This window comes from Haliotis cracherodii, unplaced genomic scaffold (genome assembly GCF_022045235.1).
Source record: "Haliotis cracherodii isolate W230 unplaced genomic scaffold, xgHalCrac1.p SCAF_1, whole genome shotgun sequence".
Classification (NCBI taxonomy): Eukaryota; Metazoa; Mollusca; class Gastropoda; order Lepetellida; family Haliotidae; genus Haliotis; species Haliotis cracherodii.
In genome coordinates, this window is record NW_027266264.1 from 11,955,100 (window position 1) to 12,099,278 (window position 144,179).

General features: G+C 37.4%; 3 protein-coding genes across 8 annotated transcripts; 1 reads left to right on the plus strand and 2 right to left on the minus strand.

The window, feature by feature from the left end:
- Positions 1–4,935: 4,935 nt before the first annotated feature.
- On the minus strand, positions 4,936–18,566 carry LOC139472699 (14-3-3 protein zeta-like). The gene is made up of 5 exons (XM_071255157.1): positions 18,131–18,566; positions 15,710–15,875; positions 14,816–14,979; positions 8,449–8,544; positions 4,936–7,385 (listed from the first exon to the last, which is right to left on the minus strand). The coding sequence occupies exons 1-5, from the start codon at positions 18,461–18,463 to the stop codon at positions 7,323–7,325; spliced, it is 822 nt and encodes a 273-aa protein (XP_071111258.1). The 5' UTR covers positions 18,464–18,566; the 3' UTR covers positions 4,936–7,322.
- A 425-nt stretch (positions 18,567–18,991) lies between these two features.
- On the plus strand, positions 18,992–33,984 carry LOC139472689 (mRNA turnover protein 4 homolog). Its single transcript, XM_071255149.1, has 8 exons — positions 18,992–19,068; positions 21,725–21,783; positions 24,115–24,218; positions 28,344–28,493; positions 29,680–29,831; positions 30,853–30,929; positions 31,491–31,617; positions 33,845–33,984. Exons 1-8 carry the CDS (start codon positions 19,041–19,043, stop codon positions 33,982–33,984), a joined length of 837 nt encoding a protein of 278 aa, XP_071111250.1. The 5' UTR covers positions 18,992–19,040.
- A 3,394-nt stretch (positions 33,985–37,378) lies between these two features.
- Positions 37,379–109,744, minus strand: LOC139472709 (uncharacterized). Of its 6 annotated transcripts, none has more exons than XM_071255176.1 (4): positions 109,678–109,744; positions 46,129–47,084; positions 44,989–45,212; positions 37,379–44,259 (listed from the first exon to the last, which is right to left on the minus strand). In XM_071255176.1, the coding sequence occupies exons 1-4, from the start codon at positions 109,716–109,718 to the stop codon at positions 42,076–42,078; spliced, it is 3,405 nt and encodes a 1,134-aa protein (XP_071111277.1). In that variant the 5' UTR covers positions 109,719–109,744; the 3' UTR covers positions 37,379–42,075. The 6 variants fall into 6 exon arrangements, with proteins under 6 accessions (XP_071111277.1, XP_071111271.1, XP_071111303.1 ...); XM_071255170.1 differs by lacking the exon at positions 109,678–109,744 and adding an exon at positions 73,807–73,878; XM_071255202.1 differs by lacking the exon at positions 109,678–109,744 and adding an exon at positions 69,784–69,864.
- Between the last annotated feature and the right edge of the window lie 34,435 nt (positions 109,745–144,179).

A 144,179-nucleotide genomic window follows, 5' to 3' on the forward strand; every position in this document is an offset into this window, starting at 1 on the left:
TTGTTTCGGTCCCGATTATTCCGAGGCCAACATGACGTAGCTGTAATATTTCTGTGACGTTAAATGTTCAATCACCCAACCTGTGGGTATTTGGGGTCCTCAGCAACCCATGCTTGCAGTACCAACCGACAAAATCGATTGGGTTGTAAGGTTCATTGATTTGGTGGATTGTTTATCAGAATATACTATGGCGTGGGTTGTTGTTATTAATAGCAATCACTGGTTTGTCTGGTCGAGACTCGACATAGATGGAGCATTACCGAGTGCGACGTTAATCAAGCAAATTCAAACAATCTGGCAGCTGTTGAACCCATTAGTTTTTTTAAGGGACGAACGCAGGTCTACAAGCTATAAAAGACGTAATTCTTCCAGAAATTTACGGTTAGTTTCTTGAGACGACCCCCTCTTCTGCATGGATACACGGTTGTTTTTATGTCTTAGGTTGAATTATCGATTATTTTCTTAATGTTTAAGTGTAATTAGTCTCATCCAATACCATTAGTGGTCTCCATAAACTCCTCTGTTCTACTGTTTAATCAGTTCATCTTCGGTAAAGAGTATTCTATGATGACAGAGTTGACACAGTCTACATAGTTGGGTTTAAGCGGTCTTCTGTTGTTGGCCAACAGTTCAAAAGCAAGACCAATTTTGGGTGGGGGAGAACACAAAATGGTAATGTTTTCTTCATGGAAACCTTGTTAGTGTCGACAAAGCACGATCAATAACATCACAGCATCAGCCTTTTTGTGCCCAGCTAGCAGCTTATGTAATATCCCAGCAGGCATCGCCTGTGTATCTTTTCAACATAATGGAAGTCAGCATGACCACACAAAAAAACATTTTACCTGTAAATCTTAATGTTTGGTGACTTCAATGCCTCTTCCAAAGTCAAGTCTGGTTCAACTTGCTAGTGGTTTCTATTCTAGAACTTACACATTATCATGGCATATGAAGATACGTACATCCAAAAACCTGATAATACACTTGCAATTCAATTGTTCTACTGCACTTTTAGAGATATTTCATTCAATATCATGGTGAGTGTGGTTGTTTAACACCACATTCAGCAATATTTTACCTATAGATGAAGGTAGCATGCAAATAATCGGGCCTGAATAGGAAGCCCACTGACATACATTATGGGCAACAATCCACGCAGGGCACCCAATATATTAAGTTGCCTCTTACAAGCATGGGTTGCTGGGTACCCATTCTAACAGCAAATATGGGTTCACACACTGTGCCCATGTGGGTTATTGAACCAGGCCTTCAGTGAGGAGCTTACCCTCTATCCACAAGGCTACCAAAAAAATTGCTTGGGGTGTTCACACGTGTTTATTTTGGCAGATACAAAATCAGCTGAAAAATCCACAAATCTAGAATTCATTTTAGCTAAAACATCAGGATCAAGACTGTTTTTTTCCAGATCGTTTACACCAGTTAAGCCTCGGTCAGCAATATTCCAGCTGAATATTGGCAGCCTCAAAACAAGGCTAATCAGATATGCTTCTTTGAACGGACCGACCCGTATCTGAAGCTCCTAACCCTTAACCTCTATTCTCAAGTTGAACTTTATCACCATTTCGGTATTTTATGATACAAGTGTAAATTTGTTGCGATGATTTAGATATTACCGTCTCTAAATGATTAATAACCAAACGTCTGAAAAACGACTTACGCTACCTACTTTTGAATGGGCAGAAATTGAAAATACACGTTTGGGCCAGATAAGTCTGAAGCAGTAGAAACAATGGTTGGTCAATACCTGGACTCGATCCCTTTCTTAGTCAGCTATTTCTATCTTTTTTCCTCTTGGCAAATTTCCAAACCCCTTGTAAGGGTTAATATTTTGTTAAGTGGGGCAAATCTGCTATAGGGAACAAAAGTAGTGCCACAGCACTGTAGATCACCCAATGTCAGCAGTATAGAAGAAAAATGGCAAATGACAGGGTAATTGCCATAAAGATTTTTATCAATATGACCGACACAGAGGCCATATTGAAAATTGAACTTGGACCTCTTGAAGAACTTGTGGTGTTATCTTTGTCGGGAACAAGTATGTGAAGTTTCAGCTTCATTGGTCCTGTGGTTTTAGAAGAAATGTTTATGTCTGGGACAAGGGATGCTCGACGAAAGAGCCATGACATTTAAGCCCACTTAACTAATTTAGAGACTAGATCAGTATCCGAATGCTTAAAGGTTTGGCTAAATTCAACTATACCAGGTCAAAACTTTGACAGGTTCATAATGAATGGTAGTGAGCCCATGAAATCATCTGTCAATCTCAATTGAAAAAAGAATTTGCACAACCATAGTCATAAGCATATTTGAGCACATCAGACCAAAATGGAACAACATGATCAAGAAATGGTTACATTCCAAGTATGATTGTATTAACTGAGGTGGTAATCAAGGGAGTGTGTTCAATAATTACTCAAAAGGTTATACAAATGCATACAGGTAAAGACATTTAAAAATCTACAGGTCTTGGAAATGCCACTATTTATCTTTATCCATAGATAAACCTTAAAAGCCATGTGATGTTTTTTTCTCCAAGTTACAGTGGGGCATTCTAAAGTGCTAGGCAATAGTCCAGTAAGCTGACAACATTCAAGGTACGGGAGGTCAAATATACTGCAACTCATTATCACATCCAACTCAAGTGACAACATTAAGGGCCAGGGCCTTGCAGTTTAGAGAGAAGCTTCAGGAATCCTTTCTTCAAACTTTGCTTGTAAAAACGAGTAAAATATTTTGGTACATATCCATCAGTTGCAGGTTTATCCCTTCTGCTCCGTGAAAAAGTTTCCAGAGAACATGCCAAATGATAAACTCGCTTGGATCTCAGGTCCAAGAGCTGCGAACCAGGTCACCTCATCAAGAGGTGGAAAAGTTCAAATGAGCGAGTTGGGTTTAAAGCCGCTTGTTATTACCATTATTCCAGTCATATCACGGCGTGTCAGCCTATTGTGGGAGGAAAGCCCGAACTGATGCAGGTCTCAGACGTTTGACACTTCGGTGAAACCCATGGGCACGGGTATGGTGCAGATAAACCTAGAAACATCCTCGGGGGGAACCAGCCTTTGAACCCACAATCACAGGATTCTGGCGGGTCCAAGGGGCGCCTTGAAGACAGGGTCACCCCTGCCCCGGTAAAAGATAAAAAATGAGTGAATCATACCATGGTATATGGTATAAGCACATTAATTCCTTCGAGAGGTGTATGGCAAATATCCTGTCAAACATTGGCACTTTCCAGAACAAATCACTACCATAGCATATTCCATCCATTCAAAATCTTGGGACTTTCGTAAGTCCAAATAATCTGACATGGATGATAGCACATGATCATGTCGGATTAACGAGTATTTTGGATAAACAAAATGAAGTTGTATGAAGGCTCCTGGTTGAACACCGGAAAACTACACAATAGATAATACATATACTTTGTATTAAAATAAAGGAAAAGGAAATATTCATCTTATGTAGTCTGGAATGGAAGTTTCCAGCTGGAAACTAGTGCCACAAAGCTGAAGAATGCTGCTTTCTTAGTGGCTAATGTCGACTTCCTTCTAGTTACTGACAGGTCAGTCAAAGTTTGCAAAAGGTTGTTCTGGTGTCACCTGTAATGGGATGTCTTCAGCAGTAGCGAGAACTTGTATCTGATTTAAATGAGATAGAGGTAATCTAAATGATATTAATTGTTTTATTTATTTAAAGCATTAATTGTTTAATGTTATGCGAGTTTATCTCTGCAACCATTGTAATGTTCATCTACTAGCCAACTCATCTCTCATCAAAACACAGGTCTGTAATTTGTTGCAATTTTGGCGCGAGTAGGAGACTGTCGGATTAACAGGTCTAAGTTCCACGGACTTCCCATCATTAGTGTCAGATAAAGCCAATTGTCACAGTAACACGACTTGACTGTATGGATGAAGTATGCTGGGTGTGCTTGTTTTTGGTCATGTTTCTTCTTTCAATCTAGTATTCTCACAATTAGCCCAATTGCTCATCTTGAGTGTAGAGGCCAACTTGAACCTAAATATAATACATCAGATTTTCCGGTCCACCGTTCACTAGAGGCCACAGCCATACTTTAAAACAGTCTAAACCAGTTGTGATATGGACATTACATAAGAGGCTTCGTCCTTTAGTGTGTGGAAATTACGTTTGGTTGGCACGTGTATATATATTTGTCAGTTTCTATCAGTAGGCAATGATAAATAACATGTTCTAGTGACAAATATTCAGAATTGTTCATAATATGAACAAATTGACTACTTATCAAGAGTATTCATCTATGGATTAATGTGCAACAACTGGAACCTTCTGCAGCCATTACATTTCCATGTGTATTCATAACATTTCTGCCCCAAACCTTCAGATGACAATGTTTGTGTGTGTAGAAACGTTAACCTGTTATACTACAGTGTCTAATCAGAAAACAATGTCCACTTAAACTGTTCAGCATCTTTGATTATTGAAAATTAATATTCATTCTGGATAAAGCAGTCAAAATGTATTGAAATATGCACTGTTTATGCAAACAGTCTTCTGATTGTCGACCCACAATTTACTCCATCAATAGCATCGACCTATCACATTCTTCATATGTTAACTCAAATCCATTTACAAAGGCAACAAAATACAAATAAAACTTAGTTCTCAGACACTGCCAAATTATTCACTCACACATAGTATCACAATTCTGTTTAAAATTTCAATTATTATGATAAATGAACAAGGATATGCATATGAAATCAACACATTTTACTACACCAATTTCCAAGGGTTGTGGACATGTTCATATGGTGACTAGACACTGTAGACAGCTGCACTGTGGCGTACAGGTTGTCAGAGCTGCACCATCATGTTATCACTACAGTAACGCCTTGATAAACAATGGGGCTGCTTTGGGCACAAAGTCATATCTCAGGAACCTAAGATTTATTCAGTTTATTTGTTGTGAATATTACTCAAACTTAACTGACAGCCATGCACAACACTGATGTACGGCAATTATTACAAATTTCTTTTTGCAAGAAAAAAACAAGACAAATGAAACTTTCTGGTGAGGTGAAACAGTATTATGCATCTTTATCAAGCAAAGGATAGATGAAACACTAATACTCGCAAAAAAAAAAAAAAAAAAAAAAAAAAAAAATTGGGTACATGCCAATGCTTTTTCCAAACAGTATAACCCGTATCAGCATTTATAAGTACCCCTCTTTCCAAACTGTTCACTACTCCAGCATACAGCATCTTAATTAATAAATTCTTAAATAGATCTGCTAGTTGCTTTCCAGTTATGACAAAGCTTCCGATCTGACAACAGTTATCCACATAAAGTCAACAATGGGCAACAGCAATGACACACTGACTACACAGGATAGTAACAATCCAAGCAAAGCCGTTTTAGCTGTGATGTCATGAAGATGTCTTTGGTTGTACCCAAGATGGTAGTTTCCCAGCAGATGACAGCCTTAAGCATTAGCTGAATTACAGTCCTACTTTGGGGTGGCAACACAAGCAGACATTTATCTCATGGCTAGGACGCAGTAACAAGTGAAGTGCACACAGCAACATCAAGGTCTTATCTTGGACATTATTATCAAGGATCTGGCCACATAATAGAAAAGGGAATTAAAAATTCTTGGTCCTCAATAATTTCTTTTGGGAAATTCTGTGTGAAAAAGTGAAATTAAAGGAGTGTTCAAGACGGCCTTGATTGAAAACTGATGAACAGTAGTCTTGTTTGATCCCACCTGAAGGGGGCATACTGTGTGGATATATCATCCAAACACATATTGCTTTATATGCCAGCAGTCACAGATTGGAGGGGTCAAAATAGCAGAGATGTCAAAGCACATGTAGCAAACACATTTACCACACAATCAAAATTCAAAAGGCAACAGCTTAACCTGCCTTTTCGGGCATTAAAATGAAACGAGACAGGGGAAAGTATAAAAAAAATTCAACTGATCACTACACTTCTGTGACATCTCTGACAGATCAAAACAAAATGACTTCATCAGAAAAGCACAGTTGGTAAACAATTTCACTGATTGGTAAATCATAATACCCAATCACTCATGAAATAAGTAGATTCTGCCAATATGTTCACACAAAAAGTAGCTGCAGTCTGCATATAAACTGACATCTTTGTAAGTAATACATACATACAATTAATATGTATATCTATGTTATATAGGACTAATAGTGTACTTGAGGTAAAAGCATGCTTCTGTTTAGGTAAGTATTTTGAATTCCTTATTATTCCTTATTATTCCTTGAAACTCCTTATTTCAAAACTGACCCTAAGTTCAAAAATGCTTAACACATGTTTGTCCAATTTCCAATTTATATTTATTTAAGTGCCACAATAATATCAATAATGATAGATTAACAAGAGCAGCTTGCATACTTGGAAAGATAGACGATGCATCAACACCACAAGAAGTTCTGAGATTACAGGGGAAACTACTATGTACTTACGCCAGTAGTGGATAACTACGATAGACTAGAATCAGTAAAGGATTACAAACATACACAATAACGTATAAAAACACTTTTTCTGTTAGTTCCAATCCAAAACTCAGGTGACCATGGTATCAACAGCTCTAGCAACACAAAGGAAAATAAGGAGAAAGTGAACAAGTTGCCCAGTTCAAACTTGGCAATACAGATTACATACATTAATGAATGAATAATTTCTGGGCTATCTTCATCATCACCATCATCATCAATGCGATCTGACCATCTTCTACCTGTCAGCTGCAATGTTGTACTAATTAATGTAGATACGTATGTATGTAAGTATGTATGCAAGGCTGAGTGAAGACTGTAGGATCAGTAATGACTGATGACGATGGATTCACATCAAGAATAGACACATGAGATGTAGCGCTGCAGAGATAATAGAAAAAAAAAATTCCACATCAGATACAACTTTCGTTTCCATTTTCTGTTTCACAAAGCCTGGGCACGGTACATCATTTCACCTCAAGTTTATCTCAATTGAACCATGACATATTCTTAGTTATCAGCGTACATGGAAATAAATGACATTGAGCTTGACTGTCTGCTGTATAAAAGTGACCAACGCAATGATCAACGAATCAATCCTAAATGGCGATGGATCCTGCAGTGCCTGAGATGGCAAACCAACAACTGTCTATCTGTCTGCATGTCTTGTCTTAATGTCCATCAGAGTATGTGCGCTGCAGTCACCACTACCTCCCCCTCCCAGCCGCCTTCCCTCCCTCATGCCACTGGCAGCAGCAGCTGCAGACGGCCAACAAAGCTAGGCTGGATTTGTCTCACTGTTGCTCGTGCTGTTCACCCATTTCTCCATCGTCTCCTTGTGCATCAGAGGTCCACAGCTGAAACAATAATCACAACTCAGTATACATCCTTCCATAATTGAAACGGCTGGTTATTTAATTAATATAAACTGATCAATTAATTAAACCCTTGTTCAAAAGACCATTCCAAATAAACAAAAGAACTCATATATCTTATGTATTACAAATTTACAACTGTTGACACTTTCAGAAATACTTGGTGGCTACAATATTTGATTCAGTCACATGCAAATGATGACAAAAGTATTGTCACTTAGATCCGGAATAAAAATATAGCTACTCATAATATATGCATTCAAATTATTGTTATTGGCCTTTTAAGATTTCTTATCTCAGGTGCCAACATATACATTTTTCAAAGTGTGAAAAATGACTAGATTCCTTTTCATACTGGACAAGAAATGGCTACCTATGACTTATTTAGAGATACATGGAAAATTAGGCCAACCCAATTCTTTGTAACAGAGGTCAATGTGTTGTTAGTAAATAATGGTCAATAAACCCCGACTTATTCATAACATTTGTTTGCAAAACAAGTAAAAGGCCATGGAAGGTTTTATAGCAAAGTTTTTAAAAACGGTAAATGCTGACATATAATAGTCTAACATCAACACTCTGCCTGTCTGAAATCAGGGGCAACTTCAAATATTTTCAATGTTCTCAAAGAGTTAGTAAGGTTTTACGGTAAAATGACAACTCAGAGCTTGACTTAATTCATCACTCAGGATTTCAATTCATGGCGCATGAATGAAAATACAGATTATTTACTCATAATATATCACGCTCAATCTGTTTGCAGCAGTCATTTTGGGTCTCCTCTTTTTGCACATGACATTACTGACTATGCAGGGTAAATAATGTCCCATTTTGGAAGTCGCTTGCAACTAAATCAACATTGAAAACTGGAGCACCCAGTTTTAGGTAACTATAGGATTGCTTGGCATGGATAAACATCCTCACAAGGACAAGAGGATTGAAAAGCAAGATAATACTTCATACCGATAACTGAAACAAAGATCTGCCTCAGTCCTTTAATAGTGATTATGGATGCACGCATGTCACAATATGCAATTCTACTCACCGTAAGGTTATCTCTGAGAAGCTGCATTATCAATGTGCTATCCTTATAAGACTCTTCCGAAAGTGTATCTAACATGGCAATAGCTTCATCAAATGCCTGAAATAAAGAAGGACTACAGTGTTATGAACACATGAAATGTAAATCTAGATAATGACATTTACATATGAGCCAAGTATCTGACATCACAAATATCTGCCACAACTATATTATAATAAATGAGCGACAGACCCTTTGTAATGCTGCAGGCCATCAAACAGTCTAATCTCATCAATATTGCCCACATCATCAGAACTTTTAGAATTTTAGGTACACTTGAATTGTACTGGATACCTGTCAGTCACATTTGTTTGATGCTTCAAAAACGGGCAAGTGACAGCGGATCTATTTAATAATCAGGTATGAAGAATAAATTAAGCAGAAACAATTACCTGCTTGCATTTGTATGGTTTAATATGATATAACTACAAAATTAAAGATCAAAGCAATTCACATACATAAAAAAAACACACATTAATATCGAAAAACTACTCAAAATGGAAGTTCCATAATGGCATGTGATAGTATCAGTTACCTGAACGGGGACAAAATTTCAACAGTTTTTGTTCACCCTGGCAACATTTACTTCACATTTACTTATGAAAGCTTTCATTACAAGGGCTTGTGTGTGGAGCCCCCAAACCCTCCTTAACTTAGTGAGACAAGTAAAAAATGGCAGCTAAACAACTTAGAAACCATTACAAAGGAATGAGCTCAAAAAACACCCTTTCCCCCCCGTGACGATTCGGCAGGATAGAAAAGGTCTTCAGCAACCATCATGCTTGTTGTAAAAGGGGAGTATGTTCATATGTCAAATACTGGTTTGTCTGGTCCAGACTCAATTATTTACAGACTGCCATCATATAGCTGGCATATTGCGGAATGTGGTGTTGAACAAACAAAACAAAACAAAACACACCACACCCCTTACCAAAATGGTGGAGGTATCTGGTACACTGCTATCTAGCTAAATTTCCCACAATTTTTATGCTCATAATCTTGACAAACCAATCCTTGTTTAGGTAGTGCCTATTGTCATTCCTTATGTTCAAAAGATCACAAATATTGTGATCAAGCTTTAATTTATAAACCAATGTCCATGTTCTCAGCAATTTTACCAATAAATATTACTTATTACTTATATCAATATCTCATAGATGTCCTTTGATGCTGAATCTATTCAGCAAATTCAAGCACAATCAAAGTTTAAAGGCTATTATTTTAATGACATGGGAGGCAACTCATTTACAAAAAATTACAGTAATCTAATAATAATGATATTAAGATACTTATCCTGCTTAGACCGTTTTCAATTTTGTACTTGCTCCCGAATCCTATATACCACAGTGCAAGACACTAGCCCCATTAACCTGCCCTGGCAAGCAACGAAAGGTATAAATCAAGTGCAGTGAGAGATGGTAACAATGTACCTATCATCTCATTCAAAAATTGGTGAGCCAACATCTAAGCCAACACCCTTATTTCATAAAGGTTGTGAGCTAGAGGAGGCAGAAGACTATCATGTCTGTACACCTCCAGAACAGCCTCAGATTATGTTGATGTGTGTGAGGATTGTGTAGCAGGTTCCACCACTGTGGCAATACGACGGGATGACCATCAGACAGTAGCCACATCCGAGCCGGCCAATAAGTCACAACCAAAATCAGACGGAGAGCGGCTGTCGTTCGACCCTTTTGCAGCACTTGTGGAAGCAAAAAATGTGGTGGACAAGCGACAGAACATTGAGATCGACTTCTAGCCGATTTGGAAAAAGGAAAGATAAATACTGGCAGTTTGGATTTCCCAGCTGGTCCACTCCATGACAACCAATATCCTTAGTCAGGAAAGTATGTTGGTCAGTACATTCAATAACCCTGGTATGTGATGAGATATGTTGGTGTTAAAAACACAACTGTTCTATAATCAGCGTATGCAGATTCAATAATATTTCTCAGTTGGCTTCAAAAACATAATATTCACAGTGCCTTCTAGTCATGTGTCTCTGTCCTACAATATCTCACTTTCGATTTCTGAAATTTAAAAAATAGTTCAGGGCTGTGATTCACCTGCAAAAATTGGAGCAGAACAATAAATTTCACCCATAGTACAGGGTTATGTATCTCGCATTGCGAACCCACGGTATCATTACACTTCTAGAAGAAGGTTAAGTTTGAGCCATGGGTCCAGTGGTACTCGAAAGTTCAATATGTCATTGTGGAAAAAGGGAATTTGCAGTTGCAGGGGATGAAACATTAATTGACGTCTTTGCATCTCATCCAGACATTAAGAGATCCAGCAAGGTCTGCAAATGATGAACCGTAAGGCCCTGAGATAAAACCAAACGAATCAAAGGTTTAATATTCAACCAACGATCCAAAGCTGGGTTCACTCTAGGAGATTTCTGACATGGGCCCCTATCTGAAAATTTCAAATATGCCAGAGGTACACACACACTTGCCTATACAGCACAATGGTAAAATGACCCACATGCATAGCAATATTGCATACCGAAGTAAGTTAGGTGCCAATAGTGTGCACAATGGAAAGGGCATGGGCGTACCTATGGAGGTCCCAGAAAAGCTTAATGTCAAAAGTAGCAGAAGAGACCAACAATAAGGGTTGCATAGACGTCCTGACATCCGTGTCGGCTGCAGCAATCACTTTATCACTTTATCCTCTACCCTGTACTTGTTTGTCCTGTATGAGCATGCTTGCGTTGGTATCCACTGACAGAGCAACTGAAGTGAAGGGGAAGTCATATTGCGGGTATTTGGCGGAAGAATCACTGGTTCTGTCTAACGATCCTATGATAGGTAATGAAGCAACAGCCAAGTCCAAAACATCTTGAAGTTGCTGCAGTTACTTGGCAAATGGCAAAGAGAGAGTGTGGATTGAATCCTTTACCATCTACCATAATTTCCAAAACGGTGCAAATCTTTGGTCACACAGGATCTGGTGACGTAAAAAGTGGGGGTCAAGGTGACCCACAATATTTAATTTTGAAAGGTGCTTGGAGTGTGCACAATGGAAAGGGCATGGGCGTACCTATGGAGGTCCCAGAAAAGCTTAATGTCAAAAGTAGCAGAAGAGACCAACAATAAGGGTTGCATAGACGTCCTGACATCCGTGTCGGCTGCAGCAATCACTTTATCACTTTATCCTCTACCCTGTACTTGTTTGTCCTGTATGAGCATGCTTGCGTTGGTATCCACTGACAGAGCAACTGAAGTGAAGGGGAAGTCATATTGCGGGTATTTGGCGGAAGAATCACTGGTTCTGTCTAACGATCCTATGATAGGTAATGAAGCAACAGCCAAGTCCAAAACATCTTGAAGTTGCTGCAGTTACTTGGCAAATGGCAAAGAGAGAGTGTGGATTGAATCCTTTACCATCTACCATAATTTCCAAAACGGTGCAAATCTTTGGTCACACAGGATCTGGTGACGTAAAAAGTGGGGGTCAAGGTGACCCACAATATTTAATTTTGAAAGGTGCTTGGAGGCAATGTGAGGTTCCTCTAAAGTAATGAAATGGTGTAGTGTACAGTACATTTAGAGCCTGGAATGAATCAGTTATGTGGACAGTGGTCATGAATGATGGATGAAATAACAGACACCCACATCTCCTCTTGTTGTGCTGAAGGTACTAAGAATATTGGGATGCAGATTTGTGTGCCGGGTAAAACCCTGGTTCCTGTTACCAGGAGATGAACGACGACCATTAATGTCGGACAAGCGATCACCAGCCCCGTCAGTGGGTGACATGGAACCCAATCAGATGAAACTCAAAAATCTTGTTTCATGAATTTCAATGAGACCAGTGACTCTCAGACACCAAGTGACATTCAGGAGAAAAATTAGGCTGAGGCATGCTGCAAATGACGACCAGACTCTGACACACAAAGTCTCAGCAGCTCCCTAGACTGCCACCACTAGAATGCTGATGACAACCACCATCCCGCCAGGTTACTGGACTTCGTCACTCATCGAGTTGCAATTGACAACAACGGCTGTGCCAACAGCTCATTGAACTGCAACCACATATCCTGCTGCAACTCATCATGCTCCAATTGACGATGGACAACATCCCACCAACTCATGTCTGCAACCTCTCGACACTGTCATGTGAAGTCCAGACGATGGCATCTCCAGATGGCTGGATGCTGGCGTAGACCTGGCCGACACACCAAGGCCTGGTAAACCTGCGCACAGAGATGAAACCCCTTGCTGCTGACGAATAACCCCACTACCCCTGCCGTAGATGTATAAGAGACCATCTCTTCAAAAGGAGCCAAAGCTATCGACTTCACATCATCAGTAGTCCCCAGACAGATAACGCAGGTCAAAAGATACCAGAGCAAACCACAACTCTGAATGCACTGTCGGAACGACAACAAGGAAGAGGGAAGTCAATACATGTAATGAGTGAGTGAGTGAGTGAGGTTTTACGCCACTTTTATCAATATTCCACAGGGTTAGAAACTAACAGTTTTTGTCCACTAGTCCTTATAATGATAACATATAGCAAAACCCTTAAAATGGGCCAATTTCTACTAGTCCTTAGGATACCTTTACTATCGGGCAGTTTGGTAAGGACTACAGGACTAGAGCCAGCAATATCACGGCAAAGGACACCAGAAATGGGCTTCACACATTGTACCCATGTCGGGAATCGAACCTGTGTCTTCGGCGTGACGAGCGAACGCTTTAACCACGAGACTACCTAACCAACCGCGCATGGCATGAGGGTAGCTGCGCTGTAGTGACTTCCAGTGGGACAGGTGTTCTGGTGCTGTGGTATAAAAATTAGAACAAGCACAAAATTGAAGATGGTCTTAGGATAAGAAATAATTAACTCTTTCACTCAGAACAATTTCACTTAACCCATGAATCAAAAGCGTATTTCTGCAGGAGGGATGGCCATGCCTCCCATATCTTTGGGTCAACTTTTCTAATGTTGGGGGTCACACCTAAAGCTAATTTTAAAGGACTAAATATTGAGACAATATTCTGTTGACTTTCAGATGTCTAGCCCAAACATTTGCAGTAGATATTGTGTTAAATGATAAATTAGCTGAGCATACTGGACAGTAAGACAATGTACAGAGCTAGACTCAAGCTTCAGCATATATCTCCATTATATTACGATACCCTGGACCCATTCACAAAAGCGTTGTTTTGAATGCAGTTCGAATGACAACACCAAAAATTGTCATAACATTGGTTACAGAAACTATGCATAGGGAACGTACTCAACTTGCATTCTTATGTACCCTCTCAGCTATAACTGTGAATGGATTAAAGCCTAGGACTTCCATTCCCTCAAGAAAACATTTCTAGCTAGGAGTTCATTCTTATTCAAAGTAAAATCCTTTATCTGACAAGTATTGAGGGCTCTCTGAAATGAGGCTAGTATTTTTAATGTAGATCTATGCTGAAATTTTCTTACGAATAGTTGATTTGATGTGGAGATTGTGATGTCACTTCCACAACAAAGCTTTTGTGTCACACACAGGGATGAGGGAGGGTTGGGTTGTTGTTTTTCAAAAACACTGAAGTTTAACCGGACTCTAGGGAACTACATCATGTACGGGTATTTTGCAAAGGCATGCATCCAGCATACATGTATTTCAATTATGGATGAAAGAGGTTTGTTTCTTGTTTAATGACAGCACTCTATTCCAGCTATACGACGGCGGTCTGTAAATAATCGAGTCTGGACCAGACAATCCAGTGATTGACATCAGGAGCATCGATCCATGCAATAGGGATACAATGACATGCATCAAATAAGTCGGCGAGCCTGACCACCCCACCCTCGCCTCTTATGACAAGCATCGTTTGCTGCAGACCTATTCTACCCCAGATCTTCACGGGTCAGATGAAAGTGGTAATTTGAGTGGCCTGAAATGAATCCAATTGAACATGGAACAGGATATGAACTATACATACTGAAATAAGGGGTAAGTGATTATGAATATTTCTGGGGATTTTTCTTGTTTCTCATAGAAAAATCCCCCAAAATATTCATGATCCCTAACTCTTTGTTCAGTATAGCATAATGTGGGCAACAAGCCCAAAATGATGCCAGATGTGCCATGTTTCAAAATTCAACCATACAGTAGTTTGAGTTAAAGACCAGTAATATACTGTAAACAGATAAAGCTGCACAAAATATACAAGATGTCGCATTGATCAAAGAGAGTCTCCACATGAGACTTGCCAATCAATACATTGAATCAACAACCATGATTCACCACTGTATCTCATTCATTGTTCAGATTTTGCATGTTCTTGTTTGGGTTTTTTTATGCCAGAATCTCCATACTTACACATTTTGCTAATTGACAAGCCTTTTCTGGATTGTTGGCAATTTCATAGTAAAATACAGAGAAGTTTAGAGCCAGTCCTAATCTGATGGGATGAGTTGCCTCCATTTTCGCTGCAGCCGTCTCATTTGCTTCCTTGTATGCCGTTTCAGACTTTTCTACAATAACTGCAACAAAATAATCAATATTTAGCATGCAACAAAACACATACTTGTCAGCTTGTCCATATGTTAAAAATGTTAACATTGGAGTACTGACAAAGACCTTGTGATTGGAATCAGTATTCTTTTACATCACAGTCATCAATACTTATACCAAATCACACTGGACAAATACTAAAACTGAACAAGGAAGAGCAGTAGCTGATGCACACAAAAAGCAATGCACAGAATATTATGGGTTTTTCTTTTCTAAATTGTAAATTTTACAATAAATTGTATATTCATAATACTTATATTATCTCACATAATGCACTTCTTCCTTCTTTAGATCCAAATGTGGAAATGTGCTTGAATGAAGTTTCCAGCTTCTAAAAACAATTCATCCGAACACAATGGTCACCATCCAAATAATCAGGTCCTGCACTGTAATTCTGTGCGCTGTGACCAACCCAAGCTTACATACTTACTCCTGCCAAATCATTCTCTTTCCAATCGTCACACTGTGGTTACGTGTTTGTGTGTTAAAGAATGGCTTGAGTGTTTTTTTCGTGGTTGCATAGTGTGAGATAGGATAAGTTTTAAAACAATTTCTTCACTGAAAACTTAAAGGGAACTTGTCCCAATTATTACTTGTGCACATGATTCAAAGATACTACTAATGACAATTTGTAAGAAAAACAGCAATTTGTACATCAATGATGAAAAGGAAACAATTACAATATACATGTCAACTCACCTGCCCTGTCTTCTCCTGATCTGACTTCGGCCAAGTACCGGTAGTAATCCCCCTTCATTTTCATATAGAAGACTCGACTATCATTCTTGTTGTCTTTACCATTGCCAGTCTTCACTTCAGAGGAATCTTCTTTTGTCTGGGGAATTAAGTGCTTATCCAGCAAATCCTGAAATGAACAATAAATATCAATAGTAACAAAAGCATGAAAAGCATAGTCATTCATCCCTCCATAATTTGCGGGTAGAAAATTTTCTTCTCTCTACCACTTATATCAAGCCCTGAAGTTACAAATTATGCTCACTACACATAACAAATCCAAACAAAAGAAGGAAATAACCAAGTTCAAATGAAATTATGAATGCCTTTAACACTAGAAGAACAGGCCCTGAGTAGGTCTAAGTGATCCTTATGTTAATAAACATTCATGTTAAGTATAAAAGCAGTTTGTAACGTAAGCTGTAGGTTCCTGAGCAGACTACGTTTGAATTTTTACACCTCAACTAGTTGAATTAAGACCTGGTGATGACCCCAGAGTGTGTTCATTCTAGTGTGTGGCATCATCGTGTATTTTCTGTAGGCTGCATGTGGCAGTTAGGCTTAAGGTTTCCAAAACACATCATGCTTTTACATGACGAACATTTGCCAACTCCTCCACTTACATGTGCGTTAACATTGAAAATTAGAAACATGCAAGCAATAAATCACAAAACATTTTCCCTTCCCACTGCCAGACACCTTTATTATCAGATCAGAGTGCAGTGAAATCGGCATCACTATTGTGAGCTTTGTGACAAAGCTTTCAAGTAGATGTGCAGATTTCGGGTACTGAATAAGATTTATTAAGAACGGGCTTCTCGATTTGAACTTTATCTTTTGCATTTGGAAACACTGTTACTATTGACTTAATTACAAATTTAAATTACACTAATATTAAAAGGTTTTTGGTTTGTTCAGTGGGCCAATATGAAATTCAAGGACTCTGAAGAAATTTAAGGAGCAAAATTTCAAGATTACAGTCAGTAATGTGTTTTTTTTCCTTGACTTGCACTCGTAGTCATCATGGTAATGGCGGCAATCTTCGGTACTTGTGTGCCACTGTCACCTTATTTAATAACTTAATAGATGATACTAAAGTTTCAACCGCAGAATGTGATACATATTTTCAAGGCCACTAGTCCAAAATTTATTTTGGCATTATTTTCAGTAGATTAGTCTTAGCAAATGGATATTTTATTAGATTTGGGCTTCAGAGTTCATGAAGTCATGACCTCCAATCATCTGACTCATTCAAGCACTTCAACAACAAGCATAGGTTGTCATGAACCCATTTTAACCCAGAAACCATGTCATGGTATTGTAGGTGCAAGGCAATGGAATAAAGCTTGCTTCGTAACTCGTATGCATACTGCTTCTTTCCAATCTGAACATACAAGCAACTAAGCACATTAACAGATGTTTATGTTATGATCAAGAGCATGTGCCATGAGTGTAAATATCTGAACTGGACAGGAGACGTTCAAAAACATGAGTTACCAGGTTTAATAGTTCTGCATAACAAAGATGCCCCTTGTACAACATATCTGATGATCAAATGTCTGAAGTTTAGAATTACTCCTTGGGTTACTAGCAAGGTAGGAGTAAGAGCACCATATCTTGCTGGAACAACAGATTTATGTCTCTGAGGTAGTCTGCAAAGACACAGATTTATACCTGAAGTAATGTGATCAATAATACTGGGATATAATTAACATTAAAAATTGATCAATCATAGTTTATTATGCTCCGAACATCAACAACTACTATTGTTTCGGCAATAGGACATCTACCGCATTATAAAAGTTATCATATCCTTCAGATAAGTGGAAAATTCTTATATTTGACAGATTGATTTGCGAAGCACTGGTGCCCTTGTTTGAACAAGTGATGAGTACATTAAAATGTTAAGCCGTCACCAAGGTGACGAAATAACTATTTCAACCTGTCACCTTTCTTAGAATAGCTGTAAAGGCAGTAACGGAACAGACGACATACTACAAAATGAAATTCAAACATCAACACGACATGCAACAGTATTAATGTCTTTCTCTTAAGTTGTAACATGCAACAGCATTAAGAGACGTAACACATAGTTTGAAATCAATGGTTAAGAATTCAGTTTAAGACATTTTGAGGAAATGGGAATGGCAGCCCCATTCACAACGTCCAAGAATCACATTCCTATAGGGCCCTGTGTGTTCGCGTTGGGGATTGAAATGGAACCAATACATACATTCAGTTAACTGAACTGAACATTTGTGTAATCCACCACATACAAAGACCCGGAAACAAATGTCATTTTCACTTTAATAACGCAAGAATGATATTTTACGACCGATATACTTAGAACATCCGCCCAAAAAGGCGTTGCCATAGAGCACCTACCAACACTTCCTCACAGATTTTTTTCAGCTCCTCTTCCACTTTAGTTCGGTAGGTTCTTGCCATGGCTTGCTTTCTTTCTGCACCTTCTCCCCCTGCCATATCACCTTTCTGTTCGATACTGCTAATGACCCTCCATGCAGAACGGCGTGCACCAACGACATTTTTGTATGCCACGGATAGCAAGTTTCTTTCCTCGTTGGAAAGAATGTCAGATGTCTTGCCTGTGCAGCACTCAACGCACTGTTTCATCGCTGCTGCCATGTCATCATACCTTTCAGCCTGTTCAGCTATTTTGGCCTTATCAACAAACCTCAGTTTTTCAGTACTACCCATTTTGACACTCTTTGGCAATGTTAAGTTTCTACTTCGGCCGACAGAAATTATCAGAACTGCTTCAAAATGGCGGATGGCGGGCCCTACTTTCGGCTGTCAATGACATAATGTATCACATCGCTCGGATTAATACTTTCTGACAAAAAAATGATTAAATATCTAAATTGCAGTTATAGTTTGATAACACAATATCAAAACACCATATATTACACAACTGATATGTTTACTATCAATCTCCATATCTGTAAAATTTGGAACTATATTCCCTATTTACATCACTGATTTCCAAGAGTTATCTACCCTTAGATTCCTGCGCCATTATGGGGAATACAATCCCTTTCCCAGGGTAGCCTTGACGTCATTGTCTCCATGCCAACCAAGGAGGCAGGCACATTATATCCATATTAATATAATTTGTTTATGTTACTTATGTAAATAAACCATAACTGTATACATTTAGATACATAATGTTACATGAATTTATAAAATTGCGAAAGCGATAAAATGAGGGTTCCCATAACCCAATGCAAGCACTTGTCAACTTCCGGTGTTTTGACCACATGGTTAAACCTCGAAAATGCCGAAATCGAAACGTGATCGGAAAGGTAGATTTACTATTTTATCAATGGAATAGCGGACGAAGGGCTCGGGATTAATGTTGAGCTTTATCTCAAAAAATGTTTTCATAAAATACATCTTGCGAATACCAGATGGGGGACAAGCCACCACATGATCAGTGTTCATTTCAGTTATGTTGTGACATAATAGGTCTACAGGCAAGGTTATGTGTCAGAGTAGGGTTTTGCGAATGCGCGGAGACATATTCTTAATTAATTTGGCTTACACGTCCGTAAATATTAATATTATCTGAACCGTAAATAAGTTGATTCCCCCAATGCATTAAACCCCTGCTTGATGTTCACTGCTGATGAGATGGGGCAGTGTCATGCCTAAAGCATAGGAAAAGTCTACTTATTTCATTCATTCGTGGTATCTCAGTGAGCTAGCACTATAAATCGGCATCAGTCCGGACTAGTACAAGCAGACACACATACGCGTGCATGCCTGTCGCTATATACCGGGGTAAGTGCAATAATGTTGGACGCGACGTTGAACCCAATTTCGCCTCACCTCACACATTCGTGTCTGGTGTCCCCCGCCGTGATATTGCTGGAATATTGCTAAAAGCGGCGTAAAACCATACTCACTCCTTCACTCACTCACACATTCATGACAAAAAGTAGTGGAATAAGTTAAGATACATGGCATGACTTAAGTGGCGCAGCTACTAATGTTTAAGTGGTCGTTGTCAACACGGGTACTACAGACATGTACCCCAGTTACTTTCGGTATACAGAAAAGTACCCTTACCAAAATCAGAACGTTTTCCAGTACGCAAAATGAGTGATGAGTCTGTATTCCTCAAACCAAAACTGGTTCATGCTGTAGTTCTGGATCGCCTTTCTGATTTTAAATGCATGTTGTGCATCGCTGAATTACAGTACGTACAGCACTGAGCACAAAACTGGTTCATGCTGTAGTTCTGGATCGCCTTTCTGATTTTAAATGCATGTTGTGCATCGCTGAATTACAGTACGTACAGCACTGAGCATGCTGAGTGCTAGCTTTTATATGACACACTGGAGTGCATCTCATACAAGAGGATGATAGTTCCGATTCAGAATATGCTTATGAGAAATCTCTTCTACGCAAGCGTGCAAAGAACCAGTTGAACACACTTATCCCAGGATACAGTTCTGTATTCTGATTTTTGTTAGGGTACATATCTGTATATGAAAAAGTACCTGAGTACATATTTGTAGTACCAGTGCTCACCAAAAGCTTGAAAAGCCTTGAATTTGTACAAACTGACATATACTTGTTAATAGAAGCATTAGAGCACACAAAGATGGTAAGCAAGATTTATCACCGTGATAGAGTTGTGTGCCAAAGACACTGAAGAATTCATGACAGACTGGGGGCGGTGGGATAGCCTAGTGGTTAAAGCGTTCGCTCGTCATGCTGAAGACCCGGGTTCGATTGCCGGCATGGGTACAATGTGTGAAGTCCATTTCTGGTGTCCCCCGCTATGATATGGCTTAAAGCAGTGTAAAACCATATTCACTCACTCACTCATGACAGACTGTATGTATTTTTTTTGTTGGGTGAAAAATGAATCTTGTTGGAAAATGTGTGATGGTCATACTGCTTTTTATGTCTTACAACTAATATATTATATGCTGAATTTATAAAATATTGACAGACTTAGGCTAATAACCCCCAAAAACCTTGTAAATGACAGTTGGTGGCCTTGAAAAGGTCTTGAATTTTAGTGTTCCATATCTGTGTGAACTTGTATGTATGTTATGAAGCTTTCTCACAGATTGGTCCAGAATTTTGCTTATTGGAACAAGGCACCTAATATGTTGAATACAGTATCAAGCAAGTGACAGAGCCTGACCACCCAAACCTATGTATTCACCTTGTACAGCCAGCATAGCATGCAAGAGACCACATGCTTAGACTTTATCATTGGACTTTGGAGGTCACAGGTGTCCGAGTTGTGTAAGGCACCGCAATTCCCTGTGCAGAGTTGTGTCCCTTGGTGATGCAAGCAACCCATGATTGCGGGCTCAAATCCTGGTTCGCCCGATTATGTTTCTAGGTTTGTCAGCACCATACCTGTGCTCATGCCTTTCACCAAGGTGGTAAACGTCTGAGACCTGCATCACTTCGGGCTTTCCTCCCACATTAAACTGACACGCTGTGATATAACTGAAATACTGTTAAGAATACGGTTAGAAAAGCAATTAATGAAAAAGACCTTTTGACATTGTTCAAAGTGACGTTAAACTAGACCCCCTTGGAATATACCTGTTGAGCGACAATGAGTGGGGACTGTATCATTATGACTGCATAGTATGTTGAAGTTATAGCTTGTACAGTTCAGGATGTTACCATGGTTACTGTTTGCAGTACTCTGCACAGCAGTATGTCTTATTCCCCTCTGAGAACATGACTGCAGAACCAATCTTTGCAAATAGACTGGTTCCTGGCTGTATTTCTGTTGCATCATCTTTATTTTCTGTTGTGTATAAATTTACTCTTATGATCCTAAAGTCATAATATACTTGATACAGGATATGTTTTTTCACTTTCAATGAAGCTATGGTAAATAAAAAGAGAAAGCTTTTCACTCTGGCCTTGCATATTTACCTCACAATAATTTGTGACCATACTCATGAAATTTGTATTTTGCAGTTTCCTTGACACAGACAAGAAAAAAAGGATTAGAACTAAAGCAGAAGCTTGTTGAAGAGGTATGTATCAGCTGTTTACTGTATTGTTTTATCAGGTTGGTGGGTTAGCCAAGAGGTTACTAACTCACTCAACGACCCATGAAGATCAGGGGTATTATAGGTCTTCAGCAACCCATGCTTGCTGTAAAAAGTGACTCTGCTTGTCGTAAGAGGTGATTAAAAGGTTTGGGTGGTTAGGCGAGACTTGGTTGATGCATGTCGCATCCCATGGATCGATGCTCATGATGTCAATCACTGGATTGTCTGGTCCAGACTCGATTATTTACAGACCGCCGTCATATAGCTGGAATATTGCTGAGTGCGGCATTAAACAACAAACAAACAACCAACCAACCCAAGGCATGGGCATCTACTGACCAGCTTCCACCCTTGCCGAAATAGGCTGGAGTTATTTTCCATGCAGATATGTCTATATGCATATATTTTTGTTATTTGTTTCTACATGCAACAAAATATACTTATATGCAATTACTTCTAAAATACTAATACTATTACACATGTACACACAATGCCATTTAAAAAGTGGTCAAATGTAACAAATGTTATATTTGGGATAACTCTTTCTTTGTAAAGAACAGATCTGAGGGCATCTCTGAGACTGTGACTTCGATTGAACCTTCCACACTCACTCCTACTACAGTTTTGTCTACCTCGGCCGCTTGTCGCTCCACGTCTACTTCTCAACATTCCAGATCCCCTGTTCGACCTTCTAAACATTTTTATCCTGGGGATCGGTCATCACTGGATCTCCCCTCTTTCTCTCAATCAAAACTTGCACAGGTCCTGTTATTGGGATTTCTCTCATGTGGATCGTCGATCCTCCGATAAGGATCAGTTTGTGAAAACTACGTTTTCTGGGGATAAGCTTTCCTCCACAGGTCGATCGCAGAACCCGAATCAATGATGTTATAAGATGCGACAAACGCAAGATCGGGACCGGCAGTCTGGGGCTTGGCAATTTCATTTTATATTCATTCGGTTGTCCGCCGAGCCTGTTCCTTTGCTGGCCTACATGCTCAGGTGACTTTCAACCCTGTCGCCTCTACTTTAAGTAATTGTACTCTGGAAATCCAACATCCGAATTTGGGCCGTTGGTTCTCACACAAGTCTCCAAGACTCATCTGTGGTGGAACGTGTACCTGATCCAGTTTCCTTGTATTACGTCTCTCTCTATAATAACCCTTGGCATGATTGTTTGAGTTTTGTGGATATTGTCGATCATTCCTCTTATCGTCTGAACCCATCGATTCAATCACTGAGACAGTGACATTATTGAGGGTTCGATGAAGTGTAAAAGAGATGCCAAGTTGGTTGGTCCTATCGTCCATAGGAGATAGTGATACACCTGTATTGTAGATTCCTACATTGTTTTCTTTTGCTTCACAATAACGCTCACTCACTTTGGTTGGTTGGTTTGTAGTTAAACGCCGCACTCAGCAATATTCCAGCTATATGGCGGCGGTCTGCAAATAATCGAGTCTGGACCAGACAATCCAGTGATTAATATCATGAGCATAGAGCCACGCAATTGGGATCGATGACATGCATCAACCAAGTCAGCGAGCCCGAACACCCGATCCCGTTAGTCACCTTTTACGAGAAGCATAGTCACCGTTTACAGCAAGCATGGGTTGCTGAAGACCTTTTCTACCCCGGAAGCTCACTCACGTATGAACATGTAACACATATTGTACCCGACTTCACGTGTGTTCCTCTGTTCACGTGTCAGGGTCACAACTGTCTTTGGGAGTGTTTCATTCCTATCAACGAGCTGTGTCTAATGACACTAGACAGTGCTACTTAATATGGTTCTGTATCACTGATTAGCTCCAGCTTCCTCGTGTATATCCTACAGTTGTTGTCTTTATGGACCTTCCAATGATGGGATAAAATGCACAGTGTGAGATAATTTGTATGTATATGTTATACTTATCCTATATCTCACACGCTATATGCCCCACCTTCCGTCCCCGCACCACATTTCCTCTAGCCAATTTAAGGTCCAGAAAGAGAATGAGTTGGCTGGGCAAACGACATGTTGAGCACATGTTGGTCAACCAGCAAGAAAAGCTTGCATGACCCAGATTGCTAGGAGGTGACCATGGTGACGCTTGGAGTGTTTGGGGGAATTTTTTTTTAAGAAGCTTGAAATCTGTTTTTAGGCACAGTTCCACTTAGGTTTGAAAGAAGAGAAATGCATAGTGTGAGATAGGATCCCTATTATAAATATATAATTTATTGCAAAAGTTACAATTCTAATGTGCCCCATGGCGGGGGATACTGATAAGATAATTTTCACCTTTTTTGAAATTTTGTACTCTTATTTTCCAGATTCGGGATACTGTTGACCGATATGCTAGAATATTCACATTCTCCGTACAGAATATGCGGAACATTCAGTTGAAAGATGTGCGACAGGAATGGAAACATAGTCGGTAGGTATTTAAATCTTTTACCCGTGGGGTAAGAAATAACCGAGTTCATAAAAATCTATGTGCACCAGGGCAAACATCACTTCACTCATTGTTTACATCACTCTGATGGCATTGTTGACTTCATTTGAATCGTATTGTGATGTAAGGTTGGAATGACGTCACACAAGTAACGATGTCATTAGCTGAAAATTGTTGACATCAACAGTTGTGGTTATCAATGACAGTGGTTGTGATCAGGGCTTTTTCTAAAGGGGAGCTCAAAAGGATAAGACATAATGGGCAGTGTTCTGCCTGTAGATGTGAACTAGTGGGGAACGGGACCCTTTCAGCCTTAATATATGGGCTCATTTTCATAACGTATGGGGCCACATTCTGAGAGAACATATAAGACTTAAGACCCCATGGTAACAGGTTATTGATGCAGAATCGCCATCAAATTGTTACGTTTGCGATACACAAATTTTTTGGATGACGTCTTTCTCAGATATTACGTATTGCAACAACAACGTCCAATGTCATATGTAATTAGCCTAATTAGTTTGTTTGTGGTCACTGTCTTTCAAGGTACTCATTACAAAATTAGAATGTAGCTTTGTTATTGAATTAGATTTAACATGATTCATATGACACATGACATTCTGTGTATCGCTAACAGAACTTGTGATCCGCGATTCTGCGATACCGGGGTCATTTAAAGCAGAAACATCTTTGGCATTATCAGAACTATATTTGCAGAAACGTGTAAACTGATTGGATTGAAATACTAATTTGAGCCAATAAAAGGCTCTGATAGTAAATTGAGACACACATGGCAACGAAAAGCCTGACATTTACATTCAATAATAGAAGCAGCTGTGATGTTTTGTTACAGTTAGTGACTCCCATAATTATATAAATAAACCCATCTACATAAATGCGCCCCTTGTCCCACTGAGAGTATAATATCATGCGCCAATCGATAAAATATTGTGAGAATTCCATGAGACCGCTGTCTCGGCAGAACACTGAATGGGTAATATAGAAATTATTACACTCTCATATGCTGATTTAATCAAACTTGTTTAAGATTTCTTATATTACCCTCGCTCTCGCTAGGTAAATACGAGAAATCTGACTCTTGTTTCATAAAATGAGTATAACACACATCCTCGTATTATTATCTCTATATGCCAATTTCCAGAGCACTGCACTAGTGTTTTCATTTAAGCCATTTTTAAGACAAGACATTTCGTGTTGCCATGCTGAAAGCCATGTCCTATTATTTGGGACAGAATGTTTTTTTCATTGACAAAGTTAAGTATTCATATACAGTTAAAAGGGATCTCTAGATTTTGTCAGTCAGTTTTTTGACTGGTCCAGTCTCATTGATGAAGCTGGAATATTGCTGAGTGCAACATTAAGCTACTTTCTGGCCTTGTCATGCCACTGCTTGAACTTTGTCATAGCACTGTTCTAACCTTGTCCTGTCCTCATGACACTGTTCTAACCATGTCCTGTCTTCATGACATTGTCTTCATGTCACTGTCCTAACCTTGTCCTGTCTTCATGGCACTGTCCTTACCATGTCCTGTCTTCATGACACTGTCCTTACCATGTCCTGTCTTCATGTCACTGTCCTTACCATGTCCTGTCTTCATGACACTGTCCTTACCTTGTCCTATCCTCATGACACTGTCCTTACAATGTCTATCTTCATGACACTGTCCATACCTTGTCCTATCCTCATGACACTGTCCTTACCATGTCTATCTTCATGACACTGTCCATACCTTGTCCTGTCATCATGGTACTGTCCTTACCTTGTCCTATCCTCATGACACTGTCCTTACAATGTCTATCTTCATGACACTGTCCATACCTTGTCCTATGCTCATGACACTGTCCTTACCATGTCTATTTTCATGACACTGTCCATACCTTGTCCTGTCATCATGGTACTGTCCTTACCTTGTCCTATCATCATGACACTGTTCTAACCTCGTCCTGTCTTCATTGCACTGTTCTAACCTTGTCCTGTCGTCATGACACTGTTCTAACCTTGTCCTGTCATCATGGCACTGTTTTAACCTTGTCCTGTCTTCATGGCACTGTCCTTACCATGTCCTGTCCTCATGACACTGTCCTTACCATGTCCTGTCTTCATGACACTGTCCTTACCATGTCCTGTATTCATGTCACTGTCCTTACCATGTCCTGTCTTCATGACACTGTCCTTACCTTGTCCTATCCTCATGACACTGTCCGTACAATGTCTATCTTCATGACACTGTCCATACCTTGTCCTATCCTCATGACACTGTCCTTACCATGTCTATCTTCATGACACTGTCCATACCTTGTCCTGTCATCATGGTACTGTCCTTACCTTGTCCTATCATCATGGCACTGTTCTAACCTTGTCCTGTCGTCATGACACTGTTCTAACCTTGTCCTGTCATCATGGCACTGTTTTAACCTTGTCCTGTCTTCATGGCACTGTCCTTACCATGTCCTGTCCTCATGACACTGTCCTTACCATGTCCTGTCCTCATGTCACTGTCCTAACCTTGTCCTGTCTTCATGAAACTGTCCTTACCTTGTCCTGTCGACATGACACTGTCCTTACCTTGTCCTGTCGTCATGACACTGTTCTAACCTTGTCCTATCATCATGGCACTGTTTTAACCTTGTTCTGTCTTCATGACACTGTCCTTACCATGTCCTGTCTTCATGACACTGTCCTTACCATGTCCTGTCTTCATGGCACTGTCCTTACCATGTCCTGTCTTCATGGCACTGTCCTCACCTTGTCCTGTCTTCATGACACTGTCCTTACCATGTCCTGTCTTCATGGCACTGTCCTTACCATGTCCTGTCATCATGACACTGTCCTTACCATGTCCTGTCTTCATGACACTGTCCTTACCTTGTCCTGTCTTCATGACACTGTCCTTACCATGTCCTGTCCTCATGACACTGTCCTTACCATGTCCTATCATCATGGCACTGTCCTAACCTTGTCCTGTCATCATGACACTGTCCTTACCATGTCCTGTCTTCATGACACTGTCCTAACCTTGTCCTGTCTTCATGACACTGTCCTTACCATGTCCTGTCTTCATGGCACTGTCCTTACCATGTCCTGTCATGGCACTGTCCTTACCTTGTCCTGTCATCATGGCACTGTTTTAACCTTGTCCTGTCATCATGACAATGTCCTTACCATGTCCTGTCTTCATGACACTGTCCTTACCATGTCCTGTCTTCATGGCACTGTCCTTACCATGTCCTGTCATCATGACACTGTCCTTACCATGTCCTGTCTTCATGGCACTGTCCTTACCTTGTCCTATCATCATGACACTGTCCTTACCATGTCCTGTCTTCATGACACTGTCCTTACCATGTCCTGTCATCATGACACTGTCCTTACCATGTCCTGTCATCATGACACTGTCCTTACCATGTCCTGTCTTCATGGCACTGTCCTTACCTTGTCCTATCATCATGACACTGTCCTTACCATGTCCTGTCTTCATGACACTGTCCTTACCATGTCCTGTCTTCATGACACTGTCCTTACCATGTCGTGTCTTCATGGCACTGTCCTTACCATGTCCTGTCATCATGACACTGTCCTTACCTTGTCCTATCATCATGACACTGTCCTTACCATGTCCTGTCATCATGACACTGTCCTTACCATCTCCTGTCTTCATGACACTGTCCTTACCATGTCCTGTCTTCATGACACTGTCCTTACCATGTCCTGTCTTCATGACACTGTCCTTACCATGTCCTGTCTTCATGACACTGTCCTTACCATGTCCTGTCCTCATGTCACTGTCCTTACCATGTCCTGTCTTCATGACACTGTCCTTACCATGTCCTGTCTTCATGTCACTGTCCTTACCATGTCCTGTCTTCATGACACTGTCCTTACCATGTCCTGTCCTCATGTCACTGTCCTAACCCTGTGCTGTCGTCATGACGCTGTTCTAACCTTGTCCTAACCTTTTGCTGTTGTCATATCACTGTTCTTACTACTGTTTGCACCTTGTCCTCACCTTGTCATGGCACTGTTCTGACAAAGCTCTGATAAAGTCAACTCCTGTTCTTTGAGGATGCTTCACTTCTGTTATACAGGTTTTTCTTTGGCAAGAACAAAGTCATGGCCCTGGCAGTTGGTCAGACCTGTGAGAACGAGTATCGGGACAACCTACACAAGCTCAGTCTGCAGCTCCGAGGGCAAACTGGACTCATGTTCACCAACAAGACAAAGAAACAGGTTTTGAAGTGCGGAAAATGTCAATTACTTTCAGCCAAACTGATTAAAGTTCTTTTATTTCTTATGTGCCATGGGACACTCACAAAGTTGTTGAAGTGTGCCCTGTGGAATTGAAGCGCACCACCAATAGGAATACCTTCAACGCATCTTCAGACTTGGGGAATGTCATTTCACCACAGTTAGATAATAAGCAGTTGCAATTGGAGACCTTCCTTTTCATTTGGACTGATAAATATGCTGAACCTCCAGGTTATTTTACGAATCATGAAGCCTGTAGATATGTTCCCTATACAGCTTTGTCCAGTTTAGTTTTGCGAAAGAACTTTTATCAATATACGCAATCACAAGTTTTTCTCTTCAGGCACCAAGAAAGCCATTATGATATTAACTGTGCCTTTGGATTCCAAACTGTGTATGGCTTCAGCTAGTCACTTCTGTCCATTAAAAGTCTGTGTATGACAGAGCCATCTCCGTGGTCTAGTGGTAGAGCGTCCGCCCGGAGAGCGGAAGGCCCGGGGTTTGATCCCCGACCGCGTCATGCCAAAAGACGTTAAAAGATGGTACTTGTTGTTACCCTGTCTGGCGCTCGGCATTAAGGGGCTAAAACAAGGACTGGTCGGCTGGGAGTCAGTATACTGTGTCTGAGTGGGGTGTTCATGTTAAACTGCGGCATGGTATCTCAGTGAGCTAGCACTATAAATCGGCATCAGTCCAGACTAGTACAAGCAGCCACACACGTGCATGCACGTCGCTATATAAGTGCAATAATCGTGGACGCGACGTAAAACCCCATTTCACCTCACCTCACCTGTGTATGACAGTGTCAGTAGTTTTGTCACATGTCTGGTTAGACAGACCGTACCTTGGATCTGTTTCAGACAGTTTTCTGGACCCTAGCTTACATTCTTGTTTTGGCCTTAATCTTTGTCTATACACGAACATAACGTTTACACTTTATATGAATCGAGATATCAACACCGTGTGATACTTTTGAGTCTGTCCTGTTGCCACGTGTTATGTGTCTAGATTTGCTAGACACATACCCATGCTTTTCGGTTTCACAGTAAGTGTTGTGCATTGCTTTACTGTCTGTTTACATCGGCAGGGACATAGTTGCCCATGAGAGTATCGGTAGATCATGCTTGCTTTAGTTTCATCAGAATGCTTGTCATCTATGGTGTTTGTTATGTACAGGTACTTTGACAATCTGCGGGTACCGGACTACGCCCGGTCGGGGACGGCGGCCACACAGACGGTGGAGATAGAGGAGGGGCCCATCCCACAGTTCGCCCACTCCATGGAGCCACAGCTTCGTCAGCTCGGGCTGCCTACATGTCTCAAGCGAGGTAGGGGACAAGGCCTGAGTGTTGTAGCTAGGGCAGTAGCTTGTTAACATGTTGGTTTATGGATCATGCTGTCACAGTTGTGTTTCTTTTGCAATTTGTGGAGTGAGTGAGCATAGTTTAACGCCTGTTATTCCAGTAATATCATGGCGTGGAACACCAAAAATGGGCTTTACACATTGTACCCATGTTGGGAATGGAACCCATGTTTTCGGCATGATGGCCGCTTTATCTACTAGGCTACCCCACTGCCCCTGCATATTGACTATATAGATAGTTATTTTTACATCAATTTCGTTGATTTGAAATATCAGTAGTCATGCATGTCATCAAGTGAAAGGGACATTACCTGATTCTGATTTTTTATTCTTTGTTTTTGAGATCAAGGATTGTGGTGTTGGTAGGTTAAAAAAAGATCCCTTGGCACCTTGGCTGGAGTAAACAAACTATCAAGGATTCGTCATCCGAAATGTTTGAATTGATGTAATCATAATCATGACAGAGTTACTGCCCTTGTTACTTTCCTCGAACCCACAGCATATCATGTTGACTGGGGAAAAGCACATTTTTCCCCAAACAAATTAAGATACTGCAAATTAATTATGTGGAGGAACCACTAATGTTAGTAGAACTGTAATAGTTGTCACATTAGGGTGTGTAAGTAGTTGTCCTGTGTGTATTGTATGTAGCAGGTTTTGACAGGGTATGAGGAGCTGATGCTTATTACAGATAGTCCCCCAGGAGTTACCTCCCTTTACCTTGTGAGGTCTTCCCACAAACTGGTTGATTTTCTATCACAGCTGCAGTTCATTAAGAGTAAAGATACAGAGTATTTGTATATGACTGTTGAAGTGTTAAATTATTCTTTATGTTAGATAGATAGAGTAGTCTCAAATGTTTTGTGGCTTCATGGGATTTCAAGAGAAGTGGGGACTCGAGGTCAAAATAGGTTGTCTGTGACTCTTTTGTTGAAATGGTCTGCAACAATATTACTGGACATTTGTTGAACTGAATGTTTTTCCAGGGGTGATTACGTTGCTACGCAACCACACTATCTGTGAGGACGGGGACGTGTTGACACCAGAACAAGCCCGGCTTTTGGTGAGTAGTAGTGGTGATAATTAATCATGAACAAGAATTGACATGTCTTGCACTATGAGCTTGCTGTCTCAGTGTGCTTCATTACAATAAAAGGATAAAACTGTCCCAATATATACAACTCTAAAAAAGTAAAAGAACACCTGATTCCTTCATATGACCATAGTGAATCTGCCATGCCATTGTGTATCACCGCATCAATGTTAATCTTCAATATATACTACTCAAAAACAACTCTGCTCTGCAACCATGACAACACCAACACTGCTACTTAGGAACTGTATGTTAAAGTAAGAACCGGATGTATTCCTACACTGACTGTAGGAACAGTGTCAACAGTCGTTCAGAAACTCACCACCTAATTGGGCAGTAAAAAGATAAATATTGAGTTGTTATGTTTGTATGGATAGATTGGACTTAAATGTGTATTAAATGTATTGTTAGAACTGCATTTAAATCTACCAGAGTTCAACTGTAAGGTTGTGATCAAACCCTACACGCTACTTGATGGTGTAGTGATTGATGGACTGCATCCAATTTGGCAGTGTTCTTACTCTGTTTCAGAAACTGTTTGGCCACCAGATGGCGCAGTTCCACATCACAATAGAGGGGATGTGGAGTAATGATGGCAAGTGGGAAGTGTTCAATGCCAGGCCGGATCCAATTGTACCCACAAAAGTCACAGTCAAACGTACGGAGTTCCTCTCACTTGACATGATATTATGTGACTTGGTAGCTGCAGATGAAATGAAAATACTTTTCTTACAACAGATAGTCAGAAGAAAAGTTATGTTGAAAGTTAGTTAATGTCTGTGCCCTGTATTACTTTAGGCTATCAATCCACATTTAAGCTGGCACTGAAATATTGTTCAAAGCAGGGTTAAACCCAACTCACTCACTCACTCACTCACTCACTCACTCACTTAATGAAGTATGTTCTTCACTCAGAATATGAATAAATTTATGTAAATAAAATGTGGTTTTTATCATGAAATTTGGGTAAATTTGTGCTGCATCTAATAACATTTTGAGTTTGTAAGTCCAAGCCTCAGTATTCAGCATCACAGTGTTGTCATTGGTTACTTTGGGAATGACGCTTGGTTAAACAAGCCTCAGTATTCAGCATCACAGTGTTGTCATTGGTTACTTTGGGAATGACGCTTGGTTAAACAAGCCTCAGTATTCAGCATCACAGTGTTGTCATTGGTTACTTTGGGAATGACGCTTGGTTAAACAAGCCTCAGTATACAGCATCACAGTGTTGTCATTGGTTACTGTGGGAATGATGCTTGGTTAAACAAGCCTCAGTATTCAGCATCACAGTGTTGTCATTGGTTACTGTGGGAATGACGCTTGGTTAAACAAGCCTCAGCTAACCAAATTTGAGATGAGCTCCCAGCTCCTTAAGAAATCATACATAATTTGATTGTAGTCATACAAATATCAAGTGTGTCACGTTTGGATGTGATGTTGTCAGTTCCACCTGGATCTCCTTGTCTTTATGTAAAGTGTAAGTTGTCAGTGTAAGTTTGTAGGTACTAGGTACTAGGTACATCCATCATAAAGCAGTTTTCTAGCATTTCCGACAGTACTTTAGATACTAGGTACATCATAACCCTCACCAGAACCGCTTATGTTTTGGTCTCTGTGGCCATTGCTTGTTGTCACAAGGATAATTATCTTTATAAACCTCCAGTGACGTCATCCTATTGTTCTCCAGTCGGGTTAAATCTCATAAACAGGGACGTTATAATGTCCCTGAGATTTTATATAACATCTCCAGTATTTTATAGGATATTCAAGTCATATTTGCTATATAATGTGTTATAATATCCGATGGATTTTATATAATGTCCTGGGTATTTTATTAATATAACTTCCGTTCAGATTGTAACATGTAATGAAATGTAAAATCAAATGACAAATGTTTTCGTTATATTCCCGAGGATCGAACTCACAACTCTCATATCTGTAGTCCAGTGAGTGTACCACAAGGCTACAGAGGTGTTGATAAGCCGCACTGCTTTTTAGAATGATTCGTACCCCAGCAACAGATATTTTACACCTGTTTCCTAAGGTTCATGGAAAATATGTTCGAAACATAAAAATGTTGATAAATGTTGTTTTAAGGTTCAAATTCAGTTTATAAGTAAGATGAAGCACTTCCCCTCGGGTTGTTATGACATTTAAAACCTTTTCCCTCGGAAAATCCCTCAGGATGCGGGTTTAAATATCATAACAACCCTCGGACGTGTTTTATCCTATATATAATGACGAATTACCATGAAAATATATTTGTTGTGGCATATGTTTAGAAGAAATGTGGTTTTCAAGGTCATTTTGACAAAACACCATGTAGGATTAAGATAGTAGGCAGTAGTGAAGTCGCTCTAAAACATACTTGTGTTGGACCAAAAGTTTATCTGCATGACAGAGGTCAGGGTCAAAGGTACCATAGCAGGAGTTATGTCCCTTGTCGTCTTGATGTCCACATACAAACTGGACACAGTAATATATTTGTTTAAAATAATTCAATCGGTTTTCATCCTAGAGTGTGGTTTTAATAAATCAACATTGTATATTTAGGAGAGTAAATAGGTTGGGTAATGACAGGCCGTCAGATTATATGTAGATGTCATTGATCCGTGTTTACACCCCAGCTGATGGGTTATTTGTTGGCCAGGAGTCATCTCTTAACAAGAACAGGTACTGACTTTAGACTTACTTAATACTCTTTTATATAGGCTGCCACATAGATGGGAATCTGGTTAAGGCGTTGGCTCGTCATGCCAAAGGGTTGATTTCTCTTGTGGGTACAATGTGTGAAGCCTTTTTCGCTCTAAGAAGATTTTACAACTGCTTCTTTCAATATATGTGACAGTGTTATCTCCCTTTGACCAGTCATATTTTTGTTGCAGCTCCTGAGAAGTCGGAGGAAGAGCTTGATGTGGAAGAAGATGACGACATTGCTGATGACGATGATGATGATGATGATAATAATAACAATGATGATGGACAAGAAGATGACAGTGAAGATGATGATGAGGGAGAGGGTTAAAGATGATAAAATTCTAGTTCTAATTCTGGTGTTCATGTGTTGTGTGTAATCTTTGGGAATTGATGTAGAAAGTACAGTGTGATTTTACTGAGCCTTTCTCTGACCAAGAAGGCATTACTTATCATCCAAAACTGGCTCCCACAGGAAATATCGCTAGGGTGAGATCAAACAATATCTGTACTGTAGATATCACTGCAATGAAATTGCATCACAATGCTTTGCAGACCATTGTGACGTCATTGGTTACCATGACGTCACAATGAAATGACATCACTAATGGCTCTGCTACTGAAGTTGTTAGCAGTACTTTTTACACTTAAGACACTGTTTATCACTTTCTACAAACTGAAAAATTTGGAAGAATGATGTTGGAAGATAAATAAAATCTCACCCTCATGTCTTTTGATATCAAATATATAAACGTTCGTTGATAAAAGTAGAAAAAAACCTCGGCAAGCCTCTGAGTTCCCCCACTTTTATCAACTTGTGTTGATATATTTGATATCCAAAGACCCTTGGGTGAAATTCTCTATATCTAAAATGTGTCATAGGAACAACAAAGTTGTTTTACACAATAAGATTTAAAGGAAGTCATTGAACATTCATTCCAAAACCAAGCTTACATTATCAGCTTATCTGAACTCAAAACGGGGGCATTGGGGTAGCCAAGTAGTTAAAGCATTTGCTCGTCTCGTTGGCACAATATGTGAAGACCAGTTCTGGCGTATATTCCTGGAATATTGCTAAAAACGGCATTAAACCAGACTCACTCAATGCTGGTGTGCAGGAAGTGAATTCCTCTTTGACATATTTAGGTATAGGTATTGCTTGATGACTTTCTTAGAAGTCACAAGGAGCTACCTCCAAGAAATATTGAACTCTTAAAATGTTTGTCTACTTGCAGAGTGTATACAGTTGATTAATGTGGGGCAGTATGGCCAATCTATAAAGGAGTTGCCTCCCTTAGTCATGACAGGAACCAACGATCCTGGGTTTGAGTCCCACATTTTCCCAGATTATGATCCTTGGTTTGTCAGTACCATACCTCTGCTCATCAGCATCATTGATGTTTTCAGTAGAAATAACTAAGCCCAGCACCACTTTGGATTTCCTGATTCGGGGGTAGAAACGGTATCCAGCAACCCATGTTTGCTGTAATAGGTGACTATGCTTGTTGTAAAAGGCGACTAACGGGATCGGGTGGTTAGGCTCGCTGACTTGGTTAATACATGTCGTCGATCCCAATTGCGTGGATCGATACTCATGATACCAATCACTGGATTGTCTGGTCCAGACTCGATTATTTCCAGTCATATAGCTGGAATATTGGTGAGTGCGGCGTTAGACAACTAACCAACCAACCAACCAAGTTTGGATTTCCTCCCACGATAAGCTGACATGCAGTGATTAAACTTGAAAACTGTTATTAACAACCCAACTCACTCACTTAAATTCCATTTCACAATAGAATTAGACAATTCCAGTCACAGATTACTCGGGAATCTTACATTATATACAGCCCACAGAAATATGGACTAACATTTGCTGTGCGGAGTTGTCTCCCTTAGTTCGGCCATGTTATCTTGGTTGATCAACCCCCTTACATACCAGCTGTGTTTGTATTTTCATTCAAGAAAGTATTAATATTGTCAGGTCACTTGATGAGATAAGCATGTGACTCTAAAGCACAAGTAAATGCCTTGCTGTCATCATACGTAATGTGACCTGTTTTCCGTTGGACATTCAGGAGTTTATTTAGACTCAGGTTCACTGGCTTAATCCAACATTCCTTGCAACAGTGACATACAAAGTTCAGCATGGATATCAAATTTTCCGTTTACATTGGTGTCTCAATGCATACCATGTCAGATGTGGCCTTGTTTCGTGGCACAAGTTGAATAAGCAGTTTTGACAGTCCCCAGTCGAGTATTATCTGAACTATGTAGTGATAATGCTGATTTCAGTAACAGCAGATGGGCTAATGTTTAGTGAGCCACATCATGTGACTACACATGCATGAAACCACCAATTGTCCTCTTACTTGGCATTTCCTGTTTGTGATTTCAGGGAAGTTAGATCAGTCAAACAGTAGATTTTTGAGAAATGTGAAAACTATTATTGGATCAAACTGCTATATAATTCCCCACCCAAACAAAAGGGGATATAGAAATGGCACCGTCTGCCCATCCCTCTTTTCATTTTCAATGCAGAAAGCGTAAATCTTTCAATATTTGTTCATGAAACTTTGTATACACATCAGGCATGCACTCACTTAGTGGTACCTTTTGCACGTAATTTTGCAAGTGAGATAGTAGGATTTATGTATTTTGCTGTATGGTAGTAGTAAATCGTGCCAATCTACAACACTGACCAGACAAACCAGTGATTGATATTATAAGCAAAGTCCAACATCTTAAGGTTACGATGGGACACAATTTCGACATAATAAGCGGCCAGGGCGCTCTCAAAAGAATATTAGAATATTATTTTGGTGAAAAAAACAATGTTGAAAGATAAATTTCGTGGTTTATGCTGACAGCCTGAAATATTTATGTACGATAGATATATTTTTCCAGAATTAAATGCCCATAATCAAGGGTGCATATAACACACGAGTGCGTATTATACGCTAATAAATAAGACTTTTGTACTTTGATCAATCGGAAGGGGTGCTAATTGGGATTTTTCACTTGCCAATATCTTAGCAAATGTCGCGTTGGGCGCTTATTAGTGCGTGGCGCTTATTACGTCGATTATGGTAGGTCAAGTCTGAATAACAGATCTGATCAGGTCACATGATTTGTTTACTCATGTTATCAACCACTAGTCTGCCTGGCCAAGATTTTATTTATCATGTGATTGCCTGCATGTTGTAGTGAGTATTTCAGTGGTTCAAATCCTGGCTGCATCATACCAAAAGCAATGACTGGTCAGTTCAGAATCAGAAAACTGTCTGACTGGGGTATCCATGTTAAACTGCGGCATGGTATCTCAGAGGGCTAGCACTATAAAACCAGTATTGGTCCGGATTAGTGCACACACGCATGTACGTCACACCTCTGTGGACGTGTACTTACGACAAAATCAGCATTCACTCCCTCTGTTACTGAAGAAGACCCGGGTTCGAATTGGCCTTTAGCAACCCATGCTTACAGTAAAAGGCAACTAACGGGATAGGCTGGTCAGGCTGACAGACTTGGTTGATGCATGTCATTGTATCCCAATTGCGTGGCTCGATGCTCATGTCAATCACTGAGTTGTCTGGTCTAGAGTCGATTATTTACAGAAGTCCATCATATAGCTGGAAAGTTGCTGAGTGCTGCGTTAAACAACACACAAACAAATGTTACTGAACAGAGCATTATACTGGAGTTACAAAACACAGAGGGAAGGATGACAATACACCAGACTTTATTCCTCACGAACACATGACATTCATGAAATGATCCGATGCTACAGACAGGAAATAATCTGTACATCTACAACGGGGACTACAAAATAAGAAGAATCAATGGCTGCTGTAGGTGCAACAGAAAGAGGGTCCTCCCTGCCGCCTCCCACCACACGCGCGGGGACCGGAGGGAGGACCCTTGTCCTGCCAGGTAGTTCAGTTAACACAGTCGGAGCAAGAACATATGTACTGTCATTACAATCAAAACTGCAGATATGATGAACGTAGCAATAACACTATGTGAGAGGCTCACCTAGGGTGACTACGAATGGCCCCCTTGGACAGGGCTGGTGGCGCAAGATGGCGCTGTGGTTTCCTGGCGTCTCAAACCAACCAGCTCTGACGCAAAGGAGCCAGGAGTACAGATGTAGTCAGGTCATTCTCCAATCGCACACAATTAACACATAATCCAAATACAGTAATCATATGAGATCAACAGCCCATTCCAGCCAACAAGCCTCGTAGTATTATCACCATGTACAAGAATAAGATACCCGTTTAGTTTCCAAGATGGCGTCCAGGGTGGCCCAAGAGCATGCTTACAATATCCACAGAGAAAGCTGGTCGCTCTCATTTAGCTACAGCAGGAAGATGTGTGAGTTTGTTACTTAATGTGCAGTGAGAAGATACAATACCTATCAAAATAGGGATGAAGTATAACAAAGCAATATCTTTGTAATCTGTTGAAGCAAATCACCGGTGTCAACTTGATCACAATATGCTACTGAATGTATTACTGATGACAGTTTGGAATGGTTGGTTGCCCTTCAACAATACTTTCTCCAAAGGAATTAAGGAATGTTTGACGACTCTCCAATCTGTTAATTGTAAGATGAAATAGCTGGGAAAATTGACAAGAGTTTATATGCTACAATGCAGAGATCTAACAAGATGGCACTTTCATGACTTGACTCTGGTTGGTTCTCTACCTCATTAACCATTTGGCACTCTGAGAAATGAAGTTATTTTCCTTCCATGCTTGCTTTGTCTGAGTTTTGTTGACTTCAAAGTAAGTAGAACATGCTACAATGGCACCAACATGAGGGCCACACTGTATACATCCCAGATCCGGTGTGTACACAGGGTGCACCCTCAATGTCGAACCGTTTCAACTCAACATTGTTTCATCACTGGCGACCCTGGACCCCATCTCTGAAGCTTGTTGGGAGGAAATAAGCTCAAATATTATCAGAATACTGTTATTTATGAACTTGAAACATACAATATGTGAAAACAATGGCAATTGTATATATAATATGTATATATATTTATACGTATATATGGGATGTAAATTTTTACATATAGTTTTGAGGCAAGGTTGAAATCCACTGTTAGAATGTTGCATATGTGATGAGAAAGAAAATATGCCTTTGAAAGTTTAACAAAATTCTTGCAGCCAGTAAAGTGGGACATGTTCTCATATGCCAATGTTTCGAAATGGTCTGGATTTCTGCTCAATAGAGATTTAACTTGTTCAATGCCCAATACAAAAATCTTCAAAAGTTGCAGAAAAATACATGGATAAAAAGAGGAGAGGACTCAGTCATGAGGCAATAAACAGTGGTTAAACATCCATCATAGCTCACTGAGAGAGTTATCTCCCTTTAGAAATAAAACAGGGGCAGGCAGGTGGAGTGAAAGCAGATTAAGGGTTCAAAGACAGATTGGTGCATTGCATATATTTTATCACCCAAATGCACTTGCAACAACAAGGACAAAACTGGCTTGATAATTGCTTTAAAATACATACAGTGAAATGCCTAGGCATGATTAGAAAGTAATTCATAAATTAATTAAGCTACAAATATACAATAATTATTCAACAGAAATCAGCAATAATCATTAGCTACAGTTATAAGATTGTGTCCGAGTGCTAACAGTATGATACATGTACAACAAACCGCACAGTGTGCTGGACTGGCCTTTGGTAAACAATGGACAAACTGCCCACAAATAGTTCATAATTCCCCACTAATATCCACAAACAGCTACAGCGTGAACCATCATTAGGTAAAACGTGTTTCCTCCAATCAAACTTACATGTTCATCTGAGCATGCCTATGACATAATCATCTATTATTCAATTTAATTGTCCCACCAGTCTTTGAAATACCTGAAAATGCCATACACAGTTCAGCTGAATATGCAACATTACGACAGGCTCGAGAGCCCCATTACAGAACCTGTGAAAACGTACACAGAACAAAGGGTGTTATAATACTTGTCAGGGTCCCCAAACTCATTGATACAGGGGAATAGTATATTTCTCTGCCCCCAGATTTGAACAGATATTGAGCTATCAGAGGAAACATCATAAGAGTAATACTGAAGGGAAACGGCAGTTATCTCCCTTTGAATGAGTAACATGAGCGAGACATATGGCAACAGTGAGAAAAATACCATGAGATATTAACAGGGGTGAAGGTTATTTATGCAAAACAGACTGTTGGTGAACCAACATGAGGTAGACGCTTAGTGAAACACTTGGAGAGAAAGGTGTATACAAGTATAACTTACTCTTGCAGAATATAACCAGACTGGCTGATCTCCATAACAACAAAATAAATAGGATATATGTGTAGATATGATACATTCGATGAGGAAATCTGAGTGTTTCTAAATGATGCAAACCCAACTACCTTCTCATCATATTAACCAGTGTTGGATGTGGTCCTCCGACCCAAGGTTTGACAGAAGCATATTTTGCAGTCGTTGAGAGTGGTAGGGTTGCCTTGGTAATGAGCTCTGGATGAAGTTATGTTTAATATCCCCTGAGTAGAAAATCGTAACAAGATGAAAGGTGATGAAGATGGCTTTGGAGTGTTTCAAATTCCTTCCATGAATGTACACCAATACACAACATATGTTTCATGACAAGAGGCTGAATGAACATGAACACCAAATCAAATATTTCACTTCCTTCTAAATGAATACCTAATCAAATAGTTACTAGCTGAAGATTTAGAATTTGGACCGTTTCTCCCTCCATTCAGCCTCTCACTATCTGGTTGCAATTCCTCGTACAAGCATAATACATCTTATGCTAAAGGGAAAGGAAGAGGTGCGTAGGGGGAGACAATCAGCACAATACAACAGAAAAGATTAAAGCTTGAGAAATCAACAAATTATTGTAAGTCAATTGAGACGTGCACAAAGTGCTGAATCATTGCATATTATCATCTCGGATTTGAACAACATTTTCAAATCTGGTAGACAGTGGCTATACAGTAAGCATCTACAAGTAATGACAAATTAATTAATAATGAATTATGAGCACCGAGGAGAGGAATCATAAATTATAGTAACACTCATTATACCTATTCGGTATAAAGTCATAACAATTAGCTGACCAGGCAAGCTAAAAATCAACATAAATTAAATGGCTAAACTACGACTACACATGCTAAAAGCCAAGTTATATGCAGCAGATAGGGTAACAAATGGCTCTCATCACTCTGTGTTGAGCTGTTCACTTCATCTGTTGTTCTCTACACCTTGCGAAATGGTAAGGCTACGTTTCCTATCTCCCAACTAAGTCCTGTGACTGATAACATATCTTTGGTCAGGATGTGTACTCCCGTGCCCGAATCATGCCTTCCCCATTTCACAGAGCATACAAAGGACAGCTATGCAGCACTAATTGGTGTAATTCATCTCCAAAACAATACTGATGTTAAAATGAAAATCATGTGTTTTCAACCTGAGCTTAACAATAAAAATCATGATTCCTTATGCATCAACCTGTGCATACAACACAAAGAACTCTATGGGACTCCCATCAATAGTTTCGGCATGCAGCGCAGCTAAAGCTTGACTCTGCTACAATGTTACAGTGACTGGACCACAAGCTATATGTTCTCTCCCTGCAGGGAGCTAAGTTGACAACGGCTGTACCACAGGTTCCTGAAACCAGGAAGGACTAGGAGCACCTCAGTATTATAGTCCATGGACGCCAACTTGTGTACATCTGTCCGAAGTGCCGGCCAACATGGGAAGATCATGAGGTAGTTAGATGACCTCTCAAGGTCACATCAGGGAGTCAACATGTGCCAAGCAGAAGATGAACATCCATCCGATGAGGCACGTGATAAAGTCCATACATTTTCCTTTCAGCCTCTTATGCCCACAGGGAACGCTGCTTTCTTGCACAGTTCAGGTTGTGTCTGTTATGGCTCTGCTACGTTTGTAACCAATTACATCACCAATGACACAGTGAATGTTCAGAGTGTGGCAAAATGATTGGAAAAAACAACTTGTTCAACAACAGTGAAACTAACATACCAACATCTGTGAACTGATTCAGATGGTCTTGGTGGACTAGTTAAATGGCATATCCTGCGCATAGTGCCCATATTTACATATATATTATATCTAACATAATCTTTATACAGGATTAAATAACCTAGAATCTTAACAGATACAATCAAAACATGAAATAATGGTGAAACTGTGGAGTAACTGCAAGAATCTGAATCACATGGTCAATGGTGCATACCAAATCTACATCGACTACCAAGACATTCTCGGCAGCCTTATCACTGTTACAAGTCCATTGCAGAATCACAGGATGAACATGGCGTGTCCAAGCATATTATGACAGACATACTATAAGCAAGCCATAACAGACAGTGCTTGACAGTTTAGTTGTGTGCAGCTCTTGCGATGTGGAGGAAGAACTCCACCTTGTCCTTACTGCAGTGACCGCACATGTTGCACTTGTAAGGATCTTGGTAACCATGGTAACCCATGTGCATGGTGTACATGACACAGTCCCGGAATGCTATCTCACAGTAGTGACACTCAAAACTGTCAGCACCACGGAAGGGCTTCGTCTTGCTGTGGTTGAGAGCATTTAGGGACAGTTCGCTTGGAAGAGTGAGGGACTTGTCTGTCCTCAGTGGATGCAGTCCATTGGGGGGATTCTCTAACACAATTTCCCCATTCTGCACTGGGGCACCATCTGGTCCAGAGTCCTGCAGGATCTTCCATGCCAGTTCAGCTCCACGTCTCAGTGCAGATGTCATTGGTGGCTTCTGATGCCTCATGTACTCTGAAATCATGCGGGGCTTGCCTTCGTAATCTTTGGGCATATCGGCTTTGTTCATACCATTGTCAGGGCTTGGAGTCTCTCTTTGATCATTATTCTCAAAATTACTGTGACTGTCTCCATTGGGACTCTGGGGTTCTGGTTTTATGCCACTGTTAAGTATTTTCAAATTTTCGTGAATTTGTTCAAAGTCATTTTTATGTGTGACAGGGCTGGATGTAAGACCGTTTGCCATGTCTTCATCACCTTTGTGTGGAGGTGAAAATTTTCCTCTTTCAACCTTAAGCGAGCCTGGGCTTTCTCCTCTTCCATTTGGGCTACCTTCAACTGACTGTGTTCTGGTTTCAGTAACATATTCTTGTGGAGGAACTTCACTGCTAGATTCTTCACTTTCACTATCATAGGGAGAACCAGATTGCTTCTCTTGGAGTTTGAGACACAAAGTGTCTAACTTGTATGCCTTGCCCTTGCGAGATCTCTTCCTAGGACTAGGTACTGCATTTTCTGTGGAGTCATTACTTGAAGGGACATCAACTTCTTGGAATGGTCTCTTGATTGGCATCAGAGGTGTGTCATGAGGGAGAATATGATGCATACCACTCAAAGGTGAGTAGGCTGGTGGGGAGACTGATTTTGGTTTTGTGAGATCGAGTGGGGACTCTTTGCGTATCCTTGGAGTTACAGCACTACCACCACCACCAAACTTCAAGGTCATCTGTTTAAGAATGTCAGCACCTTCTACAGGCTCTTGAGGAGAAGTAGGATCCTGTCCATTTCTGGAGGAATATGCCAACTCAGGAAGGCTGCGACTGGTGTTTGGTTGATGTGGGTGACCGCCTAGCTGGTTAGCAGGCCATGAATGAGGACTGGTTTTGCTGGGGGTACTGCCTTGGTCAGTTTGGACATGGAGCATGGTATTGTGCCTTGATGTAGGAGTGACTACTCTGTCTGGTTTTGTCAAAGACCGTTGGCGAGCAAGGTGAGCTTTGAGATTTTGTTCATCCAACAGAGCTTCTGAAGAAATCCCAAACATGCTGAAGAGGTCCTGGTTTTCTCCAGCAGCATGAACCTTCAACACATGGGCATGGAGACCTTCTGGTGAATCTGCCTTGAAACTGCACAAATTGCACTTTGTAGAGCCAGGCTCACCTTTGCTGTATTTTCCAGGGGATGATGATTGTGGTGACTGTGGAGGCCTCATCTGCCCAGGCATGTTGTTGACAGGTATGAGAGGTGGGGGTGGTTGCATACCATTCAGCAGAGGCCAGTAGGGAGCCATGAGGCCACTGTTCAACCCTGGATGCATGCCTGGCATGGAGGACTGAGGTAGGTGGAATAGAGGACTCATGAACTGGTCCATCTTGTCCTTTCTAGGACCTCGTGGTCCTCTTGGTGGGCCTCTCTTTGCCAGAAGTGATAAACCAGAGGTTTCTGGTTCCAGGCCTTGAGGCAAGCTCCCATCTGCATTTAATACTGCTGCAGGCTTGTGGTTATACTTCTTCAGGTGGAGTTTGAGACTATGGCAATACTTAGTGGCGTAGGTGCAGTCTGCACAACGATACTGATACACATTGGTATGGGATTTCATGTGGCTGTTGAGCATGGATTTGTTGACACATGAATAATTACATTTGTTGCACTTGAATGGCTTGGAGCCGAAATGATTACGAAGATGATATTCCAGATGATGTTTGTACTCTGTGACAAACGGACATCGTGGGCACTGGAGCAGCTTCTCCTCCTTGATGTGGCTGCGGGAGTGTTGCCAGAAGTCCACCTGAAAATACAACACACACATATATTTATTACAAAACAGACACAGTGTCTCTTCACCTGGATTTAGAAGTATTTGCAAAATAATATATAACAAAACATTCCAAGTAATATATGAATAAATAAGTATCCTCAGTGTTAAATAAAGATGGTACCTCTGTCTTAAAACAAGATCAAACATCTGTGAGCCCGTTTTAATGACAACATCATTGGGATCATAATTTAAATATATACTAGTTTCAGAAGAGAAAGAGTGCAGTGGGGTAGCCTAGTGGATAAACGTTTGCCCATGTCGCCAAAGACCTGTGTTTCGATTCTCCACATGGGTACCATGTCCGGTGTTCCCCAATGTGAAATTGCTGGAATATTGCTAAAAGCAGCATAAGACCAAACTGACTCACTCACTCAGAAGAGAAGGCAACAATGTTGCATAAATGGAAGGGTAATAAATAAAATTACATAGGTGACGGTAAAAGGATGAGCCTGGTAATGCCTTGGTTAACCGTTTGTTTCAGTTTCTGCTTAGCAAAACACTGAATGGTAGAAAAAGATATTTTTAATGACACCATTGATATTAAACAATTTTGAAAATCATCTGTCCGATCTTAAGAAAACAATTCAACTGAGATAATTAGAGAATTTTTTTAAAGAAATATCAACTTTCACTTTTCGAAATATATCTTATAACCACTTTGACATTTCAACTGACATTGCATCTGGTGAGAGAACATACCTTAGTAGTAGAAGCAAAGCTGCACTGCTTGCACCGATACACTTTAGGTCTGCCAGGCTGCATCCTCTGCATCTTAGCAGTTCCAAAGCCGTCTGAATCACTGGAGTGGAAGTCTTTGATATGTCGCTTGAGTCTCCCCTCAGTTCGAGAAGTGTAGTCACAGTGTGGGCAACTGTACTCAAAGTGAATGCTCATGTGAGCATCAAAGTCATCTTTGCATTTTGCTGGAAAAAGGAAAAGCGACAATGAAGATTTCACATACTTTTGAGGCGAATAATTAATGCCGGAAAATAAACTCCCTGTAAAATTCATATGAACTAAATCACCTCCAATCTGTTCTTTGTAACATATTTCTTGTCATGTTAAGACTGGTTGCCCGAAGTGAATTAATCTCCCTTAACATGCTACCACACAAGCTGTCTAAACTGTACTAGACATGAAAAGACAAACATATTAAGTAATGCTGTCAGTGACACCAACACCTAGACAATCATGGATGTAATCTTCTCTGCTGACTTAATGCAAGGGGCTGCTCCATCCGAACTGGAGGACACCTTATTGATTAATGTGTGCAGCTTATGCTTACAAACCACGTCAAGGCCATACTTCTAACACTCCACAGTCACAAAACATGCTAATAACCATCACATTTTCATAACTCGATGTGAAATTGGATCTACATTCTGTCTAAATCGAAGAAAAAAGTAGATCAGTTTTATAAGGAAAAGTCATGACATTATCCTTCTTTGAAAAGAATCAATAAGATGTACAGTAATTCTTAACACAATATTTACACATTAAGCTATGATTTTGAAACGGGTTATTACAACCTCAAAAGATTTCCAAGATATTTTATTACCTGCTGTCATGACATTTTCAGTAGGACTGGGTATTTAGGAAGGATTCTTAATCTTACACAGTGACCACTAATATCTATAGGGAAACATTCCAGCTGTAAATTAGTTCCTTAATGCCTCAACAATTCAAATAAAAAAAGGAAATAATAAGAAAAACAATAAGACCCAGTGTCCATATGCTCTGCCTTTAAGTTTTAATAATAGCATAACAATTAAACCTAAGAATTTGAAACTAAGCTGTGATATCAAACATATTTAACAGATGACTGTGTATTTCCCTCACCTGAAAAGCTGCACAGATGACAGAAGTAGAGTCCTGTTTGTTTTGAGTAAGAGTTGAAAGTTGGAGAGGAGGGGTCTATAGACCTGGGGTTGGATGTCAGTGAGAATCGTCTGTTTCCAAGGTAACCAGGAGAAGCTAGGGGGGTGGAGGTAATTCCATGGAAGGAGTAGTTCTTGTAGTCTTCTGGTAGGAGATGCTCAGAGTTAGACTCGTTCAAGCCTGACCTGAGCCCTTCAGTAGAACTGTCCTCATCTGAATGGTAGGAGTCATTAAAGGAGCTGTTCAGATGAGATGTGTTCTGGGTCCCTTCATCCTGTTCTTGGGAGAATGACCCGTTGAGCACCAATTCCCCCTCTCTGCTGTCAGCTTCCCTTGTCAGTGAAGGTCCATCTGGATTAGCTTCACAATGTTTGTTGTACAAAGGGCTTCCTGACTCTTCCTTCCTTGGGTAAGGTGGCTCCTCTGTCACTTGGTCCTCCTCTGAAGGACGAGCATTGCCATAGAATGAGGTCGGAGCAGGGTGCTCAAGATCTGCCGCCTTGTAGCTGTTGTGGAATGATGGGTGCCCTGGTTTTCTGTCCGGCTCCTCTTCGTCCTTGTGAACCTTAGAGTCCGGGTTGGGAAGGTTGGAACTGTCAGTCTCTTCTCTACGGTAGCTGAACTTGTCACTGGGAGTCAGCGGGTGACTGTACTGGGGGCTTGAGTCCGACTGTTCCGAATCTCTCCTGGAATAAGTGGAGTCCGGGTAGGAGCAGAAGCTGTTCTGGTGGTATAGGTTACTCAGCAGGGGCAGACCTGCATGTGCTTCATCTTTGTCCTGGCTATGGTTGGAGTAAGCAGCAGACTGGTTATGTGCAGTGTAGTGTGGACTCGTCTCCTCGTGGTTCACTAGACCGGACTCGGCTGACATCACCTTCTCAAGAACATCCGCCACCTTGGGTGAAATAGCATCACTCCTGAAACACAAAGAAACTCTATGAGGGAGGTGAAAAGAGGTTTAACGCCATATTCAATATAATTGCCCATACAGTAAACTATGGTTATAACGAACTCAAAGGGACTACTAATTTTAGTTCGTTATAACCGTAGTTCGTTATAAGCATATATACAGCATAACTACAGCAAATATTCGGGACCAAAAAAGTCAGTTCGTTATAACCATCAGTTCATTATAAGCGTGTTCATTATAACTGTAGTTTACTGTATTTACAATGTGCATGCATGTGTGCACTAGTAAGGACTGATGCCGGTTTAATAATGCTAGCCCACTAAGTTATCATGCTGCAGTTTAACATTGATACCCCACTCAGATACAGTATACTGACTCCAAGCCAACCAGTCCTTGTCTCATCCCATAAATGCCAATGACAATTAAACTGAAGAATGGCCTGTTCGTAGTACAGAACAACAGGGTAACCTATGTCTTTTGTCTGGGTGTCCTAATACCACAATGCTGTACAAAAACACTAACATGTGCATAAAAATGATGAATGCAAATAAGTATACTTTATGGAAGACTACATAAAGCTCAATTAATAAATTATAAGGTTTCTTCAGTGATTGTTTAAAGCTCATTTTGTATTTTTGTATTACTAAAGTAACGTGAATTAATGATAATGAATTAATAATTTCAAAACAAAGACGTAGACTAAGAATTGAATTTAGAGGTTTTCACGGGAGAAAAGTACAATACACAACCTGGCCTGATCAAGTCTTGTCTTCAGTTTCAGAAGGTGAAAAGGTAGACTTTGGTTGCAATATAGATCAAACAAAGCCTCTTATTTAAAACTTCATCTGAATTAATAACAAATAGAAATAACAGAAATGTTTTCAAGCTGCAATGTATGAACATCCACTTCCTTTCTCCTCCTAAATGTCAGGGATTTGAACAACCTTGACTAAAATGTTGCTTTCATTAGCTGAAAAAAGAATTTACCTATACAAATAGCACAAAATAACACAATACCTGATGAAATAAATATTATCCTAGTGTCAATCAAAAATTTGCACTTCAATCCTCATATTAGAAATGGAATGTTGTTTTAGAAAATGACATTAAAATTTGATCGCATGACAATAACCCTAAGCGCAATTTGTGTAAACCTAGAAGTTATTTTCCTCTTTACAAAACAATATTTCATCCCTGACAAATTTTCTGAAGTTATTGCTGGAAATATAATCCCAACAAAATGATTTTAAGTAGACTGTTCATGAAGGATGTCCCTGTCATTACACACTGCTTACAGGAATATACATAAAGAGAGATGTGATAAGATACATAAGAAGGTTTCAGTTTTTAATCAGTATCATGTTTCCTTTGCATTTTCAGATGGGTTGTAATATCACTAAACCAATAAATGAAGTTACTTTGTACAAGAAACAAATCTTAAGAATCTGCTTTTCTTTTACTCTCAGAGAAATGTAGACATTCTAGCCTCGGGCAACAATAGTATCATTTTCTCAATAATTATATGATTGAAAGATAATCTCCTTGAAGCATAATCAAATTAGAGAAGCATAAAAATCATAGGACTATTTTTTCCACTTTCAATCACCCTTGAAACTCAATCACTTGCTAAGCCTCTTCAAAGGTTAACTACTTTCTAACATATTGGGATGTTACATGGAAAATACAAGAAAACACCTGCGGTCAAAATTAAACCTTATCTTACCTTATAGTATGACATCTTATTAATCTAAGATGATCATCTACTCATGTAGGTGAACTAATTTGAAAAGAACTCATAGTTTCATCTTTCTTATGTCTTTTCATGTTTCTAAACACCAAAATATTTTCATAGTTGAGCTTGTTTTTTATGTTATATCTCATACCAAGATCCTATTTAGAAAAGGAGAAAGCTTCTGCATATCTTTGAAGGAAAAGGAAGATATCTTGAAATTCCTTTCAAAATTTTATATTCTAACAATGACACTTACAGTCAAGGTAAAATTTGAATTTCAAAAGTCACAATCTTCAAAGTGCAGATTTGTTTGAGACCAGACTATGCATGCTCCACAAGATTCCCTGATTAAGAAACATCCATCATCACAACTCTAGAACATGCAAACAGACAAATCTTGCTATATGTTTTATCCCCAGTCACAGCAAAGACTTCCACAAGACGACATTCTTATGAAACCAGACATCAAACGTCTGAAGCTGATAACTGCCCAATGTCATTCTACATAAGCTGAGGATAGGTCCATGTCGTATTCTCTCCTACATGCAACAAACAAAAGACAGAACTACACGTAGACTTAATCGAAGCCAGTAATCCAGCGGAGGACAGACAGCTCCCAGGAACCAACACTTGTATTTTGGAGTATTATTCTTTTCCTCATGCAATAAAAGAACTGAATCACCTTGTTCCTATTGAACTGCCTGCATCATGGGAATTATTTCTATGCCTAATCATCTGTTTAACATGTAATGAATGAAATGAATTTGTATCCAGTAACTTTTCATGACATGAATAGGATTGTTTCATTGGATTTCTATTGAAATTATTCATGTAAAAGGTAAACAGATTACTCTCTTTCAACCCTTGTCAGCGTTAATGCAAATATTTTAACTGAATTACAACATAAATGCAACTTGTTTAAATTAAGTAAAGGATAACATTTCCAATCATTTCACAAATATTTACTTACGCCACTATAACATGTCCTCCACACCAGGAAAAGCCATGTCACTATGTTTGTGGCACTTTTAAGGACTATTAGGTGTGTCAGCTTTACCAGAATGAAAAAAACTCTCCTTAAACCCAGATATAATAAACATTGGTCCATGACTTTTGTAACTTTATTGAATATGTATGACCCTTGCCAAAGTACATAAAGTGAATGACAGAGCTATAAAGGTTTATCTATTCAGCTCTACCTAAGTTTTCCTCATTTAACGAAGAATCTATACAAAAGCCATTTCAGGTCAATAAAAAAAGATCTGACCCTAGTGGAAAAAAGTACCTTTTGTTGCTTGAGCTAAAATATAGTCAGGCTTGGCTGAGCGGTGGTGACTGTCATTTTATCATTCATAACAAAGTAGGATCGTCAAAAAACATGTTTACAGGAACACCTAAGTCTTAAAGAATGCTTCTTTTGTCAGGTCAGCAACCAAGCATAGATGAATAGCTAGAAACATTTCTATGAGCAAAACTGAAGTTGGCATGACTGCACAAGTCACAGCATATCTTTGCAATCTTTTTAAGGGTGGGAATAAAAAGTTTGAAATTAATCTCTCATTTAAACTACCTGCTATTAATGGGTGACGTTTAGGTGGACTGGCCTTATCTGAATAACTTAGTTCAATAACCTGGTTTGGAAATCAATCAAGAAAAGTTACTCTTATTCTTGATATTTATCATTTAAAGTGTTAAACTCTTGGTGGTGTATTTTCCTTATATACATACTCAAATGTTAAATATCTTTGAAAGATACATTGATAATAACAAGCTGCTGACATGAGAGCTTATTAATTGCAAAGACATACTAAGTGCATCTCGGGTTCATTTAAAACTGGTTACTTATCACTGAATCCAACAACATATCAAATTTTAAACATTAACACAACATATTTAAAGGTTGTTTTAAAAATAAAGTCAAAATACTACTCAACGTTTGCTAAGGACAACACTTTTCACTATAAAAGATTACTATGTTGGACCTTACAAATGTTGAGCAGTATATATACAAGTAATTAAATCATAAACTATACGTTTAGATATCCGTCCAGCAAGTACCAACTACTGCAAAAAAACAACAGTAATAATATAAACCAAAAAGATACAAAAATCACCCTGAAAGGGTAAGTCCTAAATTCCCACTTTTGAAGAGTGCACCTTCTACCATACTCGATCAGATCACCCTGTATGAAGCAAATGGATAGCTGTATTGATCAAAATGATAATGTTTTTTATGCCATGTTCAAAGAATCTTCGACTCGAATCCCTGGAGTGATATGCACGCCAGTTACCGTTCAGTGGCTTCCACAACAACACAATAGAAGACATGATTTGATTCATTCCTTGCCTTTTGCCAATAGGACTTGCACAAAACCTACTGTGAATGCTTTCTTGAAAGGTCTTTCAATAAGGGGGCCGTTAAACTTGTATGTTTTTTCTTAAGTTATAAAAACACTTTTGTGCCAGTTAAGGGACTGAGGGAAGGTGGTATTCTCAACACCCCTAGTTCTTTCAATATAAGTTGAAATTATTCTGACATATCACTGGTTGCCATAACACCATTAGACTTTTTTGTTTACCAAGTGTATAAGATATTTGATCAAAGTGCTTGTTGTGAGAAATAGGATAAGAAAGGTCACAGAGATAAGCTAGAACAGGTCACCCTCAAGGGCTACAGGAAACTTGTATAGTGGACAGAGTAGTATAAGTGGCAAAAAGCTTGTTCAAACACTCCCACCCTGCTCTCTCCATAAAACAATCTTGTGTGAACTTCAAACATGGCCTGCTCACCTGTCTTCATGTTAACACATGAGAAGTCAACAAGTAATATACACATCAAACTCCACACACAGCCCCTTACTGCATGGTATTCTCATAGATTTCAAAATAAACAAGGAAAAAAGTTTAAGTATGAGATCACATGGCAAATATTGAAAACTAATGCATGTAATTCACTAGGGGTTAGTCTTAAGGGTCATATAGGAGATATTTAATGGGACTGATATACACAGATTTCAGAAACACTGGTTTTATCTGGGGGTCAATTTCCTCCAATAAATTACTGAAGTTACATGTGTAACATTTTTCCTGTAAAAGATTAAACAACCTGATAAGAATCAAAGCCATAAATTAAATTCATGTGCATCTTATTATCATTCATTACTACCAATCCTGAACTCAGGTAACCAAATGTATTAGATATACACATACACTACAAACTCCATCAAATACACATGCCCTGTAAACCACCTGTAAGAGGGGCCAAGAATAAGTGACACATAAAAGTAAAAAATTCAATCTAGGTGAATTTTTCACCATGGGACATTAGCTTACATTCATTCATTTTTTACATTTGTTAGTTTTGAGAAAAAAGGGTTTTTTCTAAAGATGTTTAAAATGGGTTTTTAGAGACAATCTATGACATACATACTTTTTGACATGACATACAGAACACTCTTTTTATCAACATTCATTACACCAAGCACCTGCGATAATAACAATTAAGGCATCGCATCAAAAACATCATTTTTTCACAATTTTAGAGTAAAACATTATCTACCGATTTTGAAAATGTTTTTTTGTGAGAGACAATCTATGACAATAATGACATACATACTTTTCGGAAGGAATGAGTATATCAATATTCATTGCACCAAGCACCTGCTATAACAATAATTAAGGCACCACATCAAAAACTTGATCACACATTTCAACCATGTAAATGTTTATTATCACTCTAGGCTTCTTATAGTAAAGTCTAAATTTTAATATCACAATCCACGAAAACAAACAAACATGGAAATCAATAACAAATATGTCACACGTTGAGCTTGTTAATTGTCAAAACTATAAATCAAGTTTTCTCCCTAATGGATTTGGAAACATGGATGAGATAAGAAGATAACAAAATCTTGCCCAAGAGGTCACTGTTCACGACTTCAAAATACACAAACTGATGAAGAGAAATGAATTAATCACTGACCGTTTTGTCTCCCATGTCATCAGTGTGAGTACTGTTTTAGCTGGCTGGTATTTTCCTGCACAGTAAACACCTTGACGCTAATCAAGCCACACTGACTGTCATCACTCGAAGCGCTCCAATCACACAGCCACCTGAGTGCACGAATCAACCAATACCATATCCATGACCGAACGGTATTTTTTACCTGCCTAACGGTGACCCAGGACACGCCACTTCTGACCCTCGTAATGCAAGCTTGGGAAGTACGAGCCTCCCATTCAACCTTGCACAAACGATATTGAACACACCGACTGCTTTAGTCCAAGCCAATACATTATTCACTCCTGTCAGCGAGATAGTTTTTTACAAATCTGTCATTCAATACAAATATGACTGAGAAGTAATTGTGTAAAACTACACACTTGAGAAAGCATGGGTTTATGATTCTGTTCACATATACTATTTGGCAGAAAAGTTATTGTTTTACCTGGGTGGTGGCGAAACGGAGACCAGAGCTCAGATTGGACGTGTTGTAACGGGCTTTTTTTGTAATGTGATAAGTGTATAATGTATGTCAGTTGAAGTCAGGTGGGCATTTGAACCCGTCTGACCACGGACCGGGTGTATGTGTGGACTCAGACATACGATAAGCTCGACAAGATATCAGCAGAGCACTGTTCGGGATATTGTTCATCATACAACATAATCAAATACACTCAGCTTCGATAAAAAGCTGGAGGAAAGATTTTATGAAACACTTCCTCCTGAAACTAGCCTTCCACATCTCTATCCCCCCTTTCACAGATTGAACACTGGGAATACATTAACTACAGGTTAAACAGTCCACATCAAGTGATAAACAAAATAAACGTTTCAATTGTTCAACAGCCCTTAACATGTGAGATGAACGTTCTAAAATATTTTTTTTGGCCCTGTGAAAAACAACATTCTTTCAACAACCAAAAAATGATGCATCCTTACTGTAACATTATTCTTTACATTTTACAGGCTGCATATTTCAAATATTAAGGAGAATATTTAATTATGTTGATAGCTCCTGGTTACCTTGAAGACTTTTTGTATCTCATTACTAAATCATGCATGGAATGAAGAATGAATACCAGAAAACTTTTTTCTGATTTTAATAAAACATTAAATTACAAGAAAATTCCTAAAACACCTTAGTAACTGTAAGTTATGAAACTTAAATATTTGCATGATTGTCAAGCCTATTTTTTATTGTCAAGTCATAAGAGATAAAATGCTTAAATAGTAAATACATATATGTCGTACATAAAATATAATCTTATAGCAAATAAACCATTCAATTCTGAACAATTCATTCAAACACTAGTAGTATGTTCCTCAAACTTCTCAAATGGTCATAATATATCAAAATTAATTAACTTAAACAGTTCAACTTACAAGCACACCAATCATGAACCAAGAACTTGAGATAGTTAATGATATTTTGTTTAATGTAATTTTAAGGCTGACATTTTGATTGGTTCATTGTAGTGGGGAGAACTGATATCTAAATTAAATTTCCTTAATGTTTTCCTTATTCCTCCTAAGGAGAGGAATAAGGCATTCCACAGATGAAGCACCCAGGAGTCTAGAGAACAGTACAATTTGTAGAGAAGTGCTAGATGTTTATAGCATTGGCTGCTTCAAACAGAAATACCACAGATCATCCTTTGTCATGTTATACCTAATAAACGTATTGTTTTAATTGATCATTAACTTGGTTTAAAGTAATGAAATAAACATTATCTTTCTGTACCAAATAATTAGGAAACATTTAATCTGATTTTACCGATTTGTGGATGATAGCTGTAAGCTTAATTTAATTTCAGCTTAAATTTTGCATTCATGAAATATTGATGGAGGAACTTGAATTTGTCTTCCAAAGAATTAATATATGATACAGTCATAATGTTTTGATTAAAATCACCAGAGTGAAAGCTATTTGCCATTAAATAGAAAGTCACCTTCACGAATCTGTAACAGTGAAAGCTCTGGCCTATGCCAAGCAAGAGTTCTCTCCCTTGCACTAGGGATTCTTTTCATGGAAGACAATACTCTCTTACAGAATAGAACTGCACTGAAATGATTATATATAGTGTGTAGAAAAATAAAATTGACTAGAACGTGAGTGATGGCATTATTGCTTCAGTTACTATGAATTTAATTACTTAAAAATAAAATCAACATAGACTTTAAACAACACTTTTTTGATATTTCATAAGAAGCCACTATTCAAACATATCAAATGATTATTTCCCTTAGTACATAATATTTGTGTTATTTGTATAACTTGTACAATCAATTTTTCTTTAATTTCAAGTCATTTTCATTATAATGAATGTTCCTTATCACACATATGATAGAAGAAATATGTCATCTTACCTTTCATTTTCTTTTGAAGGTTTTTCAACACCCATTTTGTATTCCTTTTATCTCAAAAGAATTTTTCACACCAAGAAAACAATATTGCTAACCATCCTCCATGACATGTGGCCCAGGAGTATGGAGCCGTCTTATGACTGAGCAGTTTATACCAGCGTCATTCAAAGCATGCATTCAACTGAGCATTGAAAACCCATAAACACCTACATCTGCTGCACTAACAAGAATATTTAAATATTGCAACAAAATATGTCAGACAGTTCATTGACAATAGCACACAAGCCATCAAATAACAATTGGTAGAGCTCCTGAAAATAGATATATTGGACATAGCTGGGAATGTCGTAAAGCTAATCATCTCAAGCATCTTGTTTGAATTTCATCTAAGTTTGTTCTGAATGCTGATATGTTGACTTGCTATGTATAATATGCTTCCTCCCCATAAGCAATCTCTCACTTAACTCATTTAATTTAAGCGTTGAAGGTTTGAAACACACTAAGAAAATAAAATCAATAATAAATTCGCAATATTTCTTTTTACACAAAATACATATTCAAACAGAACTTTAATTAATTTAATCCTATCAATAGCATATTTGAAATGCATAAAGATCAGATACACAAATCTTGTTGCCATCACATATTTCTACTTGTTCAGGAAATTATTTCTTAGCAAAACAAAGCCCACAAATTTTAGCAGTTTATTCCTACAGGTATGCCAGATGGTTAAGCAATCACGAAAATGCCAGTGGTCAAAGGATGCAGGGCTTACATAACGTTAAGGGCACCACTCCCTAGGCTAGCAACTGGTCAGGAGATAAACAGCCCATAAAAGGGCAGTAGTGGTGATGTTTTACTAGATAAGACACATAACACTGCAAGCCCAGGCATTGAAATGACCAGTGTTAGGTAACAGGACCATAAAAACTCTCCCTCGGCTATCCTGAGGGCAGGGCAGCTAAGTGCACACAAATCATTTCTGGCATCTATATTCCTGTGATTAAAAGCATGTCCAAGATAAAATTTACTGTTAAAGACATCCTTGACCCTTCTGAATAGTTAGTTTTCAATAATAGGTGTTGAGGTGATAGTGTTTACGTAAGAAATAATCTCTGTAATTATTCTGGCAATAAAACTGTTGACAGCAAACACTGGGTGCATGGGGCCCTTCAGGAACTCACATACAACTAAAATCATCCGATATATCAACGTTATCTTGGCATAGATAATAACCCAGTCAACATGAACTTATCATATCATATCATATCACTGAATTTATACCAAGATCCTTGAAGAATAGTTTTAACTCATTTTAAATGATAATTCATTTCAAAAATATGTCCAATTACAATTTTCTAATTTAAATATCAAAACATAAGAAAACAGTAAAAAAATGTTAACATTTTGGAGAACAGTAAAGTTGGAAGAGAGTCAAGAAAGCATTTATACTGAGAGCATCGGAGAGGCGCAACATCCAAACTGATCCCACCGTATGATGTCTAACTTAGATCAGCGGAATATTTAAGTCTAATGATTAATTTATCATGACCAAATTGGGTGGGACTGATGCTGCAGCTTTTCTTGACCAATGGACACTTAGAAGCTAGAACGACCTGTATACTCACTCCGATACTATTCCTGCCACCTTTTTCAGCTGTAGGCTCTCACACACAATGAAGAAAACAAATGCAAATCATATTTAAATTTGATTTGGTACAAGATACTAAGAAAGCTGCCAAATTTACGTTAGCTAATTTTGTATGGCAATTTTTGCAGCTTTATCACAGGAAACACTGCTGCTTATTTGAAGGAAGTGGCCGCAGTGCCATGAACAAAATACGGAGAATATTTCCTGATCAAGACGAGTATTTTCCTGATATTTTCCTTGTCTGCCAGGACACAGTGTTGCCTCCTTGATACCATTCAGGCTTGTGGCAGAATAATCTATCATAAACAGTGATGTGCTTTTGCACTCTGGTCAAGTTCTTTTAATCAGAAAAAATACATCATCCATTTATCTTCATAATTTGTTTATAAAGGATTATTATGTTGTTAATGTAATGACAATCTTAATATGTGCAACAGTTTTCTTACTAATTTCTACAGCACGATTTTACGCCTTTTTCAAATAAAAACGTTTTCAAAACTTTTTATTGTACCTTTTTAAATTAGAAACACAATGTCTAAGAGCTTGATTAAATAAATTTGAAAAAATTATAGATACTACTCACAGGGTCCTTATTTTGGCATGATGGATCCTCGATCTTTGATTAAACATGTTGTGAAGATTTGTGATGTTATATCAAATAAATGCAACCAAACAGAATGTCAACAGCAATGACTTTCCCCAGTGGATTGTCAATCAGAATAATATGTACTCCTGATGAATAATTCATCTTACTCTTCCTACCAATACATTTTTGTGACAATATACACAGTGAATAAGTAATATTACCAGCAATATCTTAACAAATGATGGGAATGCTGGTGTGGGGAGGATGTGAATGGAGAAAAGGTCTATACATAAGCGAGACTGATCATTTATGAAATGGTGGAATAATTCATCTTGGCTATTGATGGTGTTGTTTTTAGGTGTCACTGACACCCTGGCTCTCGCTACCCTGATTCAGGGATGGAATGACTACCAGCAAAGTCACACAGCTCATTATCAGCAGAAATGTTTGGTCTTTTCAGGTATGGAAGTGTTTGGAAAATGATATACACTGTGTATTGAATACTAAACACACACTGACATTCTCGGACTCAAATATGCTGGCCCCGTCAATCAAAGGATGTAACATTAGCTAATGCCATCTCTAAATTTTTAAAGAAAGTAAATTTTTGTTATTCCCTTCAACAATTCCCATACATGTTTTGAAAATAGAAACATGAACTTCTTTTATTAAACATTCTTTTCCCTTTTTCTCCCTACAATCAAATATTTAATCAAGAACATACTAGCTATTCATCAAAGCAGTGATGAGGAGTTTATCAATATGAAAATTAATTCATTTTTATCCAGTGATATAAATCAAGATCAACGAAGTCCATTGTTATTCCCGAGATCTCCCTTTTCTCGCCCTTTCATGCTCATCAGTATCTGTTTCATCCATACTTCATCCTATGAGATCCCTTATAGCAAGTTAGCTTCTCAAGTTTCAATCTCCTTTCATAAAGGCATATGCTGCAACATTGAAACACTATCCCTTGTAAATATCACATCATACATGAAGCTCTCCAGAGCAATGTCTTTTGTCTAGAAGATCACCCAGTACCTCCCACCTTCTTTATTCCTACATAATAGAGCAGATGATCACTTGGAGGGTTCGCCTATAGGATTTACCTATCTCACAATAAACAGCTTGAATAAAGCCATGGGCCTGTGGCGGAACAAGTGATTGTTAGAGAGGAGTGTGATAAGCGAGCGGGAAGCTTCATAGAGCAGCTAGGGTTTTTTACCCTTGAAAGCTGAAAAGATACTGGGAATGAATTTATAATGATACCAACCGCTTGAGAAATAAAAGATAAATTTAATGAGAATTTGTTACTTTAATAACAGGTTGGTTCTTAACAGATATTACATAATGTATGTGATTTGGTTTGAGTGAAAGGCACCAGAAAACAAAACTGATTCAATTTTTAGAAACAACAGTCCGATTCGATTCTTGGTTGATGCTCTTCAAAAGGTTTTGTTCTTGTTCTTTGTCAAAATATGAGAGTATTTATACAAATTGAACATAAACACTAAATCCCTTTATTTTGTCCTGATTTGGACAAATTTTCAATACAGACATGTGTATGTAAATATAGATGTATCATCCAATCTTACAATCACACTTATATAAGCTCTTCTCTCACTGTGGCTGTATCCCCCCGTTCTCCCTTTCTCTTCCCCCTCCCTCCTTTCTACATAACTCCTCCCAGTACATCCTTCAACCTCCCTCTCCAAGCCCTGGGAATTTCACCATAAGTAACAGGACCCACTTGGACTCTGTATATCTCCATTTGCAAGCTCTGGTTCTTCATTACCATTAATACTGTTTTGCATAGGTCAAAGTTAGCGGTCAGCTTTGAAATCTGATCCTATGTTACAGCATGGCGGACTGACCATGCATGTGGAAAGTAGATATACTGGGACAGACCGGGGTCTTCATTCGCCAGGCTGTCGTTAGGGCCTCTAGACGATGATTAGTTCAAGATTTATTTCATATTTCCCTACTTAAATACATTAATAATCATTAAACTTGACTGACTATCATAAAGAATATCATTTCACCCCTAATGACAATAAATCATTGGATATATTCATATATTAATCATCCTGACTTAGCTTGCATATTCATATCAAAATAATCTTCCTTAATGAAATATATCATGACATTTGAAAGAAATGGATGTTCAATCGATATATTTATTGATTAATGTATCTATCTTTTTTATATTACCTTCCCTTTCCAAGTATCTGCGCAAAACTTTATGACAAACAGGATCTACTTCAAGTTTGTATTTCACAAACTGCACTTTAATATTAAACATCCTGTTAAGTTCTCATGATGACTTGTCACATTATAAACAATTAACATAACATTGAGTCTGTGACATGCTTCTCTGTTGTTACACCTAAACAAGCCCTTTTCCTAGCAGCTTTCAGGAAAAGCTTTCACAGAACTGTAACAGGACTTCACATTTATAAGCATTCTTTTAAACTAATTGAATATCACATTCCGTGAATCATATCCTCTCACGTTTTGTGTATATGTTTATCAATTCTTATTATCAATGTCTCTGAAATAAATAGGTTTATTATTTGAAACAGGTATAAATGTCATATTATTGAAATACTATGGAGGAATAGCAGGAACATGAAACAAGAAAAAGGAAAGATTATGAACAGCTATGGGGGAAAAAATCAACTCAACAAACGTTTTGGTCAACAGGATGACTCATGTTATTTTGGTCACGAAACATGGGCCAGAAAAGTGACCAGTGGCGAGAGAGCGCCAGTACTCATTATTCATGACATTTATGGTAATAACAGCAAAATAATATTAGAGCTGTGACATTGGGAGCATGTCTTGACTAAAACATAGGGCCTACGTGACCAAACAAGCCTTATCATGTTAGTACTTTTCAACTGATAATTTTACTGTATTTAACATGCATAACTCTATGCTGGAACATCTGTGGAATAACTTGATGCTTTGTCCTACTCTGGTGCTAAAGGAATATGTACATTGGTGGAAATAAATAACTCTAGCAATTGTGACAAGAATGTCATTGACACATTTTCTAAAGGCTTTAATGGTGTAATTCTGCCTAGAAAAAATGATAATCCAATAGAATCAAAATCTTCCCTTTGATGTTCCTATCATCTATCAACAAAACATGAAGAAAACGTTTTCACAAACTCATACATACATGATCAACTCTCTGGCACATCGGTGTAATTGTAGTTAAAATGTTAAAATCAACATATGCACCCATTCCTGTGGGAGAGTGTGAGCAAGACCTGTAGTGTTCTACACAAGCTGACCCATAGGCTAAAGTTTATGCAGCACTCATATCTTATTTAGGAGTAACATGACATATGGCCAGGTCATTTTTATGCATTTACAGCTATTGTGATGTAACTTTGGCCAAACAATGAGCTAACACAATCACTGTCCCTGCTCTGGCCTTATCACTGAGAGTTTTACAACAGGGGACAGATGGTTACACCCAATAAATCTTGGGCATCCATTCACAAATTCAAGGAAGTTACAAGATTTGTATATGGGATAATTAGGACCAATTGAATTTTATAAATAAAAAGGAGTTAATTACTGTAAATGTTTTTATTGTAAAAAAAATTGTCGTGAAAGTATCATTGAAAAATTTATTCATATTACGTTTCAACACTTCTTTTTTATCGCAGACACTTATTCATAAGAGGGAAAAAAAAGGACATGCAAATTACCTCTACTGTTTGAGCTTATGTAAGCATCTTTTTACACCTGATGAAGATGGAGTAAGTTTCTGTGTACACTTTCATATATTTAGATTTCCTGATCCTCTAAATAATCCAACATTTCAGAAACCAGGTTTTCTACCTGTCAGACCATATAGTCCTTGCTTATTTAGAAAAGTTATATTGCGTGTACCTATACTGTCTGTCATCAATAGTATTGTAGAACTATTTGAGGAAAGACCATCACCTGTTCTGAGACAAAGTAGTCAGAATCGGCACCCTATGACTGAACATGACATCAGGGACAGATGGTTGCTATAGACAAGGTTTTTACCTCCACACAAAGCCCAGGGAGACCTAGAGAGCCCCAGGGACTGTGATGTAACCCGGGAGGGGGAGCACCCCTATTATCTCTGTGTCCCTCCCCCTATTATCAGGCCATCCATCAAGCCAGTGCACTGACCATCTGCAACTGGCATCATCTGCATCTCTCATTACTGTTGTTTGGACAAAGCAGGACCACTGACAGAAATTCATTTACTTAATACACGCAATGGGGTCGTCTTACACAAATAAACAAGGGGCTGACATGCCTCATCTCCTAGACCCTGTAGTGACAGTGTTGTACACGTTTAGAGTGACAGGTTACAGCCTAGGTCTTTAAATTACTATTACCACTGTTAGTTCTTCTAAATCATGATACAGAATCTTTAAATTTTCTTCACATTTTTCAGATGATGATCATGTTTAAGTTAAATGACAAACTCTTTCCATAATCTTTAGATATCTCTGCTAAAACCTTAACTCATTCTTCACATTTTCTTTTATTAATAAGATATAAACTTATTCTTTTTTTCAACTACAATAAACTATGTATAACTTTAAGGTGACTAACAAGTTATGAACAAAATAACAACTGTGAACCAGATAGAAACTAGTTGGTATTTTAGATAACTGACAATTCACAATCTGTGTCATTGTTGAGAAGAAGAATGATTGTTACCTTCTTCAAAATAGATTCGTCCCTATTATCAATCAGACTGTTACAGGCAGTTACTCATCACCAGAAAGGATGACATAACCTGTTAGGCATGTCAAGTCCAACAGTGATGTACATGTCAGAAGATTCACTTGTCCCCATCGGAAATTAACGACATTTCATCCCGCTGTTCATTTTCAAGTTGTACTCACTTTATCAAAGCAGCAGCAGCAATAAACAACTTGTGACATGAACATGAATATACTTGTACATGTCAAGGTCTCCACTGGTGGTGCTTTTCCCTAATTAATGAGTCTACATATCACTGTCTTAATTGAATGCATTTGGGTGTCAAGAAATATGGACATCTTCAATCCTCTGGTGTTGTGAGTTATGCAATGTCTTCTTAACTAGTAGAACTTGATTGACACAGGCAATTCACAAAGTCAACCACATGATTTCAACTATGACAAGTATATTATGAGAACAAAGTGACACTATGTCTTCAGTTATGCTTTCACAACTCAGACTTTGAACCTACGTTTTTAATTATACTCATATATATTTCTGGGAGAAAATAATAGATATTGGGAAATATATGCTATCGGAACTATTGTATGCAGAGCTTTTAACTAGGAACATTAATCAGCAGTCTTATAGGTCATTTTTCTATCCCTTATTTGCGTATTTATGCAGCATAAATGATGCATTCAGGCATAATATATCTGCATAAATGAAGCAAATATAGATGAGAAAGATTCCTTTCTCCTAAAAGCTCCATAAATGAGATATTCCATCAAGTCAGCCTGGCAGCCTGGAGTTTCTGTATAACGAGGTGCTTGTCAGCAAACAAAATGTTATAAAGAGGGGTGGTCAGTTATTACATGGCTGGACATGCAGGCCCCTCATGAAATATTCAGTTTCCCCCTCCCCCTCTCTCCCCCATGTAATCCAACCAGCCCTATCTCCCTCCCAATGGCTATCACAGCTGACAGCACATTTTTCTCTCTGACAGATTATGTAATACTACAGAGACAGTTAACCCACGACCTGCTAACTACAGTCAAACAACTTGCTAGGAATGTTTAGATTGTTTATGGAAAGAATTCTCGGAATCTGGAATGTAGGTTTATTGCATGGTTGATCCATAAAACAAACAAATGATAAAACACATCCATTAAATCTGTTAAGTAGATCTTATAAATCTCTTTTTCATACATTTGCAAGTTTATATGAAATATGAAATGACATTACAGCAAAATAATGCTGTTTCGTGAATGTTTTCCTGATTAAATGAGATAAACAATCACTTTCCCTCCTTCTTCAGCCAACAGTTCTGACCTGTATACAAGAAATAAGCCATGAGGTGAGCTTCTCATCAAATCTTACATCAGCTGAACTTATCACAAGCTTGCAGAATTTAGTGTTTACTTTGCTTAATGTAGTGTGGTTTCTTCACTCAGATATTATGCAACATTATTTCACAGCATTAACACTTTCCCCCTTACTAATTTCATTCATTTTCTTCAAAGCCCCCTACACATGTTCCCTGTATGTTTATGGAGAACTCAACTTCAAAGAAAGCAAGGAACACTTCGCATAATAACATCAAAATAATGGAACATGAAGGTTATGAATTTAGCAGGTTGATGAATTATGCACAACCTTCCATACAAATGTCTGCTGGCAGCAAAGGGTTAAAGTGCACTTTTGTTGCCAGGGTACTTGAGGGAATCCCTTTATGAATATTTCCCAAGTTAATCTGAGAGAGCATGCAATTACTAACACTCACAGAACCTGATTACATCACTACACAGAGAGGATACAGCATTCAACAGCTCAGATAATTGGCCAGATGTTAATTAACCCCCTAAAAAGTGATCATATTCTTTCTGGATGACAGGAGTGTAGTTATATACCATCTGTCAGTGGAGGAGGAAATGTGCTTAGCTCGCCATGGGTTAATCCTCTGACGTAAGGGCTTGAGCGTGATCACTTTAACACTCTGGGCTCACACAATATTCTTCAGCCTTTTTACAAACATGACATAATGTGGCAAATTCCACAGAAATTGATGTTAAATATTTGAACAGTGTATTTTTGTGATAGCTTTTGAAAGAATGATTGAAAGGATTAATCTTAGTTGATATAAAAAGATTTGAGGGTGAATGTCATGAGGAAAAGTGAAAAAAATAAATAAAGTAGAATAAATTTGTTGACCCTTAAAATAACATGATTAAGTCCTGTAAAAATAATTACAGAAAAAAATTTTTTTAGATCCTACAAAGTTGATAATTACATTGCCTTTCAATTATTACTGGACTTATCAGCTTTTTGTTGATAAGAAATTTAGAGTAATTTATTACAACATGCTTTTTTCTGCATTGTTTCATTCCAGACAGATTAATAGAGGGGCATCTGATATTTTCACATAATTTAAGAACAGTTACAGCAGTTTTGCTGATTAAAAGTAAAAGTGCTTTTTTATAAGACAAGTGGGTTTTGAGTTCTCATATTTTAACCTTATCTAACAATATTGTATGTCTTTATTTTATCATAAACCAGTGCATTTAACAGCAGGGCTAACTTTAAGGGATATATAATTAAACATCTTATCAATATGATTATAAATGTTCTTTCTATTAAAAGAAAATCACAAAATATGAATTCTTCATAAATAGATTATAATGAATGTACTGATGGTTATTTAATATCTCTTTGATAATACATTAAGAACCTGTCATAGAGATATCATATAAATTTGATTTTCATAAGCTTTTCTTAGAAAATCCATATCAAATTGTAATATGCATAGACTCATATCAAATAATACATTATAATTGCAAAAGGATTAAGCAATTGGATGTCTTGATGAATTCTATCTCTAATATTAATATCTTTTATCAGTTACTGTATAATACATGTCAGGTAGTGTGGTCAGACATGATATTAAAATTAATTTTTGTACTATAAATTCATCTTCAACTTTTACAGTTTTAACCTTGAAAAAAAACATATAAACTATGTTTATTTTCTACAAATCTTAATGTTTTTATAAAAAGAATTCAGCTTATTCCCACCCCAAAACAGGCCTTATCTAACTTGTAGTTGAACTTACAGCTCACCCATTAAAATACATGTATGTGCAAATGTAAGAAGCAATTTTTACCACAAGTCTTATGTGCATGAAACTCTGTACAGTTTATTTATTTCATGACTACACTATATGATGTATGTTTTAGATGATAACATACAAAAATAAGAATGAGTCCTCTATACATCTACTGCTGCCAAAGAACAAAACCATTTAAATTAAATAACATTCAGAATAAATATGAAACAAATAAATTATTTGAAAATACACAAGTATAAATTGTTTGAACATTCTCATTTGCTGCACATATATTAGTAAAACTAAGCATACATCCACTCTTAATTATTTTATTCAGAGACCCTATCAGTTAAAAAAAAAAATGGTCTCTGTTTTATATTAGCAGAAAAAAAAACATGCTTACATGCTTTAATTTATATGTCTGGTTTTTATGACTAAAATATTCTTGGAAACAAAATAGCAGTGATTTGATCCATGGGGTCATAACAGATGTCAATAAAGCTGCATTTGTCTTGCACTTTTGCAAAAATGTTAACAATACAGAATAAATAGAACATCATTCAAATACATTTGATAAATTCAGATAATTCTTGAAAAGATTTCATTTTAAACCATGCCAGGAATCAAAACAACTGCTAAAAACACGGACTCAAATAAAAGCTCAACTAAACTCGTGTGAACATGAACATAAACCGAACCATCCATTCACTCGAGTGGACAACAAGAATTCTCTCCAGCATATACTTGCAAAGTAACGTGATGCATCCTTACCCATGCCATGATGTGTCTTTGCTGCTATAGTCACTAAAAATGTCCTTCATTTTGACAGTGGTCAGTGTTTTTCTGCAACTTCCTAGGTCAATGACGGAACTGTCCAGGCTGTTTACATGGCACAATCTAGCCACTGGTCATCCACAAGCTTTGGCTCTCTGACCATCCTTCCATCATCAACCAGAACAAAAAAATATGTTTGAGTAATGTCCAGTGTTCCTGTCCAGAGACTGTAATCAGCTGTCCAGGCTAGTGGTCAGCCTTGTGTCCATCTATCTATCTCCCTCAGTCAGCCAGCTCAGCCCAGCCGGCCAACAGCCATAAATAATGAGCAATAGCTGACCACTGGCTAGTGACTATAGCATCGTATTCACCAGTGGTGTTATTGCTGCATATACCACACTGACTGACCACTGGGCTCCTGCCTGCTTGGCTATCTCTGCTGGTGTTCTTGTGTGGTGCAGGGCCAACACTTGTAGTAGTGGAATACGTGTTTTATTCCCTAACTGACCGCTCGGTACTGACCACTGTTTTTAACGGAAACAGCTCTGTTGACTCGCTTCGACCACCTGACCAGTGGTCACTTTGGTGTACAAGGAGATAACAGCACCTTTCCAAACACAACTGAAGAATGTTTAACAAACGAAGCAGATGACACCTTCTTTCCCTGATTAAGAATGAAATCAAAAGCCGATTGCGATATATCTACGTCTATTGGCCGGAAAAGACGTCAGTTGACAGGATGCAATAGCTACTGCTGTACGATGCTACTCTAACCCAAGTCACTCCACAATAGGAAATATTTTTAACATCACTGCATTGACCAGTCACATGACTTCAAGCTGATAACAATATGACATAACCGTCTCTCTTATCAGTGGTCACTGCTCTGGTCAGTTCAACATTGTGACCACTACATTGCTCCCACCAAAAAACACCCCAGGACATGCCACTTGACCAGAACAAGCCTGATTTATTGCACCTTTTTATTTACTCAAAGCAAACATTAACTCCACTAGGAAAAATCCCCAAATTACAGCACTCAGAGTTAATCTATCACACCTACCCAGTTATTGTGAAGCCTAAGGCACATATCACCTCCTGTATTGTATAGAGCAGGCTTACAAAGGACCTATCATTGAGCTCAATGCAAATCTCATCTAGTGGAAAAATTGAAATGAAAAACTTTATCATGATGATCCACCCCATAGGGTGAAAATCTGCTGCCATGTTGACAGATGGTATGCTGTATAATTATCTTACATACTAGGACATTTTTCAAACCTACATGTTCCATACTAAACCTAAACAGAAATATCTAATGTTCAGCATAAGACAAATCACACGTCTTATTCCAAAACATATATGTTGAGGGTACTGTATAATTTATTTTTGTCATTTTCAGCTTCTTTTCTCTGATGATACCAGTTAGTTCTTCAATTACATTAAATTTAATAGAACACAAATAATTTAAAGTACTTACACAAATGTTTAAAGAAATTACTTCAAAATTCAAATTCATTTTTAAGATATGTAAGACTCAACAAATTCTGTTAATTAATCAAGACAAAATATGATCAATAACTAATATGGAATACAACCTATAGAAAATTGGCCAGTAAACAGATGCACGTTACCGCTAGCGCCTAAAATGTTCTCTACTCACCACGGAAATCCACTCCTCATTATGTCCATTGTAGAGGAATGTACGTTAATGTTTGTACCTATTGTCTATATGTCTTGCTTGTGAATCAAAGATGAATTGATGATGAGAAGCTAAGCAAGTCGACTCACATTCAATACAGGCTCTTCTGTTGTCCTCCCCCCACATAAAAATGCCTTTATATGTTGCAAATGTCACTCACTCCAGCAGACTGGAAGGCTTTCTTTGAAATATATGACATGATTTTATCCTTCAAAATGTGAAATGGCCATTTATGTCCCTTGCATCAATTAGATGTGGAAACCAATATACTCTGAAGGTGATCGCCTAGCAGATGGATTTTCACAATTTCTACATTTTTTGACACTATTGGGGAAATGTTTATTAGGCCTGAAATTCTAGAAAGAGGGTACAGTGTCATTATGATGATTGGTCATTAGCAGGACTTCTAGTTACTGAGACTAGAAATAAACGAAATGACAGTTGGCAAAATATTCATTTAATAAGGACAGGATAGAACAATGTCATTTCTAATAGAATATGTCAGACATACTCCAAGTCATGAAAACTCTGTATATGAAACCCAAAACAATGCAATATATTAGTTTAGAGCAAATGTGGGTGAAAATGTAATTTTGTCTATGATTTCTTGTGGACATTTTCAATTTCTTTGTCTTAATAGACTAATAAGAAATATCTAAAGGCCAATTCTACTCACTATGCATCTCAGGGTGTTAAGACCACTAATTATACATTTTAGATGAAAAATATTAACAATGATAAGATATCAGTTATTGTCCCACCAGCATGATTAACAAGACAAATCAAATTAAAAATAAAATTGATTAAGAACTGAGAAAGTCAATGGAAATGTAAGTCTAGACATATAAGGGTATCTTGCAGTTTATTACATAACTGCCTGCTTATTGATATGATATTTCATAATCATCTTTCTCTAATTCAGTTAAAATAAAATGTTCTTAACATTAAGACAAAGGACATCAATTTGCAACTATTTTCAGGATGTCATATTGAAGAAATGAATTTTCTTTGGATTATTTTTACAAACACGGCATCAAATCTTATACCTATCAAAATGAAAGTAGTATTACATTTTTGAACTAGACATTGAAAAACAGCTCAACATCAAGTTTAACATGGAACTACATACAAAAATGATGCATGGTTAATGCTTCTTCCTTATATTAAGGTTTGCGAAAAGAAAAATCTATTTATTTCCTCATAATAATGACTGTAAAAACATCAAATCCTACATATTCCTTCCTCTGTTGTTTTGTGTATGTCGTGAATATTCACATATTGCTTTTTCTGAAAATATCCTGAAATTTGATGAGAAACATATAAAATGTTCATGTCAATATGAGAGTAATGTGTCAGCTAAGTATGGACCATTACTCGAGTTGGTTGTTATCCATCTCAATTCTGACTTGATTATTACAATGGAATAATGTAATAAATACATATACAAATAATACTGTACACTGTTTCTGGCATATTATTATTTTATTTTCAATATATCCTTGGGACGCTGACAACAGTGGTAATAACACAGCACCTGTTGCATTTTCACCATCACAAACATACTTTTTTATTACTCCGAAGACATTTATTTCTCATAACATCAGTCAAAAATAATTTTCTACATTTTATATTTTCATCATTAGTAAATATAAAATGTCAATGCAAGAGAATATCCAATCTCAATTATCCAACAAAACAGATTCCATTGGGGGGAAAAGGCAAAATACAAATGTAGCCGTGAAAAATATATGAATGGATCACTGAAAACCAGTGATGACACCAGGTGTTCGCACAAAGGGTACCCAATGTTTTGTGGGACTATCCTCTCATTGATGTTATATTATCAATGCTGCTAGGCAAGAACATCATAACAATGCCCAACCCAACATGTACCGTGTACTGTAATGGAAATACTGTTTCACTGAATAACATATTTCATAATAACCGGCTCAAATTAGTTGTATTAACAAAACCCTGTTGAAAAATCCACTTGGGAAATATCTTAACTAATATATATAGAACTTGTATTTGAAAATTAGTAAGAAACAAAATGAAACAAGTGATTATTCTTAACCAAGCCATCACTATACCTCATTGTTATTCGTCAAGAGATTTCAAACTGATGAAAGGTGGTTTGACTTTCTCCATCCGTTGTGTTGAATGTAGATGAAACCTGCCTGATATGACAAATAAGTTTGTGACGGAAGATAAAAGTCCTTGAACACCACTCCCCTTGCTTGTACACTGTCAGAGGAACAAAACATATCTCAGCTGATTGAAGCTATGTTGAGGCCCACTTAGGGTTGCAGCAACGTGGCCGATGAACACCCGAGTAGCCAAACCCTCATTCCCCAAATAGTACTTGTCTGTGAAAGAAGACTTTGAGGTTTATGAGCAGAAAAACATAGCAATACTTAAATATAACTATTTACTGAAAATGAATAGTAGTAGTAGATTGTTTTGTCCACTGTTGGAGGATGATTGAATCACTTATCAAGGTTGTTGTCCTTGGTTGTTTAGATGAAACCTAAGAATGCTTTTCCCTTCAAAATGTCGTACATTGCTTTTGGGAACTTCAAATAGGCAGAATATTAACCACTGTGTGTCCCACAGACCAAGATTCCGAGGCAACATAACAACTTGTCAATATTCATGAAATCATTACAACTCTTAAAGATTAAATGGAATGTATACCATAATAAGAAAAATGATACATATGCATAACTACTTTCTACCACTAGTACAGAAGCATAATTTCACAATTTCGTTTTTTTTACTTTTTATAATATTATCTTATAATTGAAAAATGTAATACAAACCTTATATTGTAATAAAGTAAAAAAAATAGTTATCACAATTAATTGAAAATAGAATGATAAATGAGCAGCCTTAAGGCTAATTGTTCAAACAGGATCTCCTGAACAGTCTAATTTTGTCATATTCATGTTTTTAGTGTCTCATGAATAGTGTTCCAAGTTTCAAAAATTAATTATCACATAATAATATCCACAGATATCCTTAGAAATAACACTGACATTTCAATTTTTATGACTTTGTAATAATATCAATGTGTCATCATATCAATTCTTTTTACATTTTGATATTCCCCTAGAGCTTTTCAAACATTATCATTGATATCTCAAATACAAATATCCAATAATCTTCAGTGTAATGGACATAAAAGGACAGAAATCTCCATTGAAGCTGTGATTGTTATCCACAGTTTATTCTTGTAACTGTAGTCAATCATATAATCAAAGCAATAAAGCTGATTAGTTTCATTAAGAAACATATACAAACAGATATTAAAATCCTACCAGAAACATTTTACTACTAAAACAGGTCTTGTTTTCAGCCTGTCAAACCATTAACTTATTTAAGTTCACACATTTGTTTCACGGTCATTAAGTTACTTGGGATTTGATAATTTAAGATTTCAGTTACTTTCAGCATTCTTAGCTACAACCTGACTACACCCCATTGTCTTCTGACTATAACTGAAAATGAAATTCAATCCAAAAATATCAATTTCCGCAAACACAGGTATGAACTATTCACGGATTAGCCTGCAAACTTTAACCCTAGTACAAAACAATGTCAAAGTCCCGTGTGCATCTTATTCAATAACAGCCCAGATTCCTGGCTACTGTAACATTTCCCAACCTTCACAGGCCTCAAGTGACATCATAGACCGAAGGAACCTTGGACTCAATCAGCACGGACAGGCTTACACAAAATAGGATATACACCTCTTAACAATGGGATATAGACCCTTATCCCTGTTTTTAAATGCGTTATCATCAGACTACCATATTTGTAAGGAGACGGAGCACACTACGAAATCAACATGGGTCAAAGGTCATCAGAAGATGCAACAGGGAGTGACATCCCTCCTGAACTGTATTTGTTTCCGAATCCGATCACGTTTTCACCACTGAAGTGTTTATTTCTCTTTGGGACATGCACTGTCATGTTCTTTATTGTATTGCCAAGTGTTTTGTTCTAATAACATGAACCGGATCTAAAACTGAGTAAAGTGAACTTATCATCAAAGTCAGCTGTTTAAGTCTCACACTATTACACAAGCATAGCCTTGTTGCTTTCGCCCCACCTTTCAAAATTACAGACGGGAGTGAACTCTACACATTAATGTTTGTAAAAGTCAGTTCACTTTAGCAGTATTTATAATTATAATAAATGGCACTTTTTTAATCATTATTAAGTTTTGATATACTTTAAAGTGACTTCATACTTACTTTCCGACCAGTTTTGAACTGTTGCATGTTAATAATATGTTGTACAGCCCCCATAGTAATATCCATAAATCAGCGTGTGACATAACCAAACTATTCTGCTATTTGACCCCCACTCAACCACATGGTAATATTTAGCTGATGTTGTATCACAAGAACATTGAGGCTAGGAAGATAATGAACTGAATAAACTGTACCTTTATGGAGCGGAACTGTTTAGAGAGCGACTGGCCACTGATTGGGTGAAGATGTGAAATACATATGATATGAGTTGAAGGTATCAGTGGCAGTGTCAGTGATACTTGGTTTGGTCACGTTTTTTTTACCCTGTGACACATCAAAGGTCAGTGAGATAATACACCTGTATCTTTCCCTAGGATGGGAAGTAATTATTTGCATTGCTGACCTGTACTGAATCACTGTTACCATTTACATGTGTGATGGGATTTAGAATATTAAGACTTGAAATCTTGCACTGAAATTAACTGATTTTTGCCCTATTGTCATAAAAAAAAATTCATATACTGATAAAGTCTTCAAATTAAAAGTTCTCTTTACAGCCCAAATAAACATATACATATACCTCAAGATTTCCATTTAGAATATGTAAATCTATGTTGACGAATACATTTCAAAATAACAAAAATATTAACCAAGTTACAATTTATCATGATTTTTTTTCAGAATGACCTGAAAGTTTGAAAATGTATTCATGCTTTTTAGCATGAACACATTTTCAAACTGTTCAATGCATTGTTTACAAGGTAATACCAGCTTGTAAGCTGTATATATATATATACCCTGAGCTAAACAACACACATGCTGGGCGAGATAGCTGGTTTATAATCAAGATTTCAGGTTTATAATCAATTTACAAGTCACTCTATACTGACCTGTGATTGACCAGGCTAAAAATATGTCAAGAGGTGACTGAAATCCTATAAAACCGAAAAACAGGAAACACAGAGAATCCACTGGTGATTATAATTCAGGGGTGTGTGTACCTATTTAAACAAATCATCACACTTGCCAGAGAATGTTTACAAGAAAAAAGTTGTGTGGCATGTGATATGCTGATGATATAGCTCAACATGGCTAATAGCAAGTATTTATTGATCTGTTCCCTGACTCACTCCCCTCTCTCTGACCAAACACTCCTCCCAAAACATAATTTATTATCATGCGTCAGATGACCACACCAGTTGAGGGAATGTGGCAGATATGGGCATACATTTTTAGGTTGCATTAAAGTGACACTGGATGGTTCGAGCTTATTTTTGTATGACACAGCCAGTATACATTGGTAGAGTTACAATAAAGTGTTTACTTGATAGAATAAATAGCCTAAATATGCACAACAGAGGTCATTTAGGCATATTTATTGTATCTAAACTAATTAATCTTTATTTAACACACTTAAACCAACTTACACATATTTGCCAAAGTCTTTTAAATTAACATGCATTTATTGATAAAAACAAGTAAGTATTATCAATAAGAGTATGTATTATTTTCAAATTTGGAAAAAAAAAATGTTTTCAAGTAATATATATTTTTGAAAACTAACTAAACAAGTATAAATATATATGTTTTAGTGCAAAATACTACAGTAGTATACTGGATACTATAGCCTAACGTACATTCAAGCATGTTGATATGTACACTGAAGTGTTGAGCTAAGTATAGATGATCATTAGCTGATATGTTGAACAATTATTATTTTGGTAGCGTTTGGTAGCAACACAAACAAAATAATACCATCAGTGTTGCTGTCATGTCCTTAAAAATCAAACCAAATCACTTCGTATTCTAAACTCACTCAAAAGGACACCAGTAAAGTAAAGATTGAAAAATAATCACCATAATAGTCCCTGAGAAGTTAATTCATGAGGCCTCTTCCACATTAATCCTCAGTGAGTGCCTCCTTGTCTGTTACACCAAGTAAACCACTCAAACATCTCTATGTCATGTTTTCATAACACATCATATCCTCTAATGACATAAATCAACAAGTTTTTATCAGGTCCGTTTTTAATGGCAGGAAGTCTAAGGTCCTCTCCACTCGGCCAACGCTATTTTTTCATCTCTTTGTTATTAATTCATAATTCATACTTCATCTGTACTTGAAAGGGTAAAGGGTTTTCGAGTGCTCTTGTGCAGCAAAATATCAAAATCATTCAGTGCTGGCACCCACTATAGAATTCTTTCATAATAGGGTTCACAGCAATCGTACCATGGGAAAATTACCATGTAATGTCTGAAGGAAAATTGTTGGCACAAAAACTGATGTGTGCTTTGTGAACCATGGCAAATGTTAAATACCAACACTGTATTTTGAGATGTTATAGGCCTGTCATCAAAGTGAGTAGGTCGCAGAGATGAAGAGTCAAATGATGTAGGTAACAAGGTACATGTGTCAACATTCACATCACAACAACCATGGTCACTTCAAAACTTTGTTCTACTTCCATCACAGTTGACTTGGCAGGTAGGCTGCCCCTTTACACCAAGTTTTCACCACCTACTGGATTCTACAGGATGGTAATTGTCTTTAAAGTTTATATTTGACTAACTGTGTTTTGTACACTTTATGAATAAAGTGTAAAAAACATGTTTTGACTAATGAATTTAATCTCACTGCTGTATCAAAATCAGAAAAACTCAAAACTTACACAAAAGATGAAATTTCCAAAAGTAAATCATAAAGCATCATAGTGATGTACCGTAATTGACGTAATAAGCGCCCCGCTCTGATAAGCGCCCACGACGATATTTGCTTATATTTTGGCTAGTGAACAATCCCAGTTAGCACCCCTTCCGATTGATCAATGTACAAAAGACTTATTTATTCACGTATAATATGCACTTGTGTGTTATATATGCACCTTTAATTATGGTCAATTATATTCTGAAAAAATATGTCTGTCGTATATAAACATTTCAGGCTGTCAGCATAAACCACAAAAATTATCTTTCAACTCAGTTTTTTTTTCCATCAAAATTATATTCTAATAAGAGTCGAATATGGTACTTTAATATGCTTAACAACATTAGGAAATTATAGATAAACCTTACAAGCTAGAAAGACAAGTATCTAAGATCTTGCAACATAGTGCTATTATGTATGACTGCTGCTCTTGGTACATTGGCCTGTGTTAACAATGGGCAGTCAGAGGGCAGGCAACTGACTTTATCAGGGAGAAATCCATACTACTGATAAACAACTACTCCAAAACAAGTTATTTCACCAGCGTGGGCAGGTTGTGGCCTGTTTCGGTGTGGGCTCGGGCCCTGTCAATAACCACAGTCATGGGACTATTAAAGAAACACTGTTGGCTATAGTAAAAAATTCAGAAATGCCTCAATTGTGTATCACTTACAAGAAAAGTTGAAAAATGGTTCGGAGAACAAGTACAGTCTCGATCCTCCTCACTACTTTCATAAAGCACTGACGACAACGTTGATCAAATCTTACATAGGAAACTGAATTGATATATTTATGAACTTATATACATAGTTGAATCTGTACCACTAGGACATACACGTAAAATAGATTATATATTGACACATATAAAGGATTTCATCTGGAAATTGTTTCACATCAAGGGATGCACAATTGAGTTTTACATATTAAACACCCATAAGAGAAACATGTATTTGTTCTGATATTAAACTGATATTATAAATAAGGTACGTGGCCTACTGGAATACTTCGCTAACCTGATTGCAAAATTGTTTTGTAGAAAACACTATATTGTGTCCAACACCGAAATAAATGATTTGACACAATTTCACACCAAATGACAATCTGCCTGTCTTACATTAATACATATGGTATCCCGGTTACTTCAATATTGGTCAATAGTCAATACAATCTTGAACTTTACACTGTTTTGAATAGGAGAAAATTAACTGAAATTGTAAAGATCTTTTAGTATTATTGTCAAAACCCTGCCACCCTACCTGTGCATCAGTAACCATAAACTGTACCAAGTCATGCATTAGTATGGTATATTGAAACAAATACACAATCATCTTCAAGTGGAAGCAGTAGAAACTAACAGTTTTAGTCCACTAGTCATTATGATGATAACATATAGCAAAACCTTAATAAAAGGCAAATTTCTACTAGTCCTTTTAATACCTCACCTATTAGGCAGTTTGGCAAGGACTGTAGGACAAGTGCCAATTTCTAACGCTGTGTGGTGTATTTTTTTAGCATGTATTAGCTGTGTGATCAAAGGGATGTGTCAGGACAGACAGACAGGTGTGACAGCAGGACAAGGGTGCAGGCGAAACAAAGTTAATTCCAGCTGACACTGTATGCACTAGATATGCACGGACACTGTATGCACTAGATATGCACTGACACTGTATGCACTGGATATGCACTGACACTGTATGCACTGGATATGCACTGACACTGTATGCACTGGATATGCATGGACACTGTATACACTAGATATGCATGGACACTGTATACACTAGATATGGACGGACACTGTATGCACTAGATATGCATGGACACTGTATACACTAGATATGCACTTACACTGTATGCACTAGATATGCACGGACACTGTATGCACTAGATATGCATGGACACTGTATGCACTAGATATGCACTGACACTGTATGCACTAGATATGCACTGACACTGTATGCACTAGATATGCACGGACACTGTATGCACTAGATATGCACTGACACTGTATGCACTAGATATGCATGGACACTGTATGCACTAGATATGCATGGACACTGTATGCACTAGATATGCATGGACACTGTATGCACTTGATATGCATGGACACTGTATGCACTAGATATGCATGGACACTGTATGCACTAGATATGCACTGACACTGTATGCACTAGATATGCATGGACACTGTATGCACTAGATATGCATGGACACTGTATGCACTAGATATGCACTGACACTGTATGCACTAGATATGCACTGACACTGTATACACTAGATATGCACTGACACTGTATGCACTAGATATGCATGGACACTGTATGCACTAGATATGCACTGACACTGTATGCACTAGATATGCACTGACACTGTATGCACTAGATATGCACTGACACTGTATGCACTAGATATGCACGGACACTGTATGCACTGGATATGCACTGACACTGTATGCACTAGATATGCACTGATCAGATAGATCAGATCCACCATCACTCCTCACTCATCTTCACACCACCACACCACCACCCTACAAGTCTTCCAAGAGTAACCAAAGCTTGAAGGAACATACATGAACTATCCTTCCATGTTAGAAACAGAAAACCTTCCTAAATCAAGTTATTTGTACTGAAGATACCTTAACAAATGACTTGTTGAGAGTTGTGGGAAAAGTCCCAGTTTGTAAACATATTAACCCGACAACTACATCCAAAGTATATACTACATATGAGAGTACATGCCCCTTTTGGATGAATATTTTACTGGACAGGGGACTGGTGCATATTACATATTTGAGCAAATAAGAACCCTCATAAAAAGTCAGGCTTTCATATGAGATCAACCTGTAAGAAATGAATATATAACTAATGGGTTATTGGATGCAGTAAGTACATTTATCACATTGAGATCTAAAATTGACAACATTTTACAAAGACAAGTCATATGAATATAGCATTGACAAGTATATCAATAGAAAGTAAAACTGTGCCTACTATAGTATTAAGAGTAATATTTGTTAAAACAGGCATATAGATTTTATGCAGGGAGATTTACAATACAATATAGAAACATTACCTTTACTTAATATTTAAGGACCATCTCCGTGGTGTAGTGGTAGAGTTTCCCCCGGAGAGCGAAAGGCTCAGGGTTTGATCCCCGGCCGCATCATACCAAAAGACGTTAAAAAATGGTACTTGTTGTTACCCTGTCTGGCGCTCGGAGTCAGTATACTGTGTCTGAGTAGGATATTCATGTTTAACTGCGGCATGGTATCTGAGTGAGCTGGCACTATTAATCAGCATCAGTCCGGACCAGTACAAGCAGCCACACACACATGCATGCACGTCGCTATATAGGTGCAATAATTTTGGACGCGATGTTAAACCCCATTTCACCTCACCTTAATATTTAAGTATATTACTGAAGGTTCCCAGTAAAACTGCAACCTCAACTGGATTTACCCTGTTCATCCTACAGACAAATTCATGTGCCAGACCTCAATTATTTCTTGGGTTATAGAAAATATCCCCACAAAAAACAAATCTATAAGTTGTATTATCTTTAGCAGACAGAACTAAATTGATAATTTACACACAAAAATGATAACAATACCTAAACTTTCAGCAACAATTTGTCTTCCAGTTCATCATATTCTGACATTTATGGATTGCATTTATCTTTTCAAATTCAAACAAACGACTATTTTGAGCATGATCAATCGTGTAACAGTCAATGACAAAAGGTCATCTTTATCAACAATGAAAAAAGCACAATTATAACTGACGCCAGAACTCTGCATTTTATGTCTTCAAATAGATATTCTGCCCACAGATGCCAACTTATTTTAAAAACAGCAAGGCAGATAAGAGACCATTCATGATGTCAATAAGAATCAAACAGACTGCAGAATGAAGTTGTCAGCATTATTCCATGCTTGTATCAGTCAGTGAAGAATGAGAGGATAAGCATTTCCAAATTGACAACTGTGGAATAATTTCCTGATTATCCTTACCTACATCCTGAACTTATGATATGGCTGAACTGACACTGGATAAAAAACAGGAACAAGCAATGTTCATCTCACTTTCTAAATATATATGCAGGTTCAAATTTTTATGTACATGTAATATTATCACTAAATAGCCTGTATGTTACTGCCTTAACGTTACCATCTGTTTGTTTTGTTATAAAAAACATCTACAGTATACATATTGAGCCTATTATTGATGTTAGACTTGTTTGTTTGTTTATTGTTTAACGGCACACTCAGCAATATTCCAGCTCTATGTCTGTAAATAATCGAGTCAGGACCAGATAATCCAGTGGGATACGATGACATGCATCAACCAAGTCAGCGAGCCTGACCACCCGATCCCGTTAGTTGCCTCTTATGACAAGCATAGTCGCCTTATACAGCAAGTATGGGTTTCTGAAGATCTATAAATACAACATTTAGACTTGTAGTACCGGTATATACAAAATTATTGCCATGGTTTGGAGCAAGTTGAGAACTATTTGGCAAATGTAAGTAAAACTAAATATCTGTTGAATCCATATTAAGATAACTGACAGTTCAAACATCATAAGTTGAAAATAACCAATATTCACACCCAAACATGATCTTTTTTCCAAATAAGTAACAAAGCTTGCAGCAAAGCACTCATCCACTAAGCCTAAAGAAAATGTTAATTGATATGAAAGTCAACCTATCCTATTAAAATGTCAAAATGAAGCATTATCATACTGCAGAAATCATAGGGAATTTAATCATTGAAAAACATCCACTATATTTCGACATTAAAAAATTCAAATAAATACATAATAACATTAAAGTTCCTTATTTAACTTTGGATCATACCTAGCGCTTACTGATGTAATACTGGCTTAAATATGACCAATACACTGTATACAGCAACACAGTACATATCCTACCTTTAAGTTTCACTGACCCAGAGGCAAATAAAACACATGTCCATTTGGAGGCCTGGCTGGTGACCCAATCTTGGTCAAGTTCTACCATGGGCAAGTCAAAAGCACCATATCCTGTAAGCCCTGACCCACCAGAAAAAAACACTCGAGCCCATAATATAACTCTTAGCCCTTGTCATAAAAGCCATTATTTTCCACTTGAAAAAATATTACAGCAATTAAAACAGCTGACCTCCATAGGTCAGTCTACCCTGTGGCGACATTCTGGGCACAATGCAAGTAGGCTGGGACCTGTTCCCAATAAATTATACTGCATGGAGAGGTAGCCATACACAGAAATCTATGAATTTATTTATCAAGATCAATAAGCTGGCACAGGACGCTTGTGAATGAAATGGCCAAGCCTGTTCCGGTGGGTAAAAAAAGATGACAAAACACCTGACCTGGTGTTATAGGGCTAAGCAGGGCCTCGAGTGAGTAAACACACATAGGGAACGCAAGCCTGTTCTCCACAGCTGATAAACAGGCTTGCTGTGACTTCATGCTGATGCTGGTTTTTTAACACGCAGTTCGTGCAGTGCAAACAGCATTAGGGACTCATGAATGGATGGCAATGTTTTACAACTTTTCTCACAAAGAAGTGCTGAATCACACTGCTTGTATGTCAGGGTATAGCTGTGTATGTTACAGGGGAACAACAGCTCACAGTGCAGCAACCAGGGAGAAAGGAAGGCCATTTCTTGTTACTGTAACATATATTTCGCCTCTCTCACTGAATGGAACATAATATTCTCTACCTTCTATAAGCACCAGTTTAAACTCCCTTCATGCAGAACATGAAAAATAGAAAAGTCAGGCTTGGTAATTAAACATCATTATTCAACATGGATAACTCATGAATGTTGATATGACTTTTATATCCATTCAAGCCTTCCTCAGACTTTTTCTTAATTAAATCCCAATCCCCTTTTGGTATCTACCCTGATATGGGAGGCCCGCTGGGTCTTGGCATTGATACCCAATTACACCTAATCACATGGGTTAAGGGTTTCATTCAGCACAACCCACCCCTTAACCATGCCACAAAAACACAGTTTCCAGCCCTCTGATCTGGCACTGAGATGTTAAAGGGCTACTTGTATTGAAAGGGGCTGAGGTGGGGATAGCAATATTCCCCCCTCCCTGAGCTTACCTGTGGAAGGTTAACAAGGCTGTTTACAACCACCACCATGCCTGTCAGATGGGTAAGGTGTGGTTCCCTCTCGTGTCTTGAGGAGATCCTTATTGAGTGTTGTCAATGGGACAAGGTATTTCTCAACATATGGTATTTTGTGTTAGATTTTCCTGATAAATTCTGGTCAGGAAATAGCATGTAACGTGAGGGTTGCTTTAAAACTGCGTTAACTGAACTTGAAACTATATGCAGAACACAACTAATTCAAGCCACATCAGGCTGATCATGAACTTTTACCCCAAAAACAAAACATTACATTTAATATCTAAAATTTCATTATTTTTCTTAACTAATTGCAACTTTTAGTTATGCGCTGTAACCATGAGCAGAAAAAATATACTAAAACATGTATATATCCCCCCAAGGAAACATTATTCCAAGAAGTGACACCCCTCACAAGACCACACACAATGACCATCTTATATATGCAGAATACAAACGTGTTTTCAAAGGTTAACCCAAGGATTTATTTTCAGCCAAAGAAATCGAATTGAAAACAGCCTTACCCTAAACAGAAAGAAGTAAATGAAAGCTATTTTCAAAAGGGACGGGTTAATGGGTGCTCAGGAAAACTAGTTTTAATCATTGATGTTTCAATCTCTGCCAGAGATCCAGCCAACCAAAGAAGAATTCTTTACAAAAAAGTTTTATGTGTATGCACTTAATGACCTGAAGTAAATAGATTCCAAAGCAGTTAATCTTCCCAGACGTGGCTTCAGACAGACAATATTTTGTTGAGTGAATGCCAGTGTGTACACGACTGCACCCTCATGTCACACTGGTGTTGACAACAAACACAATCAAATTGTACTACACAGGGGGAAATGGTCATAAAATAGCCGAACTTCTGCTTTGTATGCTATATTATTTATTCACATGAAAATGAATCAGACTTTTTTTTTATACACGAGACCATAAAGCTGTGTTGCAGGTATGTATGGATTTTTATTGAATCGTGGAGACAGAACAGTTACTCCTTGTATGAATGTTAGGATTGTTTATAATGACGAGTCTGTGGGTTATTAAAGGTTATGCTTAGAGTCAAGACTATAAGTGTTTCGTCAGCCTTTGAAAGTTGTGTTTTTAAGCCTGGTCCAGAGCACTAGTGTGAACCCTATAATTTGTAACTAGTCATGCTTGTACAAGACAAAAATGTTTAAAGTCTACATTTTCTGTCAGTTTTATTCACTTCCAATCTGCATCAAACTTAAAGTATTGAGAAGTGGTTCAGAGGTAATGCCTCAAATGATATTAGTCAATGAGGACTACCATGATTGGATTTCTATTTGTCCTCAGCACAAATTAGTTGTCTCGGGCTAGCAGACTAGCATGAATTTGGAAGTATAGCTGATGTGCTTACCCTTTCAGTTGCAGAATCATGATGAACTGTTATGGTGCACTTACCTGCAAAACAAACACAACATAATTAGGCAATAGTCAACATAAAAACAAAAAAGGACAGAAACACAGAACTTTGTTAGTCTGAGTGAGTGAGTAAGGTCTTATGCAACTTTTAGCAATATTCCAGCAATGAAATGGACTTCATACATTGTACCTATGTGGGGATTCGAGCCCAGGTCATCAGAATGATGAGCGACTGCCTTAACCACAGGGCTTCCTCACAACCTGTTTGGCTGAATTTCTTCTTCCCTCAATGTTGCATTAGTGCCCGATTGGGCAATCACTGTTTTCACTTGTCTCTGTTGTATTCTATCTAATGGTAGCGACACAGTTCTCATACCACTGAATCAGAGAACTATCAATTTCCAAGACATAATATATTACTTATGATTGTCCACAAAGATCCCTGCACAATCATGATGAATATATGTTTCTTACATGATCACTGGGTCATCCCCTGCGATGCCTTGCTGCAGCAGTTGTCTCATGTGTCACACAACATGCGACATGACCAGCTCCATCACAGAGGCACATGTTGTACACATCAGGGGACAGGTTACCTCAAGCTTCTGCAGGAAGTGCATATCACATACAAAACTAACACCTGTTCCCATAGATCAGCTTACAGAGTCAGTGTCATCATGGACAAACAACATCTTCAGCCTGTGTCAGTTGTTTGTGACTGCGACCCCCGAAGGGATCTTTTTGCATCCTTTTAGGAGATTTTAGTGTTAATGTATGGGCTTATTAACTTTTCATAATAGACATGTGGAATATCTTGGAACTAGAGGATAAGCCCAATTAACAGTTTAGAGGCCATTTCCAACTTTGACAAAAATGATGTTGGATGCAATTCCCTATTTTGACTTGTACTGTATGTTCCCGTGTGTTCTCAGGTGGACAACTCACTTGCCTTTGCATGTGTTTGTGATGGGTGCCAACAGTGGGGCAAGATTCGCTCACCTTTAGAACACCTTATATTACTTTTTAATAGTGATTCACAGACACATGCTCATGATATAGTTGGAATCGTACAATCGGCTTTAGGCAGAGATTTCTAATGAATAGGCTTTTGTCACTTTTATTGACAAAAACATCCTTTTAATGACCCCCACTCTCAACACATCAGAAATAATTTAAAGCACACATGTACACTGGTAGAGTAATAAGACTCTCCATGTTCTGTACACCTGATCAAGTGGTTTATATAACAAATGTATTTCATTGATTACAGGAGTTGGGACAGCACGTGTAATTTCAACAAACAACGACTGCAATCTCGCCATGAAGGTTGTAATAACACACATAGCAGCTGGCACTTGAGAAAAAAGGCACTGCTTCCTAGAAAATCTACTACAATCAATACATCATCACCCCAGTGTATTTTTTTCATGTTACATAGGAATCATATTTCTGATTACCTGCTCTCAAAAACATCAGCTGTGAGGGATCCATACACGTCTGTGACAACCCTACAGCATGTTATACTATAGTGGGATCTCTTAAAAGGGCAGATCTACATGTTTCATCATAACATTAACAGAGAGCCAACACCCACAGCTCACCATCATTCTCAAGCCCTGTGTTTCACCGTTTTTCAGTGCAAGGTTGTATTTTGTAAGGCTACACTATTCAAAGATGTATGGAGAATTGGTCCAAGAAGTGTGAAATAATCACAGATAAAAACATACATGTCACTTTTTTGTATTCACTGTCACAAAATATGGAAAATATGGTTTAACTGTCTTCATTTCTATGAAAAAAATACTTGTTTTGTGAGCTCAATTTTTAGTTGTCTTGTACACATTACATGTTGGTATTACACCAGGAATATAAGCTCAGTAGAGAAGCAAGTCATCAATATGCAGCCTCCTACAATGAAGAGTGACAACAGTGTTTGTCAACAACCTCCTGTCTCAAAACACTGCCATCAGTAAGCAGTCATTTTGTCTCTTCTAGATTTTTGATAATACAAAAAGACAAGGAACATGAGCAAATGTTTGCTAATGTCTTCCTCAATCTCTTTCTTTATATATTTGTGGAAATTGTTTTGGATATAATTTATTTTTATATTTATCACTTTTTCAGAAATGTCCTGACATTAACTTTACTGATATCATTTTTCATTGTCTCCAGTAAGAATGTAGCTATGTATGAATATGTCAAAAATAGTTGATAAAAGTGGTATAATCCCAACCAATCAAAATCTATATCTACGCTCAACAGGCACCAAGTTGCTATGGAAACAGGCTCCATCTTTTATTTCCCCCATATTAATCATTTATAGTGGGGGAAATGGTAGGATGAGGATTGGGGGGATTCCACCAATAAATGTCATATGAGGGTATTTTAGGAGACATCCCCAGGTCAAAGTGAAAAGAAACATTATCACCCGTTACCCAGCAATTGGCCAGGGCAGGACTCAGGATAAGGCCAAAGTGATTTTTGTGTTAATTGCCACTGTAATTACACATGCAGGCATGGTCAAGTGGCATTTGCAGAATTATTTTTCTCATGTACTTGACCGACAAATAAACTCTGGACTGACCACTCTGAATCCGGAAACAGTGATAGGTCATTAATATTGATTTAATCAAATTTTGCTTCATGTCATTTTCATACAATTTCTTGCGCACTCGTTCAGCCTTCTACATAGTTATGGAGTCTATCATCAGGACACCTGACCATAAACCAGAAAATGACATGATCTGTAACGCACTTATGAATCTGTTCCTTTATATAATCTTTGATATTGCATTGATTAGTAATCCATTGATCCATATAATAAGTAGAAGATATCAACAGAGATACATGAAGTATATTTCATCAGTGTCTATTTAATGTTTCGAATTTCGCAGATTAATGTTACAGATAATTTCATGATATAATATCATTGAATTGAATATCTTTTAATTTCTATATGTTGTAATGAGCTATGTAATTGCTCAGAAATGGAGAGACATGTCGAAGGAAATATGCTCAAGAATTTCTTTAATGTTTTCCAAACTTTAAGTGTCTTTTAATTATTATTTTGTATCACATCAGTCCTCAAGTAAACCTTGTTCCTACCATGAATGGCTGGCTGAGCACTTAAGTTTCTATGTTACCAGCAGTGATTCATTTATGACTAGCTCCTGTGACCACCATGCCTACTCGCTCCCTGATTAAGCTACATTTATATTAATGTTACATGACTTTCATCAGTGATGAGTCTATGATCGATTAATGACAGGCTTTTATTTAATATACTGCAAAAATATGACCAGGCAGCCCATGCACCATCGATCAACAGGTTGTGCAAAACTACTTCCTTTGCTGCAGCCAGGGCATAATCAGAAATATAGATCTACACTCAGCAGATTTACATTGTTTGTGAGTTAATGTTTTATTTAACGAGGCATACTTACAAATAATAAACATCTGTTCAGCTTATTGTGTAGGAAACGGTTCATCGGTTGTATCCGTCATTATAGCATACAAATCTCATTACATCCTATAATAGTCCTCTTCCTATTAATAGACTTATTATTTGAAACCTGTAATTTTTCACTGTAATGTTTGTGAAATCTGTTACAGTTGTAAATATATAAACTCTTTGTTTCCCCTCCTCATCTGTTACTGTTCCATATGTCCAGGTTATAGTCCCTGGCTTTCATTACCAGCCTCCCTAGTACTTAATAAGGAGAATTTAGATAACCAAACTAGATAAATCTATAATTCCCTTCACATGTTTGACATATAATGGTTCTTGGTATACATTTGTCTATGAATACCGTTGTTTAAGGTAGTTTATTCTAACCATGTTTAATCAATGTTCTCTCAGTTGTACATTGATTTCATAAAAAATACATTGCTAGAATGAATAATTCAAATGAACACTTCATCAATGAATCTAGTGATACAGGTGTACAGTGAGTTTAACAGTTGTTCTGTTTCGGGTTTTATTGTTTAATGCCTTTTTAAGCAATGTTCCAGGTATCAGAAAGGCAAATTTTTATTTTAGTTGTGATCATTTTACATGCTGTATTTTTCTATAAGACGAAAATACCTAAAGTTACGTGTGTCATCATATTCAACGCTGTAATGGATGATGACAACAGATTCTAAAATCTATCAGTTCTTGTGAAAATGGGAAATGGTAGGCAGTTTCAAGCAAGTATACATAGCCAGTAGATGGAGTACAGTTCTCTAACTCTACTGTTCATACAGATACAACAAGCCTTTTTCCATTATGTAACTTCACTGATATTCAATGCTACATTCATATCATTTTTATTAATGATTATGATGATCAGTTATGAGTCTATCTGAGCTACTCAAGTTTTAAAAAATTCTGTTAAATGGTTTGTTATACATATTTCCGATAGAAGAAAATCATTTCCTGAAAGCAATATTCATGTAACAATTTTGTAAACAAACTATGTAAATCATTAATATTCCACTACTAATCACACCATCAAAATGGATGATATATATTAATGCTTTTAAAGTTATTTAGAAGTAGTTGCAAAACAATGTTTATTAAGGCCATAGTAAATTATTTATCAGATTTTCATCACCGCCAGCCTTTCTACCAGACACCCCATCACATGAATTTATTGACCCAAGCACAGATGAAGAAAGTCATGTGTGTGTCCCTCTTTCTTTACTGATGAAACACATCATAAATATAGCCTGTCAAACATACATGCTTCGTGTGAACCACATCTGTTGATGATGCACACAGGTGCCTTGATAAGTTTATTAAAAATATATAAAGAATAAAATAATTCCAGCTTCACATTTATTTATAAATCTGAATGAGAATCTAATAATGACTTTGTGTCCAAACCATGAGTACTATTTGTTGAGAAGGACTGTACAATTCTCTTAAAAACATAAAAAGGTATTCATCCAAAATACATAACATATGTTTCTGTGAGTATTTACTTATTTATTGCAGATGTTCTTTCATCACTATTTTTCTATTGTCTCTACAAGCATATAACATATGGATGGTATACACCATCAGAGCATATAAAACAATCTTTATTGTTCAACAATTCCATATTGGCAAACACACCAAACACATAAAGGTATCAATGAAGAATTTTACTTATTCATTTTCTTCCCCAAAACATATGTCCTCTGAGTGAATTCTGTAGGGTCTACTTCTCCCAAACAACTGGGGTCATTATGTCTGCAGTGGACAAAATACTTCATTAATTATTTACTGGGATAACAGAGTGGGGAACACACAGATCCCAACTCCTGTGAGGGTGGTATTTGACATCTGCTGTGACCCGCTCTGTGCTAAAACACTCCCAGCATGATGGACACGACTCGTGATTAGTGGCCATTATCTAATTGCATGTGAGCTTTTTTCTCATTAATTTCCATTATCACTTGTTGTTTGTCAACCACAGAGGCACTTCCCTCTCACTATTCATTAAGGTTAATAACACTTGTTATTTTCACATTTACACAAAAAGAGATTCAGCATGACATTTTGTTTGACATTATAATCCATCCTGTCATATTTTATCCAATTCTATCAAAAGCCCATCGTCCACTCAATAATGTTATTCCAATGGACAAATCGTGCAAAGAAGTTTTGAGTTATTTTTTAATGAATCTTTTTAATGAATTAATTATTCTACATTATTTAGATTTTCTAGTAAAAATTATACTAAAAAATATCACAACTAATGGCTGCTATGCTGTACACTCCAAGCTGATCTTTATTGTATTCACCATCTCCCTGATCACAATTTCAATAATCCTCTCACATAGTAAATCAAATTGACACAATTATCTCATTGATCCAAAGGGCACCTGCAAGCTAATATTCTGCATGGTGTTACCCATTTTTCCATAAAGCATCATGCTTTCCCAGAAATTCAGTAATCTGCATAAAATAACCAAATTAACACAATAACGCGAATGATCCAAGGGGCATCCGCAGGGTAACTACTCCACAAGGTGTTTCCTTGGCACAGAGTAGGCGAAGATGCCCAGCTTGAGACACCTCAGGGTCAGAGGTCAGCTGGAAGAATTTGCTACACGTGACACAAGTGTGCTAGCGTCCCTCCGTCAACATCTGTCTAAGCAGCCAACAGAAGAATGTGATGAAAGAAGCCATCGGCTGCAAGAGAATGGCCCCCCTGTCCACAAAAAGCATCTCAAAATATTACTTGCATAACAAGAAGATTGCCTTGCAGTTATGGCTGGCTTTTGTTGGTTTCTGATTGGCCTGGAATTTGTTGATTATTTTCTTTATATCAAACACTGTTTGGTCTATTTGGTCCCACACAGGCAGAGGGCTGAAGTAGCCAATTCATGGTCAGATCAGGGCTGCCTGGTAGAATTTGTTTATGTTTGGATCAGGGACTGACAGTTAGAATTGGAATTTAAAACAGGAATTTGAAGGGTTATTTTACTGGACACTTGAAATTAATGATCCCATTAAAATTCATGCTTGCAAGAGGAAAGGGATCTTCAAGTTCTGTTGATGCAAGTTAACAGTAGAAGACACCTGATGGAGACGAAAACTTGCCCAAACCTAATTCAACCTACAAGACCACTTCTTCATTGTTTTTTATTATTAGTATGACACAAGTTGCATGTCTTACTGATTGGTACCACATAAAGAAGTTTTATCTTAAGATAATACATTCTGACAGTTTAGATTTCAAATATTTAAACCCATACCATCAACTATTTCTTTCAACATTATGTACAAGCTAACAACAAGATCTACTAGGTTGAGTCGAAGAGTCAGTTTATGGTATAGCTGAGATGAGCTTTTCCAGGCAAAATAGAAGATTAGTACCTCCGTACTTGATATAAATAAATTGGGACATCAATGACCACCACTGCAATCTACAGCAACTTTATCACCAGATATGGTGGAAAAAATCCTGTGTCAGTATTTTGGAGTATCATCAACGTCTAGACCATGCTGTGGTCTGAATCAATACATATAATTGGTGGAACACCACACAACTATATATAATTTGAGGTGATCCATCTTTGCATCATGAAACTTCAACACTTGATAGAGGATCAAAAAGTCTACCCACATTCATCAAAATTGGAAAAGAATATGGACCGGTCAAATGTATAGAGTCCAGACGAATTCTGTCAAGAATCAATAACATTGTTGGCTTTATTGAGAGCTTGCACACTTCTTTTCCATGGTGCAAAATAAGTTGTGAGCAGACGCGAGGTTGTAGCACCTTGCGCAAAGAAACCATTTAGAAACACCGAGAGGGCCATCAAAATGCAATGATTAACTTACAGCAGGCTCAAAACATGCTACATTTCAATATAATAAATCCCTGTGGTGGTCACACAGCACAATTCACCTCCATCAATCTTAGTGTGTGTCCCTATCCTAACATATGATTGGTGGACTATTGGCAAACCCTACTCTAGAGACACTCAGATGACGGCTACAAGGCGGATTTCGCCCCTAGCCGACAGACATACCCAAACCTCCTCATTTCCAACCATTAAAACTTTCTTGATATTAAATTATAAGAACTTTTAGGACCTCTCACTATAAATCATTATCAGGCTAATCAGTGCTATCACACTGTAGGTATAAAAGGTCTACTTCATCGTAGTGAGAAAAGATATCTGTGACGGTAGCTGTTGATGATGACAATACTCTGTCACATGCCTTTGCAAGTCAAAGATTCATTTTCCATATTTAGCTAACTTTACAGAAATCATTGAATTCACAACTTCCTAACTGAATATACATGCATATGGCTTGCAAGAAATGAATATAAACATCATTTTCTGACATGATAATTTCATTACTGATTCAGGAACATTTAACAAGAGATGAAGAAAATGTCATATTAAATATTGATGCCTGTGAAAGAGTCTGCAGCACAAAAATAGTCTCATCATTGACATCTATTTCAGTAACTGTAAAATATCAAACAATGTTGAACAAAATAATAGAAATATCACTCTGACCGTGATATGTCAAAATTTAGTTACAACTTAAAAATTTGCATTTGAGTTTCAGTAAGCTTAATACAACTTAAGTAGAGACTGAAGACCAGCTGGTGCTTATGAAAATTCAAAATCCATACCTCAAAGAAATCACACATGGCAAAGGTAAGTCAGGTCTGGATGCACAAGTCTATAGGCAACATCTTTCTGACTAGCCAGTCAGTACATCTATTTCTGACCACATTGTTAACAGTACAACCTTGTAATGTTATTTTGAACATATCCACAAAAACACCATATGTTGCTGGTGAATATTGATGCATTCATGTATGCTTTGGATCTTCATTGTGACGGACACAAGAAGGATTGACCAAGAAGAGCAACTGCCCTCTCATGTGTCTTTCCTTGTGAACAGGCCTCACAACACATTGCTATACACTCGCATATATTATTCGCATTCCTCTTACATGTGAGCTATGCTATCACTCAAAATGTTCAATCTCATTTTTAATTGATGTTGGACCTTTTTAGAGATGTGTATTTCTTTTATTAGAGATTTCTTGTGGGTATGGAAAAGGTTTTGTCGATTTTATTAACATAAGTTTTAGGTCAGTGATGGTTAAAGATGGAGCTACTCATGCATCGCGGATTGGCAACATGGTATATACACTTTGACCATTTTATTGATTCTCCTACCAAGACATGAAATGTGATCTTGATATTGACAAGTGGTGTGCAGTTGACATTCGTTCTACATATTGAATTGATTCTCCGTGATCAATTACACATATGTCCATATATCATATTTCCCATATTTTAATGATTGAAATTACTTCAATTTCTTAAAACCTAACATTTCTGTACAAATAAGGAAATATATATTTTGATTTACTAAAATGACATTGAACAGTCAAAAGAAAAGTTTGAAAACAATGATAAATGACCTTTTACTGAGCGTATAAAGTAACCATGCTATATTGCATTTCTACTCAATACTGATTGCAGCAGAAGGCAGGTGATCAGTTCATGTTTTTTATTACATGACACAGGTGCTTCGTCCTAAAATTTGTCACAGAATATATTCTCCTCATTTTTTTACAGTCCTGATGATCAACAACTAAGAAAGAAAGGTATACCTAAGTTAGCAGAGTCAACACATCAGGTAGCTCATCAATCATGAGTCTCTCATGGCCAAAACATAGCAAGAATCACATTCTCTATCAACAGGATTAGCCAGATAAAAACTGTCCTGAATCTCTCTGCTACGATATCAGTGAACAAGTAATGTTTACCGAGCCAACCAAAACTCACAAGCACAGTTATGTCTTCTTTTTTTAACCTCACTGTCTTAAGTATTTCATTACATTTGCGTCTTCAAGGCTATTACTGAAATTAATTGGGCAAACTGTCTCACATCCAGACGGACACTGTCTCTTACTGACCACAAAGTGATCGAAAATGTGTCGTAAAAATAATTGCTTTTTTCCTACGACCCACCGATCATTCTGATTTTAGATCTTATTTTCAGTCTGGCCGGCCTATCAATCGATGAGCACTCTGACGGGTAAGGACACTGGGTTAAAGAGACACGTCTTTCTTCTGTTACACTTAACTCTTTCCCTCTTTCACACACAATGGGATCTGCTGTTGCTGTGATCGCATCAGTCCATTTTTTATGTCTGAGGTTCAAGGGTTAACACAAAATGATTTTGTGTGAGATAACAGAAATATAGCTGTCAATTAATTTGAGAAATATTTTTGCATGTGATTTCTCAAATTTGAAGAAATATTACATCACATGAGACAGGCATCATAATTGGCATGTCTTCTTGATTCTGTGAATAACTAAGGGATTATTACTTTTGAGACTTGAAAAAGGCAGCAAGTACACTTGTCGCCATCTCAGACATTACAAGCAAACTAATGACATTATCAGCATTATTACTTTTATTATTAATTTTTCCTTGAATCATAGCCACATAAACAGTGATTTTGTTCCAAAAGGTCAAAGTCATGAAGGTGAATAACGACACTGTATGATTTTGTAAATTCTGCTTTCCTGTCATTATTGTTATACATTTTGACATTTAACTGACCCAAGAAATGTGTGTATACCACACCAATATGATAAGCCAACTACAATTTTGGCTGTACACACCCATAGAGTAAACAAAAGTCTATTATTACCCCAACTGTCTGAAAACTAGCCTAATAACAAAAATAGGACAAAGGAATAATTCATTGCATTATTAAAAAAAATCATTTAAACATTTCAAGTATATTGTCTTTTGTTCCCTTCACATGTCTGTTAACCAAAACACTTTCACGCATTCTCCTAGTCAACTCTGTATCTCACTATGGCAAGGCCTTGTCTTTCAATTACCAAAGCCTAGCACTCTAGCTACAGGTCAAAATGAAATCCCACAAAAGTAAACATATATCTCTTTGATTAGGGCAGCCAAAAACACATTATACTGTCTAAGCCGTCCTTTTTTTGTGCACTAACAAGCCGGTTGCTCCTTCCCTCAGACAGTCTAAATGCTAGCACGTAGTCATAGAACACACTGATTAACAATGCCATCAGACAGCTGTGCTAATTTGGCAAAAAACCTCATAAGCTGTAGACAATGATTAGACAAGCCACTACACATATAAGGAGCTGTCTCAAAACATTGCACATCTTTTTTTTCCAAGATTGAGACCTTAGGAGAAATAATAATGGTTTAGATTTTCATAGAAATGCCAACTACGGTACAGAGAAGTATGATGATAGGGCTAGAACCCTGGGCGGGCATTCTGGAGGAAAGTAATTGTGTTGCATGAAGGCTTTTTTTTACAAAATATAAGTAATTTTGGAACGGTCCCTAAGAGGCAGCTCTAACATCAAAGACAGACTACTAGGAATAGCGTTATGCTTTTATTGAGATGCAAACATGGGACTCTAATAGGTGATTAGTGTGTAGAATATCAAAAGAGACAGACTTCATTTATCAACAGAGGATATTTTTATGTCCAATTCTGCAATTCTGACATGATATAGACAAGTGATTACCAACACTTCCCAAAAAATAAGTAAAGCAATGAACTAAATCATGTCTATGTTATGGAGCTAGAGGAAAATAGATACTCAACATCAGTCACATTCACAACCAGGAGAGTCTTCATCCCTGGAAACTGTTCTGTATAACAAGTATGGTGGATTTCATTCATATGATTAATGGCTGTGCTTCCATCTACACTACACATGAGCCTTTAAGAAATTGATACCAGAGAATCATGTACACATTGTTATTTACAGTTTGTGCAGTCACTGGTCCTGGGAATTCCTGGACTGGAATAATCACTTCCTGTTACATAAAAGTGAAAATATTTTCTAAGTACCAAACTTGTATGTCTATGACATCAGTGTTTGAATCCAAGTCCTGGTAACCATAAACCAGAATATTTGTACTGCTAACCAATACTGATATCATCTACAGTAGTTACTGTTGCAAACATATATATGCTGGATTCTGATGTGATGCACCCACACATCAAAGTGAATTCAAACAATAACATGTATTACATTTTTGGTCATATATTGCCAGATGATTAAATCAAACTGATCACCGATACAATATGCTTCTTAAACAGTTTTGTGGAAATGTTCACGTGGTGCCACATGAGTGTATACCCGACCTTGATACAGTATCGACACCAGACATTACCTACGTCTGTCCACTCTCCATCATGGTCAGCCAATGAGAAAGGTGCAAGGGAGACGCTGCTAATTAAATCTTGCCAATGAGAGTGACTAAGATAAAGCTAGAGTAAGAAAACCCAGCCAAAGATAAATTGATTCGTCCCCCTTGGTCATGTAATTGTACTTTCATCACACTTCTGCTGATCATCACATTAACAAACCATTTTTCCATTTTTGCATAAACAAACCTTCTGTCACTTTTGGCTGGTAGGGCTTAATGGGTGTTTGAGGGCCCACTCGTCGATTGTCTTATAGATCTATAATAGGTCTAGACGTTGTCGCATCGCATGATATTTCTGCCTAATGCCCAACCGTCATCACCCCGACATCGCTAACAATAATTACCAAAAACGGCTCTCGCGCCTGGTCCTGTTTCTGGGTTCATCTTGTCTTTAGCTCTATGTATTAATATAAAGCTTCACATATACTCTCTCCTGATGACACAGACAGTCATTGCAATTGCTATTTCAAACGACCATGTCACCATATATGACTTCAATGGGTTCTACATAAAAACAAATAAATTCCTTGAATCTTGTAACATAAATTCCGAAATGTAGCACACTTTGATATTGCTTATAGTGTTTTAGCACTTTGATGAACTACCAGAACAACCTTTTGGTATGCAGACAGCCATCATGTGGGATGTTGATGAAGCTGGGCTTCTATTACTGATGAAGTTAACACATCTAATCTTCAGACAAAGCCTTGGAGGAACTCATGTACTTAACTTTGATTCAGAACCTTACAAAACAAAGAAACTTGGGAAACAAATCTTCTTTGTGTAAAGTTAGCCTGTATTGTCTACAGTTGTCATCACGCTGTCCTCATCAACAGCCATAGACAGTATGTCAAAAATATCTTCATATCAATATCAACATCCTTGACAACATGATGTAGTAATAGGCAACACGATACAGGAAAACACTATATGGAAATCTAAAACAAGGCATTGTTAGGGGTGAGATCTCCAGCCAGGAATAGTAGACAAAATGTCATACATCTCCAATACCGGTCATCGTCTGCATTGAAAATAATGATGACAGCGACACCCAGTGACCAGATGGAAATGGGATCTGCTAAACAAGACATGAAATCAAGAAATAAAATAGTTTGGATTGTAAGCAAGTGCTAGTTCATCCTCAGAAATAAAAATGCATTGATTTGATGCAGCCATGATTGAGGTAATGCTACCGCAGTGATCACCGTAACAGTCAGTGCTATCGTGTGTTTCAGATGAACAGGTCATCATTCCCAGGATATCCATCTGATGACTTTATCTACAGCCTTCTTAAGTTTACTTGCAATTAACGACAAGAAAACATGACACACAAGTCTTTGAAAATGAACATGACCATATGATCCCATGGGCATACATATCCAAACTTAAGACTGTGTCCCATTACAGAAAGACAAGTTTAAACCTTGCTCTTCATCATGGTCATCTAAACTCTGCTTAGTGGCCATATGAAAGAAATACACCATCTGAGTTTTGATTCTCATGCCAGGGACCTTTGGTTGAGTTTCTAACTTATAAACTCAATATATATGTTTCCAAATCATACCTTTATGGACAAACTACAACCCTGGCAAGAGGCATAATGATTTTTAATTGCTTGCAAAAAAGGAACATTGGCATGCCAAAAGAGCCTCCTACACTTATTGATACATGAAAATATCAGCAAAAGTGTCTCTTACACGTTTATATGAAGAAAAGAAACTATTTGTCTTGAACAAATTCACAAGAGGGAATTTTAGCAAGTATACAGAAATTTTCCAAATTAAGTTTTGCAGCCTGGCTGACTTGGCCATGCGTATTGCTGGGAACTGGTGCCACTTGTTCTAGGTCTACCAACCTTATGACAGGAAACAGAAATAAATGCTATCTATATTGTAACATAACTTCCCTTATCTAATAAACTTGTGTCAAATTAACTGCTGCTCAGGCTTTTTCCATTTTAGTTATTGAAATTCAATAACTGGACTCACGAAAGCAAGCGATTTAATCTATATGCATTATTTTTCTGTCTCCTATTTGCAACTGACAACAATTGAAATTGGTTTTCTAATCAAAACAATTTAACAGAAAATCAAATTACAACTGTTGAACATTCACCAGGAAATTTCTAATATAACATTCAATTACAAGGTTTCTTTAGTGATAGTCATGTTAATCTTTAAGTAATACAAGTGAGTTGCCCACAAGCGACTTTCTAAAACACTTAATTATGACAACAATGTCAAAGATAGCAGCACAAATGGCCAGAAATCCTTTAATGTTCAGACAAAATGAAAAACAGTCAATCCACTACACAGGGAATAAATAAATATGTCACAATGCCATGAAAGGACAACTATAATTCACGTATTTCACTTTATAGGCATCGCAGTTGACACATAAGCCTATGGAGAGAAACAAACAAAATTCATCCCTTAAAACAATGTTACCATTTTTAATTTGTTTGAAATATTAGTCAACACTACTAACGAGCAAGGAGTGAAAATGACTATTTTACGGGTCTGAACTTGTGGCCATGTTATGTAAGATTCTGAACCTCTGACCATCAACACCTGTCTGACTTCTTTATAACCCAACACAATCTACCTTAGCAAACATGACCATCAAAGAGGGTAATTATACTGTTGCGCTGGGTCCTTCTACAAACATTGCATGATGGAAAGGTAAAGCCATGCTCAAAGGACCTTCATTTTCTTTTCCTTTCCAGAGGGAATTGCATTTATAAACATTTTTATATGAGATCCTTTTTTCCCCACTGACCAGAAGAGAGTTTAGTTAACATCTCCCCTATTACACACTACCAGCTTTGCCTGACAAGTGTCGGCCTGCTGTGACTCAATTGAAATGTCCAAGTCATGCTCCATGACAGCTCCTTTGTAAAAAGGCAAGAAAGCTGTTGTGACTTCGATTTCTCAGCGTCAGTTCACAGAACAAAAACTTGTGAAGGATTGCTGTCGGCTTGCTAACAACACAGACAATGCTGCAGAAATGAATGAATTGGCAAAAATATGCTCTCAAGCACACAAAAACCTTGTTGAAAGATGAAAAGCATAACCGCAGAATAAATTGACGACAAATATTGGCAAAAAAGGATTAAGGCTAATTAGATGCATTAGCTGCGATACCCAAGACTTGAGTGAAAACTAGTTAACTGTTTTTATTCTTTGAAAAACTGGTAGAATTTCTCAGTTGACTCTAAATTATTTAAAGTGACAAACTGGACTTCTTCCCCATTCCAAAACAGTGGAATCTAATAAATGTCTCCTTTCTTTTAACCATCCTGCATTAAATGAGTTCTTCATTTTAACACATTAATAGAAGATCATATTTTCAAAGGTGATTTGGATGTTTAATGTCATTTACAAAAAAATCACTTCTAAAAAATCAATTCTATGTATTATTTACAAGAAAATCAATTTTTTAATAGAAAACAAACATTATATATTCAAATTCACCCCATTTGACAAAGAAGGATACCAGAATCAATCTGTGTGCTACAAAACATTCTGACATAAAACAGGTACATGTATACCCTGGGTGTAACCAGGGGACATCAAACCTTGTGCAGCAGAATACCCCATCTTGCAACAAGACAACTAATAATAATAACAGAAGATTAAACTCTCTGGTTCAGTGAGCTGGCTCAAGAAGAAAGTGATATTACTGTCTCCACTGTATTACAGTCATTAGTCACAAGCGTACAGGTAAGGGATGCCTAGCATAAGACCATTAACATATCCCTAGCAGTTTTATGTTAGTGGACATAAATTATTCACTCTGACAATATTGTGGAAATGTGTGTAAAGTGTTAACGTGATCGGAGTATTTCAAGCCTGAGCACCCTTATCTTCTATTTTGCAGAATATATTCCCAGGGAAGTCATTACAAGGATCAGATAAGGAGGAAATCAAAACATATACAGACACTTCAGTCTTAGAATAGTGACATTTGTCATGAAATATGTAGGAGGCAACTTGTCTTGTAGGAGCTTACTACGGTTATTTATCTACATTCCCATTCTCTGACATTGGAATCATCTGCTGTGGTTTCAGTGAACAGATAAGTGATGTATGATACAAACTATGAAGTTTGATATGTTTTCTGGAGCTGTCTATGTTTTAAAGTACACAGCCAAATAAGGTAATATTATAAAGATAGGAATGATCAAATTGAATTTTTTTTCATCAATAATTAATGTGTTATTATAAAGAATAACCAAAGTGGCAAAATAATTTCTTCATGCTGCTGAACAGACACAGCTAACTATTCATTATTATAGAAAATGTTGCCATCACTAATTTATACAGACTACTGATAAAACACATAACTATTCACAAAGATCACAAAATAAATTTAAATCAACTCAACTAATAAAAGAATACATATTTTAAATAATATTTGAATAATTAAAAACAAAAAACGTCAAAAGCATGCAACACAAATAGATGGAATTGTATATAATGTGAAAGTGAAAGTCAAGCAAAACAAAATTAATACAAAATTGGTAAATATTCTTTTTTAAACAAATTCTAAAAAAAAATACATTAAAAAGGTAAACTCAAAACACCAGAAACAATACATACCAAGAGTGCAACAGACAATTCCTCATGCAAATGCCCGAGCCAAAAAGCTACCTTGAAGGGAGAGATCCAAGTAAACTGGGAGGTAGCTGGACGTTCATCAATAAAACATGAGGATCAATTGATTTGGTGGGCACACTCTGGCCACGAGGCACCTGTCCTTGTAAGTTAGTGGACAGTGTAGTGGACAATGGTCAACGGATACGTGGAATGACAATGGCTAAAAATGGACTCATCTGCCCAAAAATCTCTAAGGACTCAAAATACTCTCCGGACAATGAGTGACCACTTGACCACTCGTTTGGTAACCATGGTTTCTGCAACACCAGCAATGATTGATTTTAGACTGCCAATCAATTTTTAATCAATGATATTTTGTTCCTTGCTAAAACAAACTCCTCCAAGTAGATTTTAGTTCTATGTCGCGAAGCTCTTAACAAGATGACCAAAACAAGAAAACAAGGGTTGGGCAGCTGACCAATCAAATTGCTTTTGTGGTGGTCAGTTGTGGCCGAAGCAAGACCACTGGGCAGCTGGGCTTAGAATAAAACAATGCCCCAAAATACAAAGGAAATTAGCAGCTTTAAGGCGGTATTTAAACCATCAAAACCATCCTCTTGTGTGGATGACAATCAGAAGAATGGAGGTGTGTAGATTTATTGACACTGGTCGGAGAGGTCACCTTTCTATTAAGATGATGCTATAATCTATCAGCTCGATCCAACTCATGCCAAAACACCAAAAACATTAACACTCCGTACTTCTGCTTTCACGCCATTTTGAATTAATTTTATTTTAAAAGGGTTGAGGCTGAATGGATTGAATTTGAGTATTTTCAGTACAATAGGACAAGGGGTGACAATAAAAGACAGTGAGATGCACGTCTGGTATCTTTGCCGTCTGCCCCCGGACCGTCCAGAAGGCACAATACCAGAAAATTGCCGAGGGGATCCTATTTTTGCGGCGCGCTTCTTTATGTCAGAGGTCAGTGGGCAGATGACCATCTCTCCGGACAATACTGACCAATGGTCATTCAGCCACACGCAAAATGTTCGATTTACAAAAACCTCTGCCATGATTGACAAAAGGCATTTTCTATAAATAGAATTCATTAATTTTCATTTCTAAGGGATGGGCAGTGGTCATCCTCTAACAGATGAATCTAACTGTCAGATGTCCGTGCGCTTGACCATTCATTATCTCATTTCAAGCCCTGCTTTGTTCAAAAGGCTTTGTTGCCTCTGAAATTTTACAGCAATTAAAACTGATGCATCATCCTCACACTGCAAACTTTTCACCTTCAGCAAATTTAAATGTGAGAGTTTTACAGCCGTTTTGACGCTATGAACTCTCTCAAACGGAAAATGTGTATTTAGTCAAGAACGCTTTCATCTTAAATTCAACAGAGCAATAATGATATTCATCATGCATTATTAAGTACCATCATTGGCTAAATCCAAATAGCCAAGAAAGATTGAGGACTTTGACATTAATTTTCCTAAAATAGTTTTAGATGACAGATTTGATAAACACTGGTTCCAAAAGGACCCACATCCTAGCAAATTGTCAATAGCCCACCAAACCCCTTGTAATGTTAAACCATTGAAGTTTATTGGAAACAAGAAAACTGAGATTCTGTCTTGTTTTATGCAGGCTATTGTGCTTTTAATTGATGGTGGTGGGCTCACTGTAGCAGACATGTTAGTTTTCCTAAACTTCTAATTGAGTATATAACTTTAATTAAATATCTTAAACTGCACCAACCACAAATAGCAGCCGTGAATGTAACAAATGTGTATGTTTACTACAGGTTACCAACATTAGCACAAATTAGTGAAGTATCTGATAAATATCGAACATACTCCTTATTGGGTTTCACAGCAATCAACTTCTGTGCAATATTTTACCTAATTATAAATGAATCATGCAGTGCTTTTTTCACTGAATTAATAAAAATTAATGTTTGTTGCAAATAAATGTGTATTTCAATATTTCAAAATTGGATGTGCATTTACAAATGATCAGCAGATCAGACTACATAAGTTGGTTATATTTTAGAATAAAATTAACTAAATGCATCACAACTAAATTAATATTTAACCTAATCAGAGCCCTCCGATCTGTAGCTCACATGGCTAAATGTGTTCACACAGAGGAAGAGTGGGTTAAATGAAAACAACATTGCTGGGAGTCTTTATGCAAAGTAGAGAAGTAAATAATGTGAAATAAGAATGGATAATAACCATGACAATTCACTTTACAAGCCATAGTAGTTGTCATGCAAATTTTACTAACCGAAAAATGGGAATTCTGAATTTCTCTGTGTTCACAGAAATGAAGGATAGTCAGGTACTGATGACACAAACATTTACCAAGACTAAAGAAATTCTCTTCAAAACATATCAAGTATGTTTTCCTATGTACTGGTATATAGAGACTCTCCCCCAAGTGTGTTTTGAGATATATATCAAAACGAGTCAAAAAAAAGTTCAAAACCCTCTGGCTTGCTGACGAGTTTTATACCTTATTGGCAAGTCTTGATATATTTGTTTTCAGAAGACATTCAGGTAGTAATAACCAGTATCTTGATAGTAAAAAGTACAGCTAACCATCTTCAGTGGCAGAGAGATTAGTGATGTCATTTGATTGTGATGTCATGGTAACTGATGATATCACAATACATGTAGTCTGCAAAGTATTGTGCTGCAATTGATATCATGATTGATATCATGAGCATGCAATTAGAATATGATGACATGCATCAACCAAGTCAGCGAGCCTGACCACCCGATCCCGTTAGTCGCCTTACGGCAAGCATGGGTTGCTGAAGACCTATTCTACCCCGGATCTTCATGGGTGTCCTTGTAGTGATATTTCCTTCAAGATCTTGCTTGATGTCACCCAAGTGCTATCTCCTGTGGAGGTTAGTTTTGGATGACAAAATATAATTCCTTAAAATGTTTGTGTCATTAATTAAATATGCATGTTTTAACTGCTTCACAAAGTGTTGCACACTCGAACTCACTATCAAGGAAAATCCATTATTATCTCATTTCTCATTTTACATATAAATTTTCAATGTCCCATATGACAGCTCTTAATTCTCAAATAAACATAAAAGAAAAAGACCGTCTGAGACACCGCTCAGGGAAATTAATCAAATTAAAACATGGCATGGTCGCTATTAGTAAATAATATTTGCACATTTTGTGACAGTGTTAGGAACCGTACATACCATCTCCAGCGATGAACTGCCTTGTTCATAACAGTGAGAAGCACTTCTCTTTACTAATGGGATGAAAACTCTTTACATTAAGATGCTTTTGTTTGGTGGGGGGAGTCCAAAGCATATTGCTTGGACTACTACAGCAAACTTGTCTTGGGATATGGACAGATTTATCTATCTCTGATGTGTACTGCTGTGCCGTTTTCCTCCCCGGCTGTGCTGTTTATCACCCTCAGCTGGACAAAAATGTCTCTCAAGTGGGACAGTCTCAAATAATTACACTCACAAGGGAAGGGTTCTAATTTGATTGCTACAATATCATTAGACCTCTGGCTTCTGGGAAAATTGAACTGAAGACCAAATATTACTCACTTTTATTTTAGGAACCGTGAAAACAGGACTGGAAATCAAATTTAATGTCTTAATATGCTTAACCTACTCATGTGAAAATCAGGTAAGTATGTCATACATTGACAGGAGATAAATACATACTGTCCACATCTGATCATCAAGTAGCAGCATACAGCAGCGACAGTCAGGCTGTTCACGATAATTTACTCATAAAAGCTATATTACAAATATAGATATAGATACAGATACATAAGTACTGCTTTTGTGATGTAAAAGAATTCATGAGGCCGCTTTTGAGACGGATCTATAAAATCTCACCTTAGTGGAAGAAAATACACAAGTCTCTCCTCTACAATATTTCCTTGTCAGGGATTGAGAAGCACCTACCATCCCACCCACACTGAGAATGCAGAACATTGAACATTTTCTCCACAGATAGTTAAACCATGTCATTGTTTTCTAAGTAAGGAAATATTTAAAAATTTATCGGAGAATATCGGCAGAAGTTAAAGTTTTCTCTACAACTTCTCAGGGTGATGAACATGTAAAGAAATAAAGCAACCATTGCCATGACAGTCAGACATGACAATTCCAGTGATAATTTATTCATATCACCAGATTCATAAACAATGACAGTGTGAAAGACAGAAGTAAATTGTTCTGACTTGAATTGTATTTCTCCCCTGAGGATTTACATTTACTATTTACCAATGAGACATCTACAACACAAAAAACAAAAACCACCTCCCACATAAAAGAATAGATATTTTCTATTGATTCCCACAAACAAACAATGCCATAAAGTATTCATCTTCAACTATCCTGGACTTAGGTTCCAAAGAAATACACTGGACCGTAAATTAGCGAAGATGGTGATTGAACTTTGTCTAAAAGCAATTCTAAGCATCTTCTATTATTTAATACTATTCCTTCGAAGGCTTTCTACTAACTTATGAAGAAAACATGACAGATATATACATTAAGGTTACAGTACCAAGATCAGTCAATACTTCACCAAATTTAACAAATCAATATTGACTGAAATTTGACAGGTTGAGCGTATCATGAGAGTCAGTTTAAAATCAGTTTCAAAGAGAAAAGACCACAGGAATCCAAGTGAACAAAGGTATGAAGCAAGATGTTTCTGAGTTAAAATCATAATATACGCTCAAAACAATTATCCCATTGTGCAAGGAGGTCTCAAAATCTTATCCTCCATCCGCCACCTGGTGACAGATTGACTGACTTTACACATGTAAACACAAGTTAATTAGCAAGAAATGCTGTGTGTGATCTGACCGCCAATCCGAGGCCAATTAACTTTTCTGTTATGGATAGTTGCTTATATATATATATATATGAAATATACTGTTTACAAACATTGTACACACCTGGTACCATCACTATTTGATAGTGATTCCTAAACACATGCTCATGGTATAGTCAGAATCGTACACTCAAATCTGTTTTAAGAACAGATTTTTTTATGAACAAGAAGCGTATTGTCGCTATATTTCAGGTAATACTGTCTTCCTATGGCACATTTTCTTTTAATCTACAGTATTATGCTTTTAGGATAATGTTAAGATTAACATTACTTCAAATTATATATCACAAAATTTTGTTGTTAGATATTAAAGTATCCTTTTATTGGTTTCAATGAGAAACTAGCAGGCGGCCACACATCAGTAGTTTCCTGTGAGGTGTACTATCTATGGGGATGCATTACCATTTGAATGAGTGAGAGAGTATGAGTGAGTGAATTCCACCTGAGTGACATTTCTCTATACTGAATAGTGAGTGAGTATGGTTTTACGCCGCTTTTAGCAATATTCCAGCAGTATCTTGGCGAGGACACCAGAAATGGGCTTAACACATTGTACCCATGTGGACAATTAAAACCAGGACGACTTTAGCGAGACAGGAGAAAACGTTAACCACTAGGCTACCTCACCACCTAATTCTCATTCTCTAGGCTGTTCAGTGGGACAAATCTGTTGATGAAAACATGAGGAACATTCCATGATTCTTTGATATGACATATCTGACATTTATTAAAACAAAATGAAAACTGTGACTAATATCTTCTTTAAATGGGAAGTTTTTTGTTTGTTTGTTGTTTAATGCCACACTCAGCAATATTCCAGCTATATGACAGGGTCTGTAAATAATCGAATCTGGACCAGATAATCCAGTGATTGACATTATGAGCATCGATCCATGCAATTGGGATACATTGAAATGCATCAACCAAGTCAGCAAGCCTGCCCACCTAATACAAGGTTTTATGGACCTAAATACAAGGTTACACAAGTCCACTCGATCCTGTTAGTCACCTCCAAAGACAAGCATAGTCACCTTATACAGCAAGCATGGGTTGCTGAAGACCTATCCTAATTCAGATAATCATGGGTAGAAATGGGATGTAAGCATATGATAGAATCAGTTATGTGGCATCAACTTTGATGCAGCTGACCAAAATAAGCAAAGCAAAACATTTCCTAAATATATTGATTACCCATCAATTCCATTTCTAAACACAACAACATGTCTTAATTGACACTTTGATAATCCAATCACTTTATCTAAGTCAGTTTCTTTGTCTGACAAGGCAGAAATCTGTTTTCACTTTCTCTCCTGGTCTCTGTTCTTTGATATAGTCCTGGGGTATGATAGAGTACATAAACATGACATCCCAGCAGCCCCTGGGGAGCTCCAGCTAGTGGAAGCCCTGGGGGACTGATACGGGTTAGGGGGTGATGTAATTCAGGAGATAACATCTAGCCAGGGCCTGAAAAGTGAAACTGGCCAAATACATTCCTCACTCAACATGTATTTGCTGCCCCATCAAAGACACAACTGATAAACATGTGGATCTAAGCAGAGAGTGGATGCCGGGGTTCCTTACATAGGTTCTAGCTTAGCTATGGTTAACAGCAAGGCTGATGAACCTGCAGCTACAATCATTTATTGAAGGAAGTCAATAGAATACACTCCTTCTTTTAAAATATCAGGTCAGTTTTGGGGTATTAACTTTAATAACAGATAATAACATCATATGCCAGAAATGTTTTTTTGTCTTCAGATTTGTAGTATTGACAACCGATTTTCAACCTCACAAGGGGACAAACGATTATCAACCTCACAAGGGGACAAACGATGATCAACCTCACAAGGGGACAAACGATGATCAACCTCACAAGGGGACAAACGATTATCAACAACACATAGGGACAAACGATTATCAACCTCACAAAGGGACAAACGATTATCAACCTCACAAGGGGACAAACGATTATCAACCTCACAAGGGGACAAACAATTATCAACCTCACAAGGGGACAAACAATTATCAACCTCACAAGGGGACAAACGATTATCAACAACACATAGGGACAAACGATTATCAACCTCACAAAGGGACAAACGATTATCAACCTCACAAGGGGACATAAGATATCAACCTCACAAGGGGACAAACGATTATCAACCTCACAAGGGGACAAACGATGATCAACCTCACAAGGGGACAAACGATGATCAACCTCACATGGGGACACACGATTATCAACCTCACAATGGGACAAACGATTTTCAACCTCACAAGGGGACATAAGATATCAACCTCACATAGGGACAAACGATTATCAACCTCACAAGGGGACAAACGATTATCAACCTCACAAGGGGACATAAGATACCAACCTCACATAGGGACAAACGATTATCAACCGCACAAGGGGACAAACGATGATCAACCTCACATAGGGACAAACGATTATCAACCTCACAAGGGGACAAACGATTATCAACCTCACAAGGGGACAAATGATGATCAACCACACAAGGGGACAAGCGATGATCAACCTCACAAGGGGACAAATGATGATCAACCTCACATAGGGACAAACGATTATCAACCTCACACAGGGACAAACGATTATCAACCTCACAAGGGGACAAACGATTATCAACCTCACAAGGGGACAAACGATGCTCAACCTCACATAGGGACAAACGATGATCAACCTCAAGTTTTAGCAAATACCATAAAAGACACTCCGGAAATCCTAATGTTCTCTTGTAATCACATCTTGACATTTCCACAAATTTTGCTATTACTATTCCAGCAATTGGAAACCATAAATCATACAGAGCAATTAAATGCATGACTTGACTCTTTGATAGTCTGACAGTAGTAATTCGAATGTCAAAATGGTAGCTTACAAACTCTCCCCTCCAAGGATACTATCTCCAATGTACAGTATACCTCATAAGGGCCATGTAAGTTTCACCAACTGCCCTTACCAAGTATATGTCCTGAAACAGTGATTATACTGTATAGGAAGAAGCCTGCATGATCAATAGATGCAGTCAGGGCTGGGTTACAGGGTTATGTCATCACTATGTGAATCTTTTATCCGGAGCCAGATGGTGACTTCATTAAACCATGACCTTGCTTTGTTGTCAGCTCTATACGTCATACTTAACATAAACTCAAATTAATCTCGGATTTAATTGTTTACCAATATGTTTATAATGTAAAATTGCTTCCAGATCTGTTGGATTAATTTCCCAAACATAATTACGGGCATGTTAGAGAGGGGTCAGAACAACCCTAGCAAACTAGCAGATTAGATTACAGACTAAATTTGGGCCAGCCATGTTGTGCCTAAAGTTTCTGCCTTGGAAGTAGTAAACCATGAATAAAAAAAGATAGTTTTATTAACATTTCTATGTCTTTTGGATACTGGTAATCTGTGAAATCCTTGTTGGAATAGGCGACTTAATTTGGCTTTATCTGTTTAACAAATCTATTAAATAAATCACAAGAGCTACAACAGCAACTACAATTACAAATGGTCAACAACTTTACATGAAGGCAGAGTAGGATTTCAACTTTTGGCAAAGATGTGGGTGTGTACCTTTATCACCTATTTGTCAACACTGATACAACAACTTCTAAATCCCATATGAAGATATGGCCTTTCAGAAATTCAAATTTAAGTTGGAACCCATTTCTTGTAAAAGTAAGTTTTGCTCCTAATCGCATATGTACTACTCCTGAAGGTGTGGCTAAGACCTCAGCAGGTTGTGACTTGTTTTGTGTGTCCAGCTGATTTAGGGAACATCCAAAGGTGGACCCTCGTACTCTACTTATGTCTGACCAGTCACTGACCATAATACAATTATCTCATGAATATTCATGTCAACACTCTGCACACATGCGTTACTAATGTTTGTCAAATTGGTTGTCCACTTCATAACGAAGAGACATCACAGTCATGCTTTGGCATATACATATAATTGCTATGTTAAAATATACTACACTTTGTAAGTAGTACCAAGTACAAGCTAGGAACCTACCCAATATTTTTAGGATAGGATGAAAAAAGAAAACAAATGTGTTGTAAGTGTATAATTAAAAGTATACCTATATCCAACCCCTATCCATACCTGCTAGAAGTTTTGTTAATCCATATTAAAGAGGTTTCATTGAGAAACAGTATCCTTATGATCTTGATTTCTTTAGTGACTTTTATTTACTTTGGGTTTTCCTTTAGATTTGACTTTCACTCAAAATTGTCCACCTTATATTTACTTCTTATTATAAATCTGTTCAGCAATAACAATGTCCCCACCCAATGCCTGTTTTGGTCTACATTTACACTTAACATGGGATATTACTATACTGACCTGGAATCCAACAAAATTTATATAAAAAAAGCCTGATTATGTCGAGACATTATGTATATGACATGTCAAACAGGTTCTTGTTGGTTTCATCTTCAGTTTGAAATCCCATATCATAAAACATTAGTTCATATTATTCCATTTTTCTTTCATAAATTAATTGCAAATTATACAAACACACTTCTCTATGTTCTCCTACAGTTACTTTTCTTGCTTGTCACTTATTTTCATTACTTACAAAAAATAACCATAAAATGACACAACATTAATCATTAATACACTTCCATTAAGTTTTATTTTGAAGTCAAGTCAGTAATAAAGAAGGGCAAATGATCTGCTCCAGGCATTCAAAACGATACCTTCACCAAATGAAGTAACATTAGTCAAATCTAACCCACATGTTGTAAAAGAGTAATTTCGTCATCTGAAATGAAGCAGATAAAATGTCACAAGGATACGCTTTCACTTTCAAATGAACTTGTACAATGTAATTTTCCAACAGTGTTTGTACCTGTTATTATACAACCTCCACAGAGTACAACATCACAGTGTTTACACCTCTAGGGAATAATACCCTGTATAGTCAGGAGAGAACAATGAAAGCATGAATCTGAGTAAAGTTCTAGTTTATTAACAAGGAGTATTAAATGATTCCAACTTAACAGCTCATTAGTTTCATTACAAAGGATCCACTCAAGTTGTTACCTGAATAAAATGTCATCTTCATCAAATTGATGCACGTTTCAAGCAAAATATTTCAATTTTCTTTTCTATTGGATTAAATTGTTTTACCTCAAGTCCAATAACAGCGTTGATGTTTAGGTCAGAAGATCACTTTAAACAAGTGTGAAGAAGCCTATTTCATATTACTTAGGCAGCCTGACACTGTCATATAAAAGACTGTAAGTGTTAACAAGTCACAATATCTTCTACATGATTAGGATACCTTCACATGTCTAATGTTACTGGATATCAATACTAAATAGGATATAGCAGAATAAAGCCAAGACCAAATACATTCTCCTGTTTCACCTATGTTATATGTAATTGTATACCTAGGTGTTGGAAGGATTTTCACTTTATAGTGAAACTGTCGGTCATATCCACAAAACATGGTGTTAAAAAGGGGACCCTCCCCCTCATTAGGGATCAAAGGACTCAGTCATCCATCCTTCTCCACCCCTTTTTCCATCCCATCTCCCACCTCCCTACTCACCATAAAACAGATCATATAGTCAACTCTTTCATATACTGACCCTTGCATTAGGTTTAATACCAGCAGAGTTTCTATTAACTGACCACTGGACACTGGTAGTCTTGGAAACAGGTTGTTAATTTCAAATAAAATTTTATCATTTTCCCAGCTTTTGTGTCCATGTGTTAGGTAATTAACCCCTGTCTAGTGCTGTTACCTGACTTATGTAATTAGTTTCTGATATGGGATTGCTTTAATTTCATGCCAGGTGAGGATTCGGAGCTTTGTGCTTGTAATTTAAACCCTGGTCATCACATGGAGATCTTCAGCCAGATTAACTTAATCAGTCAAACATGCAATTTCAAACCCTCTTAGATTCTAACAAAAATTAGGGAAAAAGTCAATTTATTGACTAAATCTCAACAAATATTACATTCTAACAAGTGTCTTTTTCGGGAGTTTCTTAAAAGGAAACAAGTTTTTTCAAAAATACATTTTCTAAGATATTTCCTCTAAATATAAATATAAAACGTCAATGCCAGAAGAACTAATGATTTTTTTGAAAGCTAAAATGAAACTAATAATTTAATGTTGAACACAAAGTAAATTTATATGAAATGACCAAGGTTTAGACAATTTGAACTACTATATGCAGCTACAGTACATCATATGATTGAATGTTCTATAAATGATTATGCTAGATACCAACCTAATCCTATGCTGGCTGCATGGGCCTGTCTCCACATACATGATGCAATATGTTGTTCAACAGTGACAGGCAACAGTAGAGAAAGTACTTCGTTGAGGGGCAGCTTGGCTCGTGCCTGCCTTCCACAGCTTAGTATCAACAAGAACCTAGCTATCATTCACTACAGGGCATGCTAGAGTAACGCCACAGTATTGCAGAAATGTTGTAGTAGCCATGGGTCATTTGATTCACACAGGTCATGGGTCAGGGGTCAAACAAAGCGTGCCAGAAGTGTGCGGCTTTAAAACATCACTGTCTGATACTATGCGTGATAGTGTTGGATTTCTCCCCCCTCCTGGGCCCCTATCTCTCCGATTTAATTCTGGGACAATTACAGCCACCCCTCTCAGACAATGCTGCCCCTCACAATCCCCCCATCTCTAACACCGGACAGCCTCTGTCCAACCATCATGGCCGAAATCTGCAACTAAGCTGACCACTGTCCAAGCTGACCAGTGACAAAAGAAGTAATTAATAGCGACCCCTAACACGGGTGCTTGCTTTTCTATTGTCAACCCACTTGTCAGCACATCTGCCCTCTGACCCCTTATGAATGAAAGTAATGCCCAATCGCTAACCTTGTCACCTCGCCACGCGCCTGCGGCCCACATATGTCCTGCTTCATTCACCAGAAAAAAATCAAGACCACACTAGCGGCTCTTTTTTGTTGCGAATGACCCCAGGTCAAAAAGTAGGTGCTCAGGTGTCATTAATCTGACCCCCCTTCCAGGTCCTGTTAGACTCATCTGCTTCCTCTTCCGCCTCAGTACCTGGGAGGTACCTGCCAGTCAGACAACAATGGACTGTGTAGTTTGTCTTTCTGGGTCTTCAACAGCTATTGCTTTATACCCCTTTATACAAAGAATGTTTTTGGAAAATAGGTGAAGAATTTGAATTTACATATTACTGAATGTTTTGAATAAATATATGTTTCTTTCATATTTTTCTACATCCACATAAAATACCCCTACCTCCACACATGACACTCACCCCACAACACCCACACATACATCCACACCTGCACACCTGCACACCCGCACAGGTGTGTTGCACTGCTATTAACAAATATGCTAGTAATATCATGGCAGCGTAATTAGGAGTGAGCTTCACACATTGTACCTATGCAGGGAATCGAAACCTGGGTATTCTGTTATTGTTGTTAGTTGTTTAACGCAGGAAATATTCCAGTTATATGACAGCAGTCTGTAAATAATCAAGCCAGGTCCAGAAATTTAATGACTGATAGCATGAGCATCGGATATGATGACACGCATCAATCAAGTAGCCAGCCTGACCAACCGACCAAAAGCTTGAACCACTTGGTTACCCCATTCCCTATGACAAAGTGATGAGAAACTCAGGCTTTAATCATGTCCACTCTAGTCATGATGTGACCGCCTCCGTGGTCTAGCGGTAGAACGTCAGCCCGAAGAGCGGAAGGTCCGGGGTTCGATACCTGGCCGCGTCACACCAAAAGATGTTAAAAGATGGTACTTTTTGTTGGGGCTAAAACAAGGACTGGTCGGCTCAGAGTCAGTATACTGTGTCTGAGTAGGGTATTCATGTTAAACTGCGGCATGGTATCTCAGTGGGCTAGCACTATAAATCAGCATCAGTCCGGACTAGTACAAGCAGCCACACACACACGTCCATGCACATCGCTATATAAGTGCAATAATCTTGGACGCGACGTTAAACCCAATTTCACCTCACCTAGTCATGATGTAGACAACATACATATCTGAATCAAAAATATATAATATGTTGCCTACATTCACATAACATGTTTAATTTGTGCAGCTTTATGAGAGCTGTTAAACAATCATGGTATGACAAGATATACATTAAAGCTTGAGAATTACAAATTTCATCTGCATCATAACCATTATGCTTGACGTAAGAGGCGACTAACGGGGTCAGGTGGTCAGGTGGTCAGGCTCGCCAAACTGGTTGATGCATGTCATCAATCCCAATTGTGTGGATCAATGCTCATGATGTCAATCACTGGATTGTCTGGTCTAGACTCGATTATTTACAGACCGCCGTCATAAAGCTGGAATACTGCTGAGTGCGGGGTTAAACAACAAACTCACTCACTCATTATCTTTGTTACCTTTACAAACAAAGAGAGCAATGTGTCTCCGTGGCTGATAGGACTTTGTGCTGCATTTGCAACCCAATATATCAAACTCATTCAGGTCCTACTAAAGTCAAAACACACAAAAGGAATAACATGTTAAAAGTACATACCACATACAAATTACACATGAATGATTTGCTGAAATACTTTGCATGGCAGCAGTATCTAAAAGTTTAGTTTAACCACCACAAGCCTTGTGGTTCCATTGAAGATGTGAGGAATGTTAAACTTAATCCTTCATTAATGATTCCTTAGGAAGCAGAAAGTCTCACCCTTCGTCTCCTACCAGCTTCACTGACCAGTCATTCTCACTAAATATTCTACTACAGCAACATCAGGCATGACAAATACATCATGGTACATGTCCATGTTAACACACCTTCTCTGTCCTGCTTTGATGCAAAAAACACAGGCTACCACATCAAATAGCATAAACCCAACACCACCGCCATGCCGATCTTGTACTGGGTACAGTCTAAAGGTGTTGCACGTCATTTCACCAAAACATCACTCTTACAGACACCATAAAAAGATTGCCACCACCTGTGTCTTTCACAGGTGAGACTCCAGGTGAAAAAGGGAGATATACACTGACAACATACACATGTTTACATGCTGAACAAGATCACCTATTGTACTCAGGGCCATAGAGGCACGCGGTGGGATGCCCTTCACAGCTTTTTGTTGTCAGCGTTGACACAGTGTATTGAAGTACATAGAAGAACACTCACTGACTCTTAACAGCGCTTCATAGCATATCCATAGCTTTCCTGACATCTCCTGTCTGATGCAGGCGGCTTTATGAAAGTGGTGTTCCATCTGAATGCTTCGTGTAGTATCTCATTAGTATGCTTATAGACGTAATGATTCTATTGTTGCTCTTTTTTTCTATTAACCAGGACGTTCATTTTTCAGGTATTAGAATCAACTTGATATTTTCAAGTTAGACATAGTGATATTATTTGTCATTGAAGTAATTTACATAATTTAGTTTCCTTTATACTGATATGTACATGATCCGGTATCAGTTTTTACAACACTAAATTAGACACTATAAACTATACAATATTATTAAGGATTAAAATAATTCTGAGAGCAATAAGTCAGCAGGCTCACCATAGCAGGATTTGAAAACAATCTGTGGGATCATCTGTTTTTCAAAGAATTCACCAGTAATCCTTCTCCATGCTATATTTCCATAAAAACAATCAAGCCAAAGAACAATTACTGGCCGACTACAGCTGTTTCTCTGTCACTAATCCACACAAATGTTGCCAGCAGGACCAGGCACATGGTGCAAATAAACAGGGACTATATGATACTTTCAAAACAGAATTTGGTGTCAAACATTACTTACCCTTTTCACAAACACCAGGTGTCATCACTGATTTTCAGTGGTCCATTCATATAATTCACAGCTACTTTGCCCTTTACGCCATTATAGAATCTGTTTCAGTGGATAATCAAGACAGGTTATTCTCTTGCATTAACATTTTATATTTATCTAATGAAATGTTGAGATTTTATCTGCTTTCCTGCCCACTATAGATGACCTAAGACAATGTCTTTTTAATAAATGTGCCGAAATTCATACATTTTATCTTTTATACATACATCTAAAATTAAGTACCCAAACCTGCAAACTAATATTATACAAATTTCAGTGTTTTATATGTAAAATTATTTGTTCATTTCTATTTACTTATAATGGTGTTTTATTTATTTTAATTAAACATTCTCTCATAATTCCATTAGGTTCTCTTCCATGTATACTTTTTAAATGACTGAACAAAACAATATCCTAACCTGTTTTTTTGTACAAGAAACAGATCAATGTTTCTTTTGTTTGATTTCATTAAAGATAAGCATTCTTCATCGTACAGATTTATTTCAGGTCTTCAAAGAAATTATTGGGATATACCCAGGGGTAAATGTGACAACTCACTAAGTCTTTTGCTATAATGATTTGGGCTTTACATAATGAGTATGTAGCGGCCATAAAATTTCCGAGTCCCGTGATGCGATTCGAACCACGGACCTTCTGATCAGAGGTCGGACGCCTTGTCCACATGACCAAAGAGGTTAACCCCGTCAGCAAGCTGACAAGGTAAGGATGTCATCTGTAGGATGACTCCACGCCCTGCTACAAGTACATAGTTTTTGTCCTAATGACAAACAAATGTCCGATGGCTATGTTTTTAGTACACTTTTTGATAACTGATAACTCTTAAAGAATGAAATAATATGACACAGCAAGAACCTGATTTAAAAACATTTTAGTTCACATTTTCAAATACTTTTTTCGCTTTAATTCTACATGATAAATCTAATACAAACTATTCACATAAAAAATTTAGGGGTGAGTCACCAGTGGAGTTACATATTACAGTTCTCACCGACATGTTTTGAAGATAACTTAACTACTAGGTGTTGGTTCAATTAAAGTCATATTGATTTCTGACAAAAGCAATTTCCTGAATTTGAAAAGAGTAAGCGGTAATATAACGAATCATTTTCTCAGGTCAGAGATTATGTTCCGATAATATCTGGTTCTTTTCATTATTTTAAAATTGATTCAGTATTGAAACTGTAATAAAAACACTGTTAATTTAATTCAAAATGCCTGTTATATGATGATGAAGAGCATTTTAGGTTTAATGAAAATATCCCTTAAGCAGATCACGGATAGAAAATTAAGCTTTTAATCTGTGTCAAAATTCAACACTTTAGGTCTACTGGTCAGTAAATTTAAGAATGGAATGTGACCGTATTTACAATTAAGTGACTTCCACAATGTTGATGCTTCAAGTCACATGCACGTAGCACCACAGAGTGTTAATATAATTACACCCGTATCACTGACATTATATCTCATGGGTTTCTCAACATTAACTGACACTTTCAACAGTTTTACGCTACTTCTTCTAATCATTTCATACATACTAACATCTATCTTTTACATAGCTAAACTTACAAATTCAAATATATTAAGTCCCCAAGAAATGATCTTGTTTGATGGACAGGCATGGCAGGTGGTGCCACTCCCGATTAGGAAGATGATGGTCGATGCAGAAATGTAGTGGCAAAACACAGGGACAGTACGTAAAGATGGTATATATAAGTGAGTGAGTATGGTTTTATGCCGCTTTTAGCAATGGGCGTATATATAAGTAAGTAGGTATACATTATATAAGTGTGGTAGATATAGATTATATATAAGTGGATAGATATGGGTACATATAAATATGGTAAATACAAAGTATATATAAGTGCGGTAGATATAGATTATATATACCGTATTCGACGTAATAAGCACCCCACTCTAATTAGCGCCCACGGCGATATTTGCTAATATATTGGCTAGTGAACAATCCCAATTGGCACCTTTCCGATTGATCACTGTACACAAGACCTATTTTTTCGCGTATAATACGCATTCGTGTGTCATATGCACCCTTAATTATGGGCAATTAAATTCTGGAAAAATATATCTGTCGTACATAAACATTTAAGGCAGTCGGCATAAACCACGAAATTTATCTTTCAACTCTGTTTTATTTTTCACCAAAATAATATTCTAATAAGAGCCCCCTAGTTCTAATTTTGAGAGTGCCCAGGGTGCTTATCACTTCAAATACGGTAAGTGGAAAGATATAGGGTACATATAAATATGGTAGATACAGATTATATGTAAGTGGGTAGGTATAGTTTATTATTTAAACTAAACCCAAAACCAAAACTCCACACGTCATATTCTCAACTGTTACTAAATGAAACTATGCATGAATGTTACTATGCAACATAGATGCACTGTGAGTGTAGCGGAATGTGGAAAGTGATCTTGAAGGGCCACAAGTGTCGGCATCTGAAGAATTCCACTGCAATAAGCTAGACACACAAATATTCAACAGGATATCTGCCACACAGATTGTTTGTCAAATTTTCAAGGAACTTAATTTCCTATGTGTTCTTTTCATCTTATCATTCCAAATATTTACACATCAAAAGTTCTCGCAAAGTTCACTACTAAATATAACAGTAGGTTTGTTGTGGACTGGGAGTGGGACCTAAGACTGTTATTACTATAGAATGAGCATACTTAATGTACACACATAAATAAACTGCAAATTTTTTTTAAAATACCTAAACATCAAACAAAAAAAACATCATTAGAATTTAACAGACCTTTTTAAAAATCATAGCATAAATCACATATGAAAACATTTGAATGTTAAGTTAAACCCTTTGACAAAAAGCTTTATTTTCATCAATATCATAAATTTCCTGTTTCCAGGAGAATATTGCATTTTTAATATTAAATAAGTTGGCTGAAAATTATTTCTTGAAATGAATACACATTTTTATTAAAAAAATCAGCAAACTACTTCTTGCAATCCATGTTTGTAATGCTGCCGCCACTATCCAGGGCATGAGGATATGCTGGCATCCTCCAGTATGCTATTTTCCATTGATTACACAGGGCTGGGTCAAAAGGTGGTGCGGCCAAATTGATTTTTGCGTTGAGATTGAAACCGGACTGTCCATGTGATACAGGCGATTTGTTTAATTCCAACTGATTTGTTTAATTAGCTGACCTGTGTCAGCTGTTATAACCGTCACGGCCACTGGACAAAAGCCAGGTGTCTTCAAACCACTAAACTGAGTTTCATTATGGGAGTAATATTTTGAAAAGATCTGAAAAATACATTTGCATGTACAATGTAGTACCGAAGAACGACTTTTACAAACTTTTTATTGATTTTATACTCTGCTAAAGCATAGTTAAAAATGTCCAGTATATCAATCTAATTAATATCACACAACCATTGAATGTCAGTACTTATTTCAACTAAATTAGGTTAAGTATACTGTGTAATCAGTATGAAAACAATTCAATAGCATGCTAACAATTTAACAAATTTATGGAAAGATAGAACATTTTTCATAGCTGTTTGTCTGTCTGATGTACCTCTTCATGCAAAAGGGACGCTGTTTTAACAGCAGTGCATCCTACATTTTGTAACGTTTATGCAGGCCTAGTTTCAAGCATGACTAACCTGAGTGCAGGGCATACTTATACATTTCATCTGCATGCTTTTAGCAGAGATTTCTTACTACATGGAAAGGGCTTTGTGGAAGTGGCAGGTACGACAGTAGGGCAGAACATGCTTACCTTTTTCATGAACACCTGGAGTCATCACTGATTTTCAGTGATCCTTTCATAATATTTTCACATCTATTTTGCCTTTTAAGCCCAATGGATAATCTAGACTGGTTATTCTGTTATTGATGTTAGTGATGTTCACTTTTAATCTCTCTTCTCATTAGCTTTTTTAAAGACAAATTTGTTTGTGTTCATGAAAAACATCTACTATCCCTCCAGGAATGACCCCGAGCAAAAGCCATATAAACATCCTCCATGACGAGAATAAACACAATGTCTTCCATCCAATTCTACCTCCAAATATTTGGAAGTCTTAACGTGTGCCCAGTGATAAAATATTTATGCATCTCATTTTATGATGTTCCTAATTATCCCCAGAAGTAATTCAATTTCTGTATTATATCTTTTTTATTTCCATCATTTAGCCCTCACTGACATTTCAGTTGGTTGGTTTATTTCTCTGACAATGTTTTGGCAGCTTGGACTGCGACTGTTCGATATCAGACTGTTCACTTTCCTCATGATGAATTCTTCATTAGGTCCATTGTGGAGGCATGGTTAAAGCAGCCGTCCCCTATCTTAAACTCTGTTATGTTAAGCTCACAACAAGATCTTGTCATTGGTTAACAATGTGTCAGTGTTTCTCAACCCCCTTCCCAGCCTTCTCCAATCTGGATTACTACATCTTAGGTAGAAGAAGATATTCCAAACTGATTACTGGAATAGCCTCTACCTCTTGTGTTTTTTGCGTCAGTTCAAGAATGTTTGAACCACTCAGTACGAAGCTAATGGATCCTTTCTCTTCAATACGAACTTATTACTTTTAGAAACAATTATCTTAGTGGTCATGATGAAATCTTTCGAATGACTTTTCAAGTGATTACAATTCAATTCCATTTTACAAAGCATCATTGTACAGTCTGATTAATCTCTTCAGAAACTACAAAATAGCCATAGGTATTATCTATGTTCTTTTCTTGTATACACATTAAGTTAACAACTATGCTTAGCAAAGGTCTCTTGAGTCAAACACTCTACTGTTGTCTATACCTGTGATTAAAAGTGGTATGAATATTTGCAGAACATATTTGCATGAATTGAAGAAAATACATGTGAAGACAAATTGTATTCAACAATCAGATTGGCCATGGTTTTATCTAACTTGTGTAATCATAAAATAGACTTCATATACATGACAAGTGTCTTGATCCTCCAAACAGTTATTAACAGTTCTCAGCAGGTTGATCAAAACACATTAAAGGAATGATGTACTCTCAGCAGTTTTGTCTATGTCATTCCCAAGCAGACAAACCACAGAACCATTAAACCATACACACTATATACGTTCGATGTGCAGACATTACATCCTCACTCCGCTGACATCAACACAATTTTTGAAATGGGAGAAAACCTATAAAATATATCTCAAGTTGCTTTTTATTAGGTCTTCATGCATTTTCAGTCTCAAAGAAAGGAACAATCTGTAGAATACAAGCACAAGTAGAAAAGAGTGTCATTATACAACTAACTGCTAGTATGTTTCTTATTAAACTCTAAACACTGAAAACAGCTGAAATGATATTTTTGTTGAACCTCTATAATTTCATGGCTGAGGAGGGACACTTTTGATCTGATCAAAGTCAAAAGATAACTTTGTAAATTTCTTTAAACACAACTGTTGTTTTCAAGGCTTTAAATGCTCTTGAAGCATTCTACCATATGAAAGGGATTCGAAAACAGTCTACCCTTCTGACTTTCAAATGTTTCACAGTTTAACAATCAACACTATTATAATCTTATTGTAATCTTTTTTGTTACTTAAAAAAGATAATAATAAATCTTTAAGAACAGATTGAAAAAAGAGTTGAAAATGACAATGTCTGCTTGAGGTGTCTAGACTCGCCTTTTACACTCAGATGCGGGGATTGGTTCCTTAATTTTCTCCTCTTCTTCTTCTACGCCATGACTGCTTTCTGCACCCTCTTGAACTTTGACACACAAAAAACTGTCATCAGCTGATTGGTTGGCCCGCCCTTCCTGGTCACTCTGACCTGCCTCTTCTGAAAAGAAGCAAAAAAATGTAAAGTACAGGTTGGGCTTCCCTTGAAATGGGAAAGGCAGGATCCTTTCAAAATTTACTCCAGGTTGTTCGGGTCGTCTGGTGTTGGGTATTGTTTGTCCGAAGCAGCAAACATTGTGGCACATGTTTTTTTATTTACATTAACGTAACTACTACGCTCTGAGCATCTCTTGACCTGAGGTCAGCGCGACCAACAAAAACATGCTGCGTCTTGATCCTTGAAAAATAAACTTTGACCACATGGGGCTTTACCAAGCAGCTTTTTTCAGTCTTGATGGATTTTTCAAGTACAGACATAAGGTATTGTGGTAGGACTGGAAGCAGACAGGAAATGTTGACTTTTGACTTTTTGACAAATGGTTTAGATCAACCATCTTCAGTTGGCTTTGTAAATAGTGTCTTTATATAATCCCTACCAACAAAATGTGTCAGGCATTTGGAGTTGATTCTCTGTAAATATTCAATGTTCAACTCAATGTTGCATAAACTTATATTCAATAAAACCAATTCTTCATATTTAACAAAGAGATAACCTTCAACTCCAAGGCTACAGTAAATTAATTTATAGATTTTCATCTAAATTTAAAAAATGTAAAATGGGAGGCACTAAATATGTTTAAGAAGTTATATACTTTAAAAACTATATATTCAAGTACCTGTGTCCATTAACTGTCGCATGATTCATGCGATTCATGTGAAGTATGAGTGCTTGGAAGGAATATGGATATGGTGTATTTCATGAAGTGAAGAAAGCAGGTACCACACGAGGAATAAGACATTGAAAACGTAAGTTGTAAACAGTTTAGCCTGGGTGACAATGAGGACAATAACAATCAGGATAACTGTTTGACATCTTCACTTCCCATGATGCCAGACAAACTCTTTTCATTCCGGTTACATCTCATCAACAAAATCAGCAGGTGTGAAAATCATTCACAAGAACAATCACCTTCTGGTATTCCAAATTATACATTCCCTGAACCTGAACAAGTGTTATAATGACTACAAAACAAACCATAATTGCTGTATACAATCCTCTGTCATGTATAGAGCATACTGCTTGAATGTAAAGATACTATGTCAGATGTAAAATTTCTTTTGATCTTCCTATCATATCATATAAAAATGCAAAGTCTGGACCAAACTATGGTCACCAAGTGCTGTATAAGAGAATATGAGGTAAATATGAGTAGCATAAGCACCAGAGAGTTGCATGGAATACGAGAAAGCAGCATTAAGAGTAGCCAAGTTTTTGGTCAGAAGATGAAGGCTGACCTCATATCCCAAGTTAGAGAGATGAATTAGCTACATGGTCGTCAGTCAAGGGACAGAATATACCACTGGAGCCTTCAGACATATAATTGAATTAATTCCTGTCTGTGTGGGGATATTAAGAAAGTATGTCTGATGTTTTAGATGTTATTTCAGACATGGATTAATTATGACGCTCTCATATTTTCATTTCACAATGATGAACTGAATGGGATTGTAACGTTGCAGTCTCTGATGATGGTATTTGGCTTTTATTTTATTTTAATTTGAAGTGGTTGATCCTATGAAAAAGAGCAAAGAGATGTGAAAACATATTTGACTTCCTATAAATGTTCCTCTAGAACTTCTAAAATCAAAATATATTCAAAGAACCTTGAAAAGCTAAAAAAAATTATAAAACTATAATGACCAAAATCAAAACTCAGTATTTTATAAAAATGTTTAATACCTATCATGAGAATTTTTATTTATTATTTACAAATTTGACAAGTCATCCATGCCAATGAATTTTACAATGTTATTTTGTGCATTTTAGAATTAAATACTTATCATAAAACATCAAAAGTGAAATTGAAAGTTCACCTTTAGAATGCTCCATTCATAAATGATACAATTGCATCATCAGTGAAATATATATAACACCAAAATGGTCATATGAATCAGAAACCATATTCACATCTGTATTTGTCTCTGTTTAAATAGTTATCATCAGTCAAAACATTTCGTAAATCAACTACAGTGGAGTAGGGTATGGGTGACTGCACACAGCACAAACATAGAAGGTTGCACTGCAACAACCTGCAGAGGCAGCATCTGACCCCAGCTATGGCCTCCATGATATAATAGTACAAGACCTGCAGAAAATAATTCCTCTTACCTTTCCAGCACGCCATCACTGTATCAGATCAGCATATAACCTTTCACTGACAATAATCCTCTCCAAAAATTACCTAGCCTCAACTGAAAAGTGCCCTTTTCCAATCTGTCATGCCAGTAAATATTTGCTGTACCCAGTTATAACTCTGTGATGTAATGGCCCACATCTAATAAAGCCAGGCCTTTGTCCACTGCTGGACATCTAATGTCCACTGCTGGCTGTATAATGAGGGATGTTTACACTGACCACTAGTGGCCTCACTATAAAGCTGATAATAGCTTTTGTCCACATTGCATATATTTCCTTGGTATTGCATAACTAAACAGTTGGTTTCAAGTGCTTTTGCCTGGAGGGGATGTATACAGGTCTTTTGAAAAGTTTTTAATATATAGGGCTTCAGTCTGCTGTAGGCAAGCAGTTAATTATTTTAATTTTTATCTGCATGAGTGGCACTGAGTTACGGTGTTAAGTTTTGCTGATTCTTTTGCTTTTAATGACTCCACTGTTATGCATATTATGCCATATGACCAATTACATTATCAATGCATAAACCAACAAATTGGGTTTTAGTATTTAACATTCTAAAAGAATTAGTTGATTTTTTAGTTTAATGGATTATTTATTCATTTATTCTATTAGCTTTGTTTTTGTAACATGTGTTTGTTTCATGTTCAGTTTTATTGACTGATCTATTGATTAATTCCTTCTGTCATGTATCTACAATGTTATACTACTTTATGTACACTTCTTGATGTGTACATCCTTTCATACTAGTAGCTAAATGCAATACATCCTGTGGTCATAGTGTGAAATCCACATATGGTGAGATCATTCTCATCTGTTTATCCAGATCATCTACTTTCTATATCAGAAAACAATATGTAACAGAACAATAAAGATTATCGTCCAACTAAATATTTTTTGGTCCGAATGTAAGAACTGCCCTTGTGGCCAGCCTCACAGCAAGTGAGGGTAAGTCTGTTGAGACCCTAGACAAGGTGACCAGACACTTCCCTAAATAATGGCTGCCGATCTATATACAATTTGACAATCTTGTCTGCGCCAGTGCTATCTAGGATGACCACACACTTTGACTGACACCTAAGAATTTGTGTCTTGCTGTGCATTTTTGGTGTCTATGACAGCAGGGTGACTGGGATCCCTTCTGTGGTAGGTGTAGTGTTCAATGCATAAGTTCTGCTGTAAATACAGTCCAAGTTTCCATGCATACAACTCTACAGAAAGCATCTTCACTAGCATTGACCATTACCAACTTGTTTCAACTGAGGCTGGTAGACGAAGAGCGTAGTAAAACAGTATTTAATAGATCATCATCAGTTTCATATTAATATCACTAACATCACTGATAGCCTTGATGTACGTATACAGATATTGATGTTAGAGTATGCAGTGAATAAAAGAGTCACAGCAATAAATAGTTCTTTCAGTACGTTACTGTGAGGAAGTATTTTATATCACACAAATATGACATATGAACTTATTGAAGGAAAATGATTTGTTGCTTTGTTCGTTGGTTGTTACATGCTGCAATCAGCAATATTCAAGCTGTGGTCTGTAAATAATCAAGTCTGGACCAGACCATCCAGGGATTAACATCATGAGCATCGATCCATGCAATTGGGATCCGATGACATGCAATCAACTAAGTCACTGAGCCTGACAACCCGATCGCCTCTTACGACAAGGATAGATGTTTTAAATTATTCTTACCCAGAATCCCCATGGGTTTGAAGAAAAATGCTTATTGCTGCCATTGTCATTCATTCTTCCATCAGCACAAGCAGATAATCTTAAGCAATCTACATTAATTACTACATGATGAATGGAATTAAATCACATATCTTTTGTTAACATTTGAAGTACCAGTAATGGCAGAGACACCAATACACAAGAGGTTTAACTTGCCAAATGTCTGTGGGACTTTTTATAATGTGAAGGTTTCAAGGTAAATTTGAAAAAAAATAATAATCAAAATTGTCTTCATAACCACTCTGATATTCATATTGAATATGCAAAAATTATGAAAACCATTTCCAACTACTCGTTACAAATTTCTACCCAAGATTTGTCAACACAAGCATGGATAAAGTGGTAACAAACCCAGGATTATTATGGAAGTAAATCTAGGATCTGAACCCATGATCAGCTTATCAGGGCAACCTTTGGCTACTGGGCCACCCAGGCCCCTCTTTCAGACATAGATGATGACGCATAGAAGACCAATGCTAATAACAGTAAGGTATGGAATTTGACTTCATGAAAATATAAAATCAATATTAAAATCAGTCCATAGTCTCTGTACATTAAAGTCAGCACATTGTCTGTATGCCCCTAAAATATGAAACATGAAAACTATCTGTCAAGTGTTATATTTTAAATTAGCCTAGCCCTCTTAAAGTTAACGAATAAAGACAAAGAAGCTATGTCAATTGATACATTTTGTGTCATGTTTCAAAAGTACGAGTCAAAAGATAAATTCTATCTTCTGTTCATTGTGTGCAATAGAACACTCCTTCAGGATAGATGTGTTGTCATTATTACATTAAAAAGTGTTTTCAATGTTTTCCTTGTAATTTAACAGTGTCTTTAATAACTTATATTTCATAGAATAAAGTTGTTAATGATGATATCAATATGTTTTGTTATTACACACCTTTCAGGGTCATGGATCTTCCTTCTATAAATATTCTTTGACTTGTCTTGAACTGAAGACTACACGAAGACTAATCAAATGTACTGAAGCCCTCTAAGGCCCAAGGAGTCACATTAAAGCTGATATCATTTTAGTAGGAAAATGTAGCTGAAGCCTCAACTGACCATACACAATGTAACCCTCTTTGTGCAAGGAAACACAACTACAGTAGGACTGACATCAGATTACTTTATCCTGCATTTGGGCCCTTGTTCAGTACATCATAGCCCTTTTTATTACTTATACACCAACACATTCCAGTTGTACTGTAAAAGGAATTATCCAATCCATATCAGAATTCCTACCAGTTAAGAGGAAAGATACATAAAAGCCATGGATTTGTAAATGGATCATGTGTCTGTCTTCTACATCTTAACATGTAGAGCTTTATTGTTTTAAGGCATGGTTTGTTAGTAAAATAGGATTATTTAGCTGCAGACTCCCCACAGAAGATACAGCATTGCCTCACACATGGATAAAGAAACACACTGATGGTACTTGTATTTAACTGTAACCTTTCCAAATACTTTGAATGATGAAATATTTCTTTCTCCATTACAGTGCAGCATTCTTTAATATTCTTATGTTACTGGTATGAAATGTGAAAATTGCAATTCAATGAATTTGAACAAGTGTAACATTTTGGTGCTAAAAGTAACAGTGATAAAGTGATGAAGGAGCTAATTTGCAACCATTTCCTTCATCACTAATTAATCATTTCTCAATCTTTAGCAAATTCAAGTCAACAGAATAAACAATGTATGTAGAACTGAGAAATATATGACAAAACCATGGTCCAGCACAGATGTAGGAAATCATTCCAAATTAATTTGAAATTTTCCATTCTCTCTTGACAGGAATGTGCTGTAGTGCTGAAGCCATGCAAACATGTCTGATAGAGGCATCTAACGAAGTGAAGATCGCTCGTCATCCGCCGTTGCGGCCAAGCGTTAAAGGAAATGACCACCGGTCAGTTGGGTTTTTTCCTTCCTCGTGTAGAGTTGCTCCTGATGACCAGTCTTTTCTGGGAGCGAAGGAAATGAATTTAGCTATTGTGGCCACCGGAGAGAACGAATGGATTATATGTGGTCATTACTGCTCCGGCCAGGCCTTCAGGATGATGAGACGTTTTGATTTTTACGAGTCAGCCTGTCTGATAGAAAATTTGTAATTCTGGCAAATGTTAAAACAGGGAGGTTATGTGGGGTTCATCTTGTCCATAACGTACCACGGGGTTCACTCCTGTCACGTCTTCTTGCATTTCTATGAATTGTTTGATGTTTTGATTATATTAAACAAAGTCAAAGCAGTAACTGATTTGAGTCTCCACTTATCCAAACACAGGTTTCCAAGTACATTCTTAGACTTTATACAGTACATTAAACCAAGTTCAAGTGTTCATCGTTAAGGTACTGTAAACTGAATTTGTAACAAAGACAAAATACATTCATCAATGTCTATAATTTCTGTCCATATTTTACACCAAGTTCAAGTGTTCATTGTTATGGTACTGTAAACTGAATTTGTAACAAAGACAAAAAAAATTCATCAAAGTCTATAATTTCTGTCCATATTTTACACCAAGTTCAAGTGTTCATCGTTAAGGTACTGTAACCTGAATTTGTAACGAAGAAAAAATACATTCATCAATCTCTATAATTTCTGTCCATATTTTACACCAAGTTCAAGAGTTCATTGTTATGGTACTGTAAACTGAATTTGTAACAAAGACAAAATACATTCATCAATGTCTATAATTTCTTTCCTTAAAGTAACACCATGAACCTTGATTGTATAAGAATTATTGACATTTTATTAAAAACCCTTCACACGTTTTCTTGAAGACAGCAAATCAAGCATACACAATCAGCCAAGATGTAATCTCATGTCATTTACACCTGTGTCAGTTGTAGATATCCGAGTACCAAAACCAATTCTGTCTGTGAAACAGTTTCAGTAATAAGGCTTTTATGACGAGGTCTGTCCCCATCACTAATTATCCCCTACAGAGAACAAGTCCACATGAAGTTAATTTTTGTCACACGGTCCAATCTGATTGAGTTAGTTGAGCACAGAGTTATCTAGGCTGACCCAAACACGTTCTTCCAGTGTCAACCAATATAAGATGTCTGTCGTCAGGGAAAGGACAAACCTGATGATGCATCAGACATGTGGACATAATTGGAATCAGTTTTATTGAGCAACATACCTCGCCTAAACAATTTGTTGGTCTTGGCAAATGATTATTGATGATATGTCACAAAAAATTATTACTTCAGTTCTTGAACAGGTGGTTTGGATCACTCATTTCATTGGGTAACACGTTTCAGAAAACAATTTTTACCAATGTTGGGAAACCAATTATATTCATGAAATGTTGTCCAAGAAATAACCTGCAACAGCTGATAATGGTGTCTCGAATCACAAGTTCAAGCGTGCAACATACTGGGATCAAACTTTACGATATCATTCATTCATATCTCCATGAACTAAAGCTTTACCTACTTACAATATGTTGTATATAAGTAAGTATATATGCAAATTCAAAGTGTTTTTCTTCAATTCTGTTTTGTTTTATTCTTTAAATTCATCAAAAAAAGGATTGAAAAACATTATTTCTTTACTTATGCAAAGCACATATTCTGTACAATACTACATGCAGGTGCGCACATTGCAATGTTGTAAAACAATTTGAAGCATTATTTTGATGGAAATTCACTTCATATTAGCGCACACACACACACACACAGACACACACAGACACACACACACACACACACACACACACACACACACACACACACACACACACACACACACCAAACAGGATCCTCTATCATTAACTCCAACTTCAGCCTTAAGTCTTGAATACAATATACATAACAGCTTTATGACTTTGGAAATGTATTAACAGTTATTGAAGCTTTTATACATGTCTAAAGTGAGTCTGGGACTACAGACAAATGTCTGGCACAGGTGATGGGGCACCATGAGGTACTGCAAATTGGCAATAATGAAACACAGTGACATCTATTACCAAACATAGATGAACATCTTGGAGAAATAATTTCAACGTATTTCCATCTGTATGAAAGTTTGAAAACATGTTTAAACATAATCTGCAACACAAACACAAACTCCAAATAGAATAAATTGTAAAAACAGGCATGTCAGAATATTCATCTTCCAACACAACCATCAAGTTTACACACTCCCAAACATAATTCAAAGTGGTTTCAGTGTATTTTACAAATTGTTCAAAGCAAATTATCAAAAGTGATTCACTCTGATCTTTCTCCTTGGGTATAATCCAGACTGGTTATTCTCTGGCGGTGACGTTTTATATTTATCAATCATTTCCACATTTATCCCGATCCCAAGGAATTCAGTATTAACACTTGCACCAAAGTGAACCACCTCATTATATAATGATTAAAAGTGCATTAGAGTACCGTGGACAAAACCTCAACCCCCAAGTAGGATTCTTGTTAACTGACACTTGCACCATAATAACCTCCTGAATCAGGGATCACTCCAGCATGCATCAAACATAGATATTACTTAAAATGTCATACAAGGGAAATACCTTTATTTCACAGATTAATCCCTTTAGAGCTTTCCAAAGCTGCAATTTGGGAAAAAGACTAGACTATTACCTATCGGAATTGCCCCATAAGACATATTATCATTCATATAGCCTCTAATTGCAACTTAAGACCAGTCGTCACTAATTTGTTCCGTGTGCACAAGGCTGACGGGATTTCAATGTGAACAAAAGAACTGATGTCAATAAAGGCAGTTTATGTGGTAACAAGCGCACAATAACCCTGGCAGTAAAACCCAGTGTACGAAACATACACGTTTCCATGCTGACAAATAAAACACAAAATTTGGGACTTGGCGTCTGAAGATCTTGAACCGTGATGTAACTACATGCCAGTTTTTCCTCATTATTTCCTTAAAATGGAAACATAAAAAAGTCACTGACGCCAGGCGTTATTTGATTTGGATTCAATTGAGTGTCACTAGAGATGTTAATGTGATTTTCTACCGGTCTTTGAACTTGCTGATCAACCAAGCTTCAAAGATGGCCCTGGCTTTGTTTAAGCTTATACAGACATACACGGATGTGAATGTGTGAAGGGACAGCCACACCTTTAGCATGAAAGTGAATGTAATGACATGGGTAACACACCAGTATCTTGAATGGATGCTCTCTTTTTTACATTAACTAAAACACCTTAAATGTCACGACATTCATATTATGTACTTTAACATTACTAATATAAAAATTACATCTGTACGTTATTAAATTATCAATGAAGTCTGGAAGTGTCTATAATGACTTGATGCAAAGAATGGTCAACAAATTTCTTTTTAAGACAAGAGCTGATGTTTGTTTGTTGTTTAACGCCACACTCAGCAATATTCCAGCTATATGATGGTCTAGCTGATGACTGACTTGGATTGTCTGGAACAAGAATGGTTGTCAGGGCTGCTAACTGTAGGAGGACTGTATGGAGCAACTATACATGGAACTGAATCTGGGAAATGTAGCTATAAGCTGTGTAGGTACATATTCAACCTTAAATCTTACATTTAATTCTATTGGCCATTTGATTCAAAATGAAAACATAAAAAAACCAACATATTTATTGAATTAAAAGAGTGCATACTACATAGTCAGGAAGTTGTTTTGTTTAGAATTTGTATTTCACCTTAGAAACAAGCACAGTGTTGATGTATACCTAAGAGCCAGTGCTTGTAGATTTTCACTTGTATTTTCAGTTTCAGCACAGAGCTACAAGAACCACCTTTTTGAGTAGTGACAGTAATTCTGAATATTTAAACCATCCCCAGTGAAACCCTATATGGAGAGGGGGGGGGGAGGAATCTAAACAAAATATTTCCCAATAGTACTAAGATTGAAAGTTACCTGATAGAGTGAGTGAGTGAGTATGTTTTACGCCGCTTTTAGCAATATTCCAGCAATATCACGGTGGGGGACACCAGAAATGGGCTTCACACATTGTACCCATGTCGGGAATCGAACCCGGGTCTTCGGCATGAAGAGCGAACGCTTTAACCACTAGGTTACCCGACCGCCCCTACCTGATAGAACACCATCCCAAGTTAAACCTTATGTGGAAAGGCTGAACTAAATTGTCAGAAATAAGACCTAGAGTGACAGTTCCTTTGTACAAAACTATACCCAGAAAAACCCGATGTGGAGGAAATGTGAACAAATTATTTCCAAGTAATACTTAGACTGACAGTCACTTGATAAAACACCCCAAGTGAAACCCAATGTGGAGGGAACCCAGTGAAACCCTATTTGTCGGGAATCTGAACCAAATTGTACAAAATGAAACCAAGATTGACAGTTCCTTGATACAACACTATCCCCATTGGAATCCAAAATATAACCTAGGCTACTAGTTAATGAACAGTTCCTTGATACAACACTATCCCCATTGGAATCCAAAATATAACCTAGGCTACTAGTTAATGAACAGTTCCTTGATACAACAATATCCCCATTGGAATCCAAAATATAACCTAGGCTACTAGTTAATGTACAGTTCCTTGATACAACACTATCCCCATTGGAATCCAAAATATAACCTAGGCTACTAGTTAATGAACAGTTCCTTGATACAACACTATCCCCATTGGAATCCAAAATATAACCTAGGCTACTAGTTAATGAACAGTTCCTTGATACAACACAATCCCCATTGGAATCCAAAATATAACCTAGGCTACTAGTTAATGAACAGATCCTTGATACAACACAATCCCCATTGGAATCCAAAATATAACCAAGGCTACTAGTTAATGAACAGTTTCTTGATACAACACTATCCCCATTGGAATCCAAAATATAACCTAGGCTACTAGTTAATGAACAGTTCCTTGATACAACACTATCCCCATTGGAATCCAAAATATAACCTAGGCTACTAGTTAATGAACAGTTAATGATACAACACTATCCCCATTGGAATCCAAAATATAACCTAGGCTACTAGTTAATGAACAGTTCCTTGATACAACACTATCCCCATTGGAATCCAAAATATAACCTAGGCTACTAGTTAATGAACAGTTCCTTGATACAACACTATCCCCATTGGAATCCAAAATATAACCTAGGCTACTAGTTAATGAACAGATCCTTGATACAACACAATCCCCATTGGAATCCAAAATATAACCAAGGCTACTAGTTAATGAAAAGTTCCTTGATACAACACTATCCCCATTGGAATCCAAAATATAACCTAGGCTACTATTTAATGAACAGTTCCTTGATACAACAATATCCCCATTGGAATCCAAAATATAACCTAGGCTACTAGTTAATGAACAGTTAATGATACAACACTATCCCCATTGGAATCCAAAATATAACCTAGGCTACTAGTTAATGAACATTTCCTTGATACAACACTATCCCCATCGGAATCCAAAATATAACCTAGGCTACTAGTTAATGAACAGTTCCTTGATACAACACTATCCCCATTGGAATCCAAAATATAACCTAGGCTACTAGTTAATGAACAGTTCCTTGATACAACACTATCCCCAATGGAATCCAAAATATAACCTAGGCTACTAGTTAATGAACAGTTCCTTGATACAACACTATCCCCATTGGAATCCAAAATATAACCTAGGCTACTAGTTAATGAACAGTTCCTTGATACAACACTATCCCCATTGGAATCCAAAATATAACCTAGGCTACCAGTTAATGAACAGTTCCTTGATACAACACTATCCCCATTGGAATCCAAAATATAACCTAGGCTACTAGTTAATGAACAGTTCCTTGATACAACACTATCCCCATTGGAATCCAAAATATAACCTAGGCTACCAGTTAATGAACAGTTCCTTGATACAACACTATCCCCATTGGAATCCAAAATATAACCTAGGCTACTAGTTAATGAACAGTTCCTTGATACAACACTATCCCCATTGGAATCCAAAATACAACCTAGGCTACTAATTAATGAACAGTTCCTTGATACAACACTATCCCCATTGGAATCCAAAATACAACCTAGGCTACTAGTTAATGAACAGTTCCTTGATACAACACTATCGCCATTGGAATCCAAAATACAACCTAGCTTGGAGGTTCCTGGACAGCATATGCACCTAAGTCCGACCTCTACTATGGTGGTCAGTAAGCTGCCCCCTTGTGAAATTTGACTTGACCTTGATCTGAAGATATATACAAACATTCTGACTTCTTTCCATTAAAGTTATTTTAATACTAATGGCAGTAAATTAATGAGAACTGTATGCATCGGTATTAGACTAACTCTGTTCCAACTAAAAGCGCAATGTGAAAGTGAGTTACAATGGGGATTTCACATAGGGTTTGGTACCTTCCAAAGTATATGAAGCATAATGCTGCCAGTTGTCATATACAGTGTATGAAGCACACTGTCACTGGTCATTTCCTTAATCTGTCCTGATACTAATCACATAGTCTAGCCTCATAATTCGCCCGCCAAACTGTGCTGTTTGATGTGAATTAAATAAACACATAATCCCGGAGTGACCTACACCTGTGACCAAAAACGTTGTCCAATATTTGCCAATTTCCCCTGAACAATATCTAAAAGTACAATAGACATTAATTGGATGGCTAGAAATGTACTGTTTGTTAGTACACTGGCAGACTGGAATCTTTAGCATCCTGGATATTTATGTAATTCAGAATTTATCATGGAAGTTAATAAATGAAATTTAAAAGTTTTTCTGTTTGTTTGTTTGTTTGTTGTTTAGCGCCCCACTCAGCAATATTCCAGCAATATGATGACGGTCTGTAAATAATTAAGTCTGGACCAGACAATCCATCGATTGAAATCATGAACACTGATCCACGCAACTGGGATATGATAACATGCATCAACCAAGTCAGCAAGCCTGACTGCATGGGTTGCTGAAGACCTATTCTAACCCGGATCTTCACCCGGAACATAATGGATTTGATTTACAACAATAAGGCACTAAGAAGTCTATACATGGGGGTTCTGTGATGGAATGGATTATATTATTAAGAAAAACTTAAACACACACACATTACCCAGACATGTGTGTGTGTGTGTTTGCATGAGCATGTGTGTGTGTCTCTGTATGTGTCAAGTTCCATGGAGATATTACAGACAGCTTCTGTGAAAAGACCAAGGAACAAAAAGTGTATGTACAAATATACAGATGAATAGATGGGTGCTTCTCACTGACACACTGGATAGAATAAACATAGATCAGACATATAAATGAAACATTGTTTATCGACCTTTGAGTAACATAATGCTGCACACACTTTGCCTGTGTTCAGCTGTGGGACAGACATGTCACTCAGCAATGCAATACCATCCTGTCACATCATAAATATTGCAGCTACAGAGCAAACTGAACAGGTGCTTAAATTATTGTACATATGCATACAATGGACAGTATAACATTATCTTTAGTTAGCACAAAATCTAAATAATACAAACCAAATCAAAATATAGCATTTGCGAGCATTTAACTATCAATAAATCTGGCGTCCTAGACTAACATCTAGTCTCTGAAATGAACATATCGTACAGAAAAAAACAGTTGTTCAGTTATCTTAATAAAAATATAATAAAAGGGAGCCCAGTGACTCTCTTCACTGCAGTATTCTAGACTTGCCAAACATTATAGACTTGCATGGGCTGTATTTGATATATATTTGTATCAGGGTCTGTAAGACAGACTACTGGCTTCCTTACCACACAGTAAGGTTACCACTAATGTAATCATAGCTCCCTTACTTTTACTAACATTGACAGACAGACAGACAGACAGACAGACAGACAGAGGTTTCACATTAAACAATGTTTTTCAACCAATTACAGAGAGATTACAGCACACTCTAATATTGTTCTAAAATGAATAATAAATTACAGTAGTATTTTCCATATAGATGCCAATTTTAGGTTGATAATGTTTTGGGAAAAATCAGAAAAAAAACAGATGAAATGCAGTAGCAGTATTTACATAATCTTTGTAACATTTTAGTGATAGACAGAGTTCAGGCCAATAAGGCCTAGCAGGGTTTATGCAATTCATTCACAAATCAAGTTGTTTTTCAGGAAATGTACATATTATGATCTATATCACTCCAGTAGTTTATGACTCCCCCTAGAAATTGTCTCAGTTTGACACAACTCACAATTACATCATCTAAACCTTGACCACATCTTGGAACCAGGTCGTCGAGCCTGGCCCTTCTTTAAGCACAAGGGTATGTCCAAAATAAGAAAATAGTCAAACTTTGTCAAAATTACCACTCACTTGGGATAAAATTATATATCAATGTCTTAAATGAGTAAGGATATTCAAGTGAAAGTATACAATGCCTAAAATCAAATTTGAATTCATTTCATTATTCATAATGTGCTGTTGATAAGCTCTGTAGAAACAAGAACAATAACCAGAAAGAAGACTTTCAATTAACCAAAGTCTGTAATGAATTTACTTTTACTTAAAAAGATTGAATAAAAGACATGAATGAAAGTGACAAAATGTTTCCAAAATCAAACGAAATTGAGAACTTTTGCTAAAGCAGAGAAGAATGAACTGTTCCACCCCTATCATGAGCATGTGTTTATGAGTCACCATCAATAAATAATGATACCAACTGAACCATCACTTGTGAACTGCAGAGAGAAAAGGCCATGTAGCTCACCTTCAACTTTCTCAAGTACATGTAGTTAAATGATTACACCAGTTTCCATAGTGCAAATACAATTAGCAATACAAGCGGAAGTATAAGCAGTAATACATCACCCATACTTGCGGTAAAAGGTGACTATGCTTGTCGTAAGAGGCAACATATCAGGTGGTCTGGCTCACTGACTAGGTTGAAACATGTCATCACTCCCAATTGCGTTGATCGATGCTCATGATGGCAATCACTGGATTCTCCGGTCCAGACTTGATTATATACAGATCACCGTCATGTAGCTGGAATATTGCTGAGTGCGGCGTAAAACACCAAACCAAAACATCAATCATATGAGCCACTGTGAATACAGAACCCAAATCCCCTGAATCCTGATTATTGTTTGGTTGGTTTCCGGCATTATTTCCGGACATAAATGCACATCACGATCATGATTGAGAAAACAATCATCCATTGCATAAAGACAAGCACTTGTAGTTAATAAAAATAAAATTTATAGATATTAGTCTTTGACCAAACTCATCCAGTACTTACATTTCAATCCAACTTATTTAAATTGTCCATCTTAATTTGAATGATCAATATCAGTTCTCTCTATATATCAAAATACCAGTAAAATCAAATCACCACACAAATAAGAGCATTAGAAAGTGAAGGTTACTTCTCATATTGCAATGTTAAATATCTAAGCAAATAACATAGATGATGAAAAGCAAAGCTAAATTAGGTTCCTCCTCAAGAAGCAGATCATTTCAATAAATGTCAAATAACAGCTACAAAGATTCAAAACATAATCAATTTCAAATTGATTAGATTAGAAATAAAGTAATATGGAATGTGACAACAAATGGTTGATAAACTCACACTATTTTAACTGAGAAGCAAATGAAATTACTCCACTCAGTTGATTTTATCCTATGTCTGATTTTCACTTGGAAATATGTTCAGTAAGTTATATAGTACTAAAACAATGAACTGTCCTGGCACGTCCTTAGTACTCATAGAATAATTCTACATGGTTGTAGTTTGTAAAACATAATTTGATTTAAAACTTTCAAAAAATAATTCACATAATACACAGCAGGTGATGAGTATCTTAGACACCTTAATTTTGAAATTCAATAAACCTTGTTTTTTTTGCTCAAATATAAACCATTTCAAACATGGTAGGAGCCATGTGGTTGCAAATATATTTCTAACCCCAGTCTTCATTGAACCAATATATGTTTACACAAACTTACCCAGATAAATGACTTTTTACGAACTGTTGCAGGAATGAGAGATGGTTAGATAAACATAATCAAATTAAACAACAGTTCAATCAATTTTCAATTACCAGTACATAAAAAATAAATTCAGCATACTTTCTTTTTTTCAGTTTATATTATACAGAGATTTGTATTTATTATTTAAGATATTCTGATTCCAAACACTTTACCTGCAATTTCAGATTGGGAAAGGTAGATAGGTATTTTACCTTAGGAAAAAACTGACATACTTCTAAAATCTTCTGGGTGAAAATAACATTTTGGCAATTTTTAATTCACATGGTATCATTCAGATTGGTCATTTGAGTCATTTGGTCTTCCAGGTATTCAATACATTCTTACTCCCTTGGATCAAGTTTCGACGGTAGATTTTTAAAAAATAATTTTGCCTAAAGTGCAGTTCATGGTAACTTTGAATTTTCTACTGTTCATGTGCTGCCCCAATATCACCTTAGCTCACAACAGGAATACATGTTTCAGCTACAATAAGGAAGGTGTGGCCCTTGTGCTTTATTCACTGCAGTTTATGCATCTGTGCTGCCTGCATTTGATCAGTAAATGAAGAAGAAAAAAATAAAATAAAAACTAGTAAACAGATAAAACTGTATTTGCCAGAATAAATGCTAAGTACAGACATTGACAGTATTCTGAAGCATTATCAAGATAAACCATGCTAAATCTAATATAACACACTGGCAATCTAGTTTGAAACCTCTGAAAACAAGCCAACCAGAAACTTCTCTTTCTATTTTCTTTCAGAAATGGAAAGACCTGATACCTCCACAGACATATCTTAGTTATGTTATACAATACATACAGTACTGTACTTGGTATCAAGATGAGACTATGTTTGTGATAAAACCAAGACTGAACATCATATACAACATAAGTACATCAATTCATTGTTATCAAATCCTGATAGCAGAGCACCATAAATTTGACATTCTAACAGATTTGCATTGACAAGGTCAATGACAGAATCAAGAGTGTACATTTTTTTACAACCCAAGTACGGGCACGCCATGGTTATCCCACCCTGATAACCCTGACCACCTCTGACCAGTTGACCAGACAACAGTCCCCCTCTCCACACCTCTCCCAACATTTTTTATGGGGTAATGAAATTCCCAGGCCGAGTGTTGACATATCTGACCAAACAGTCCGAAGCAAACAAAGCTGACAGATCTAAGTGAAGTCAAGAAGCAGAAAAATTATACTGGGCATTGACAATTGCATAACTGTAGGGAGACGTGTTTGCGTTGTCCAGCAGAGTGGAGAGGTAGGGCGTGGGGGTGGTGGGAAATTAACTTGGGGCAGAAGGTCAGCCATGTTGGGACAGATCTGAACATGTTTTAGGTGATACAAGGTTGCTAGGATCAACACCATGTTTGACAATCATTGAATGCATAAAACATTTCATAAAATTCATATTGGTATACAATCCAAATATGGTTGTGAAAAGAACAGTAAATAGTTTAAATATCTTTGTGAATTCAAACCTCAACTGAATATGTGTGAGACTAAATTCGACAGTATCAGAAAAAATCAATAAGCCCATTTGAGCAAAGTCTAAAGACATAAATAATTTCCTACTTCCATCTTTGCAAACAAATACCCCAAACTGTACTTAAACAGGCCTGCTATCATGGTTTAATGAAGACTTATTACAATCTTACCAAAACAATTGCTTTGTGAAACAGTGTCTGTACTTCTGCATACCATATTTCACCTCATATCTACCCAGAAGTATTGTTAAAGTCCAACAAGGTCTGTACTTCTGCATACCATATTTCTCCTCATATCTACCCAGAAGTATTGTTAAAGTCCAACAAGGTCTGTACTTCTGCATACCATATTTCCCCTCATATCTACCCAGAAGTATTGTTAAAGTCCAAAAGGTCTGTAATTCTGCATACCATATTTCACCTCGTATCTACAAAGGAGTATTCTTAAAGTCCAAAATGGCCTGTACTTCTGCATACCATATTTCACCTCATATCTACCCAGAAGTATTGTTAAAGTCCAACAAGGTCTGTACTTCTGCATACCATATTTCTCCTCATATCTACCCAGAAGTATTGTTAAAGTCCAACAAGGTCTGTAATTCTACATGCCATATTTAACCTAATGTCCACCCAGGCATACTGTTAAGGTCCAACAGGGTATGTACTTCTGTAAATCTATGACAGCTGAATCCAAAGTTGTTCCAAATCTGTGAGAGTCTACATGGAAGGGACATCAGAATGTGCATCCTCACAATATCCTACTGTCAGTGTTATCATTCCTTTACCGGGCCACATTGAATATATTTATGGCATCTACCAGATGTAGATGGAGGGAATACTATTGTCTCTGGAATCAATAAATGAGGACATTATGACATGAAGAGTACTTCAGGCCAGGTGATGGTGTGACACTCAGACAAGTATGTAGGTATGTATTCAAGGTGAGGTAGTCAGAACTACGCATCATCAACATGTGATGTACAAGGTTAAAAGGTATATTGTCTGATAGGTAATGGCAGCATTTTATAGACTCATCAATTAATGTTATGGACATTCGTACATTCTTATTCAGTGGTGATGTCAAAATGTCAGTAGTATCTAAGAAAAATAGCTGCCACACTTTAAAATCTTACTTTTTCTCAACTGGGTGGAATATCATCATTAGACCAAAAACAAATAAATGATGTGTCATTAAGATAATGTGATTCTTTTACTCAGATTGGAAGACAGGGTATAGCTTATTACCATATCAAGATTCTTTCTTCAGGGATGGTAGGGAGGGCATAGGTTTTTACAAGAATCCTTACTCCATGATTTGTAGATCTGGTTCATTTTTTTTTGTAACGTGGCATTTGTTTGTAGGTAGGTACAGTTGTTGTTTTAAAAGGTGACCCTTACTCTGGTGTTGGTACATAGACATAGGTTTTACAATAAAGTGACACCTGCAGTTGGGAAAGGTAATTTTTCATGATCCAACTGATGAATAGTATTTGATAAAATTCTTATCTTTGTTTCGTGGATGAAGCATCTCACATTTTATGCAAGTTATCACTTCTTATCTCAAATGAACACCTTTAAGGTACTGATAGTTAAATATGGCCATAAAAATATATGTATTATGCTAAAATGATCAAATTTCAAACAGAAACAAATCACTTGCCATGGGCTTGAAAGAGAAACATGAGAAATTGATACCTTTTACAACCCTTCCTGTAGATCTATCTATCTGATCAAAATTAACATCTAAGTATATATTTCACTTATCACTAGTTTATTGCCCTCCAAAAGTAATATGATTTTTTTCTTTTCTCATTTGTTTCACATATAGCACTACCTGAGGTCTTTTCTATGGTATTAAGTATCTCTAAGATATTCATTCTAAATTGCCCTTAACGCTGTGTCAGTTTCACTCAAGTTGTATTGTCTATCTCAAAGCTTATTCATCATATTACTGGACATGGTATCAGTGTTTTAACTTTTCAAAAATAGAAACTTAAATGTGATTTTAGAGGTATCAAATGGTCATATTTTAGCACCTCAAAACAGTGGAGACATATTCGCACATTCCCTCGAGACAAGCCAATATATTCCGAGTGTTTTCCTACTATCATCTCCAGTATTTGCAATATTTTATTCATGTGTTTTCATGGTCATATTCACAGGTTCTATTAGGAACACTGAAAGATTATATTCGAGTGAAAATCAAGCCTTATGCAAATTGATGATTTACATTTCTAGAAAGACTGAAGGCAAATTTTTCAGAAAATTGCTCGAAACATAAGACTAGTATATCAACACATGCCAAGAACAAATGTATATTATAATGTATGAGCTATTTTCTTGTCTTTCAAGTCTTCACCTGTAAAACTGTCAGTATTTGACAAACTACTGATACATGGATTTATAGCAAATATTTTACACAAAAATATATGGTACAATTCATTAATCATGTATTTGTAAATTTATTAAATCTATCAAACTGCCATCAGAACACAAAAAACAAAGAAGTGCCCCAAAGTGAAAGAAGTAAACATTTATGCTCGTCCTGGCTAGGGACATTTCCAAAGTGCTAGTAGCTCACAAGCCTGGCTGGCTAGTTCAATCTCTTCAAGAAAAATTCATTGACCTGAATTCCACCTGAGTGACATTTTTCTATACTGAATTATGATCACACATATTGCAAATATATAAATTATCAGTTCCATACCAGTCACCTGGTGGATCAGTACTTCCCACACAACGACTAGGGCCCAAACCATCATGTGACGCCACATTTGGCAAAATGATTTTAAAAGGATGACAGGTGTAATGGCTGATATTGACATTGACACTGCAGTGATGGATGTGGATTGTCCTGATTTTGTCTCTTCACACTGACATGGGGCAGAGACAACAGCTCTAATTTCTCTAATGCACTGAAGTTAATAATCACATGAACACTGACTACATGACACCATAAATGTATGCACAACACTTCTCAACACAGTGCCATTCTAATGAATTAAACTTTACCAATATGTTGACAACATAAAACATTTTGGTGACAGATTTTTATCTTTTCTGCAGGAGTAAATATAAAAAGAGCAAAGCTTTAAAAAATATTGTTTATCTCCTCCATCTCAGCCTTAGCTTGAATTATGAAATTGTATAATTCCATTTGTGCCTACATTACAAGAGCAGATAAGGCTTTTGGGAAAAGGAGGGTGCAGTTTTTTACTTGGCAAAATGTGTTCAATTATCATGTAATTACATTGAAATTGTCCAGCAATAAGTTAGTCATAGTAGTGTAAAATGTTTACTTTTAGTATACCTGACCACCTATAAATAGACAAATCTATGAAAGATCATTCTTCCATGAATTTGGAAAAAAGTTGATTCTGGTTGGTATATCAGAGGTTTAAAATCACATTAACCTCCTCTGATTGAAACAGCTGATTTGACAATTTCTACATCAACGTGGATGCAAATATTGATAGGAAAGTGGTTCTTTCACAACGTACAAGGAATGTCAGTGGGCACTTTTAATATAATGCACAAGAGTAGGTCACCAAATGTGAGTTGTAGTTACTATAATACCTATAGTATGTGTGGTTAAAACAGACCCGTGAAAATCCGGGCTAGAACAGGCCTTCAGCAACCCATGCTTGCCGTAAAAAGTGATGATGCTTATCCTTAGAGGTGACTAATGGGATCGGGTGGTCAGACTCGCTGACTTGGTTGATGCATGACACTGTATCCCAATTGCGTGGATCAATGCTCATAATGTCAATCACTGGATTGTCCGGTCCAGACTCGATTATTTACAGATGGCCATCATATAGCTTGATTATTGCTGAGTGCGGCGTTAAACAACAAACACAAAGAAAAAAGGGTTAAAATATGATACAAAACAACCCAATATACATACAAATTCACATTCAAAACATAAAAATTCAACACATCAACATCAGAGGATAATCCATCTTAAATATATGCCGAATCAGATTCCACAGGGTGTAAAAAGGGAAGCTAGTGATGGAAATTACACAATCAGATCACTGAAAATCAATGATGACACCATGTGTTTGTGCAAAGGTTAAGCATGTCCTGCTTTACCAGTGGCGACTCCCACACCTCTTCAACAAAAAAAAAGGAATACAAGCAAACTTAAAATATGTCATACCAAGCTATAACAGCCACATAAGAAACAACTTATCTGGACCTCTGTAAATGACAATCACACTTCAAGCTAGTTTTTCAATACTCATCTTTTCTACTGGGCCACAGATCTATCAACGAAAAATGTCAACGCATTCATCACATTCATGAATGGAAACCTATGCTGATTGAATCAGTGCACAGCACAGAAAGAAACAGTTGGACAGTTCATCATGTGGTACATTATCAGCTGACATATAGAAAATGATATCTATTATTAGCAGTGAGTGAAACAATACTGAAGTTGCGTGGCAGGAGTACTGCTGTGTTGAATCAGGCAACAAAAACTTACATTTATAAGCAAATTGTGTGATTGGTGGCTACTACCGGTAGAACAGGACACGTTTACCCTTTTCATGAACACCTGGTGTCATCACTGATTTTCAGTGACCAATTCATATTATTTTGCCACTTTTGTCCCTTTCACACCCAATGAAATTTGTTTTAGTGGATTCTCTGGCATTGACATTATATATTAACCATATCCAATAAGAGTCTAAAAAAACTATGAATTGTCCAACCAGCTCAGATTTGGTAGCTAGAGGTATTCATATATACACACTCACATATGAGGTTCAAAACTTATCAATACATATAAGTATCTTTATCTGAAGCTAACATTCTATTCAATCATATGTCCCCAAAATATTAAGTCCCAAACCTGACAAATAATGTTGAGACTGAGGTACTGGATGAACAAGCCTTACCCATAATGAGGGGCACCTGCTCCATGCCTCTAAGATCCTCTTACACAGAGAAGTATCACATCAATGTAGGGTCACTGCCGCAGTAGTGCTGCCACACCAACTGTTTCTGCATCATCACACCATCGAACATCAAATATTACTCAATACTTATATTGCAAGGCGCAAAAACACTACATGTGTGGTTCAAACCAACATGTTGCCTACATTGCTACTCAGAAATGTTTGCTATATTTTGGATGAATAATTCAATAATTTCACACCTCTCATCCATCTGAGTTAGCAGCTAGCCTCATACAAATCCAAATTAGGAGAAGGGAGAACATCAAAATTACAAATGATACTTACAGACTACTTTTTAATTCATTATTCATAATAAAACATATATTAATTACTTCCATTATTTCTGTTGAATACAAGTGCATTCAGTCATCATATTTTCATATGTAATTGTCCCATTCAGCCTCTACAGATTGTGTCGCTCGACACAGCCTCTACAGACTGGTGACTAGTCACTCCATACACCCCCTATAGACTAGTGACTTTGTCACTCACTCCACACAGCCTCTACAGACTAGTGACTATGTAACTACACATAGCCTCTACAGACTGGTGACTGCGTCAATCCACACAGCCTCTACAGACTAGTGACTGTGTCAGTCCACACAGCCTCTACAGACTAGTGACTGTGTCACCCCACACAGCCTCTACAGACTAGTGACTGTGTCACCCCACACAGCCTCTACAGACTGGTGACTGTGTCAATCCACACAGCCTCTACAGACTAGTGACTGTGTCACCCCACACAGCCTCTACAGACTAGTGACTGTGTCACCCCACACAGCCTCTACAGACTAGTGACTGTGTCACCCCACACAGCCTCTACAGACTAGTGACTGTGTCAATCCACATAGCCTCTACAGACTAGTGACTGTGTTAATCCACACATCCTCTACAGACTAGTGACTGTGTCACCCCACACAGCCTCTACAGACTAGTGACTGTGTCACCCAACACAGCCTCTACAGACTAGTGACTGTGTCACCCCACACAGCCTCTACAGACTAGTGACTGTGTCACCCCACACAGCCTCTACAGACAAGTGACTGTGTCAATCCACACAGCCTCTACAGACTGGTGACTGTGTCAATCCACACAGCCTCTACAGACTGGTGACTGTGTCAATCCACATAGCCTCTACAGACTAGTGACTGTGTCAATCCACACATCCTCTACAGACTGGTGACTGTGTCAATCCACATAGCCTCTACAGACAAGTGACTGTGTCAATCCACACATCCTCTACAGACTGGTGACTGTGTCAATCCACACAGCCTCTACAGACTGGTGACTGTGTCAATCCACACAGCCTCTACAGACTGGTGACTGTGTCAATCCACACAGCCTCTACAGACTGGTGACTGTGTCAATCCACATAGCCTCTACAGACTGGTGACTGTGTCAATCCACACAGCCTCTACAGACTAGTGACTGTGTCAATCAACACAGCCTCTACAGACTAGTGACTGTGTCAATCCACACAGCCTCTACAGACTAGTGACTGTGTCAATCAACACAGCCTCTACAGACTAGTGACGTGACTGTGTCACCCCACACAGCCTCTACAGACTAGTGACTGTGTCAATCCACACAGCCTCTACAGACTAGTGACTGTGTCAATCCACACAGCCTCTACAGACTGGTGACTGTGTCAATCCACACAGCCTCTACAGACTGGTGACTGTGTCAATCCACACAGCCTCTACAGACTGGTGACTGTGTCAATCCACACAGCCTCTACAGACTAGTGACTGTGTCAGTCCACACAGCCTCTACAGACTGGTGACTGTGTCAATCCACATAGCCTCTACAGACTAGTGACTGTGTCAATCCACACAGCCTCTACAGACTAGTGACTGTGTCAATCCACATAGCCTCTACAGACTAGTGACTGTGTCAATCCACATAGCCTCTACAGACTAGTGACTGTGTCAATCCACATAGCCTCTACAGACTAGTGACTGCTCCAAGGTACAAGGGACAGCCAACACACTGTTTTTTAAGCAGTAGTTCTGCAATAAACAAATAATGGGTGAGCTTGGTGTGTTTAATGCAGCTTTGATCAGTATTTTACCTATGGCACTGCTGTTCAGGTATTAGATGTTTACTACTTTGGGGAAGCACACAAGCAATTAGGGTGCTGTCAAACCAAGAATAATAAAGATGAATCTTGGAATCTGGAGAGCTTAAGGGATGCAACTCTGCACAGCAAATGCCCGTGCCCATGATATCATACAAACTGTGTATGGACATACAACTGATGGTCCTATGATCTCTACTGCTCAATCAACCAGTTAAATCTGAATATCAAGTTTCAATTGGTGTCTATTTCTGACAAAGGTTCCTAATTTTGCACAGATGTTTTACATCTTCAGATTTATTAATACGTCCCATCTGATGGGGCATAGAAAACAAGCAGGATAAAGTTCTTGGTGAGATTGAAATACTATATATTATCACTTTAGCAGCACAAAACATAAGAGAAGATGTTCAGTGTATTCAAATTTTAACTGCTTTTTTATTTAAATTAACTTATGAATCATTTGATTAAGGCATTATCACTTAAATCCTTTGTTACAATGGAGAGACATAGTTTTTCATGAACCATATGCACAACTTATTAAAACACATTCTACACAGCATACAGTAAGCACACTCTTAAAAAATAGAAATTCTTTTCATGAAAAGAGATTAACATTACCTTTCTGATATACTTGATACTGATTTTGTATTAAATGTTC

Excerpts from the sequence above, each read along its gene's own strand:
- LOC139472709 (XM_071255163.1), bottom strand. The coding sequence starts at position 66,038 with ATGAAGGACATTTTTAGTGACTATAGCAGCAAAGACACATCATGGCAT. Across the intron at positions 45,213-46,128 it reads TCATCTGTGCAGCTTTTCAG|CAAAATGCAAAGATGACTTT; the intron begins GTGAGGGAAATA and ends TCCTTTTTCCAG. Across the intron at positions 44,260-44,988 it reads GCTTTGCTTCTACTACTAAG|GTGGACTTCTGGCAACACTC; the intron begins GTATGTTCTCTC and ends TTGTATTTTCAG.
- LOC139472699 (XM_071255157.1), bottom strand. The coding sequence starts at position 18,463 with ATGGGTAGTACTGAAAAACTGAGGTTTGTTGATAAGGCCAAAATAGCT. Across the intron at positions 8,545-14,815 it reads CTTGTCAATTAGCAAAATGT|GCATTTGATGAAGCTATTGC; the intron begins GTAAGTATGGAG and ends TCTTTATTTCAG. Across the intron at positions 7,386-8,448 it reads TTCTCAGAGATAACCTTACG|CTGTGGACCTCTGATGCACA; the intron begins GTGAGTAGAATT and ends TTATTGTTTCAG.
- LOC139472689 (XM_071255149.1), top strand. The coding sequence starts at position 19,041 with ATGCCGAAATCGAAACGTGATCGGAAAG. Across the intron at positions 28,494-29,679 it reads ACAAAGAAACAGGTTTTGAA|GTACTTTGACAATCTGCGGG; the intron begins GTGCGGAAAATG and ends TGTTATGTACAG. Across the intron at positions 29,832-30,852 it reads GCCTACATGTCTCAAGCGAG|GGGTGATTACGTTGCTACGC; the intron begins GTAGGGGACAAG and ends ATGTTTTTCCAG.